Source organism: Notolepis coatsorum (genome assembly GCF_963971535.1).
Source record: "Notolepis coatsorum genome assembly, chromosome: 1".
Classification (NCBI taxonomy): Eukaryota; Metazoa; Chordata; class Actinopteri; order Aulopiformes; family Paralepididae; genus Notolepis; species Notolepis coatsorum.
This window is the reverse complement of record NC_140165.1, coordinates 240,047,573-240,191,751: the sequence shown is the minus strand read 5'-3', so window position 1 is coordinate 240,191,751 and position 144,179 is coordinate 240,047,573. Positions and strand designations below refer to the sequence as shown.

The following is a 144,179-nucleotide window of genomic DNA, read 5'->3' as shown; positions in this document are numbered from 1 at the left end:
ATCAATAAAGGAATATCTTATCTTATCTATGTGTGTGTGTGTGTGTGTGTGTGTGGTACCAGGTATCGAGCTGAAGCACCTGTGTCTGGAGTACATGACCCCGTGGCTCCTCAACCTGGTGCGCTTCTGTAAGCACAACGACGACGCCAAGCGCCAGCGCGTCACCGCCATCCTCGACAAGCTCATCACCATGACGATCAACGAGAAGCAGATGTACCCCTCCATCCAGGCCAAGATCTGGGGCAGCCTGGGACAGGTATGGGGCAGGGGGGACGACGCCACGACTTTGTTTGAAAACTTTTTTTTTTCACCAATTAAAAAAACACTTGTGTGATTAGAAATAGCACGGGCAGGGATCTAAAATAGGCTAATCGCAAGAGGTTGAAAGAGGACCTTATTTTCAGGAGTTGGAGTTGGCTCTAGGCTCTGTACCAACCTTCATGTTAATTGCACAGCCTCCCCTCCCCTCCCCTGCCTGGGAACCCTGGAAGATGGCCTGCATTTACTTAATGCATCGTGAAATGCCTCCAAGCCCAGTAAACCTCCCCATGTAAGGCTTATGAGGAAGGATGGGTTCACAAAGCGGGGAGGCAATCCCACAGAGAGAGTTCACCAGGTTTTTACAGGCAACACGGAACGACTTGTTTGAACTGTAATAGCACTTAAATAAGTAGGACTTTATGCTTCTCGTATTGTACAACCGTTTTCTGTATGAAATTGTATGTCACACGACAGACTGCAGTGCAGATGATGTCCTTTCCTCAAGTGTAACGGTGTATCCTAGAATGTTCTAGTCAGCAGGGAAGGAATAGGTAATGACACGGGTGTCTCTTATGTCAGGTGTGTTTTGACCTTTGTGACCTCTGTGCCCTCAGATAACGGACCTGCTGGACGTGGTGCTGGACAGTTTCATCAAGACCAGCGCCACGGGGGGCCTGGGCTCCATCAAGGCAGAGGTCATGGCTGATACCGCGGTGGCTCTGGCTTCAGGGAACGTCAAGCTGGTGTCCAGCAAGGTGCGGCTTGACAGTCCGAGCACATACATCCCACCACCTCGGGTTTATAGGACAACGGTGGCTCCACATACATCCCACCACCTCGGGTTTATAGGACAACGGTGGCTCCACATACATCCCACCACCTCGGGTTTATAGGACAACGGTGGCTCCACATACATCCCACTACCTCGGGTTTATAGGACAACGGTGGCTCCACATACATCCCACCACCTCGGGTTTATAGGACAACGGTGGCTCCACATACATCCCACCACCTCGGGTTTATAGGACAACGGTGGCTCCACATACATCCCACTACCTCGGGTTTATAGGACAACGGTGGCTCCACATACATCCCACTACCTCGGGTTTATAGGACAACGGTGGCTCCACATACATCCCACTACCTCGGGTTTATAGGACAACGGTGGCTCCACATACATCCCACTACCTCGGGTTTATAGGACAACGGTGGCTCCACATACATCCCACCACCTCGGGTTTATAGGACAACGGTGGCTCCACATACATCCCACTACCTCGGGTTTATAGGACAACGGTGGCTCCACATACATCCCACTACCTCGGGTTTATAGGACAACGGTGGCTCCACATACATCCCACTACCTCGGGTTTATAGGACAACGGTGGCTCCACATACATCCCACCACCTCGGGTTTATAGGACAACGGTGGCTCCACATACATCCCACCACCTCGGGTTTATACGACAGAGTTACTTTTATTCAACAAAAAACATTCTTGATGTAGTTTCTGTTGTTTTGTAAGATCCACGAACGTGACAAACGGCCAATATCCCCATAACGTTCTCAGACACTCTGAAGTGTTTGCTTCTAAAGCGGCTCCACCACCACTTCTCGGTCAGTGTTTCCTGTTTGACACAGTAGAGATGTCCTTCCTGGTCACAGCCTCATTCTGTCGCGCAGACACTCTTTATTTACCTTCCAATACTGTCTATTATAACCGTATCATACATATTATGAGCTAACGTTATTCTTTTTGATCAAATTACACAAATACAAACACAGTTTTCAGACGCTCGTGTGGTGAATAACTCTGTCACAAAGTTAAGATGGTGAATCTCTAAGCTTTCTTTCGGTGTTCCAGTATGACGTCACTGTCCTCATCCTCGGCGAAGTGAGCAGAGAGACTAAACCAGTTACTTCTACACTCTGTCACAATATGGTTCAATCAGAATTTCAACTGTGTCCAATTTTGTAATTTGGGACATCTTAGAGATATTATTAATTCAATTAGAAGATACAAATATATTATTAATTCAACTTATTGTGATAATGAGGCAAATGATTCAGTGAGGGAAAGTAATTATTATTACCATCTGTTTTTATAAAAGAAGAAAGTATATAACACATCAAATTGAATCAGAAATACTTACCAAATCAGCAAATGTCTCCGAAACAGTCAATCCCTCCCTTTTTCCCTGACTTAAAGTATCCAAAGCGACAAACTTGTCCACTCAGCATCCATCATCTATCTGTGTGTTCTCTATCCCAATCCACCCTGCTACGAGATAAACAAACACAACACACACAGCCCAGACGCACAATAGAAAAGCCAGGCCCTGGCTCCTATTATGGAAGGCACTGTAAGGCCATTGTGAAGATGTTTTGCCGAAGAGCAGCCGAACAAAGTCTCCATTTGAGTCGCACGTGTCGGATCGCCTCTATGATTCTTGCAGAATCTTAAAAACATAAATTATTAGTATAGATTTAAGGAGATTCAGTTCGTAACTGTGTGCGATGTCGTTTTGCCACGTTCCCCTGCTCTTACATTAGTGTTATCCACATGTCTGTGTGGTTGGCATGTGCCAGCCTCTCCTGATGTCACGGCTGACAGCCTGTGGAGCACAACAGGAGCTTTGTCTGGGTCTCTTGGCCTCTTTGTCACCCGAGACTTGAGCCAATGACTTCTTCTTCTTGACAGATATAGCATTAGCCACTACTACGATCTTGTCTTATGCATTAAAAATAGTGTCACGCACCGGCTAAAAAGTATGGAGAAAAAAAAGGGAGACCATGTATGAAACAAGGTTTAACACAAGTACAGTATGTTGTGAATTAAATATAAGTGTCATGGAGGATGCTGTGGGGGGTTGAAGGGTGTGAACAAAAATTTACCAAACGGTGGACGTCTTCTGGGGAGAAGAAATGTCACGGAAGTTCAGAAAGCATTAAGACCACGGTGCCTAGAGCACAGACGACACCAAGTTGCTGCTAATAAACAACACCTAGGTGCTGCTGTGCTGAAACTAAACAAGAATAACATCATAAACAACACCTAGGTGCTGCTGTGCTGAAACTAAACAAGAATAACATCATAAACAACACTTAGGCGCTGCTGTGCACCATATGCATAGAAAATAGTGTTTCTTCTGACATGACAATGGAGCCAAGTAAACATATTATACCCACAACAATGGGACTTATAATTGACCAAACTCATTTCACCACACAGTGGTGATTTGAATATCTTTAGGGCGCCCCAGTGGCGAACCACATAGCGCGCTCAGCCGCGGCACAGCCGACCCGGGTTCGATTCCCGAACCCGTCGTTATTTGCCTAATGTCTTCCCCCCACTCTGTCTCCCGTTCCTCCTCCCTCTCTCTCTACTGGACTGCCCAGTAGAATAAAGCGATAAACGCTAAAAAATTAATCTTTAAAAAAATCTTTGACCAGTTTTCCACCGTGTTGCGTACTTTGCAGTAGGCTAGTTCACTTACGTCCAGGACTTCACTGCACCTGCTTCCTGTTTACACAGGCAAGCGCATGACCAGTGACACTGGCAGTGTATTTGATGCTGTTGATTCCCCGCTACAATATGGAATGGTTTTTTGTGCGATTTAAAAGAGAAATAGTTTCATTATTAGATACTAAGATGACTAAGACATGCTAACACGAGGCTGCTACCCTCAAAGAGGACAACGGAAACTATGGGCTTGTGCAGTGACCAAAAAGATAGGCTCCTAAAAATCCTAAACTGTCCCTTTTAAACTCTTTTAAAACTAGTTTTGAACAATACTTCCCTCGGCGGTCGACCTCCAGATATCCTCATCGGTTTCCTCCTCCTTCTCTTGACGGCAGGTCATCGGCCGGATGTGCAAGATCATCGACAAGACGTGCCTGTCGCCCACGCCCACGCTGGAGCAGCACCTGATGTGGGACGACATCGCCATCCTGGCGCGCTACATGCTGATGCTCTCCTTCAACAACTCCCTGGACGTGGCGGCCCACCTGCCCTACCTGTTCCACGTGGTCACGCTGCTGGTGGCCACCGGGCCCCTGTCCCTCAGAGCCTCCACCCACGGCCTGGTCATCAACATCATACACTCCCTCTGCACCTGCTCCCAGCTCAACTTCAGCGGTGAGACCCCCCCCCCCCCCCCTTATGCAATGTGTTCGTGTGCAGCGACATCACACGTTTGTAAAATGAAGTAGTTATTTGGAAAGGCTCCTTGCCATTGCATTATAATGCAGTCAATTGTAAGAGCAGCGAACGTAACCCGAGCATAAAACAGTTATGCCTTGTCTCCATTAGCTACAGTATGTTCAGCCTGGCTGGGGCTATCCATGGTCTAGCATGGTTTGGTTTGTATCTCCATTAGCTGTGTTCAGCCTGGCTGGGGCTAGCCATGGTCTAGCATGGTTTGGTTTGTATCTCCATTAGCTATGTTCAGCCTGGCTGGGGCTAGTCATGGTCTAGCATGGTTTGGTTTGTATCTCCATTAGCTATGTTCAGCCTGGCTGTGGCTAGTCATGGTCTAGCATGGTTTGGTTTGTATCTCCATTAGCTGTGTTCAGCCTGGCTGTGGCTAGTCATGGTCTAGCATGGTTTGGTTTGTATCTCCATTAGCTGTGTTCAGCCTGGCTGGGGCTAGTCATGGTCTAGCATGGTATGGTTTGTATCTCCATTAGCTATGTTCAGCCTGGCTGGGGCTAGTCATGGTCTAGCATGGTATGGTATGGTTTGTATCTCCATTAGCTATGTTCAGCCTGGCTGGGGCTAGCCATGGTCTAGCATGGTATGGTTTGGTTTGTATCTCCATTAGCTGTGTTCAGCCTGGCTGTGGCTAGTCATGGCCAGGTTCGGTATGGTGTGGTTGGGTTTGTGTCTGTATTGCATTTCTCTGCAGTTGCTAAGCACCCTTTCAAAATCCACACCACCAACTGTGGTACACAAGCTAAACCAGTCCCAGCCGGCTTTGGCTCAGGTCTGGCCTTGTTGTGAAAGGTGGCTGTCAGCCGGGGTCCAGCCAGGTTTGGCCAGTTTCTAAAGACACAATCTCACTGTGTGCCAGACAGGCCACAGCCCGGCTCAACCCTGGCTAGTGGAGGCGAGGCATTACAGTGTGGTCAGAACATGGCTAGTTAGCTGGGCTAGCCGACACTAAAAGCATTGGGCTGCAGTTCGCTGTAGTCAGCGCTTTAGTCCAGCCAGTGTTACTACAGCAACATGTCTTCTAGTCATTAGTTAAAAGCAATGGTTAGCGTTTTGGACAGATCGAATCTGGAGTGGTGTGATTTATAGGCACTTCACCGAGACTTGCTTTGTGAAGGGCACTCCACTTGGAGCATTATCAATCACCATTAGTTGACCATAATTTAAACCTGACGAGCCGCTTGTCTCCCGTCATTTCTCAAGCAGAGGAGACCAAGCAGGTGCTGAGGCTGAGCCTGACTGAGTTCTCGCTGCCCAAGTTCTACCTGCTGTTCGGCATCAGCAAGGTGAAGTCTGCCGCCGTCATCGCCTTCCGCTCCAGCTACCGGGACCGCTCCTTCTCCCCGGGCTCCTACGAGAGGGAGACCTTCGCCCTCTCCTCCCTGGAGACCGTCACCGAGGCCCTGCTGGAGATCATGGAGGTGGGGACGGGGCGCAGACACACGCTTATACTCCACACGCACAAACATGCACACACACACACACACAGATGGACTGCATTTATATCACGCTTTACAATTTGTTCCTCACCTTTTACGCATTCACTCACACATTCACACACCGACTGAGGCGACCATGCAAGGTGCCCAGTTAGGGGTTAAGTGTCTTGCTCAAGGACACTTCGACACACTGCCCGGGAGGAGCAGGAATCGAACCGGGAACCTCCGGATTACCAGGGGACTGCTTTACCTCCCGAGGCACTGTCGCCCCCCACACACGCACACACACACTCATACACACTCATACACACTCACACAGTCTCACACACACACAAATGTTTTGAATCAAATTGAATCGAAACATAGTGAAAATGTACGATTTTATGATTGACTGAATCTTTGCCTTTGTCAGAATTTAATCGTTGTTGGATCGTATGGTCCTGTACTGATAACACGCAAACGGAAACTTGCTCATAATGACTAGTGGATGAGTAACAGAGTAATCGACATGTTCTTATTTATTCATCTATATATTATATATATATATATATTTTTTTTTTTAACTTGAAGCTCTTCTATAATCTCACTCATGACACTCTGCCCCTAGTGGCGGCACGCGGGCATATCACTCAGTTCAGTCTATGCCAGAACGCTTCACATCTCTGACGCCGTGTGACCTTGTTTTTCTCCGCCCCCCCCCAGGCCTGCATGAGGGACATCCCAGCATGCAAGTGGCTCGACCAGTGGACAGAGCTGGCACAGAAGTACGACACTCTGCCGTCCATCTACATTCATACACACACATCCACTGCACACACTCGCTTTAAACACTTTAACATTCACTTCACACACTTTAAACACCTTTTAACACTACACCATGTTTGATCTATTTATTACTAAAATATTTGCACTACATCCCTACCTAATTTTTGCATTTTGTACTTTAGTCTGTACTTTTTTACTGTATGAAGCACAATCTCAGGGGGCTCAAACAGAACCAAGCATTGCACTGTAATTGACATGTACCTTATATGCGACAAATAAAACTAAACGTGAACTTGAAACCTATGTTATGAAGTCATCCTAGCCAATGTGTCAAAACGTCCACATCCGTACAGAGACGAGTCATTTTGCAGTATAATGCAACTTCCATACTAACATACTGCTACTTCCTCTGACATCATTGTTCCAACACCACCCTGCAAAACATCGTATATCTGACATGAAATTAACACAGAGCAGTATATCATGTAATGTTACCCTTACAAATGGTCAAATATGTCTTTTTGGGTAACCTGTGATAGATGAGTCTGACACGTGTAAAGAAAGTAACGACAGGAGGCCTGATTTGTCACTGGAGGTCCTCACAAGTACAGTAATCCTGTGTGTGTGTTTGTGTGTGTGTCCAGGTTTGCGTTCCAGTACAACCCGTCCCTCCAGCCCAGGGCCCTGGTGGTCTTCGGCTGCATCAGTAAGAGAGTGAGCCACGGGCAGATCAAACAGATCATACGCATCCTCAGCAAGGCCAGCCCCCTGCTCAGCATAGACCGGGTCAGTTCTCTCTCTCTCGCTCTCTCTCACACACACTCTTTCTGTATCTATCTGTCTCTCTCTCTCTCGCTGTCTCTCTCTCACACACACTCTTTGTGTCCATCTTTCTCTTCTCTTTGTATCTCTTTCTCTTCTCTATCTTTCTCTTCTCTCTACCTCTTCTCTCCCTCACTTCCTTTTTCTATATGCGTCTCCTTTTTTTAAGGTTTCTGTCTGTCTTGGTATCTCTCTCTCTATCTCTCTCTCTCGCTGTCTCTCTATAGCTGTCTCTCTCTAGCTGTCTCTCTCACACTCTTTCTGTGTATCTTTCTCTTCTCTGTCTCTCTATAGCTGTCTCTCACACGCTTTCTGTGTCTATCTTTCTCTTCTCTGTCTCTCCTCTCTACCTCTTCTCTCCCTCACTTCCTTTTTCTATATGTGTCTCCTTTGTTCTGGTGTCTCTCTCTCTCTCTCTCTCTCTCTCTCTCTCTCTCTCTCTCTCTCTCTCTCTCTCTCTCTAATGTTTTAACGTGGTGTGTTGCTCTGCTGTCCCAGGCCCTGTCCACACGAGAGTTTGGATTTAATATGACCGAAGTTTGAAAAAATAAAACTCCGTCCACACGGTGAACACAGGTGGACAACCGTGTATAACTGCGTACTCACGGGCAGAGCTGGAACCCAGCAACCGATACATTTAGTACAATGTAATACAATGCCAAAGCAGTAGGCGGCGATGTTGTTCAGACATGAAGGCCATTTCAACCAATCAGAAAAGACTGAACGCTCACTAAACTTCCTGTTGGGTAGCGATCTGCCATTAATTAACTGAAGAAGAAGAAGTAACGTTACCGATATGAAATGGATGTAAACGTTATTTAACAGATTGCAGAATGGGTACAATACAATACGGCTCAATACAAACAATTGTTAAGGGGATGCAGTCTGGACTGGGTTCCTTATAAGTTATAACAATAACTTGACAACACATGAGTTTAGTTTAGCTGCAGCTACATGTTTACTCTGAGCGTCAACAGACATCAGTCGATCACAACACTCTTCAACACAGACGATACGTTTTGAACAAAAGTTTGTTACAATCATTTTCATATAACGCTACTTGGGACAGCTCTGCTGTAAACACTGGTGTAGTTGGCTCTGCTCTAATCTCTCTACCCCGCGGTCTGCCGTGAACATGGGGAATAATTGCGACAGCTCTGCTGTAAACACTGGGAATAACCTCGGTTGCTATGCCCACACGCAACTGCAAAACCGCACAACTCCACCCTGGCCACCGGTTTCAAAAGACCGCGGTTGCAGTGTAGCAAATCCCCGGTTGTGTGTGGCCGAACAGTGCAACTGCGCACATACAATCACGGTTACATTAAACCCAGCGTTCGTGTGGACGGGGCCTCTCTATAGCTGTCTCTCACACGCTTTCTGTGTCTATCTTTCTCTTCTCTGTCTCTCCTCTCTACCTCTTCTCTCCCTCACTTCCTTTTTCTATATGTGTCTCCTTTGTTCTGGTGTCTCTCTCTCTCTCTCTCTCTCTCTCTCTCTCTCTCTCTCTCTCTCTCTCTCTCTAATGTTTTAACATGGTGTGTTGCTCTGCTGTCCCAGAGAGAAGATAAATGTGGGTTTTAGGAGGTTAAGAGGATTTGAGGACGGAAGAAATCTTGCAGAATCTTTACACACACACACACACACACACACACACACACACACACACACACACTGTGTAGTTGAATGCGTGCCACTAGCTTAGTGTTGATAATTACTTTCCAATTAGTTTTCTTGCTGGATATCTGTGGTTCTTTTTTTGCAGTGCCTGCACAAACATTATAAATCCTCTGGTTTACAATCCACTAATATAATGTGAACCCTGTCCTCTCTCTCTCCCTCACTCGTTCTCCTTCTCTCTTCTGCTCTCTCTCCCCCTTTCTCACGCACCTCTTAACACACCTTCACCCCCCCTCCGCCTCTCTATCTCTCTCTTTCCTCTTTCTCTTCCCCCTCCGTCTCTCTCTCTCTCTCTCCCCCCTCTGTCTCTCTCTCCTCTCTCTCTCCCCCCCTCTGCACCACAGGGGCTGGAGAGCTGTCTGAAGGGACCAGATAATTACAACAGCCAGGTGTTAATAGAGGCCACAGTCATCGCTCTGACCAAGCTGCAGCCTCTCCTCAGCAAGGTGGGTTACAGCCCTTCTATTACTGTGTCGTACCTGCAGCAACATGGTGATTATGGATACGTGGCTGAGATTATCTACCTGTGTGTGTGTGTGTTTACGTTTACATGTGTCTGTGGCTTTAGTGATGTCACAGCAAGGGGCTTTGCCGGCTCTTAACACATTGGCGGCCACTGGGATGCGTCTAATATCACTCTAGACGACCAGCATATGTAAACAGACTTGCACAGTCCATGGGGCTCTTTGTAGAGCTAAATCTATACTTTATAGTATTGCTATCTGTCCATTCTCATTGTCAATTGAGACCATAAACCGTCCCTTCAAAATGGCTTAAAGGATAACTCCACTATTTTGGGAAATTAGCTTATTTAACATCTTCCCTGGAGTTAGACAAGAAGATGCATACCTTTTTTGTCTCTGTGCGTGCATTTTAGCTTTGGGAATAGATGCTCCGTTAGCATAGCTTAGCTTCATCACTGGAAGTGAGGCAGGACAGTAGCCTTACAGTGCCTTACAGTGTATTGCAAGGTCTGACATTGACCAAACTTGATATGCATGACCTTGGTGGGCTCTAGGTCAACTCCTGAAAAGGGGGTCAATGTCAGACTTTGCAATCAAAAGTTAGGGGGCTAATAACCCTTGCCATAATTTCAGTGCGCCCCTAACTTTTGATTGCAAGGTCTGACATTGACCCCCTTTTCAGGAGTTGACCTAGAGCCCACCAAGGTCATGCATATCAAGTTTGGTCAATGTCAGACCTTGCAATACACTGTAAGGCACTGTAAGGCTACTGTCCTGCCTCACTTCCAGTGATGAAGCTAAGCTATGCTAACGGAGCATCTATTCCCAAAGCTAAAATGCACGCACAGAGACAAAAAAGGTATGCATCTTCTTGTCTAACTCCAGGGAAGATGTTAAATAAGCTAATTTCCCAAAATAGTGGAGTTATCCTTTAAAGAAAGAAAAAGAAATCATCAATACGTTCTCATTTTATAGCGCCGTGAATATAAGCGTTATAAGGGATTCCGGCTAGGATATTTCCTGGAAGGCTAGATAAAGGGCTAATAGCTACTAACGTTATATCCAATGGCATTTCCGTTATACAGAAGCTACAGTTAAAACTCAAACTACATATGATCGGTACGATCCTCAAGCATGTATGCATGAAAGGGGACGACGACGACGACGACGTCGTTTCTGATTATTGATTACCAATAACCGTGTTCATCTCAGTAGCCACATACGCTGATCGCCTGGTTGAGTATCATAACAAGCTCTGTTCAGCATGTAATTTACGTGAAAAAGATCTTACCATGAGCCGGTTCGATCCCCCCGAGCATTTCCCAGTTATCGATCGCCATCTGGTAGATCGATATGTCCATTGGCTGATGATATATCCCCTTATTGCATAGTGAAATCCGCGATTCCAAAGCGTATTCCGTGCAACAGGCAATAGCGATCGCTTCAGGTGAGTAGAAAAATACATTAGAGATCCAGAAAAAAAAAGACAGCTTCTGCCACAGGGAACACTGCATTATCGATACAGCGCCCCTAAGAGGATCTGGCCGGTAATGCACTTTCTCGAATTCAAAGAGTAGGGTAAATCTGCAGTGCCGCTCGGCGACATTGAATAGGTTATTAAAATGGAATAAAAGCCAAAACAACCTTGCCACGGATATATCCGTCCTCGGTCCTTTAACACTTTGGTCGCCAGGCTTATATTCACAATAAACCATCCCACGCCAGCTCTATTTGTCTATGGAGAAGTTCCCCTTCTTTGCAGGGCTATAACTTTTTAAATTGTATTGCTAAATTGACATTACTATGGCCCATTCAACGTCAAGTATCTATTGTTCAGGGTGTAGCAACGTTATACTTTTTCATTCACATATTCATACTAAAATACGGTCTAAAGTATAAGTATGTTTTTATCGTTTTCTGCAGCTTTCTCCAGAATGTGATTTATAGCCCTAAATGCATTATATTGATGATCAAATACAGTTTGATAGCAATCTGCGCGAGATAAAACATTTCAAATGGACGTGCTTCTAGAAGTTACTACTTATCATCTGATGTTGACCGGATGGGGGGGGGGGGTCGTTTATAATTCCGTGGCCAACGTTAGATGATTCATCTAGTGTGGGTGATATGATCATCAGAGCAGTTTATATCAAACACGTTAAAAAATAACGCTGAATCTTACCCCAGTCTCCTCGGGCCGTTGGGCGATGAGCGTGGAGCAGAAATATTCCTATTATGGGATGTAGAAATATGCGCTCCATCTCCAGGTTGTATAATAGTATATACGTCCAAATCATGTTGTTTATCGAGTTATTGGTAACGGATTGCTATCCATTGCGTCTAGCTCGAGTCCTGGGACTATTAGCGAGTGATCGGACCGAATTGGAATGAGCACCAGCTTCCATTTCCTGTTTCCGGTCTGGGCGATCCGCCGATCGGCCACCAGATGGCGCTCTTGAACCGTTGGAGAGTTGAGAGGGGATCAACAGTAGATCTCAAGTCTCCGGGGGAGAAATATGTTTGCGATCACAGATTTTTGAAATATTGATATCAAAGACGTGGTACGGCGTCTTTGGCAGAATGAGCATGGCGAGGAATTACGTGGTAAGGCGTTTTTGGCGACCATAGTGTTAAAGGCCAACTTGCAGGTTAAACCCTACTCTGCAATTATGGGTAGTTTACATCATTGGTATCTAATTTAATTATTAATGTTTTTCCATTTGACGCCGGAAATGCCACTCGGAAAGGGTTAAAAAGGTCCACGCACGAATAACATGCACGGAGCAAGTCAAAAAGCCTATCAGACGCTAGCAGGGCTGTGACGTCACCCGAGGCAACTTATGCCTTATGCCCGTCCGGGTCGCGTGTATGCTTTCCGCAACGCAGTTGTGTTTCTGCGTTCCCGTTTTGCGCTCTGATTGGCCGAGCGCGCGCATGAGCCGCGACAAGCCCTTCAGCCAGGCAGGAATACTCAGCTCCGCTTAACGCAATTTATACAAATGGAAGTATTGATTTCGCCGTAACGAATAATTAAAAAAATATACCGTTAACTGGAATATGTTGTTTCTTTACACATATATGTTGGATTATGTAATTGGTTTGTCATGACAAACCAATAAAAAATCGCGAATTAACCTGTGGCTACAACAACACACAGTAACTACATGCATCATTGTTTACAATGAACGGTGGGGCTAATCGAAAGGGCTGGACACGGACAAGTTAAACAGCAATCAATTAATTTAATATAACAGTCCGGTTCTGTGTTTGTTTGTGTCTGTAGATTGTTGGTGAACAACTAACTTTAGGTTAGTTTAACTAGTCCGTGTCCAGTCCTTTCGATTAGCCCCACCGTTCATTGTAAACAATGATGCATGTAGTTACTGTGTGTTGTTGTAGCCATACAGCATACACGCGTCCGGGTCATAGTATTACTGGCTATATGGATATATGGCTATATGGCTCCTGCTAACGTTAGCATTATGTCTACTGTCGTGAACCATTTAAATCGGGCCATGCAAAAGATTTTGGGGAACGAGTAAATGTGTGCAGGTCCTCTTCTCAGATCACATCATCACATCATGCCGGCTAGCAAGCTACACGTCCCGGGCCCCGGCATGTTGATACGATAGTAGCCCCTTTAGCCCACTCTGTGCATCAGTCACGATAGCTATGAGCTAACTAACGTTACAAGCTCAAACACCTTATAACTACTACTATTGTCGTGTCCATGGGTTCCCTGGCAGAATACTTGTGAGGACAGGGGTATGCAAGGAGGAGAGAACCATTTTAAATCGGGCATTCATGCCGGCTAGAAAGCTATGTCCAGGCATGTTGCTAGCACAATAGCTACCAGGCTGGGCTAAGCTACGTTAGCTTCTAGCGTTGTATACACAATATGTACAACGACACAATGATTTACATTATTACAAATATGGTAACGTGGTTGTGGCTTTTACAAATAGTGGTTAGCTTTAGAGATGAATGGCTATGATCACGGAGCAATAGTGTTAGGTGAAACAGATACATTTTCATTCATCACTCCTCGGCTTCCTGGCACTACCTGCCTGTGACTCTCAGAGCCGCTGCTGCCCTGTACCTCGTCTGACGTCAGCATTAAGATCACACACGCACATTATTAATCCATGGATTTCAATATCCAGGTGTGTGATGGTTGTGGTTTGGTCGACAATGTTTGATAAAAACGCTAAAACTGGGTCAATTTCAATAATTTTTTTCCCCCTCTTCATGAAAGTCACCGTTGGCCTAGTCACATTGTTTATTGTTTTAAATCTTTTTATTTTTTAAAACACATTGTTTATTGAACAAAAATACAACCTGCAAGTTGGCCTTTAAGCATGGATTCGAAACACGGATATATCCAGACCCGGCGCCATGGGCGGGCATTGGGGGGCCTGGCCCGCCCACTGAGTCAGCTGTGCCTTTTTTTTGTTTTTTTTGTTTTGTTTTTTTCAATCAAAGTCGACTATCCAAATGCTTAGTCGGGGACAGCCCTAGTGGGCACTGATGTCAACAACAACACTACTGAAGCTAGCACAGCACTCTGTGAGAATTCGTTTTCTGCCCTCAAGAACATCTTTACAGAACATCGCCTTAGTATGCTTCATCGACGCAAGGCCAATTTAATTCAGTTGGCATTTGAGAAGGACTTAACAAAAAAATTCAGGAATGAGTTAAGTGGAGGGGCAGTGTTTTAAGAAGTTTTCACTCTGTCCCCAAACGATGGTGAGTAAGTAGCCTGTGGAGGAATTTTGTTTGCTTTTTTATGCACTTTATTTTTGTCAGTTCAGTTCAGTTTGTCAGTGAATTCAGACGTGTTGAATAAATGGAGACTTTTCAAAGATATAGAATAGAATAGAGTAGAAATGTATTATCCTGAGGGAAATTTGACACTCCAAATCACTCAACATTAAACATTTAGACAGAACAAGTCACGAATAAGAATAACAAAACAAATGGCCTAAGAATAGAATAAAATGAAATAAAATAAAAATAGAATAAAAGATACAGTAAATAAATACAGTAAAAATATACTGAAGTCTACAGTAGGTGTAATATTGCACAGTGCTGTTTAAAAAGTAAGAGTCCAGGAAGATGGTAACTGTCACTCTGTGCTCAGTGATGCAGTGAGGCACAGTGATGCGTTTTATAAAGTCTGATGGCTGTTGGAATGAAGGACTTCCTGTGCCGTTCAGTGCTGCATTTAGGTAGTGTGAGCCTATAACATGCTCCTCCTGTCAGCCAAGTCTGTGTATAGTGGGTGGGAGGGGTTTTCCCTGATGGCCTGGAGCTTAGCAAGGCTCCTCCTCTCCGCCACCCTCGCTAGGGCGTCCAGCTACACCCTAACCATGCTACTGGCCTTCCTGACCATCTTATCCAGCCTGTCTGTGTCCCCTGCTCTCAGTCCGCTGCCCCAGCAGGTCTGTTATATATATCCGTTCAGTCTGTTTTTGTATAAGTGAATGTTCTTAAGATAGAGAAATTAGATTTTTCAATTGCCTCTCTGCTGTTTAGTTCAGCACCGTGGGCAACGCCAAGCAAGCCACAGCGCCGTTGTCCCAGCTGAAAAAAAAGGGAACCTGTGTTGAAAAACCATTGTGCCCCCCCGAGAACATTTTATGCCCCCCCACTAATTTGTTTCTGCAGCCTGGTCTGGATATATCCGTTGTTGGGCGGGATTGTGTTAAGGCACATGAGTCGATATGCCTGAGTGACAGTTTGTCTGGTGGAAGTTGAGTAGAAGAAATGACACCTTTAACCAGGTCTGTCCTCAACCACAGGAATCCACTCATCGTCATGGAGTTTGATGACTAATCAATTACTTGATTTAAAGGTGCTATAGATAGATAACATGTTTATGTAGAGTATAATATATGTAGAGAATAATGATACATCCACAGAGCCACCCCCCCCCCCCCCCCACACCAATTAGCGGGTCCACTATGTATGAAAAATGCTATACAAATAAAGTTATTATTATTTAACCCGGTCTGTTGTTCTTCTAGCTCTAACCTGTCTGTTGTTCTTCTAGCTCTAACCTGTCTGTTGTTCTTCTAGCTCTAACCTGTCTGTTGTTCTTCTAGCTCTAACCTGTCTGTTGTTCTTCTCGCTCTAACCTGTCTGTTGTTCTTCTCGCTCTAACCTGTCTGTTGTTCTTCTAGCTCTAACCTGTCTGTTGTTCTTCTAGCTCTAACCTGTCTGTTGTTCTTCTAGCTCGAACCCGTCTGTTCTTCTTGCGCTAACCTATCTGTCTCTCTCTCTCAGGAGTCTCCTCTAACCTGTCTCTCTCTCTCTCTCTCTCTCAGGAGTCTCCTCTAACCTGTCTCTCTCTCAGGAGTCCCCTCTAACCTGTCTCTCTCTCAGGAGTCTCCTCTAACCTGTCTGTCTCTCTCTCTCAGGAGTCCCCTCTAACCTGTCTGTCTCTCTCTCAGGAGTCTCCTCTAACCTGTCTGTCTCTCTCTCAGGAGTCCCCTCTAACCTGTCTCTCTCTCTCTCTCTCTCTCTCTCAGGAGTCTCCTCTAACCTGTCTGTGTCTCTCTCTCTCAGGAGTCCCCTCTAACCTGTCTGTCTCTCTCAGGAGTCCCCTCTAACCTGTCTCTCTCTCTCTCTCAGGAGTCCCCTCTAACCTGTCTCTCTCTCTCTCAGGAGTCCCCTCTAACCTGTCTCTCTCTCTCTCAGGAGTCCCCTCTAACCTGTCTCTCTCTCAGGAGTCCCCTCTAACCTGTCTGTCTCTCTCTCAGGAGTCCCCTCTAACCTGTCTGTCTCTCTCTCAGGAGTCCCCTCTAACCTGTCTCTCTCTCAGGAGTCCCCTCTAACCTGTCTGTCTCTCTCTCAGGAGTCCCCTCTAACCTGTCTGTCTCTCTCTCAGGAGTCCCCTCTAACCTCTCTCTCTCAGGAGTCCCCTCTAACCTGTCTCTCTCTCAGGAGTCCCCTCTAACCTGTCTGTCTCTCTCTCAGGAGTCCCCTCTAACCTGTCTGTCTCTCTCTCAGGAGTCCCCTCTAACCTGTCTATCTCTCAGGAGTCCCCTCTAACCTGTCTGTCTCTCTCTCAGGAGTCCCCTCTAACCTGTCTGTCTCTCTCTCAGGAGTCCCCTATGCACAAGGCTCTGTTCTGGGTGGCTGTGGCCGTGCTGCAGCTGGATGAGGTTAACCTGTACTCTGCCGGCACCGCCCTGATGGAGCAGAACCTGCACACGCTGGACACGCTGCGCGTCTTCAACGACAAGGTGCCGCATGCCTCACACACAGGCCCCCTCTGCACCCCGCATCACATCGTACCGTCCTGCTGGGTCTTTCACTCAGCCCCGTGCATGTTCACACCCGCAGGACTTCTGCTTCTACACTAATTACATGTCATATTGTCAAGGATGGCAAAAAATAGCCGCAGACTCATTTAGCCTTTCCATCCTTCCTCTTTCTCTTCTGTGTGTGTGTGTCTCTCTCTCTTTCGCCCCTATCTTTCTCTTCTGTGTCTACTCTCTCTGTCTGTCTGTCTGTCTCTCTTTCTCCCCTCTTTCTCTTCTGTGTCTACTCTCTCTCTGTCTCTCTCTCTGTCTGTCTGTCTGTCTGTCTGTCTGTCTGTCTTTCTCCCCTATCCTTCTCTTATGTGTATCTACTCTCTCTCCCTACCGCTTTCAGTCTTTGTGCTTAGCTAGCCTAGCTGCTCCCTACCGCTTCCAGTCCTTGTGCTAAGCTAGGCTAGCTGCTCCCTCTCTCTGGGGCTACTGGACACATGAGATGAAACTGATATCAATCTTCTTGTCCTTTTCTGAGGAAGATGGCAAACAAGTGCAATTTCCCAAAATTCTGGACTGTTCCTTTTTCAAGTGAATAATCTTTCATGGCCTAGTTTCCTGCCCTAAACTCACCCCCCCCCCCCCCCCCCCTAATCTCTCCTCCCCTCCTCCCTCTCCTCCTCCCTCTCCCCCTGCCTGCTCCTCTCCTCCCGGGCAGAGTCCAGAGGAGGTGTTCATGGAGGTCAGGCGTCCTCTGGAGTGGCACTGTAAGCAGATGGACCACTTTGTGGGCTTGAACTTCAGCTCCAACTTCAACTTCGCCCTGGTGGGCCACCTGCTCAAAGGTACAGCGGCAGGATTAGATTCAAACCGTCACCCTTCAGCGGTTCTCAATGCCGCTGCTGTTTACTGGGATTCATTTGTGTGACGAAGGCAGGAGACGAAGCGTTTTCCTTTAACCTAACTGAATTATAGGATTTGGAAATGTTAACAGTTGAGTGGTTTTCACAGTGACTGTACACCAACACAAGGTATGAAAACCACAGAACATTGGTCATTATTAGTTTAGGTTACTTTATTGGCACTTACAAATGAAACTAAACATTCAATAAATATATATATATATATAATGATGTGCCGGAGAGGTCAACCAACCCATGGGCCTTACAAGCAACCCCCCCTCTCAAGAAACACAGTAGCTTATTAATGCTATATCATACTTAGGCCAAAATACATAAAACTGTACACATATCAACTTGCATACAAACAAGTATATACACGCACGTATAGGACATAACAACAGTGATAGTGATGTGATAAGATAACAGCATTGGTTGCATATATGAATCATACTTCAGTTAGAATTATGAGTTTGGGTTAAATTAAGGCTTTCTTTGAACTTTGTTCTAAATACAGATCATGTTGAGCATGTTTCTGTTAGATTGTCTCTACTGTTCCACAGCACAACACCCTCATATACAAAATGTTACCCGTGAGTCGCTGTCATTATGAACCTCTCCTCTCCTTATGGAGTGTGAACCTGTCATTATGAACCTCTCCTCTCCTTATGGAGTGTGCACCTCTCACAAACATCCTCCTGAAATGCAGAGAGAAGTGATTTGATAATGTGGCAAAATAGACGCAACCTGCCAGATTCTGAGACACAAGTCTGGAGTTGTTCCCGCGCGGTGTGTGTAACTAAAGCCCGCGTGACATGAAGCGGAGGGAATAAACCGTTCACTCTGTACACCTGCAGCTCAGAACCTCCAGGCCCTCGGTGGCTGAAATAAAACAAACATCCTTACTGCTGCCAATCCTGCATGCGTTTGAGTGTTTGAAGGAAGTGGAACCACTTTATTTGAAAGTGATTTAGCTTAACTCCGGTAAATGACGTCTCTAGTGCATCGTTTAAAGCCACGGTGAGCTCCACAGCTCTGGAACACATGTGTATGACGTCTTGGTTCCTTGATTTACACTCGTGGATTTGGTTCATTACTGGGGGGATTACACAGCATTACAGAGCAGCGGTGGCAGAAATACATCATGAAACGATCCCCAAAGCATCTCTTCACTCACAATTCCTTCTATGACATCGATGTTTATGAGCAGTTCTTTTTTCTTTGCGTGTGAAATGTGTCGACTGAGGGCTCTGGGGTATGTTATCCGTGCATAAATCAACAGTAAATGACACACGACTCAATGGTCTTTATTCTGGACACGACTCTGTAAAGAAAAGCACTTTTTCCTCCGGGCCTCCAGCGGTCAGCGGCTCAAACGGGGGCCTGTTGACGTTGTGTCCTTGTGGGCCAGTGGCACAGAGCGGCTCTGTTCACCGTCTCTGCTGCCGCCGCTGTCCCGCTGCTGTTTGTTCACTTGGCTGTATGTACCAGCAGCCTCGCTCCACAAGCTGAAGTGAAGTCATTGTCGTGACGGAGAGAAACGTAGCAAGAAAGTGGAGCCTGATGACACGCTGCCCTTGGTCTTCATGAGATACAGACTCTGTGGTGTACCTATTTTTATATATTGTGTGTGTGTGTGTGTGTGTGTGTGTGTGTGTGTGTGTGTGTGTGTGTGTGTGTGTGTGTGTGTGTAGGCTACAGGCACCCGTCGGCCACCACGGTAGCGAGGACCGTGCGCATCCTCCACACGTTGCTGGCCCTGATCAGCAAGCATCTGAAATGTGACAAGTTTGAAGTCAACACGCAAAGTGTGGCTTATCTGGCAGGTAAATCACTGATGACTCTATTATCTGGCAGGTAAATCACTGACAACCCTCCTCACTATGAAAGTGTGGCTTACCTGGCAGGTAAATCACTGATAACCCCACCACGTGGTCTCAACTAAGAGTAATAAGTCCTTGAAATTCAAATCAACCAAGTTGTGTTCATCCATGATAAAATTGTTCTGAATCAAGAATTTTTTTTTTTTTTTATCTAAAGTATAACTAATTGTCGGAAATTGGTTTTAAGCCATAAATATTGGATCCAATAAAAAACAGCATTTAAAAGTGAATTGTATCCTTTTAAATGCCCTTTAAAAAAATGAAAAATAGTGCTTGGAAAAGTCATTGAAAGTCCTTGAATTTAATTTTGCAATGTCTGTGGGAACCCTGCCTCTGTGTCTTGACTCTTCATGTCGTGTCCCTCAGCGCTCCTCACCGTGTCGGAGGAGGTGCGAAGCCGCTGCAGCCTCAAACACAGGAAGTCCCTGCTGCTGTCCGACCTCTCCATGGAGTCGGTTCCCATGGACACCTACACCGGCCACCTCTCTGACCCCAGCTGCAGGTGAGGCTAAAGTCCAATGCACACGGCGGGCGACCGACGTCGCCTGGCGATGCGATCGTCTGTCGCTCAACGACAATCGCTTAGCACCCCACACCAGATCCGACCGTTATAAGCTATATGTGTCGCTCTGTCTAGCTGGGGGTGTTGTTTCCCCCCGGGAGATATGGGAGGACGGACCGGACGTTAGGTTGTCGTGAAGCGAGATGAATTAGCAGGTAGCTGTGTTGTGCATTACGAGGGAAGTATTAACCTGTAAAACCCATATTGAGCTGGAATTAAACCACCATATACTAATACAACCTCTCCTCATTCTTCCTGACATTACTGCATGACTGATCGCTACAATACGTTCACTGCCACCGATTGGACAAGTATTGTTATGCACCTGCTGAGAGAGAATGTTTTTTCACGGAAGATGCAAACTGTTCTGTTCTCAACCATAATCTTCTTTGGACAATAAACCTTACAAACTACATCAGCTGCAGCCTGGACATTAAACTCTGTCAACATCCACAACTTCTTTTGTTACCCGAGTATAAAAACATCTAGTAGGTGCATCGTGGCGCATTGTCAATTTATTAGTAAAAGTGGCCACTATAGCTTCTCCAACTAACGTTATTTATTTAAATTGTTCCTGTTAATAATAATTAACATATGTAGCATGGTAATAATACGTAGGTTATTGATCAATGAATGTATTGATACATTTATTTATATTACAAATGATACACCAGTAAAAGTCATGTTATTTGCTCATTGTCCTTGCTGTGTTGCCTGCCGTTGCCTCAAAAAATAGGATCAAGGCGATATTTAGCCAGGCGACAGAAGTTGCTCCGCGATCGTCGCTCGAAAATCTTCTGCCGTGTGGGTTGTCTCATTCATAAGCGATACAATTCTGTCGGTCGCCTCGTTTAAAAAATCGGTCGCCTGGCAAAAATCGCCCGCCGTGTGCGTTGGGCTTGAGAACCGTGGGGTTAGACCTCAGAGGGTGTGACGTCAGCTGTCAGGATTTGATTGGTTTGAGAAACCGGTTAACGGCAAAGTGGAAAGAGGTTGATCAAACTGGTATCTTGACCTTTAACCTCTTAACAGGCCCCCCCGAAAAGTGGCAATTTTTGTTTTTGTTTTTGAGGACTGCATACTTCTTTTGCAAACCAAAATACTATACTTTATACGTATAGCACATGCATAAGCCTGGTCTCTTTTGAAAGATAACATTTTGCAGTTTTTGATACAATAAAGAAAGATCACTTTTAGTGCTAATGAAATAGAGTAACATAGGTCTGAACTTAACTTGTTACTCACGTTTTTCTGTAGTAGTTGCAATATCCAAAAATAGTATATCCAAAAAAAATCCTAAAACATGTATAATAAGAGAGATTCTCTTTGGAACTGTGGAGCTCAGGAGCAAAATGCCAGAAAATCCAAGGTGACTCTCTGGTCAAAGATGAAAAGCTTCTTTTGAGCCACTAATGTTGCAGAGGATAAATAAATGCACCACTGTGTTGATGCCTTCATCAGAGCCACTGACCACTTAAAAAAAGGCTTTTCGTCTTAATATCTGTTGACTATTGAGGTTCGCTGAGCATGGTAAAAAATGCTTACTAGCCATTTCTCTGTTACAAACTGTTTCTCTGACTGTTACAAACTGTTTCTCTGTTACAAACTGTTTCTCTGTTACAAACCGTTTCTCTCTAACAATATCTAACCTTTTTACCCGCTGTGTCGCTTAGTTGCTTGTCTGGTAAAGTACCAGATCACCTCTTCAAGGTGACAAATGTTGCATTACATAGTTAAATAAAGGGTTATTTTGGGGCGAGACCTAAAAGCTCAAAACAAATGACTAAAATCATTAAACTTGTTAATGCAATATTCCAGTGGAAACATTCCAGTGTTTACATCTGACCTCTGACCTCCTGTCGTCCTCCCTCCTCTTCCTCCTCCTCCTCCTCCTCAGAGCACTGCGAGAGAACCAGCCCTGGACGTCCCCCAAGGTGTCGGACCGCTATCTGTCGGCCCACTACCCGACCGTAGGCCAGATCAGCCCACGCACACGCAAGAGCATGAGCCTGGACATGGGCCAGCCCTCCCAGGCCAACACCAAGAAGCTCCTGGGTACAAACACCAGCCAAGTGGCCATCAGGGCTGTCGATGATCATTACAACATGTTAATGCCTTAATCGCATGATGGGCTGTGATCAATCGCAAAGAATACATAGCAAAGTGCATCTGTAGTGGCTGTGGTAACGCATGACAAAGGTCAGGAGAAGTGACCACCAAGCTAAGCACAGAACACTTGCTTTTTTTCTTGCTTGCTTTTTGTGTTTTTATGTAGAGTAATCATTTATATAAAAAACAAATGTTTATGTAGAGTAATCATTTATATATATATATATTAGTGCTGTCAATCGATTAAAATATTTAACTATTAATCGCATGATTGTCCATAGATAACTCGTGATTAATTTAATTAATACATTTTTTTCTTTAAACGGATCTTTTTCAAGTTCCAAGTTTTAATACTCTTATCAACATGAGAGTCAACAAATGCTTGCTTTATGCAGCCATTTAACACAAAAGGATGACCCTCCATATTGCAAATTTGCATCAAATTCAAAACAGAGTGATGCACAAAATAACTTAAAAGAAAATAATAATTTAAAACAATGAATAAAGTGTGCATGAAATAATAGGGGAAAGAAAACGTTAGGAACTTGTTACATTCACCCACACAAGGGCTGAGTAATCACAGCGTGATTATGTATGTGTGTATGTAGCATAATCATTTATAAAAATAAAACAAGTGTGTTTTTATGTAGCGTAATCATTTATTTTAAAAGTTTTGCAGGTTCAAAATGAATGTCGTCGTTTACATATTGCAGACATCTGTCCCTACTCACCAGTTCCCCACATGGAATGCACCTGATTGAATGACTGCTGGTGCTCTAGAGCGACATCTAGTGGCTGAATGTTATCTATAGCACCTTTTTTATTTATATTTTTTTATTATTATCTTTTTTCCTCCTTTTTCTGTTTTTCTCCCATCCCAATGTTAGTCGTTATGCCAATTCCCAATCCCCTTCCTGGTCGTTGCGCACTCTACCCCCTACCGTCGGTCCGGGAGGGCGGAGACTATCACATGCTTGTTCCGACACATGTGTACCCAGCCCACCGCTTTTCACCTGGCAGCGCGGACTCTCACTGGGAGAGTGTAACGTGTGGAAGGTCACACTACCTCTCTTGGATCCTTCCCTTGCTGTGCAGGCGCCCCGACCGAACTGTAGGAGTCGCTGTTTACAACGACCAGGAACCACCCTTGCAGGGTTTCCCACCCTCTAACACTGCCAATTGTGTTAGTATGGACGGTCGGCCAACCCGGAAGCACCACAGCTGGATTCGATCCCACTGTCTCTGTGGTGGTAGACAGACGCTTAGTCCGCTGCACTACCCGGCCGCCCCATCTATAGCACCTTTTAAGGTTTTCAAACTAATAGCCAAAATGAAAGCGTCAATATTGACAGCCCTAGTTTAGATATATTTGTGATATAATCCGTATATGGTAAAGCACATAAAGTTAAATGTGTGTGTGTGGTGTGTTTGTTTGTTTGTTCCGCAGGCACCCGGAAGAGTTTTGATCACCTGATCTCTGACTCCAAAGCACCAAAGAGACCGGAGATGGAGTCTGGCATGACCACTCCACCCAAGATGAGGCGCGTAGCAGAGAACGATTATGAAATAGGTGAGGCGGGGACGATCTCTCCACGCTGTGGCTATCGGGGTGGAAGATGAAAGACAATTCTATTGATCCTCCGATCACAACTGTTGCTCTCCATTAGGGATGGGTATTCATTTTATTAAGTTCAGTTATAAAAACGTTTTTATTTGTATACATTTTATTTAGTTTATGCGAATATCGTCATATCCTCAAAAAATATTTTCTCTTATTTTTACCGGCAACTACACTGTATTGAGAGGGGACCCTATTAACTGTTACACTGCTGAACAACATGCTGGGTACAGGTAGCTAGCCAGGTAGCACAACAGTCTGTTAACAGCTGGGAAAACAGAATAGAAAGATGAAGAAGGAGAGACCGGAGATGTTGGTAGCAACCTTTTGTACGTTTGCTGTGTTGTTTCACCAGTGATGTAGCTTTCAGAATGAATGCTTTTATTTTCCGATTAGTATTCAAATAGTTCCCAATGACTATTGAATAGCAATTTTTTTAACAATGAATTTAGCACAATGAAATAATATAATTTAGTGATATTAAAATTAAAAGATTTTCTGGGGACCTCCTGGAACCTCCTCAATGACCCCACTTTGAGAACCACTGCTTTAGTATAAAGCACTGCGACCATTGACATGCAAAACCTTTTCCCCCTCTTGACTCCCACCATCTTGCACTAAATGAGGTCAAAATATCACTATTGAAAGAGGTATATTACTATCGGCAGGCTTCTCAGATGTAACCCCCCCCCCCCCTGTACATCTCCTGTCTCCTTCACAGAGACCCAAAGAATTGGCAACTCCCACCTGCGCAAGGTGTCCGTGTCCGAGTCCAATGTGCTGCTGGACGAGGAGGTGCTGACCGACCCTAAGATCCAGGCCCTGCTGCTCACTGTGCTGGTGAGGAAAACAGAAAACGCACACTGCTCAGTGACGTTGAGTGTTTGAGATAGTGTTTGTCTTGTTACCTACACTGGGCACTTGTTAGTTACACGAAGAATAGTCCTCCATGTCCCCTAAAGAAGGCCCTTAGCCTCGTTAGAATCCTTGTTGAAGCCAGTGTGTCAGTATGGCTAGAACTACCTATTGGGTTGATTGGCAAATGCTAACAATATTAACAAGTTGTTTTTTGGTTAGCTGAAGTGCTATTTTATACACAAACCTTTCACTGCAATAAGACCTGTGGTTGGTGAAGACTTATAGAATACAATACAATACAATACAACTATTGTGTCCACACAAGGTGAAAGATTGTCTTTGGCTCATCCAAATTAAATAATTCACAAAATAGACTAAATATAGTGGAGAGATAGGAACATGTTAGAAACTGTCTCAAATCAACAGAGTAAAACGGAAATTGTCATCTTTTGTTATAAAATGTGATGTTATATGTCTGCATTTTATGTGCACTATTTTACTCTATCTATTCTATCTTACTCTTTTTATTATTGTCTATTTAAAACTGAATCAAACCATAAACAAGGTGGCCTGTTGGGATGTTAGATCCTAATGTGAAAAACTGTGATTTTATGTCTGCACTTTGTGCTCATTTTATGCCTGTCTTTTTTTCTGTTGTGAAGCACTTTGAGCTGCAGTTTCTGTATGAAAGGTGCTATACAAATAAAGTGTATTATTATTATCTTTTACTAAAATTCCAGACCAAGTAGAAAATGAAATGAATAGGTCACAGGAATGTGGATGAATGTTGCTTCACTTTATCCCATTGAGAACTGAGTGGCTCTTTGTCATTTTGTTAAAGAGACTCTCACTCTATCTTTCTCTTTCTCTCACTCTGTCTCTCCATTGCTCACCTCTTTCTTTTTCTCTCTCTGTCTCTGTCTCTCTCCCTATCTCTCTGTCTCTCTTTCTCTCTCCCTCTGTATCTCTTTCTCCCCCCTCTCTCTGTCTCTCTCACACACACTCCGTCTCTCTCTGCCCCCTCTCTCTCCCCATCTCTCTCCATCTCTCTCTGCCCCCTCTCTCTCTGCCCCCTCTCTCTCTCTCTGCCCCCCCCCTCTCTCTCCCCCTCTCCCTCTCTCTCTCCAGGCCACCCAGGTCAAATACACCACAGATGACTTTGACCAGAGGATTCTGTATGAGTACTTGGCCGAGGCCAGTGTCGTCTTCCCCAAGGTGTTTCCGGTGGTGTAAGTAACCAAACAAGAATCTTAATTCCAGAGCAACACGGAACTCAAGACTGACTCAAAATGGCCGCTTTATGTCCACCGGGACGTGAAGGTTTCAGAGACCTGCCCGTCCGACGCGGGAGATGTTTGAGATGTGGAAAGCTCTGGGCTGTTTCAGTCCCTTGTGCTGTTGTCTTTGGAGAAGAAGTCCTCCAGCGAATAGAAAGGGGACTGCTGTTCAGCCCAAATGCATTCTGGGAGAGTTCTGGTGTGGCTCTGCCAGTAACTGTCGGTTGGAACAGTTTTTCTGAATAGATGTATATATATATATGGATTTCCTGTGAGTCTGAAAATGGTGAAACCAACCACATACACCTCTCTCTCTCTCTCTCTCTTATATGCACCTCTCTGGCTTCTCAAGCAGTTTTGAAGTTTAGCTTTAAAGATAGCCTGTAGAGCAAGGCAGCAGAATGTAAAAATACATTAACTTGAGAGGTTTTGTGTCATGGTGTATATATATCACCCACATGCTCCGTCACCTCACTCGTTTCAACACTCACACAGCAATACTGTGTGTAAAATAATAATACATGATCATTAATAATAATAAATAATAATAATTGTACTATTATGTCTATACTACTACCTACTATGCTACTATGTCTATACTATGTACTATGCTACTATGTCTATACTACTACCTACTATGCTAATATGTCTATAGTACTATGCTACTATATTTATACTACTACCTACTATGCTACTATGTCTATACTACTATGTACTATGCTACTATATTTATAGTACTACCTACTATGCTAATATGTCTATACTACTATGTACTATGCAAATACTACTACCTACTATGCTAATATGTCTACTATGCACTCAAGTTTGACACTGACAGACAATACCACTGACCCACTGACCCAGAGTTGTACTCTTCCTGCTGACTTGTTGTCGGTCTCTTTGTATAACAGCGTTCAGCTACGTGACTGAACGTGAACGTGTGCCTCCTCCACAGCCACAACCTGCTGGACTCCAAGATCAACACCCTGCTGTCCATGTGTCAGGACACCAACCTCCTGAACCCCGTCCACGGCATCGTCCAGAGCGTGGTCTACCACGAGGAGTCCCCCCCGCAGTACCAGCCCTCCTACCTCCAGAGTAAATACCCTCCATGTGGTTCTACTGCGTGGGCTGGTCACTCCAGTGTTAACCCTTCCACTACCACACGACAGAAGCTTAACCTTTCACTACCAAAGGTTAACAGTCTGTAGTGTGGTAGTAAAAGGGTTAACCTTCTGTAGTGTGGCTGTGAAAGGGTTAACCTTCTGTAGTGTGGTTGTGAAAGGGTTAACCCTTTGTTATGTGGTAGTGAAAGGGCTAACCTTCTGTATTGTCGCAGTGAAAGGGTTAACCCTTTGATAGTGTGGCGGTGAAATGGTTAACCCTTTGTCGTGTGGTAGTGAAAGTGTTAACCTTCTGTATTGTCGCAGTGAAAAGGTTAGCCCTTTGGTAGTGTGGTAGTGAAAGGGTTATGATAAGATAAGATATTCCTTTATTGGGCAAATTTGGGCGTCATAGCAGCACAGGGAGGGGGGAGAGGAGGTACAGCTATGGGCAGGGTAATAGTAGAAAGACATACAGTCACCAAACAGGTGTCGAGCAACCCGTGTCAACTTCCACTTAAAACATGTTGACCCAAGCAAATGTGGTGGTGATGAGAGCGTAGCGGAACCGTTGGAATTCAACCGCGTACCTCCTGCTTATCGCTGTCGTGCTTTATATGTGTATCTCTCTTTCTCTCTGGTTCTCTCTTCTTTCTTCCTGCCTTGATAGGACTCTGCACATTCTTTTCCAACTGTCAACTCTTGTGTTTCTAAGCTTTCACTCACACTACTCCTGCTCCCTGTTGAAGGTTCTTCCCTGTTGAAATATACCTGGGGAGTGAGGTTCCACCTGTGATCTATAGACCTGGGGAGTGAAGTTCCACCTGTGATCTATAGACCTGGGGAGTGAAGTTCCACCTGTGATCTATAGACCTGGGGAGTGAAGTTCCACCTGTGATTTATAGACCTGGGGAGTGAGGTTCCACCTGTGATTTATAGACCTGGGGAGTGAGGTTCCACCTGTGATTTATAGACCTGGGGAGTGAGGTTCCATCTGTGATTTATAGACCTGGGGAGTGAAGTTCCACCTGTGATTTATAGACCTGGGGAGTGAGGTTCCACCTGTGATTTATAGACCTGGGGAGTGAGGTTCCACCTGTGATTTATAGACCTGGGGAGTGAGGTTCCACCTGTGATTTATATACCTGGGGAGTGAGGTTCCACCTGTGATTTATAGACCTGGGGAGTGAGGTTCCATCTGTGATTTATAGACCTGGGGAGTGAGGTTCCATCTGTGATTTATAGACCTGGGGAGTGAGGTTCCATCTGTGATTTATAGACCTGGGGAGTGAGGTTCCACCTGTGATTTATAGACCTGGGGAGTGAGGTTCCATCTGTGATTTATAGACCTGGGGAGTGAGGTTCCACCTGTGACTATAGTCTAGGAACCAGGCAGGTCTTAAAACAGTTGACTCCCAGGTCTATAGCAACCAGGCAGGTCTTAAAACAGTTGACTCCCAGGTCTATAGCAACCAGGCAGGTCTTAAAACAGGTGACTCCCAGGTCTATAGCAACCAGGTGGGTCTTAAAACGGGTGACTCCCAGGTCTATAGCAACCAGGCAGGTCTTAAAACAGGTGACTCCCAGGTCTATAGCAACCAGGTGGGTCTTAAAACGGGTGACTCCCAGGTCTATAGCAACCAGGTGGGTCTTAAAACGGGTGACTCCCAGGTCTATAGCAACCAGGCGGGTCTTAAAGGGGAACTATTTTACTATTTCTTTCACTATTTGGGCACTTTTACACAATTCCTGTGAGTCTATGGAACACCTCTGTAATATATATATATTTTTTTATTCATTGTTTTGTATTTCTAACCAAGTCCTCAAAAACAGCATTTTTCTACCTCAAGATCTCGAGCTGTTTTGAGCCTGGGCTCCTAAACCACTGCGCCGTGCCGGTGCCGCCTGAACATTAACATGCAGCGGTGTCTCTCTGACATCACAAATCGCGCACATTTTCAAATGACTCAGTTCAGTGAGGGTGAATATTGTGAGAGGAGAATTGGAAGAATGCGCCAATATGAGAATTTTGAGACATAGATCATATTGATATAAGTTCACATAGCTAGGAAACAATGCTAAACACTCAAAAAGGCCATTTATAAGATAGTTCCCCTTTAACACTTTGGCTGCCATGGGTTAAATTAATGATATACCATAGATTGCCAGCGCTATTTGTCTATGGAGAAAGTCCCCTTCTTTGCAGGGCTATAACTTTTTAAATTCTATTGCTACATTGCCATTATTAGGGCCCATTCAAAGTCCTATATGTATTGTTCATTGTGTAGCAACGTTAAACTTTTTCATTCACATATTCATAGTAAAGTATGGTCTAATGTATAAGTATGTTTTCATCTCTTTCTGCAACTTTCTCCAGAACGTGATATATAGCCCCAAATGCATTATATTGATGATGAAATACAGTTTGATGGCAATCAGCGCGATATAAAAAATTCCAACTAGACGTACTTCTAGAAGTTACTACACGTCATCTGATGTTGACCGGATGGGCGAGGGGGCGTTTATAATTCCGTGGGCAGCGTTATACCAATCATCTAATGTGGGTCAAATGTTGATAAAAGCAGTTAGTATCGAAGATGGTAACGTTACACGCTGAAACTCACCCCAGTCTCCGCGCGCCGTTGGGCGATCATCGTCGAGTAGAAATTTTATCATTATGGGATATATTATTACCCGGTCCATCTCCAGCTTGTATAATGGTATATACGTCCAAATCATGTTGTTTATCGAGTTATTGGCAATCGATCGCTATGTAGAGTGACGAGCTAGAATGCCGGAACCTATCCCGAGTGGCCGGAAGCAATACGGACATGTAGCACAACCTCCACTGTGCTTCCTGTTAAGCGGTTGCGCGATCGGCCACCAGATGGCGCTCCTGAACCGCCAGAGAGCTCAGTGGGTCCTGCTGGTGGTTCTCAGACCAGCGCGGAGGGACATTATGGATCAGATCGCAGATTTTTGAAATATTGATATAAGGACGCTGTACAGCGTCCCCCGGCAACTTTAGCATCGCCAGCAATGACGCTGTAAAGCGTTTTTAGGCAGTCAAAGTGTTAAAACAGGTGACTCCCAGGTCTATAGCAACCAGGCGGGTCTTAAAACAGGTGACTCCCAAGTCTATAGCAACCAGGTGGGTCTTAAAACAGGTGTTGCTATAGACTCCCCAGGTCTATAGCAACACAACAGTTGGCTCTGAAACCAGGGAATTATAAAGTGTGCCATGTTGTCGTTTCATCTGTGCACCACAGCTAAACGTGTCTCCTCTTATTTCTCTCCACCTGCCCCTGTTAAACTCCCATTCCTCCCTCTCCTCACACCTCTCTCCCACGTCTCCCTCCTCCCTCTGCTCTTTATGCTCCTCCTCACCCCCTCCTTCTCTTCCTCTCTTTCACAGGCTTTGGTTTTAACGGACTTTGGAGGTTTGCCGGGCCCTTCTCAAAGGTATGATTCATTACCCCCACCCCTCATATTTCCCCTTTTTATTTTCCCAAAGGCAGCCCTGGACGCGGCCGCGCCGGACAAATTCAGCCTGCTAAGCAATTACAGTCCAGCCCGGGAGCACCGCCTGCCGATTGGTGTGGAGATTTATCGGGCATCTCCTCCATATATATATTTATATACACATACATACACACACGCACACGCACACACTCACAAAGTTTGGGGATAGCCTGAAGTAGAGCAGAAGTTGCTTGTGGGTCAGCATACCATGCACAGCATAAGGTATTTGCTGTGCTTTCAGATCAATAGCCACTATGCTTTCAGATAAGTAGTCATTAGGGATGGGTACCGAATCGGGTACTTTTAAGGGTACCGACCGAATCACATCGGTACTACAGAGTACCAATTCACGTGAGATCCGCCAGTGCCACATTTCGGTAAAAAAAAGAAAAATTAGATGATATCAACGTTTCGTTTACCGCAAAACGAAACCTATGACGTCCAACGTTCACGCGCACAATACACGCTTACCTAGGATTTTACTTGATTCAACAACAAAGCAGTCGGGGCAATGGCAAGCTGAAAACGGTCGCAAGTGTTGTTACACTTTACAAAGCTAGATGCAGACAATGCTCGCTGCAATATATTATATATATATTATTAACAAATTGTTCTAAATAAATAATAATAATACGTTTTGAATTATTTTTATTTATTTATTTTTTTACAACTGAGGTACCGGTAGGTATATTACATTTTTAGAGACTAAAACCGTTGGGTACCGGTATCGATTCACAGGTACCGGGGTATCGGTTCAAATGTGAAAGGTACCCAACCCTAGTAGTCACTGTGCTTTCAGATCAGCAGCCACTGTGCTTTCAGATCAACAGCCACTGCTTTCAGATCAGCAGCCACTGCTTTCAGATCAACAGCCACTGTGCTTTCAGATCAGCAGCCACTGCTTTCAGATCAGTAGACACTGTGCTTTCAGATCAACAGCCACTGTGCTTTCAGATCAGTAGTCACTGTGCTTTCAGATCAACAGCCACTGCTTTCAGATCAGTAGTCACTGTGCTTTCAGATAAACAGCCACTGTGCTTTCAGATCAGTAGTCACTGTGCTTTCAGATCAACAGCCACTGCTTTCAGATCAGTAGTCACTGTGCTTTCAGATCAACAGCCACTGTGCTTTCAGATCAACAGCCACTGTGCTTTCAGATCAACAGCCACTGCTTTCAGATCAGTAGTCACTGTGCTTTCAGATCAGTAGTCACTGTGCTTTCAGATCAACAGCCACTGTGCTTTCAGATCAGTAGTCACTGTGCTTTCAGATCAACAGCCACTGTGCTTTCAGATCAGTAGTCACTGTGCTTTCAGATCAGTAGTCACTGTGCTTTCAGATCAACAGCCACTGTGCTTTCAGATCAACAGCCACTGCTTTCAGATCAGTAGTCACTGTGCTTTCAGGTCAATAGTCACTATGATTTCAGTTTAATTTGCTGAGACTCTAAATGTGTGTTTGTGTGCTCGCTGCAGTTAGACAGGAGTAACATAACTGTGAGGTTGTATATAGAACTGAAGACTCTGAATATCTGAGTACATTTACAATACTGTCCCTTGCCTTGCCTGTGTGTAATGCAATATGCATGCATGCGTATGTATATTATGTGCACGACACACACTGATGTCATTCCACAAGCTCACTGATAGTAAACACCTCTCTCCTCTCCCTCCTCGTCGGCAGCAAACCCAGATCCCCGACTACGCCGAGCTGATCGTCAAGTTCCTGGAGGCGCTGATCGACAGCTACCTGCCGACGGCGGAGGAGGAGCGGGGAGAGGAGCAGCTGCGGACGCCCACCTCCCCCTACCCCCCCGCCAGCCAGAGCCAGCTCAGCATCACAGCCAACCTCAACCTGTCCAACTCCATGACCTCACTGGCCACCTCGCAGCACTCGCCAGGTCTGCACATGCACGCACACACACACACACACACACGTGCGCACGCACACACACACACAGAGGGAATTGGCATCTCTTATCATGTCATGTCAATTGTCTATCTTGTTGTCTGACTCTGGAGAAGACGGTAAGCACATTTCCCATAACGCTGGCGTGTTGCTTTACCTTCTCAAAGTCCTGATCACAGCGGCGTGATCGCACACCTGAGAGGATCACCGGGCTGGTGGTGTCGACGCCGTCATGGTGTAACGTCTGCTAGCCTTGTAATCAATAGAATAGGTCAATAGAAGGGCGGCTAGGTGGTGTAGTGGGCAAGGCACTCGCCACCAGTGTGGAGACGCTAGGATTCGCGTGTTCGAATCCAGCTCTCCACATTGTTTTCAGTTTAGCTGGTCGTCCGCAGTAATACACATTGGCCGTATTACGGGGAGGGAAAACTGAAGGGTGGGGATCGAACGTTGTGAACAAGCGACTCCTACAAGTCGGTTGGTGCGCCTGCGCAGTAGAATCAGGAAGTGTCGGGGGCAGCGTGAGCCTCCCACGCGTTACTCCTCGACGCTGAGAGATCGAGCTGCGCAGGTGAAAAGATGCGACTGCTGTTACCTCAAGTACCGGAGGGGACTTGTGCTATGTATGACTTAGTCCACATTGCAGCTGGCTTGTGGGAGGCAAGAAACAGCGTTCGTGACAGGGGAGGGTTGAATTGGATGATACGAAAATTGGGATGGGAGAAAAATATAGAAAAATGGGAGAAAAAGTGGATAAAAAAAAAAGAATAGGTCAATAGAATCTAACAGGTATGAAGAAGAGCAGATTCTGAAGAATGTTTAGGCCCATAATGCTCATCTTTTTTCTGAAGGTCTGTATCACTGTAACAGTAGGTTTATTAGATTACATTCAAATTCATTGTCATGATACAGCACAAGTACAGTACAACTAAAAGAGGGTTGGCATCCAACCAGAGTCCAAATGTAACAGTAAAGTGCAATAGTAATATAAAATGTAGTGTACAGGTGATTCAGGTGGTATAAAATATATAAATGAGTACTACTGAGTATAGTGCTAATCAGATGTATGTACAGAGCTGTAGTATTAATGATACATTAATGATTAATGGTACAGTGATACAGGTATAAAGACACTATGGTATAGTAAGTCATACTGGCCAGCAGCGTAACTAGTAAGAGTGAGGAGGAAAACTCGCTCCATTGAAAAATGTTTGTCTGCATGTTGCCTCTTGCTCTCTGGCTTTCTCTGCCACTATTTGACTCTAACCCACTCACTTTCTTTATTTCTTTTCGTTTTCTTTCTTTTGCTTTTGTCTCGTGAACATTTCCACGTGCACGTCGCTGGGGGGGGGGGGGGGGGGGTCGAGTAGTTTGTAGACGCTCCCCAACTCCAAGGTACCCCAAGGTACAAAGCTCAACTATAGAGCCTCCTTGGCCTGCTAGCGGCCCCCAGCTGTCCATTCTCCGTTTGTCTCACCTTGCCTGCTTTCTACACGTCACCATGTGTCCTTTCAGAACAGAGGCTGTAGTTGAAGTGGTAAACTACTGTAATTGAGGAGACACACGATACAAGGCCTACCGTAAAACTTCAATTCATAGCCCAGGCTTTTATTTGCTTCAATCATTGAATACGACTGGCTTACTGTATATTTGGCACAGGTGACTATATGGGACCGGCCTTTAATTCCTTTTGCACAAAACTCTTGCTCAGCAAAGATGGAAAATACTATCAAATTGTTTACTTAAACCAGTATGAATATTACCTGTATAAAACATTTGACTATCGAATAACATATCAATTACGAATCATTCATTTGATCTCACTCAGACAGCATTTTCTCACTCTAGTGCCAACCGCACCCAGAGTTGGGAAGAATTCAGTCAGTTTTCCCAAGTGTCTCGCTACTAATGGTGAGTAAATTACAGTTATGCAGGTGCACTGTATTTTTGTAGTTGGCTAACATTATGCACCAGCAAACATAGTTGTGACGATTCAATTAAATTCAAACCTTTAACCCTTTCACTGCCACACTACCAAAACGGTTAACCCTTTCACTGCCACACGACAGCCGGTTCGACCGTCGGTTGTGTGATAGTAAAGGGTTAACTTTATGTCGTGTGGCAGTGAAAGGGTTAAGACTCAGATGTGGGAGCTGGGAGTGTATTTCCATAAGGAGCAGTGTTGACTCATGGATGGTCGCTGTGTGCAGCCGATGTTGTGCGGTGTCTGGTAGATGGATTTGTATCGTCATTTTGAGAGAGAGAGAGGATGGGGGGGCTACGTAAGTGAAGCCACCAGAGAGAGATAATGTCTCACTGCTCATTACCGATTTATGATTGCAGATTATGACCAAGTTGAAAACAGAACTGCCCCCATCATGGTAACGGCAAAAACAATGAATGTAGACCTGGAAATTAGGTTTTACGGGTCTCTACAAGCTATAATCTCCCCCCCAACAGTTCAGATTCTTTAAACGTGACATTTAAAAGGTGCCTTGCCTTGTAAACTAGCTCTCATGACGTATCAGACACCTATCATGAGTCATACATGGGCCGTCTGTCCTCCAGATACTGTTAGTCCACGGATTAGTTGAATTAATAGACAAATCTGTAACATTATGTTTGCTACATGCAACCAACCATGCAGAATGTCCTCTCTAGCCCTTTCACTGCCACCCGACAACGGGTTAACTCTTTCACAACCACACTACAGAAGGTTAACCCTTTCACTACCACACTACAGACGGTTAAAATCTAGACGTGCCTAAGGGCGTTTTCACACCTAGCTCGTTTGGAGCTGTTGTTCCGGAACCTGGAGCGTTTACCCCCTATTTCGGTTCATTTGGGCATATGTGAACACAGCAATCGCATTCTGTTGCGGAACAAAACAAGCGGGCCGAGACCGCCTAGAGAGGGTGGTCTCTGCGCACTTCCAACCGAACCCGAAGCGACTCGTACGCTGTGAGAATGCAATCGACTTAACAAACCGACACAACTCACTTGCTGTACTGTATATGCGTTGCATTATGACGCTTTCGCATTGAATTGTGGGCGGGATCAGTTTGTAGTCTTTAGGCAGCTAGATCGGTAAAGTTAGCTATAGACCACTGCACTTCCGCGTTACATTGAAATCGGGGAGGAGAGAGCGGCGGGAGCATAATAAATGAATGTGGATGAGAGCCTTGATGTAAGTGGTTGCAGCTACGGCTGTGGGGGAGCTGGAGACATGATCGAATAGACTTTTTCATGCGCCTGAGTTTCCTGAACACGGCGCGACCCATTCCTAATCGATCAGAACTAAATCGGCCGATTTACATCACGGCTCTCATCCACATTCATTAATTTGCTCCCCCCGCTCTCTCCTCCCCGATTTCAATGTAACGCGGCGATTCAGGGGGAGGGGGGGGGCACACCCCAAAATCTGACCAATGAGTGACAGTTTGCTCACGCATGCGTTTGTTTTGGTCCGCTGTAGCCGTGTGAACACAAACGAACCAAGGGACAAGTGCAATATTGTATCATTATAGTCCCTGTGTCTCCCTGAATCGGAACAAAGCAAACTAACTACAGGTGTGAAAACGCCCTAAGGTTTTACTGGAGATCACCCATTCAGAATGTAATATAAATCATAAAGAGCCTCTGCTTAGTCCACCACTAGCCCAAATCTAATTTAGCTTTTTTTCAGGGTTCCTGCGAGGTCTTACAAATTCTAAAATGTAATACCGAGGATTTTAGACCTTTAAAAAAGGCCTTAAATATGATTTTGATACGACTTACAAATGTATTAGATTAGGAAGTTACTTCTATGTTGTGATCTGGTACAGATACTAATCTGTATTGCGTTTAGATGCAAAGTACCCAGCCTGGTAATGGCAGTAGTTCAGTTCTTCCCCAACAATTCGTATGGAATTACTACTTTCTTTTTTTTTAAACTTTCTTTTTTAGCGTTTATCGCTTTTCTGGTCAAGCATGACCGACATAAACGGGTTGAAATGGGATGTAGAGCAGGGGAAGACATTCTGAGAAATGACGGCGGGTCCGGGAATCGAACTCGTGTCCCCCAGATCCGTGACGAGCACGGTTTTCCCGACGCAGAAATAGTGCCGAGATATGCGGTGAGCTACGGGAGCTCCCCTGGAATTACTACTTTCATAGTAATTTTCCTACATACTCATAGCAATATGACCGTAAATTAGGTATAAAATTCTATTCAAAGTGGTCTTAAAAAGTCTTAAATGTAACTTGTTGAAACCAGCAATAACCCTGTTCTATTCACACAGCTCCCAAACTGAACCCAAAAAAAGGAATGTAATTCTATTGGTAATGGAGATGCACTGATAATAGTACGATACCGATATCTGATACCGACCCGTATCAGCCGATAATGGACACCAATTGTTGAATTACTTTCCTCAGATAATCAATTGGTACCAGTGTTGGAGACAATTAAGACACAACCGTGTCAATTAAAGGAGAAATTAACTGAAATGTATTAAATAAAAATCCTTGTTAGTGTTGTGCCGCTGTTTGCTTGGTACTTATTAACACATTCTGCGCCATAAACGAGTTAACTCGTTATTGGCTGCCATGCGTTGAGCGCCAGAAACGAATTAACTCGTTTTTGGGATCGTTATTTCATTTATTCGCTATATCTATTCATAATTCATAGCTGCAGCCTCTGGTATCCTCTTCAGAGCCTGTCTGAGCTGGCAGACGGTCAACACCGCCCTCTACTGCCAGGCGGAGCTATTGCATCTCATTGAAAATGGGTTGGTGTGTTTTAGGAGGCGATCTGAGCCGGGTGGGCGGGGTTTAAATATTCAGGCGAGCCTGTTCTATACAACGGTGGCATTGAGCAGTAACTCCGCCTGCCCGTCATTATGAACCAGTCGGTAGTGTGGTGCGGACCTCCACAAGCATTATTTAGAATTGCGATCAGATATTTGTATTATCTCTTTTGCATTACATCAGATACAAGGTAAGAAGATTATATATAAATTTGATCGTTGATCTGACATTTATTTCTACCGCGATCACAGCTATATGTGTAGACCATGTATGGCTGATTACCGTTGGCTGCGGTGGGGGGGGGAGCACCCCGCTACGACGGTCATTTCATGTATGGACGAGGAGACATACTAACGATAATCTAGCGTTGATTTCAGGATGATTAGATAATCAGCCGAAAAATTCCAACGTGATGACTGGATTACAGTAAAACGCCTTTTTCTCGCCTTTTTCCTGGAATTACTGAAAAACACCCAAACCACCTATTCAAAACGGTATAAAACGAAAATGTACCGATGAAAAAACAATCTGTCTCAGGCATGTTGACTAGAAGCAACTCACTGAGACCCGACGGCGTTATTAGACCCATAGATATAATATAAGATATATTTTAAGCACTCGCAAATGTCACAGTCTAAAACTATATCCATTGAATAAAGACCTAGCGATGAATGGGGTATCAGCGCCCCCTGGTGCTGGCGGTCAATGTGTTAAGCAGCACACTCCCAGTAAAAAATTTAAAAATAAATATGCCACTTCCATTGGCCAGTACCGACTGCCCGTCGATATATCCATCCCTAATTTATAAAACCTAAACGTTTTTCCGAAATGACCTGTTAGTCCACGTTAGAATGCATGGACATTACACCTTTATCTTTAGGGCTAAGAGCCCAGTAAGCCAGAGGCTAAAACCATCCTAGAATTCCATGGGCGAAACACAGTGTGAAGAGCTAGTTAATGTGCCCTCCCCCCGTTCACTTCTTCCCCCTCTGCATCTCAGCGGTTAACAACCCCATTGACCTCCCTGGATTCTGTCTGTTCTCTAATGACCACCAGGGCTCCTGCTGGGTCTTAAATGGTCTTAGTCATCACAATTGTAGGCCTTAAAAGGAGATTTTAAATATGATTTTGATAGTTCTTAAATAATGTATTGGATTAGGAAGTTACTTCTACATTGCAATAACTTCTCTGTATGGCGTTTAAATGTGTTTGGGGGGTACATGTCCTGGCCTGCAAAGTGAGCAGCACAGTAATACCAGTTACTGTTATTTTAATTAGCTTTTAATTGATAGGTATTAAATTATATTCAAACGGATCTTAAAAAGTCTCAACTTTAACTTAAGAGGAACCCTGGGTGATGTCATTCATCTTTGTTTCGCTTCACTTCCTTATTGTCTTCCTTTAGTTTCTCATCACTCGTCTGTGTTTCTCTCCTCCTCCTCCTCTCTGTCTGGCTCTAAGTCTGCCGTTTTTGCGCCACACGTCCTCCTCCCAGGTACACTTCCTGCTTGACCCTTTGACGTTGTAGGTCAGTCGAGGTCAAGTAGAACCCCTCTAACCCCCGTCCTTCCGTTAGGATCTGAGCAGGAACGTTCAGCAGAACACTAGACGCTCAGGAAGGGAATATAAAGGTTTCTGTCAGACTAACGATCACACTAAGTAGTCCAGACCGGCGGCTGCCAAACTCTGTCATGTCATAGACCCCTAAACGGATGTCAGCCACCGACCCCATCTGATAACATATTGTCCCTGGAAACTAGACTTTATTTGTACAGCACTTTTAAACAAAGTGTTACAAACTGCTTTATAGAGAATGAAAACAAAAAACAATCGAGGAAAGACTGAACTCTGTTTGAAAAGACTTCCGGTTGTTAGACCGTGATTTTGTTTGATGCTATAGGTGGGAAGATAAGGCCATGAGGATAGACACTCTTCTATATTCTTTTACAGCGCTAACAAAATAAATGAAATAGTGAGATTAAACTAATAACACATTTTGTTGTGGAACCCCCTTGAAGACCCTTGTCAGGTGAACCGTACCCTACTTTGGGAACCAGTGGCCTGGACCATGTTGAGTTGAGACTCATCGAAACATAGTGGTACTCAGGTCACGATGGTACCCACCAGAGACGGAGCTGTGACCCGCTTTATACACCAACAACTCATAGTTTTGCTTTGACAGATTAGGAAGAATGATAGACTTTTTACGAGTTTCAAATTAAATTGAAATCAAATTAAATTGTAATCTCATGAAATTACATTTGGGAAATCTAATTTGGGTTTTGAGACGGTAGTTTTGCTTATCTGGTTGTGCATTGATGGCATGAATGGCACAAACAGAGGGAACAGACCAATGCTTTTGCACAGCACCCCCTAGTGTTTATCCTGTGTATCAATAGAGAAACTCCCCCTTAGACATCAGAATGTGCAGCGGTTGTGTGTAGTATTGATGAAGAGCGTTTAACTCAGGGGTCCCCAAACTCTTTCAGGTCGAGGAGCCATAATAAGTCATTAGACCACAAAAGAACATTTGTCCCAGGGACCACAACTGAGAAGGTCTTTACAGAAATGCACAACTAACCGGGGGGTTAACAGTGAAACCGATGATGGAAATGGTCCTTCCTGTACACTCTCTTAGGGCTGGGCCATATGGCCAAAAATGTTATCACAATAAAAGATTTTATATCACTCGATATCGATAATTATCTCGATATACATGAAATAATTATTTCTGTCAAGTTTAAAGGCTATTTTTGCTGCTGAATGAAACTGAAGAAACCAGAAGGTTAATTGTGGTTCAGAATATTCTTTATTGTCGGAACATGACAAACTAGGTCTACTTGCCAAACCACAAATCTGAGGTAGAACATGAACATGAACTGTATAACAATAAAACTTGTATAACTGGCATTAATAATAATTTGAAAAAAAATATATACAATTATATTTACATCGAGGACAAATTATCCCGATAATTATCGTTATTGTGTTATCGCCCAGCCCTACACTCTCCTCATGCAACACGACAAAGCGTTAACCCTTTCACAACCACACTACAGAAGGTTAACCCTTTCACTACCACACTACAGACGGTTAACCGTCTGTAGTGTGGTAGTGAAAGGGTTAACCTTCTGTAGTGTGGTTGTGAAAGGGTTAATGACCCTACCTTGGGAACCTCTGGTTTAATAACATTTGTTTATCTTTAATTATATTTGAGAATATATATTGCAGTAAGTAATTAGTAATTAGATTAGATTAAAATGCATCGTCATTATACAGTACAATTACAGTACAATGAAAAGAAGTTTGGCATCCAACCAGAGTGCAAATGTAACAATAAAGTGCAATAGTAATATACAATGTATGGGTGATTAAACTGCATATCAAATATATATATATTAGTGTACTACTGAGTAATAGTGCTAATCAGATGTATGTACAGAGTTCTAGTATTTACATGTACAGTGATACAGGTTTAAATACACTATGGTAGTAGTAAGTCATACTGGCCAGCAGCATAACTAGTAAGAGTAGGTAACGGATATGTACAAATATAGATATGGTATCTAAAGATATATATACTGTAGATAGATACAGTATAGTATCTATCTACAGTAATGTCCAATATAAGCGAAAATGATGTTTGGAGCCAATACGTTTCCTAGGCGGTCAAGTCTGTTGGCACTATTTGGCAACCGGAAACGACAACAAAAAGAACTGACCTTGAAGAACTAACTGAGAATTCATTCCTCTAACTGTTAACCGTCTGTAGTGTGGTAGTGAAAAGGTTAACCTTCTGTAGTGTGTGGTTGTGAAAGGGTTACCCTTCTGTATTGTCACAGTGAAAGGGTTAACCCTTTGGTAGTGTGGTAGTGAAGGGGTTCATATCTTTTTTTTTTGCCGTACTAACACTCACCTTTCCTTCTCTTCTCCCTCCCTCCCTCCTCACAGGCGTGGACAAGGAGAACGTCCAGCTGTCCCCGAGCTCCGCCCTGTCCACCAGCGGACGGACACGCCACGGCTCGGCCAGCCAGGTGCAGAAGCAGCGCAGCGCCGGCAGCTTCAAGAGGCCCAGCATCAAGAAGATCGTATGATGAGAGAGACGCAGAGAGAGAGAGAGGACGGAGAGAGACGGGAGACGGAGAGAGAACAACGCCCTCCCTGGCCGGCGAGAGCCAGACTTCATGCTGCACTCCTCTTTTTTATCACCCCTCTTTCTCTTCATCTTCTTTTGTTTATTGTTGTTGATGTTGTCTCGGCTAGTGAAGAAGAGACCCTCCCTCCTCCCACAACCCCACGTGTCGTCCATCTGGAGCAGAACGAGGAAGGAGACGTACTTGTGAGGGCGAGGTTACAGTCTGTGCTGATTGAGATTTTTCTTTTCTTTTTTATGTTTTCTTTTTGTCGTTGTTGTTTTGTTTTGTTTTGCTTTGAGAATGCATCGTATCCTTGGAGAAGGCCTAAGATGAATGAGAAGCCATCGTTTCGGTCTCCGTTTTGTGAATAGGACCCTCAATGTGTTTGTGTTTCGGGAAGATGAGATTTAAGCTGTACATAGAACATATACACACACACTCACACACACTCTCGTCTCTCTCACACACACACTTCTGAACCTGAGGACGCAGTGTTGTGTGGCTGCTTCCCCACGGAGGTTGCCGGACACGAGACCACTCTGAAGGACGCGTAGAAACGGACTCCCGCTTGAATACGGAGACGGATGTAGCGGCTCAGGAACACGGACCATGACGTCAGCATGACGGAGGGCAGCGCTTACCTGGGGGCGGGGGTGGACTTCGACCTACCGGTAGTTCCTTAAGATACACGCGACCCTAGATTAAGTTCAAAGTTCACCTCACTTGACCCCGTCGCCACCCGTAGAAACACTCCCAGTGCAGCCGTGGCTCTGATCTGTGCAGGATGGACCTAATGACCTTAAATCCATCTTGAACCCGGATCCCCCCACCCGCTTTTCCTCCCCATCCCATCCCCGATGATGTACATATTATACATAGAAAGATTATATATAACTAGTCCTTAGTGATAATTGAGATGTTGACGTTTTATCCATGGTGTGCCTTTGTCAGGGTTTTTCGATGTGTATAATTTGTAAAAATAAAGTGAAACCTTGCTGGGAAACGGAGAACAGGTACTAATTATCGAGGCGCGTCGCCCACGAGACCATGTGAGCAGGCGGCCAAAGAGCTGTGTCATAAACGGCATCCAATGATCGTCAAATATACAATCATCCATATACCCTGTTGCCTGAAAGTATTTATCCTGTACAGCTAGATAGTGCTTAACGAAGTTAAAAGAAAAAAAGAAAAAAAAAATATTATTTTGAAACACTTTCCAAAAATGTTCTTTTGAAACACTTTCCATGTATGAACATGAAGATCGCAGAACACTAGGGGGACGGCGCACACTTGTAAATAGCAGGGAGGGGGGAGGGGGGAAGAGAAAAAAAACGTTTGTTTTTTCTTTTGTTTTTTTATTTCTTTTTTTGTCCAGTATGAATCGTGTTTTCAGTGCATAGCATTTTGATTTGTTTACACAGAGTGATAAGGAAAATTGTGTAATATGCAATAATCCTCAACTCTTAAGCTCTTTCGGTCAACCACCGGTTTTTATTTTGTATAGCCTGAATAGGGAAAACCAAATTCAATATGTCCACTTGGTGTGATTTGATGCCAATACTCATTTTTTTTTATTATTATTATTATTATTATTATTATTATTATTTAGTTGTTGTTGTTGTTGTTGTTGCCTATAACATGGAGGTTTCTCTCTCATGTGGACTTTATTTATTAATTACCTCCGACAGCCATTTTAAAACGGAGAGAGAGAGGCATTGGATCGTTTGACATTTGTGGCCCCATTGACCTTCAAACCCCCCCCCCCCCCCCCCCCCCAAGGCAGTTTTCACCCAAGAGAACCTAAGTGATACAGGGATCAACTCTCTGGTGTTTTAAAACTACAGTGTTACGTCGACCGGTTGGATCGGTTGCTATGACAACCCACTGGCCTTCTTTTCCCCCCCAAAATTCTTCACCACTCTCTCCGAAGAGGCATAGAATACTAGTCTCATTAGGAGAAACTGGGCCTCTCGCTCCTCCCCTGCCCTTGCCGCAGACGCAGGGACACTGCACCAAAGACTATCTTGCACTACGGGAAGGGAAAATGAAAATCTGGTTTCGAAACAAAAAAATATTAAAATACGCTGTAGGGACATTTTGGCAAACGGTCTTTTTAATTTTTTATTAGTTGTCACAGCAAACGGAATGTGTACGAATGTCGCCATGAATCGAGACTATTTCATCCACAAATCCATGCCATGTTTTGGAACGTCATTGACGATAATTCTCACGGCGGACACTTTGCTCTTATGTCACGCTCAGATTGGGATTCCTTTCCAGGAAGTGTGGGAGTGTGACATAAGAGCAAAATGGCCGCCATGTGTATCACGTTCAATTGTGACAAAATTCAGTGTCCCCCACTTGCACCATACGTACAGTTTCCCCTACAGGCCGTGGTCTGCTTTGGCTCGTCAACCATTCATATCTTGCCTTAACATCTATGCATGGTCTTGGTAAAGAGTTGAGTATTGTTGTGCAACTCTTATGAATCGTTTTCTTTTTTTAATCATTTTGTCCCCAACTTCTACTGAAGAACTTTTGAAATCACTTCTTAAGACTATTTTAAGTGTACAAGATTTTACAGTATAGATGCCATGTAACTTTAAAAAAAAAAAAAAAAAAAAAAAAAATACAATTTGTGAAATAGTTCAGGACTTCTTTCTTGTAATAACTGTACCGTAGTCATTTGAAATGAATGTGATGGACTTTTTTTCTGTTTTTTTTTTTTTCATAAGTTCCTTATGTCCATAGAGTACATTCGATGAACAAACGTGCATGTGTGGTCACGGGAAATGGGTTTTAGCTGAATGTCACGACTGAAAGGGAACAGATGGACAAGTTTCTTTTTGTTTTTAATGGACATGGCCTTAGATAGAAACTATTTAGTAACTCTGTTTTTAACTTGTTTTAGGTCTTCTCCAGAATTATTTAAAGGGAAGAATGAAGTATCCACTATGACCATTATATAGTAAAATAATAGTAATTATTAATGACTAAGAAATCTTGAACAACAATGTAGGACACAGCACTGAATTCACTATCCCCTCTTATCACAGACTGAAGCAAATAGCCCTGGGTGCAGTAGTGGGTTGCATCACTCGGTGGTAAAAAGACTGCTGCGGAATTATAGAAGCAACACTTTTATTTTGTATTTCTTTGCCTATGGTATGTCATATTGGATGCATGTTGCCTTACATCATTGATGCAGTGTCACAGTTTCATTAAGGGGATTGTTGTTGTGATTGCGTTAAGGGAATCAGGACCAAACCATGAGTCTGTTATTAGTTTCACAATGTGAGTTTGTTAAAGGGGAGTGCCACCACTTTTGACACATGGCTCCTTTGTCACTTTTGTCCTTGATAGATGTCCCTCTGACCATTTGTATTAACACATATTTTAACTATTGAGGGATTTGGTAGCCATTTTATGCTGATGCGTCATTGTCTAAGCTTCCATCGTATCAAACTGTACCCCTAAACAGTGAAAACCCACAAACTCATTTGATATATTTGATAAAAAAATACCATGCTAAGCTCTTGAACCATCACTATGTGAAAATGTGCCATAAATCGCTTCTGAAGGAGGTACTACTATTTCTTATCATCAAGGAATTGCATTATGGGACAACAGAAACCTTTGTCATCCTGTGTGGTGATAAACGTGGGTTTCTGAGGTGGTTTTAGATGCATTTTAAAGCCTATGCTAGTGATGGATCAGCACAAAATGGCTACTGAATATCTCTACAACAACAACCGATGCAGAACAACAGTCTGAGGTGCTAACGCCTACCAAGGAGAGAATGATTTTGGAACTGCGTATGAAAAAACTTTGGCATTACCCTTTAAAGCATGACACGTTTTTCACCCTACATGGAATAAGATATTTGCCAAATTGTGCAGCAGTGTATCGTGGTATTGCTAAAAAATGTTGGCTTCACCTGGCTTTATTCATCTTGTAATGGATCTTTCACTAAGCTTTGCTCTGAAAAATCTGAAGGTAAATGTACTAGTTTTTTGCACCATAACGTGTCGTCTCCCCCCCCCCCCCCCCCCCCATAGCTTTCAGGCTTTAGTAGTTTCCTTTCAGCTCCATAGAATATTAAGGATTAGGTACCCATAACCTCTTAAACAAGTGGTTGACTTGCACTAATTTAAATCACAGTCATGGGTTTGTGACGGGGAAGAACCTCAAATGTGGCATGTTTTATTTGATGTTATGCAAAATCTAATGTCTCTAGAGTATTGGTCTGAGTTTTGTTTTTAATGCAGTATGTGTGACAATTGTAAATATTTTGTGTACAATTTGAGATGGTATATTTACTACACTGTACATACATGTGATATTGTATCATTTTGTTTTTGTAAAGCAGTTAGTTGCTGTATAATAAATAACATACAAATTGAACTATTCCGGTGTTAGTAATAAAATGTTTTGCTCTCCACTTTGTTTGAAATGCGTTACCAACGGATACAGAAGGGACGCTTCTTTTTTCATTTCAATGTTTGATCTCGGTAAACCACACACAACATTTGCTACCTTTTTAGGACATTTCAAGAACCATTGATATTTCCCAGGAATTCCAAGTCGGCAGCTTCTAATCCTTCAAGACATTTCTGTGTAGCTGAAGCTAAAGGTGTCAAATTACTACATATTGGACCATGGCAGGTTCAACCTATTAGTGACATCACACATGCAGCTCCGATTTCAAGGAAGTACATAGAAGCTCGCTCTCTCTCTCTCCAGGGGAAGACTAAGAGCGTGAAAGAAGCACTCTGGTGACAAGTCCTGCACAAATAACATGTATTGTTAGAGTCGTGCCCCCAAGAGTAGTTGACCATAATACATGTTTTTGAGTGGAGGGGACCTTTAAGTATTGGTTTTTGCATCATTCATTAAATGAAATTGTGACTGGATCGACTGAGAGGCAGAGGCAGGAAAAACCTTTTAAAGAAAACCCTGTTTTGACAAGTGGCTCTCGACATTCTTTATTGATATTTGTAGGCATGTCTTGGAGTCATGAATGTTGCTGATGTTTTTGGGGGCAAAATGTTTGTATAGTTCCATCATGTTCTATTGATTTATTTGTATCACGATATATTCTGTATAATGTTCTATTATTTGGAATGTTTTCTGGCTAGTTGGAAATCCATCACCAACACTCACTGAATGACTTCACAATGTGCCAACACGCTCCTACAGTAAACTATGGGGTGTGAATTGAATACTAGGGCATTCCTGATAGAAAACACCTACATATGAACCAATACTTATTATGTATTATTAAATAACATCTTGAGACTTTTTCAGAAGACTTACGTTGCTAGGGGAACAGCTTGGGCCCAGGTGTCATTTCTCTCAGCTATTGATGTCAGCAAATATTAGCACTGCAACAGGAAATAAACCTGGCGCCCATTTAGAATGTTATTGTTGTCACTTTGAAACAGAAGGTGTAGGTTCTCTCTTTGCTGTTACAGACCAAAAGCTAAGATTTATAAATGAAAGTTTAAATTCCTTATATCCTCTATTATTTTCAGTCAAGCCCATGGTTATTTCAAATTTACTTCATTCAATAGATTTTCAAAGTCCAATTCCACATATTTTTTGAGTAGCCTACTAGTTTTTTATTATATTTATTACCTACCACAATGTAAAGCTTTACCACCTCAGAGGAAATCTTTGAGCGTGGACTACAGTCAATGTACATTACGTTCACGTAATTATCCATCATTTTCTTTAAATGCAAACTTAATCAACTGTTACAATAATTCATATGATCATATATTGCGTTATTGTTATGTTCTGGGTTTACATCCATGTGAAGAAGAAGGAGTGACCAGACGAAAGAAGATGAAACTGCAGGCAGCGCATGGAACAACTTGTGCGTCTATATCATCTCGCGAGACTTGATCAGCTGTTAAGTCTGTTTTTAGAGTCTGGTACTTGGACGGTCAACACGTGGGGAGAGAAAGGGAGACATTAGATAGGGGGACACGTTGGGATTGAGTCGGGCCCGGAACACGTAACGTTATATCACTACAAATTCGTTTCACCGTGGCGGCGTTGAGGATTCTAAAATACTGTAAGTAGCCTGCGGCATGAAAGCAATAACGAGACCAAAGAGCCCGAACGTTGTGTCGCCACTACTGACTGACTGACCGCAGAGCAGCGACACAACGCGACAGACCCGGTTTAGCTGCAATGTTGAAAGGCACCGGTGATATCTCCACTCTCCAGTGTTCTGTTGGCTCGCCGAATGGCTTCTACTACAGCAGCACTTGGGTGCTATAATAATCCTAATGTCATTGAGCTACAACACAAGCTCGCACATTTACCACAAACAAGCAACTCACTGGTCAAGCTAACTGGATGATTCAGCTAGCTAGCTGGACGATGCTGCTGCTGGGTTATCAAATGACATTGCTGCTTCCACGGGTATCGCCCGTTATTTATACCCTTTAAAACAAGTCAGTGTTTTTGTGTGAATTGTGTCCCAAAATGTCTGTGTTGCTAACCTCACCAAGTGACGTTAAGCAGCGGGTTAGCTTCTCTTCTCCTCAGTCACGCCAGGCTAACGAGCTAACCGTGAAGGTGTCGAGGCCCAACTGCAGGGTATAACCGTCGTCAGGTTTATAAAACCTTCTGGAGCTCTGCGACGGTTAGTGAGTCACGAGCCTCACTCTCTCTCACAGTCAGGTTGGTCGCGAGCCCCACAGTGTCTCGCGCCTCGTCATCACCTCCAGTGTGTTACTTACGGGGTCCACCTGAGGCTCGCGCGGCGCAGGGGTCCTGTCCGCAGCGTTCTGTCAAGATGGCTAACGTGGTGTCACCTTAAAAATAGGCTTAAATCATTCAGGGAGCCGGCCACATCGCATCATGTTAATGTATGTATGGGGGAAACAACGTATGATGCTCGTTTGGTTCACCCCCGCTATACACTGCAGTGCATTTCACGTCAAATGATCTTTATTTTCCTCCGCGCATCTTTACTTAGCGAAGGTGTTCTTCGGGGCTAAAGCTGATGGCTAACCTGATGCACTGACTCAATCCTGCGCTGCTGCGGCCTAGCATGCTTTTATCATCACGCTGCACACAGACAGACAGTGTAGGTCATCACGGCTACTAACCACTTGCCCGGCCAGAGAGAGACCCGTCATTCTCCTTGTTTTATAACGGGCCCACTATATTGCATTGCGTCCCCGCCGTGTCTTATTATAAAGTGCACAATTTGACCGATAGGCTACGGGACTTTTACCGAGGCGCACATTATTATTATTATTATTATTATTATTATTATTATTATTATTATTATAACGTGGATCTTCCTAAGTAACCGTCTGGTGTAGCTATTAGTTAAGTCTAACGACCAAGTGTCGTTGAAACTTGTATTATTATGGCCCTTTTTTGTTTATTAAGAAGACACCGCGTGCAAATGCCCTGCGTGGAACAAACAGCATGGCTAACAACGGTCTATAATTAGATTTGTGTTTTACTCTTTTCTCCCGTTAATACGGTTAAAAACCACAGTAGCGAGGCGGACGACATACAAGCTCGTTTCGACAGGGAGGCGAATTACAGCCAGGTGGTCCACCATGGAAGGTGTACAAGGTGGCTCTTAATACGCTTTACACCTGCCGGTGCTCTGTGTTGTATGGTTTGTAACATATATAAATATAGCGTGAGTGACCCTTCCGGTACGGCGTGGAATTCATGTAATCGAATTCTCCTTTGGAGCGAGACTGTAGTGGGTGCATCATTCGGTGTAGCTCACAACAACTTCTTGACTTTGTGTGCCATGGCATGTACTCAGTCTCGCTCGAAAGTTGAAGTCGACCTTGGAGGGGCTGTGATAACGGAAGGGTCACTCGAGCTATATTTACATGTTACATACACACCATACAATACGCATAGTACCGGCGGCATGGTCTGCTGCCTGGTTCTTGACTTTGGAGTCTGCACCGACTGTCTCGCTCAAAAGGAGAATTCGATTCCTCTTTGCCATGTGAGTGAGAGGAGCGAGTGAACTCTCTGTCTGAGCCTCTTCTAACCTTGTGGAAGGTGAACGTCGGGAATTTTAACATGCGCCGCCAGCCACTAGGTGATAGGAAAGTGAAAACATCCACATAATCGTGCACTACCGACCAAACCTTTTTTAACTCGTTTCAAAATTTCTTTTTTGGCCATTTATGATTAGCCTAATCTAATTTTAAAAGTAGCCGACCATGGTTGACCCTCTTGTTCTTATATTATTATTTGTATTTCTGTTGCATGTGCTGTGTGTGTGGGAGGGTCATGTCAGAGTCCCTATAACGTTCTTACACACCTGTTCAATCACAGGTAATGCAAGGTATAATATCTCTGCTGCTAGAGCTCCATCCTCGCTACAAAAGCACAGCACTGGCCGGCTAGCAGGCACGCATAATACTTAGGCTGGTTGTGTTTTGTGTGTCCTGGGAGCTGATGTGTACCGCAGGTTACTTAGAAGCCGCGTCCGGGCCAGATGGAGGCCGGGTTGCCGCCTGGACAGGGAAAGGGAGGGGGGTCTTTCTGAGGGGTGGCCTGTGACTGGCTGACTAATGCTAGCTGATTGACCCCTCTCTAATCCCCACCCTTAAGGCCTGTCTCACTGATTCCTGCCCTCTCCACATCACTGACCTGCAATGGACCCGCCTCGCCAGGAATCCCACCGGCAGGATTCCTGAAAGCCCCTCTCTCATGAAATCGCAGAGCAAATTGTTGTGGCGGCGGTTTTTGGCGGGTTAGCTTGCTTCACCGCGTCCATTTAGTCTAATGTACACTGCTTTTGTGTCTCGGCTTAATTCCCGGGTTGATTTATTGAACACAATGCCGAATACAGTTGACTCTTTGATGCCGGCTTTTGGATAGTATTTTAGTAAAAGGTTCCTCATAGACTAATAGAAATGTACAGACAAACTCAAAACAATTTGATGATAGTACTAGCTAATGTGACTAATCATCATAAATAAATCTAATGGGTAATAACCTACACATTTTCACAATTTAGTTTTTTTTTTAAGTTAAGCACTTTCTACAGTGTTTGACAGATTTCTCATAGATTGCATGAAGCAACCTACTGTTGTCTTGATGTTTCCTCCACTTGGAAACAACTCAACCTCACTCTGCATGCATCAGCACCACAAGCCCACCCTTCACGAGCTGCTATCTATTCTAATCTCACATCATTCATCACTTGAGCCTCTTGGGTGCATAGCCTAAGCCCAGCAAAACCACAGCCTTCATTGAGGTTCTCACGCCTTGCCTACCCTGAAGTGTGGAAGCGGATAGGAAGACGATGGAGAGCACCTATGCTGTCGTTTTGTGACAGGAAGTGAGTCATCATAGCCATGTGTATTTCAAGGCAATGACCACAGAAAGGTACTATACATATATATATATACGATGAAGTAACTTACTCCGCGACAACTGACCCAAGATGCTCCTTTTCGTTCAGAGCTATTAATCAAAATTATACATCCTAGAGCCTTGCATGTGTCAGCCGACTGCAGTAGACTTTGCAAGGTGGAAGGCCGTCGCAGAGCAGGGTAGAAGCGCCCGCATAGCCCAGCATGTAGAGGTCAAAAGTCCAGGTTCATTGACACACGCACGCACGCAATCCACGTAAGCGTGTCCGCGACCGAGCGGCAATGGAAGCCCTGGCTGCAGGCGGAGTGGTCCGTGAGCGAGTCACCATGTGATGCATTCCTTCCTCCTAGAGGCCGGGCCGCTCCGGCTCTGTTAAGGAAAGGCATGTCTAGACTTCCTTTTTTAACAGTGAGTGAGTCTTCTCCAGCCAATCGGCAGAGCGCCGAACTGGGCATGCCCTGTAGGCAGGCAGGGGTGGGGGGTAACCCTTAACCCCCTGTGGTACAGCTGATGCGTCAGGTCACAGTTGCTCTCTTAAGTGTGTAGAGGGCACACTGGTGTTTACAGCAGGTTCTGTGGTTATTTGTGGTTGTGGTGGCACTGGCAGGCTGAGGGTTTCCCCCTGTGTTACAACTTGCCTCAGTATGGGGGGGGGGGGGGCATATATATATAAACAAATTTGGGGGTCCCCAGAAAAACCTTTATTTCACAAATTGCTCCTTCACTTGATTTTGGCACCATGAAAGAATGTATAAGAACCTGGGACTAGGGATGCCCCGATCAATCGGCCAGCAATCGGTATCGGCCGATATTCAGTATAAGTATGAGATCGGTGATTTCCGATAATGCTTTATTTTCGCTGATCGTGAAAACCGATCGAAAAACATGATCTAATTCTTAGCGGAGTTCTCACTTGCTGACTTCTCTCTCAGGCACACAGCTGCAGCGTACTGCCCCTCCCCCTCCTCCTCCTCCCCCTGCCCCTCCCAGACCCGTGTCAACAGAGGCTTCTATTGCCTCCGGCAATAGTCTGCTCTAGTCTAGTGCATGCGACCTCTGTGAGCTAACGTTAGCTACCTAGCTAACGTTACTGTTTAAACAAAATGACCCAGTCAACTATTCACTTTTAGTTTAATATATGAGGCATTGTCTAACGGTATCTAGCTGGCTAGCTACTGATGGCTCCTGATATCAACAAATGCTCCAGCAATAGTCTAGTAGTGCATGATACCTCCGTTAGCTAGGTAGCTCACGTTAGCTCACTGTTTACACTAAATAGTTCACTGAGGCGTTGTCTTAACGTTATCTAGCCGGCTAGCAGTAGCTACAGATATCAATGTCTTATAACATTGATTCGATGCGTATTCGAGCCCCTGGCTTGCATCGCAGTCACGAAAGGGGCTAGCTGAGGGCATGCTGAATGTTATTTTACCAAAGCAGAGTATACACACAGACAGTGGAGCTGTTTGCAGATAGCGAGCATTTTGACTTGTCGCATGGTGGCGATGTCTAGCAGATAATACAAGTATAATTATATAATATATATTTATAATATTTTTTTTTGGTATAAAACCAAAACCGATTGCTATCGGCCCATATGGCTCATAGACGATCGGTATCGGTGGCAAAAAACGTGATCGGGGCATCCCTACCTGGGACAAGATCTTATACTAGCTAACTACCACAAGCCTAGCTAACCCTAACTCTACCACAAGCCTAGCTAACCCTAACTCTACCACAAGCCTAGCTAACCATAACTCTACCACAAGCCTAGCTAACTCTACCACAAGCCTAGCTAACCCTAACTCTTATCACGTGCCTAGCTAACCCTACCACAAGCCTAGCTAACCCTAACCCTACCACGAGCCTAGCTAACCCTAACTCTACCACAAGCCTAGCTAACTAATACCATGAGCCTAGGCCTAACAAAATTAATAGTTTGTTTCAGGTTGGTTGTCAGTTTGGCCATGGGTAGGTAGGGAATTTATTTTATTTAATTTTTTTATTTTATTCTTTCCCACGGCGACTATGGATAGGGAATTTCTTTATTTAATTAAAATGTTCACAACAACATGGATGCATGTACTCTGCCAGCATGTTTAATATCCATAATACTAAATGTTTGACTAAGATTTCTATGAAACTTTATTCTAAAAAAAAGAAAATCGTTTTTTTTTTTTTTTTTTTTTTTTTATAATAAAAAAAAAAAAAACTCATAAAATATATTGGGTTGCACCTAAATCGGCAGGGTCGGTCGGCAACCTGAAACCAACTATTAATTTTGTTAGGCCCTAGCTAACCCTATCTCTACCACGAGCCTAGCTAAGCTAACCCTACCACAAGCCTAGCTAACCCTACCACAAGCCTAGCTAACCCTACCACAAGGCTAGCTAACCGAAGGGTTGGTCCTTTCGTCTTTATTATTAACACATTGTGGTAGTTGAACCGTACTGCAGCTGCTCTGTCCTTGTCTCTTTCTGTCTTGTTTACAACCCTGCTCCTGTCGCACACAAGCTACACACTAGGGCTGCAACTAATGACTATTTTGGTAGTCGACTAATCGAAAAACAATTATATTTAAAAAAAGAAGAAAAAAACTAGATATAATTTTTTTTTCACTACCTATCTTTGTGAAAGTGGCTTCTCAGCTCTGGTCCAGCTGAAGACGGAGCAGAGGAACAGATTGTACTAGGGATGCCCCGATCGATCGGCCACCGATCGTTATCGGCCGATACTCAGTATAAATATGCAATCTGTGAATTCCGATAATTAGTCATATTCGCCGATAGCGGAAACCGATCAAGCGAAGCTCTCACTCGCTGTCTGTCTCAGACACACACGGCCTGCAAACTGCCGCTGCTCCTCCTCCCTAGCCCCGCCCGGCCCTGTGTAGAGTTTGTAAACAAAGAGGTGCGGCTCCTCTGCTCGAGTCTGTAGTGCATTCGACCTGCGCTGCCGCTAACGTTAGCTACCTAGCTATCGTTACTGTTTAAACAAAATTACCCAGTCAACTATTCACGTTTAGTAGGCATTGTCTAACGGTATTTAGCCGGCTAGCTACCGATAGCTCCTGATATCAACAAATGATCCAGAAAGTATAGTAGTTCATGTTCATACCTCAGTTAGCTTGCGTTAGCTTGCGTTAGCTGACGTTGGTTTACTGTTCAAAACGAAATGTCCCATTGAACTAAAGTTATGTCTTAACGTCATCTAGCCGGCTAGCAGTAGCTACAGATAGCTCTTGATATCAATGTCTTATAACATTGATTTAATGCGTATTCGAGCTGAGGGCTTGCTGAATGTGAAATGACCAAAGCACTTAACGTTACCAATGGGGTCCCGCTGCAGCACCGGAGAATCCTTTTTGGAGCTGGTCCAGCTGGAGGCTACTAGAGTACACACAGACAGTGGAGCTGTTTGCAGATAGTGAGCATTTTGACTTGTTGCGTGGTGGCGATGTCTCGCAGATAATACAAGTACAAGTCTAATTATATAATATATATATTTTATAAAAAAAAAAAAAAAAAAAAAAACTTTTTATATAAAATATTTTTTAATTTCTTTTTAATCAAAAACAATCGGTATCGGATCGGTATCGGCCGATATGGCTCACGACGATCGGTGATCGGTATCGGTGGCAAAAAACGTGATCGGGGCATCCCTAGATTGTACATTGAGCATGACCTCAGAGTTGCTTTGAGACTCTTGTCAGGACCAAACAACATCCCCAGTTATCCCATTAGTTCCCCCAAACTTACTGTCGGTCTGTTATGTTAAGCTAAGAAGTCTTCAGCTGGCTGGACCAGAGCTGAGAAGCCACTTTCACAAAGATAGGTAGTGCAAAAAAAATATATATATATCTCGTCGACGATTTTTCATAATCGACATCGTCGATTATGTCGACTAATCGTTGCAGCCCTACTACACACACTCCTCTCCCCCACCAGCGTTTCTGTGGACAGAAAGGTTTGACGTTAAATGTCCCTCTGTCTGGGCCGCCCAAGTGGCGAACCATGTAACGCGAAGCGGCCGACCCGGGTTCGATTCCCGACCCGGCTTCCTTTGCCGAATGTCCCCCCCCCCCCCCCCCCCCCCCCGCTCTGTTTCCTGTTCTTCCTCTCTCTCTCTACCGGACTGCCCGGTAGTAAAAACTAGGGGTGCACCGATATATCGGTCGGGTATCGGTATCGGCCGATAAGTGCCTTGTTGACTGCTATCGGCCTATCGGCCGATAAGCTCAAATGTGCCGATAGCAGTCGCCGATAAATACCCATCAATTTGTGTAGCGTCAAAAGGCAAAAAAAAAAATTCACTCGCGACCTACCTGCACACCGCCCGCCGTCCCCCACACACACACACAAGCTACTGCATCAAAGTAACTACTTATGATTAACAAGGCATTCGTTTTGTGGCATTAACGTTATATAGTTAGTGTTACACGGACAATAACATCAGCATATTATTATTACCCATAGCAGCAAGGCATTACTCCGAGTCCGTTCATTAGCTACCGGGAGATGCAAGACTAACGTTACTGGTGAAAATGTGATTTGCGTTGGAATACTCCTTTGCCAACTTGCTGTACTTTGCTTGCAGGTCTGCAGCCATTATTGCTGCATTATGAATAGCCCCAACTTTAGCCAAGGTAACGTTATGGCTAAACCTTTAACAATAGTTAACGCTAGCTTTCGGTTAGCTGTTCAATGCTATTAATAACACAACTCCCCGTCAACACCCTCTCTCGGGAAGATGGCATTTAAGAAAGTATCTGCTGTTAAAATGACACAAACATTCGTTTTGTGGCATTAACGTTATATAGTTAGTGTTACACGTTCAATAACCAGCATATTATTTACCCGAAGATAGCAGTAAACAAGGCATTACTCCGTTAGTCCGTTCATAGCTCGGTTCCATTCCGTTGCTCATTCCGTACCCAACTACACATTCTGCAATCTGTTAATAAAGTTTTCAACCAGACAAATGTATAGAAAGGCTTTATTTTATTATAACATTTGTTGCAGTAAAATCATTATGTCTCATTTGGTCATGCTGTGGAGCGCCGGTCGGCGGGCCGGGCAGCTAACGTAGCTACGTTAAGTGTGTTCTGCTCTCGCAAACGGAACAATGGCGGCATGCCCGAAAGTTGAAAATGAATAAACGCTTGCCGATTGGTGGTAAGGACAGCAGGAGGTGGGTGCTAGCGGTGTGGCGTAATTGGCCGAATCGACTGTCAATCAAAATGGTTCCATTGCATTGGTTGAAAGCTCTGGTTGAGAGAATGGTATCCCGCTGCAGGCCGCCAGAATGGTTCCATTGCATTGGTTGAAAGCTCTGGTTGAGAAAATAGTATCCCTCTGCAGGCCGCAAGACGATACTGGGAGAGAGATAGTGATACCATAAACATATTTCTTGATGTTTCCTTTTTTTAAGTGAGTAAAGAGGCCTACAAATACAAACATACACATACAAATATACAGTAGTTTCATTAAAAAAAAAAATAAAAAAAAAATTACAAATACTTATATACAAATATCGGTATCGGCCGATAGTGTTAGTTGAACAATCGGTATCGGCGGCCAATTTTCATATCGGTGCATCCCTAGTAAAAACAATATAAAAAAAATATCTACCAAAAAAAAAAAATTCCCTCTGTCCTCACCTGCTCACACTACTCCTCTCCCCCATCAGCGTTACCGTCGAAAGGTTTGGCGTTAAATGTCCCTCTGTCCTCAGTCACCTGCTCCTGTCAGACAGGCTACACACTACTCTCCCCCACCAGCGTTTCTGTGGACGGAAAGGTTTGGCGTTAAATGTCCCTCTGTCCTCACCTGCTCCAGGTCACACAAACTTTTCTTCTTATGGATACATTTTTACAACTCCTGTTAGCATTTTGACAGCTACTAGTCACACAATCTCACACACACTTCTCGTGGTTATTGTGTATTGTTAGGTTGAATAAAGCCTACCTCTTCTGTATGCTCCATCCCCCACAACCACACATTCAAACTGGCTATTTATAAATGTTTTTTGACAAGCTATTTGAATTGGATTAATTACATTTATGCTTGACGGGTTAAATAGTACTGTGATTGCGAAATTAGACTCATAAACGTCCCCTCCACTCGTCCATAGATCCGTGCATTCTCAATGAGGGCAGAGGGATGCTTCTAGGGACGTGCATAGCGGTTATTTTGAGAGTCGCTATCTGCCCATTTGACATTCTAATCCTCTTTCAACATGATGGTACAGATCTAACTTTACCAGATGACATAGGCACAACATAGTCTAAACACAGCGATCATCCATGCGTTAACACTGCTGCTCATCATCAGCATAGACTAAACACGGCGATCATCCATGAGTTAACACTGCTGCTCATCATCATCATAGACTACACACAGTGATCATCCATGAGTTAACACTGCTGCTCATCATCATAGACTACACACGGTGATCATGAGTTAACACTGCTGCTCATCATCATAGACTACACACAGTGATCATGAGTTAACACTGCTGCTCATCATCATAGACTACACAGTGATCATCCATGAGTTAACACTGCTGCTCATCATCAGACTACACACGGTGATCATGAGTTAACACTGCTGCTCATCATCATAGACTACACACAGTGATCATGAGTTAACACTGCTGCTCATTAGGGCTGGGCGATAAAACGATAACGATAACTATCGCGATAAATTATTTCCTCGAAATAAACATGAAACGTGGTCGCAAAGTTTCGATATATCGATTTTCCAAGCTTGGCTCCGTTCAGCCTCGGCTCAGCACTCACTAACAACAACCAACGTTACGTGATGACGTGTTTACGCACAACAGCTAACAACCAATCAGTGAAGGAGATGGCCGAGAGCGAAGTATACCCGGAAGGAGGTAGGACTCACTCAACAATAGGGATGCCCCCCGGACCCCGGTTTTAAACGGGAACCGGTACTATATTAGAAAATACCGGAGTATTTATAAGCTCCGACGTCCTCGGTACTGCTATCGATACTCTAGAGAAATTATTATTATTATTATTATTATTATTATTATTATTATTATTATTTAAAAGTTGCAAACGATCTATCCTCTCTCTGTCTCTGCACGAGAAGCGAGCCACAGCGAGTCATTATTACACACACTCCTCGCGAGTCGCTCGCTAGTAGTGCTACATACGGGTACTCCTTAATGAAAGTTCTCTGTGCTGAAGCGCGCTGCACACAGACACAGACAGCTCTGAGTCTGCATGCACCGTGACTCGTGATGGCGGATAGAGCGAAGCGTTCTAAAGAAAGTATGGATATACAACGCACGTTGCCACAAGTGCAACAAAACATTTGCCAGTAAGGGTGGCAATACGAGCAATTTATCAAAACATCTGTTGGCAAAACATGATATTAGTGTGCAGAAATGCGCGTATTCGACTGCCTTGCGCGCAGTGTTCCATCTGCATCCACGTCCACTGCCGCCGGTAAGCCAAGATACGGAGTTTCCTAGGCTAATAACGAATTATTACAAATAGGCTAATAAACAAAATAATTGTTTAGCTACAAATACTACAATCTAAACTTTTTATAGATCGTCAAGCTGAGGCGTCAGCCACCAATGTGTCCCAGGCCAGTGAGCCCAGGGCCACCACACATCTTCCCTCTACCTCCCTCCACCACCCAAAGTCCTTTCACCCTAGCAGCTAGAGGAAGGATGACAGAGGATAGGGTGAACGAGTGTCACAGTTCTGTTAGCCTTTTGCATTTGTTGTTTATTATAAAAAGTCTATAATTCAGAGTCAGACACATTTAAAACATTGTTGCTGCTGTTGCTGAAGAAATTATATTCATTTATTATATTTATTTATAAAGTTATATAAAAGAACATTGCTGCTGCTGTTGCTGAAGAAATTATATTTATTTATAATACTTATTTATAAAGTTGTATTTATAAATAATAAAGCAATGTTGATTCTGTTCTTAATTAATTGTCTTTTTTTCTTGCAAAAAAAGAACCAAAAAGAACCGATAAGAGTATCGATAAAGTACCGAACCGTTAAGCAGTATCGATAAGAGTAGTAGTATCGATAAAATCCTAACGATACCCATCCCTACTCAACAACAAGGCTTGCTAGGCTAATTAGCTTGCACGGCGATGTTTTATATATTTACGTGCCGAGTATGTGTGTGACGTGAATTCTGAGGCCACGTTTATAGTAGTGGGGTTATACAGTGGACGTCGTTTCAATATATTGTGGCGGAAGAGAGTATTTTAGTGTAATATTTAGCACATTGTCATGGAATACACCCCTTAGATACTACAGGCTTGCTAGGCTAATTAGCTTGCACGGCGATGTTTTATATATTTACGTGCCGAGTATGTGTGTTTTGAATTCTGAGGCCACGTTTATAGTAGTGTGGGGTATACAGTTCGTTTCAATATATTGTGGCGGAAGAGAGTATTTTAGTGTCATATTTATTGTCATGAGATACTCCGCTTGTCGGCTAACTATTAACGTGCGCGGACTGATGACATCAACTCGACTTGAGACATTCGCAGCCATAGATATATATAGATATCTATGTTCGCAGCAGCATAAGAAGTTAATTAAACTTGACGGACATTATATCGACTATAATTATCGATATCGAATTATATGAAAATAATTTTATAATTTTATCGCGATAACGTTTTTGGTCATATCGCCCAGCCCTACTGCTCATTATCAACATAGACTACACACAGTGATCATGAGTTAACACTGCTGCTCATCATCATAGACTACACACAGTGATCATGAGTTAACACTGCTGCTCATCATCATAGACTACACACAGTGATCATGAGTTAACACTGCTGCTCATCATCATAGACTACACACAGTGATCATGAGTTAACACTGCTGCTCATCATCATAGACTACACACAGTGATCATGAGTTAACACTGCTGCTCATTATCATAGACTACACACAGTGATCATGAGTTAACACTGCTGCTCATTATCATAGACTACACACAGTGATCATGAGTTAACACTGCTGCTCATCATCATAGACTACACACTGTGATCATGAGTTAACACTGCTGCTCATTATCAACATAGACTACACACAGTGATCATGAGTTAACACTGCTGCTCATCATCATAGACTACACACAGTGATCATGAGTTAACACTGCTGCTCATTATCATAGACTACACACAGTGATCATGAGTTAACACTGCTGCTCATTATCATAGACTACACACAGTGATCATGAGTTAACACTGCTGCTCATCATCATAGACTACACACAGTGATCATGAGTTAACACTGCTGCTCATTATCAACATAGACTACACACAGTGATCATGAGTTAACACTGCTGCTCATCATCATAGACTACACACAGTGATCATGAGTTAACACTGCTGCTCATTATCAACATAGACTACACACAGTGATCATGAGTTAACACTGCTGCTCATCATCAACAGACTACACACAGTGATCATGAGTTAACACTGCTGCTCATTATCAACATAGGCTACACACAGGGCGGCTGATTGGCGCAGTGGGCAAGGCGCTCGCCACTAACACAGGAGACGCTGGGTTCGAGCCCAGCTCTCTGCGTTGCTACCGGCTGGCCGGTCGTTCATACTAACACAATTGGCAAGTGTTAGAGGGTGGGAAAGCCGGTGGGTGGGGATTGGACGTTGTGGACAACGACTCCTACAGGTCGGTTTGGTGACGCCGGTGCGGCGGAAGCAGGTAGTAGCGGGGGCAGCGTGAGCCTCCCACGCGTTACTCCTCGCCACAGAGTTCGAGCTGCTGCGGTGAAAAGATGCGACAGGCTGCCTCCTCGTGTAACGGAGGGGACACGTGATGCAAGGCTTCTGTCCTCCCTACAGCCGACCTGTGGGAGGCATAGTCTAGCAACGTTCGAGACAGGGGAGGGGAGAATTGGATAATACGAAATTGGGATGGGAGAAAAATAGAAAATGGGGAGAGAAAGTGGATAAAAAAAACAGACTACAGTACACACAGTGATCATGAGTTAACACTGCTGCTCATCATCAACATGGACTACACACAGTGAACATCCATGAGTTAACACTGCTGCTTAGGGCTGGGTATCGCCACTGATTTCCCAAACGATTAGATTCAGATTAAATTCGTTTCAATGCTATAACATTTAAATGGTTCAAGGAACCCTCTAACCACCCTGGCGCCTATGAATGTACTTTTTATTGGAACATTGGCTTTTGCATATAGTCTGGGTGATGTCTCAGTAAGTGGATTTGTTGTATTTCCACAATCATTATCTAGGTCTGTCACTATAGCCAATGGAAATGCTAGAAATGGTCAAGTGGGCTGGGAGAACCAATGGAAAGTGCCTATCCCGAGGCCAAACTTAATTGCTGACCCCTGGTCTACACCCTCCCCAGACTGACAGTGGGGCAATGCACGCAACGACCAGGAAGGGAATTGGCATAACGACTAAATTGGCGGATGAAACAATTAAAATAGATATTATTATAAATTTCTTTTTAAGATCGATCTTGGGATTTTATGTATCAATAATAGCTAATTCAAATGAAGATTGATTCAGAATCGGGAAATCGATTTATTTGTATCCAGCCCTACTGCTGCTCATCATCAACATAGGCTACACACAGTGATCATGAGTTAACGCTGCTGCTGCTCATCACACAATGCTTGCTAATGCATAATGTTAGCAAACTGCAAAAATACAGTGCGCCTGCATGGCGACTGTAATCTAGCAACACTTGTAGTAAAACTGACTGAAAATCATGTCCACAGTACAGACCCTGTCTTCTTTTACAAAATGAATGTGTAGTAGTGTGAACAGACAGACGGAGATTGTGAAAACGATGGCGCAGACCCACTCACTTCCAAAACAAACAGCCATGCTTACCAAATATTCTTGAGTCTTCTGACATGACCGTGGAACCAAGTAAACGCTATATGCACACAACGATGGGACTTATAATTGATCATACTCATTTCACCACACAGCACAAACGCCCACTAGCTGTGGGGCTTACAGGGATATCCTCATCGTCAATCATCCTTATTGATCAACACTATTTCGCACAGTTTACAGTTGGCTACTTCACGTGCGCTTAATTAATCTTCCCCATTGGCGGTTTAATACACAGGTTAATCTTCCCCATTGACGGTTTAATACACGGCACATGCTGCTGGAACTGGACTACAAGTACCACACGAGGCACGTGCACGCCCAGTGTACTGAAGTGTCTGGAGAAATGCCTTTTCAGGAAAGCTAGTAATATAGACGGAAATCCTTTCTGCGGCGGCGATATAAATGCTTGTTTAGACGGAATTTGTCTAAATGCACACATGTGTTCATTTACTTAATATTTACACATTCACTTCACCCTATGAAATTAATACAACTAGGGATGCCCCGATCACGTTTTTTGCCACCGATCGTCTATGAGCCATATCGGCCGATACCGATGCCATCGTTTTTGGTTTTATAAAAAAAAAATATATATATATATACTTTAATTTTTTTTTTATAAAATATATATATTATATAATTATACTTGTAGTTGTATTATCTGCAAGACATCGCCACCACGCAACAAGTCAAAATGCTTGCTATCTGCAAACGGCTCCACTGTCTGTGTGTATACTCTGCTTTGGTCAAATCACATTCAGCATGCCCTCAGCAGGGTATACCCTCATGCCCTCTGCAGATATACCCTACTCCCTCAGCTAGCCCCTTTCGTGAGTGCGATGCAAGCCAGGGGCTCGAATACGCATCGAATCAATGTTATAAGACATTGATATCAGGAGCTATCTGTAGCTACTGCTAGCCGGCTAGATAACGTTAAGACAACGCCTCGGTGAACTATTTAGTTTACTGGGTCATTCCGTGTAAACGGGGAACTAACGTGAGCTAACGGAGGTATCATGCACTCGACTATTGCTGGAGCATTTGTTGATATCAGGAGCTATCAGTAGCTCGCCAGCTAGATACCGTTAGACAATGCCTCATGTATTAAACAAAAAGTGAATAGTTGACTGAGTCATTCATTTTGTTTAAACAGTAACGATAGCTAGGTAGCTAACGTTAGCTCACAGAGGTTGCATGCACTAGAGCAGACTATTGCTGGAGCTTGTTGACACGGGTGCAGGAGGGGGAGGGGCCGTGCGCTGCAGCTCTGTGCCTGAGAGAGAAGTCAGCGAGTGAGATCTCCGCTAAGAATTGGATCATGTTTTTCTATCGGTTTTCACGGTCTGCGCAAATAAACCATTATCGGAATTCACCAAGCTCATATTTATACTGAATATCGGCCGATACCGATCGCTGGCCGATTGATCGGGGCATCCCTAAATACATTATTTTAAGAATATCCGGTTAATTGAAAACGACTTGTTAACCGGATATCCTTGTACATCAATTTTCAGTAGTTTATTGAAAATCTTTGTGGAAAAAACATTTATTCAATATACAACATGTTTAAAGTAGAGTTGTTCCGATACCGATACTGGTATCGGAAATGCCGCCGATACTGCCTAAAACGCTGGTATCGGTATCGGCGAGTACACGTAAATTCTAGCCTCCGATCCCATGATGTAATTTATCTCCTGCCGAGTCCTGCGGAGAGTGAGGATTATAAAATGAACATGTTTTAAAGTGTGATGCTGTGTCATTTTAACAGCAGATACACTTTCTTAAATTCCATTGTCCCCGACAGTGCGGTGTGACGGGGAGCTCGGACGGGAATCGGGCTGTGTTTGGCTGGTGTTATGATAGCATTAGCTGGAAAGATAGCTAGTTGGAACAACATCCGCTTTTAACGTTACATCAAATCAGATGATCGCCTGTCCTTTCTCCAGGACCTAACACTGTCCGTGACCGTCTATCAACAATAATGCACCCACGGTGAATTGTATTTAAGTTAAGTAGCTACGGACTAGCGTTAGCTGACTATTACTAACGTTATCAATGCGGGAAGACGCGCTAGGTCAGTTAGCTTAGCTTGATAACGTTACCGTGTCTAAAGTTGGTGCTATTCACATAATCCAGCAATAATGGCTGCAGACCTGCAAGCAAAGTACAGCAAGTGCCAAAGGATAAGAGTCTGAGGCGGAGTTTCAAAAGAGAATGTTGAATATTTATTTTGCATCAAAAACCACAACATGAACGTTCTATCTGCCACTAGCTTACAGACTGAATAGGGTATATCTGCAGAGCCACTGAGTAGCGAGTGCAACACCGTTTAATGTCCGTGTGGATCATTGGAGTAGGGTATATCTGCAGTGCTGCAGCCCATACTCATTGATTAATGATACTAATACAAATCTATACAATCACCTGTTGTTGAATAAATACTATACGTTCTAGTTATTACTAAAAAAACAGTATAACAGTATCTGAAAAAAAAAAAAAAAAAAAAGTATAATTTATGTAATTTTTTTTTTAATTTTTTTTTATGCACTGGTATCGGATAAATATCGGTATCGGCCGATACCCAAAGCTTAGGTATCGGAATCGGATCGGAAAGGGAAAAATGGTATCGGAACATCTCTAGTTTAAAGTGTTAAACACTCAGGAGGGGATATTTTCAATTCTATCTTGAAGCCAGGCCAAACTAGCACATAACATTCACTGTCCATTTCAAGACTCAATGTAAGGCCCTCTGGAGTCTGTTATTGATATTTTTTCAATGCTCAATTCCATGATTTCCTTATCACAGAATTATAGGGTACATTAATCGCCTGCCGTTGGTCCCCGTCTGGCTTCCCGTCGAGACACTTGCCACCTGGCTAAACAATGTTTCTAGGGGAAACCCTGCAGGCTAGGACAGAAGGAGATTTCACTCATGCAACGCAATAAGCACTCTTTACATCATCAGTTTAGAGAATGTACTTGTGTTGAATCTATTGCAAAGTATAACGCATAGTTGATGGACTATAGTTTAATGTGCACTGCAATGTGATGACAAATGGGCAAGCTCTCATTTACAATGACAGAATTTCAGCACATTATAACATTGTAGAAACAGAAAATGTATCAATTAAAATAATTAAACTAGACTGGTGAAATGGTTTAAAGATTTAAACTGACCAATGGATATTAATTGAGTTTCAAAGTGCATTGCAAAATGTTCCATGTGTCACTGTCTGGTGCACAGAAGCTAAAAGCAGATTTTCCTATTTCAGTGCAAACTCTGGGGATCTTAAGTGTGAGCCAATCACCAGAGCGATAAGGTCCAGAGTTCCAATCCAGCCATGAAGTGATGTAGGTGAAAGAGCTAAAGGCACATAAACCCTCAGATCTTCACTTTTTCAACACGCCTAGGCCTGTTGCAATAAGCAATAAATCAATTTATCGCGCAATAATGAAAATGAATGCAATGATTTTGACGGGCGCAATTAATTGCTATTTGCGTGTTTGTTTTAATGAGGCGGGAACCAGTACCTCTCCGTGTGGGGAGGCGGGCCGCTGACATTACTACAGAGTACAGCACGGGAGCTCCTGTGAGCACCATGCGTATGTTGGGCAGTAGCAACGCTACATAGCTTAACTACATTTCTCAGTAGCGTGATGGTAGCGTCGCTCCTTTTGAACCAAGTAGCGTTCTTTGTAGTGTAGCTATTTTTAGACCCAAGTAGTGATGTAGCGTGAACAAACGCTATACGCTACTGCCCGGAGAAACTGGACTGCTAAATAAAGATTAAAGATCTAGCGTTGATGCTATGACGCTTCCTCCTCATCGTTGATTGCCTGTAGTAGCTGCATCTAACGTTAGTAGCTAACGTTAAAACTAACCTAAAGTTAGTTGTTCACCAACAATCTCAACATTTGTTTTATCATTAGCTCAAAAACACAGAACCGGACGACACAAGTTGTCCGCTCATAGGTTCTGCTAGGATAATAACAACAATACTTCCGGTCGGTGGGTTTCAAAATAAAAGAGCAAAGTCTAAAACACCGGAAAAGACGTTTATTTTGTACAGCGTTTTCCTCCACGAGTACTCAAGTACATCATGTGATCAATCGATCTGTTTTTTTTTGCCCATCCCTAGTTTATCCTGTGCTGAAAAGTCTCCATTCCAATAGAGATAGTATATATTTGTGTTTATTTGATTATTGTTGAGCTATATTTTAATCGAGAGTAACTGGTAGTGTAGCTTACTACATTTTCCAAGTAGCTTGCCATAATCCGCGAGCCACAGTAAACAAACGCGAGCCACAATTAGGGTGACCAGGTGTCCCGCTTTTGGTTGTATACTGCACAGCCATTTTACCTAATGTCCCACGTCCCTCTTTTCGAAGCAAAAAATAAAAACATGGGTCTAAAAGCCCCTTCCTACAGTAAACGTAGCAACCTGCCTCTTGTCCACACACATTGCTCTGCTCGTTTTATCATTGCTCTCACGGAGATAAAACTGGGAATGAGGTTACTCTGCTTCTGACGCTACCTCATATCTGATTGGTTAGGTAGTAATTTAGGATATTTAAAATGTCTTCCAATGTTAAATAAAGGTTTATTGCACTTTGAAACGGTTTCCTTGCATTATTATGCTATTATCATTATATTAGTAAAAACCGCAATAATATCACTTATCGCAATAATTTCTGGGACAATTAATCGGCCAGCAAAATGTGTTATCGTGACAGGCCTAAACACGCCACTACTTCTCAGAACCATAGTAGGGATAGGGACGTCCGTTGCCGGTTGATGATTGGTTGGGAAACTGCCTGGAATCTGCATTTTTCATTCAAATGGTTACTCCCCTTAAGTAGGAGCCGACAACGTTTTTATATCCAAATGTTTCCCAGAGTCTTGACTACAACCGTGTGAATACAGCGATGGAATCCAGCACTGCGAAAGAGTCGAGGCCTGTGCATTCTCGCGCTGCTATTTGCAACTCCTCTGAGGGCCTCTGACTCTGTGATTGATTATTGGAAATGACATGCACGTTTTTCAAACGAGTCGTTTTAAAAGACTTATCTTTCTGCTACTCATAGAGTCTCATACAGCTTGTTGCCTCAATGCTTCTATGTTTCTAGCACACCAAGTATGCAAGGAGCTACAAGCTGATATGTCAGACCTTTTGGGCTCTATAATAGCAGTTATTCTTATCATAATGAGGGATTTTCAGCACCGGGTGCTGTCTCTCTGCTTGGACCACATATGTGTTTCCAAGTGTTGACAGGCTGACGCGGCATTCACAAGGGATGCAGTTGGAACGCATCCCAGACCAGCCTACACATCACTTATCTAGTCTCTACGGGGATGTCATGGTAAGGACGGCACTACGGTTGACTCCTACATAAACCGTCGGGCAGGGAGGCACTCTTCCCTACAGCTTCAGAAGCTCGCTCACTACATCCTACTTTGCAGCTGTGCGCACCGGAGTTCGCTACAGGCGAATACTGGCGCTACTGCTTATTTGAACAGGGGGGAGGGGAGAGGCTATCTGGTCTCGAGAGTGGTGACTGTGAGACTGCATCCCTTGGTGGTTCAGAGCATGTGGGTCCGGTTCGGCAGGGGGCAGCGTAGGGCTGGGCGATATGACGATATTATATAAATATCGGGTACAGTTCATTAACGATACACTTTTTTAACGTATCGTGGATATCGTGATGTTTTGCCCAAGAGGATTGTGTCGCGTCAATCTGGTCCACCCCGTTCAAACTTTTGAACAACGCCGCTCCCACACACACACTACTGCATCAAAGTTAGTTAGTACTTATGATTAACAAAGGCATTCGTTTTGTGGCATCAACATTATATAGTTACACGTTATATAGTTACACATCAGCGTATTTACCCAAACATAGCAACGTCCGATGCCGACATAGATAGCAAGCGTTACTGTTCATATCTCAGTCCGTGCCGAGTTGTGCGTGCCCATTCTGCGGTCTGTTAATAAAGTTTTCAATCAGACAGATGTATGGAAAGGCTTTTATTATAACATTTGTTGCAGTAAAATCATTATGCCTCGTTGTCATGCTGCGGTGCGCTAGTAATCACTCGTCGGCTGCGGTGAGCTGTTGTTGTTGTCGTTGAGCTGAGCTCTCGTTAAAATCAAGGAGGGCATTCAGGAAGTAAAAAAAGAATAGCGCTGCTTGCCGATTGGTGCTAAGAACAGCAGGGCGGGTACAAGCGGTGTGACGTAATTGGCAGACTCGACTGTCAATCAAAATTATTATGTTGCCGGCTGAATGATTGAATAACGTTATTAACGATTGCAGAATGGGTACAGTACAGCTCAATACAACAACAGTGGACTGACTGGAGGATGAAGACCAGAAAAAGACTTTCGGCTTTTTTACATAAGGGTCCTCCATTTTCAATTCATCAAAACATTTAGAGACATACAAATATACAGTAGTTTCATAAAAATGCTAAAATCCTATTGATTGATTTAAAACTTTATTAACATATTGCAGAATGGGTACAGTACAGCTCAATACATACAATTGTTAAGGGGATGCAGACCAGCGAAAGACTTTCGTCTTGTTTACATCAGGGTCCCCCATTTTCAATTCATCATATTTCATATCTAAATCATATAATATCTCATTGCTAAATATATGCAATATATAATCTAATAATCCAATAATCTAAATCTAATATATAATATAAAAATGCTAAATGCATGGGTATTTTATTTTGTCTTTAATGTTAGCTTGCAAACTCAAATACTGTCTTGGTAAGCCTCATAATGAATTGTTTGGGGAAAAAAAGAAAAACATCGTGATGCGTATCGTGTATCGCCGAAAGGTCAGAAAATATCGTGATATCATATTTAGGCCATATTGCCCAGCCCTAGGGCAGCGGGGGACTTAAGGTGCTCCCATAGTCGAGCGGACCGTACATGGCGCGGACTTGCGCGGACCCAAAGCAGACCCAAATCGGCCTCCAAGTGCGAAGGTCCAATTTTCTAATCCGCGGACCGCTGGTGTCACACAAAACGCTGATCGGCGTTGACATCGACCTGCATTTAATGTGACGCCGATCTGCATTTTACTCTGACCACTCGCTTCTTCACTCGCAAAAGAGAATGGCTTTTCTAAATGAAGTGTGTAAAACTGCCAGTTTTATTATCGAAATATTGGAAACTGAGATGGTCTGTGAAATTGTGTAAAGCGGTGCGAGACATGTAGGAAATTGGTCCGCTGAGGTACGCTCGACTATGAAAGCTCAGAGTCCAGTCCGCGTACATTCCGCTCGGCCATGGGAGCACCTTTAGTTTGCAAATGAGGGAGAACACTTGTTCTTTTCGATGAAGGACCAGGAGGCGCCATTGGGGATGGCCGTGCCGGCACATCAGTGGGCCCCTGTGCTGCTGTATGCATTCCCTCCCATCAGCCAGTATCTCCCTACATTGGAGAGGGTTCCAGATGGTGTGTCTCCTGGACAGGGAGTGTCTTCCCATTCACAGAGACCTCTTGTCTCGGGGCAGGTTTAGGGCAGTAGGTTTGCCGGCTAAGGTTATTGCTTCAGGGTGCAACACAGAGGCCCTCTACAGCAGGGGTCGGCAATAGGCAGCCCGTGGGCCGAAATTGGCCCGCCAGCAATAATATCTGGCCCCTCAGATTATTTTCAAACAATTTTTTTATTTATTTTTTTTGACCAACTAGGCTAGGCTATATGTTAGCTATAACGTCAAAATAGAGAAACTACCACCACCTAAAGAATGCTTATTATACTTTGTTTTATCCATGTTGAGAGTGAATAACAGGTAGGCAGCGAGGTACAATGTAGCGCTTGCTCAACATGAAAAAAGTCGGTGGACAGCGCCTGGTGCTGAAATAACAAACGAGCAGTGTGGTGTGAAATTAAAACACCAGTTCAGTAAGTCATTCAAACTTTATCTTTACTTATATGACTGATGGCACCACACATGTGAACAGTAACAATGCAATTAAACTGAAGTCAAATCAGAGCAAAAAAAGCTGAATCTGCTTCAAGAAGATGCGCTACATTAGGTATATAAGGAATTACAACAAGACATTTATTAACTAAATAAAAAATACAATTGGGCTTTTAACCCTCTAAAGCCGGGCGCAACACTAGACATGTTTTGTAAAACATTAAATATCTTTGAATTTGTTTGTGATAAAGACTTGCTTTATTGTATCGATTGTCATCTAAAAATTGTGTGCATCTCTCAGAGAATGCGCAGATGTAAAGCATAGAATCTTGAAATATCTAGATTGGTTGTTTTCTCTGGACTGCATCTAATCCGCTGTATCTATCCATTTATCATATCTATGTCTGTCACTATAGCCAATGGAAATGCTAGAAATGGTCACGTGGACTGGGAGAACCAATGGAAGATTCCTATTGTTTCTCAATAGTCCAGTGCGCTCCACAGAAAGGGCTGTCAGATAGACGGGCTGGTTGTGCGTAATGTAAGATAGACCGATAAGAGAGAGGCGCTTGTCTCTGGTTTTATAATAAAATGGCAAAAAGACAAAGGTATAATGTTCAGTGCAAATGTGTATGTCGTTTACAGTTTATTATGCAGCTAGTTTATTTTGTCCATTCTCTGCCTCTGCCACAAATATGTCTTAGTTATAAGGTGGTTAGTCACAGAGTTAAAATCTTTTCACTATCAATATATTAAATTAGCCATTGTTTTTGTTTCTGGCCCCCCATACAATGGCTTAGAAAAAATGTGGCCCTCGGCCAAACTTAATTGAAGAGGAAGGGACAGAGCAGGTTGTTATTCCTGAGACCCAGGTCCTTCAATCTGTGCAATATTCAATAGACTGCTGCTGTCCTTTTACCAGTCTGTAGTAGCCGGTGTCTTTTTTTGTGTGCTGTTGTATGCTGGGGTGGGGGAGACAAGCTGGTGAGGAAGGCTAGCTCCACGGTGGGAGTTGAGTTGGTCAAACTAGAGATGGCGGCAGAGAGGAGGCTGTGAAGGAAGCTGGCAGCTATCCTGGAGAGCCCCTCCCACCCGCGTCTCTACAAATAGTAGCTCCAGTTCTGCAGACCCCTCTCTGATTGGTTGAGCTCCATTTCTGCAGACCTCTCTCTGATTGGCCGAGCGCGCGCATGCTCATGAGCCGCGACAAGCTCCTCTAGTCAGGAGTCGAAACTCCGTTAAGCTCCAGAGAGAGAGGCTGAAAACCCACAGTTGTTGCCCGCCGGATGGGAGCCGAATCTCGGATCCGAGTTTTCTGATGAATAGCCCCAAAACATGGAGGTTGCGAACGCAATTTATACGCATGGAAGTATTGATTACGCCATTACGAATCATTAAAAAAATATACCGTTAACTGGAATATGTTGTGTGTGCCTTTACACATATGTTGGATAGGATTATGTACTTGGTTTGTCATTAAAAACCAATAATATGGCCGTTTTTTTACACATCGGTATCGGTCCGATATCAAGATAGGGCCGATATTAATTTTTTATTTTTTTTTTAACATGTTTTGGCCTTAAATAGTTTCAAAATATCTGTCATTTCTGAAAATAAGTTACAAAAGTTTAAAAAAAAATGCGTTTTGGAAAATAGCTCTTTATTTGATTATCATAATAAAGTGTTTTCTATACAGAGATATCGACATCGGTAAATATCGGTATCGGCCAGAACAGCAATATTGATATCGGTTATCGGTATCGCCCACAATTTTCACATCGGTGCATCACTAGTTTCATTGGAATGGAGGCGGGAAGGTGCCGCTTACTTTCGTTTCATTGGAATGGAGGCGGGAAGGTGCCGCTTACTTTCGTTTCATTGGAATGGAGGCGGGAAGGTGCCGCTTACTTTCGTTTAATTGGAATGGAGGTGCAAGATTTTTTTTAAACTTTATTTCTTTTATGTTCGAAGCTCATGCCATCGAACGAAGCTTCGAAGTATTTAAGACAGCCCTAATGCCGTTAGCTCATCTTTTAAACTGTAAGTCTAGTTTTTTCCCTACGCAACCATGTCAAATTCATTGTGTCCTGCGAAGTGGATCACACTGGCCGAAATGGTTGCAACAGTGACACTGTAGCTGATGGGCCCCATGTCCCTTCCTTCCGCATGGATACTGGGGATAGATCTACGCTACAGACACTTAAATCATTCAATAGAAGCCAGATTCAGTATGGATCTATTGGGAGGTTCAAATGCTTCCTTAACAAAGCGACCCCAGATCGGCTCCCAGCTCTCGTTTCCTTGTCTCACTTGTTGTCGGGTTTGTGTGAACAGCTCTGGTGAATTTGGGATATTGTCGAAAGTGACACGCCCTGCTATTTCCCTTGAATAGGTCTCCATGTAAACAGTAGAGGACTCAAGTGACCGTGAGAGGAGTAGAGGTAGAGCCATATGAAATCCGTTTTATTATTTTCCAAATTCCATTTTATTTTTTCCCAAATTCCATTTTTTCCGTTTTAATATTTCAGAATTCTGTATTTTGCCTTTTATGCTCATTTTACCATCAGAAATAGTGTCTAATAAGTGGGAATGAATAAATGTCCACAATTGAATAAGATATAACAGTCCATTTAATGTTTTTAAGTGCTTCAACTCAGAAATACAGTTCAATTTTACACTATTTTTCAATTAATATTGTGACAAAATAAAAATACATATTTCAAGTGTAAACAATAGATACAGCTAGCTACTACTGACATTATCACAATGACAATGTCAGTAACCTAGCTATATCTATTATATTGTGATGAAATATAGTAATGCATAATTTAGGCACCTTTAGTTTAGTTTATTTCGTTTATAAAGGACAGTGTATAATGGCAATCGTTTGCATTAAACAAATGGATGAGTGCACCAGATTTAGCAAGAAGCTATCATTTCCATCTATAGTCCTATGTACTGTAACGTTTCATAGCTATTTAAGTTTATTTAGATTATAAAGGGCAGTGTATAATGACAATAGTTTGCATTAAACAAATGGATGGGTGCACTAGATTTAGCAAGAAGCTATCATTTCCATCTATAGTCCTATGTACTGTAACGTTTCATAGCTATTTAAGTTTATTTAGATTATAAAGGGCAGTGTATAATGACAATCGTTTGCATTAAACAAATTGATGGGTGCACCAGATTTAGCTAGAACTTCTAGAAGCTATCATTTCCATAGATAGTCCTATAACGTTACATAGCTATTTAAGTGTATTTAGTTTATAAATGGCAGTCGTTTGCATTAAACAAATGGATGGGTGCACTAGATTTAGCTAGAAGCTAAACGTCCTAACGTTATAGCTATTTAATCACAATAGTGTCGCAAGTGTTTTTGCGGGTCCAGTCCACGGAACGTTGACAGAATTAGCAAAACACCTTATCACCGGAGGCATAAAAGTCATTAGGATACTGTTCTGCTCTGAATTGAGGGCTTATTGTGGAATTGTTTAGCGTCTTGACGATGTTAACACTGAAGCAGCCAGACGCTTGAGCACCGCGGCTGTGTTGTGTGTAACACGCTGTAGCGTCCCCGCCTCCCCGGTCGCGTGTGCACCAAACGTTCCACCCAAAAATGAAATTTCAGTCCAGATTAGGCCAAATTCTGCAATATTCCACGTTTTGCAGTTGATTCCATTTTTATTGGTTAATTCCGCGATTCCGTCCGCGATTCCGTGAACGCGGATTTCATATGGCTCTAGTAGAGGGCTGTTAAAACAGCCAGGACTTCCCAGGCCCTCGTAACTACATCATTAACACGGCAGAATGGAAAACGCAACGGCATTCCTCATTACCTTCATTATTAATTCACCCGTCGCGTCCTTGAATGTATTTGTACTCCATCCTTTCCTGAAAAGCTTATCATCTTCCCTCCAGATGTCCAATGGTCCTGAAACTTGGATGGGTTGTGTCCACTGTGGCTTTCATAATGGCGTTACCATCTAACAACTGGAGCATCCTGTTTTTAAGTGGCTTTCTGCAATTAAATTCAGAATGCAAAGAATTAACTGCCATTTTATTAGATGATTAATAAACATTAAAGTGGGAGAGCTTACCATATGCAATTTTAGCACGGGAGCTAAATAGACTAGTTATAACTCTGGTGTTGAAGGAGAATTGTGCTTGAGGTACATTTACATTTAGTCATTTAGCTGACGCTTTTATCCAAAGCGACTTACAAGTTTAAGAGGTAAAGCTAACTGTCATGTGTCCTCTCTCCCAGGTGTAGCTGCTAGGGTCCTGAGGAGATGCCGCTGAGGTTCCGCTCTGTCGTTCCCTACACGCTGCCTGGAGTGCTGGCGCTGCTCGGCTGGTGGTGGTACATCTACCGGAAGAAAGAGCCGATCGCCAGCCTCGACAGCCCAGAGGGGACCCCAGCCGTCATGGGCCAACTGGCCTCCCCGACGGAGGGCAGCAACGGTCTAGTGGAGAGAGCCACAGCCGCCACCACCACAGCCACCCACCGACCAGCCAGCAGAGACAGACCCACGAAGGTCCAACAGCAGAGGTCGGCCGAGCAGGAGGTCATAGCCCAGGTCCACGTCCCTGCCACTAAAGCCTCGCCTACACTGGAACTAAGTTGTGGGGTAATAGACCTTGACAGAGTTGAAGCGCGTTATGAGAAACTCGCCGAGCCTGCCTCCACCCTACCAACGTACAGCAGAGAGGCGAGTCCTGTCCTCCAGGTACCACAGGAAGACCACAACGTCCCAGAGAAAAGCCCAGTACCTGCCTTGGTAACGGAGCCAGAGCAGCGCGTAATCAAAGAGCCAGCTTTTGCCCCAGAGACCATAGTGGAAGCAGTCGTCTTACCCTCCCAGTCCGCCCAGAATGCCCACACCTCGCCATCAGTGGCAGACCTCTTGAACGCCGAGAGGCCAGAGCCAGAGGGAGAGGTTGGATCACAGGAGGTGGCAGTGCCCTGTGCATCGCAGCCGGCGAAGGATATCTATTCTCCCATAAATATCACCACCAAAGATGAGCTGGTTGCTTCTGCAGTCACTACAGTACAACAGGCCCAGAGAACAGCCACACCAGATGACCACCATCCTGCAACACCCACATTTCTACAAGCTTCTTACCACCACATTCTGACCAGCACACCTGCGTCCCCTCCCTCGGCCTCTGCGTCTCAGGCTATAGTCCTTGACTCGGAGGGATCCCTGGTGCCCCAGGGGCAGCAACAGGGGGACAGTGCCGGTCACGAGGACCTGGAGCTGGAGCGCCTGGCGGCCGGCCTCATCACCAAGGTCATCTCGGCAGCCACCCAGGAGGTCCTCGGTGTCACCGGCTGCCAGGACACGGACATCCCGCCCAGCTGTGACAGCGGCACACCGTTGGCCAATGGCAGGCCATGCTCCCCGAAGGAGCCAATCGTGAGGGATACAGCCGCTCAGCAGTGGCACCTCCTACAGGGAGGCCATGAGTCGAGAGGGGCGGAGTTAATGGAAGAGCAAGGGAGACCCAACGGATGCCTCGCGGCCCCCGTGTGGGAGGTCAGTCACAGGCTAAATGAAACGGAGAATACACAGAGAAGCCATTGGCCGCCAAGCTCGCACCAAGCGGGGCAAGACACCCCCCTGCCCAGCACGGACAAACTGAAAGGGGAGGAGGGCGTCGTGGACTCGGCCTGCAGCACATGCCACTCTGAGGATGGCGTTAGCGGCGAGGACTTCCACAGCAGTGTGCCTGAGAGCCGGCTGGATCTGATACAGGTGACATGCACGGCGGGAGGGGATTCGCCGTGGCCCAAGCCCTCCGCCGAGACTGCTACAGAGGCAGCTGTGGAGGCCATGACGGGAGAGCACATGGTAGCGGCCATGACTGGAGAGCACATGGTGGAGGCCATGACGGGAGACCACATGGTAGAAGCCATGACGGGAGACCACATGGTAGAGGCCATGAAGAGGCTCAACGGCATGGGCCTGAGGAACGGTGCTCATGGGACGAGCGAGGCAGAGACTGATCAGTCTGGAGGTGAGGCAGAGCGCTTTGAATCCTCATTGTGAATTTATATTGTTGTCCTACAAGTTCACAGATTTTCAACCTTAATCCTTTTGTTCTGTTGCGAGGAGGACATGTGCTGATCAGACGTGTAACTAACATGTTCTGTTCTGAGGACATGTGATAATCAGACATGTAACTAACATGTTCTGTTGTGGGTTGGACATGTGATAATCAGACATGTAACTAACATGTTCTGTTGTGAGGAGGACATGTGATAATCAGACGTGTAACTAGGGCTGGGCGATAAAACGATAACGATAACTATCGCGATAAATTATTTCCTCGAAATGAACATGAAACGTGGTCGCAAAGTTTCCATATATCGATTTTCCAAGCTTGGATATGAGCACACGCACACGCACTAACAACCAATCAGTGAAGGAGATGGCGACAGTGAAGGAAACCCGCGGTGCACCTCTGGGTAGTAAACAAGGCTGGCTAGGATCATTAGCTTGCACGCCGCTATTTTATAGTTTACGTGCCGAGTGGGTGTGGCGTGAATTCTGAGGCCACGGTTAGAGTAGTGTGGGGTATGCGGTGGACGTCGTTGCAATGTATTGGGGCGGGGCGGAACGGAGTATTTTAGGGTGATTTTAGTACATTGTCGTGGGATACACCGCTTGCTCTGGCTAACTGTGTTCCATTCTTATAATGCATATGATCCAGTGGCGGTAGGTTGCCCCCTGGTGGAATATAATAATCTATGCACTGGGGTAGAACGTGCGCGGACTGATGACGACATCAACTCGAGACATTCGCAGCAGCAAAACAAGTCTATTAATAGCCCGTCCATCGGCGCCGGGCATAAGAAGTTAATTAAACTTGACAGAAATTATATCGACGATAATTATCGAGTTATATGAAAATAATTTTATTGCGATAACGTTTTTGGCCATATCGCCCAGCCCTACGGACGTGTGATAATCAGACATGTAACTAACATGTTCTGTTGTGAGGAGGACGTGTGATAATCAGACGGGTAACTAACATGTTCTGTTGTGAGGACGACATGTGATAATCGGACATCTAACTTGCCAGCGTGTTCTGTGTCTCGAGAGCTCGGCCCAAGAAATTCTTCCGGGTGACGTCACAGAGAGGAGAGCAGACCTCTAGCGAACTGCAGATACTATTTCAATTAGGGATGCACGATATTGATTTTTGACCCCGATATCGATACCGATAACTTTCTGCTCCTCAAGGTCGATACTAGGCTTGGGCGGTATCACTTTTTTCATACCGTTATACCTTGATTATATAATACCGCGTTGAACGGTATGACGGGGGGACGGGGGGCAACCTGTGTTACCAAGTAAACAAGTCGCGGAGATGGCCAGTTAGCCCGCAGCATCCGAGTGCTAATATCATTAGCTCTCAGAATGGAGCCACTAGCCAGAAGCCCGCAGCATCCTAGTAATACTAACGTTAACTCTCAGAATGGTAGCCAGGAGCCCCGCAACACCCTAGTACTAGTAACGTTAGTATTGTGTATTCAAAAACACACCGGACTGCGACGTAACGTTTTACCGTTTATTTGCTTGTTCCACCAGTCCACAACAACACACACTCGTTACTAGGGGTGGGAATCACCAGTTTCATCATGATACGATACGATATCGATTCTTTGGACAACGATACGATATTTGCCGATATCACAAAGTCTCTCACGATACAATACGATACGATTAGATTCAGGTGCCTGCGATCGATATGAGATGATATCATATGCCCATTTAACACAATCAGTAACATTTAGATCAACAAAAAAAAGGTAATGAAAATATCATTTGACATTTGTATTTTTGAGCTCTTCCAGACATTTAAAGGAAAATCAATCTATTGTTTTTAATACAAATAGACCTCCTGTTCACTGTAAAGTGCCACGTTTTTATATATTGAGCTTTAAACTTTAAGCTACATTTTTTGGAACTCAAAACTCACAACCTCCCTCTCCCAAACCGTTCCTACAACAATTTGTTGATGTTGCATGATCATGTATAGGCCTACATTTATTATGCATTATATTGTTTATGTTTAAATAACATTTAAACATCAAACTCCTCTGACCTCATCTGGTCTTTCCAAAGACGCGCGCACACACACACACACAGAAAGGGAGAATGCTATGCTGTAACATCTACACACACGGAGCTACTGCTGTTGTTCTTGGGCGGATAGGAGACTCGCCACAGGATTTTCAAAATAAGAGTATCGATATGAATCGATCTTATTACATCGCATCGATCCGATTCGATTGTTGATAATTACATCGATGTATCGATCTGGATCGATGTATCGTCCCACCCCTACTCGTTACCACAACGTTTTACGGTATTTTCACAGCACTGTCGCAACATTACCGTAAAGCGTGACCACCGTTGTGATACACATACACAACAGTTAGCTCTCAGAACAGCCAGTTAGCCCGCAGCAACGGTAAGCGTGTCTCGACTCTCATTTAATTTCCAGTGAAGCGGGGTTTCCCCATCTCCTCCTGTGTACTCCTCCTGTGTATAGAGAACCAGCTGCCTCGCTCCACTAGTGACTCGAGGACTGGTCTCGCCCTCTAATGGCGCGTGTGTGCAGTGCACTACAACCAACCACTGTTAAAACAACGTTTCACTGTAATATAAACTGAAATGGATCTGTGATTTTGACTGTATTGATTTTCAATACCGTCGGTATCTCTAAATACCCCGGTATACCTTAATACCGTCATACCGCCCATGCCTAGTCGATACCGATACCAATAACCGATGATATATATATATTGTATTATTATTTAAAAAAAAATGTATTCCTGTAGTTTTGACCTAACCAGATTTATCATGACATGAGCGTTACTACTATGAACAAAACAAAGCCAAGACAACAGTTTTGACTCTTCAAATAAAGTGACTATATTTATTTTTCCAAATAAATATAATTTGAATCACAAAATTCACAATCCGTCAATCCTTTGTCTTCAACGAGGGAAAAGGGTTGGTCGTCAAGTGCCATCATTTCTGTGATCAAGTTAGAGATTGCTTGAGCCCTTGGGTCATTTCTGTCAAACTTCTTTAATTTTGCAAACGCCTCGTCGGTTCCTTTGCAGCTAGCCCCTTTCGTGACTGCGATCAAGCAAGGCTTGCATCGCAGTGATGAAAGGGGCTACTTTGCAGCTGGCTTTGGATTCGCAGCAGCTTAGCCTTTAGCTTCTCGCGCGTCGTCGTCAGATTTTAATACACCATCGTAGCGGTGGTGATGTTGCAGGTGACAAATTATGTTGGATGTGTTATAGCTTGTTGCCCTTTTCCCTCCTCGTGGAACTTCTGCATTGCATTTGTTACAAATAGCAAGCAAACTGTTTTCCTCAAACGTTGAAAGTCCCACACTACTGACGCCATCTTTGTTTACTATCCGCGCTCCTTCTGAAAGTTACGAGACTACGTCACAGCCAGGCATGAGAAAGGGAGCGCTGGATTGGTGAAAAACTCCCTCTTCTTAAACCACACGCTATCAGTCGTACCACAGTACTGGCAAAACGGGAGGAGCCTACAGTAAAAACAAACGCCCTTCATCCCAATCCACCCACACCGCATTTTTTCAACCAAAAAAAATATTATATATTATCGGAGCTATCAATCATAATTTCTGATATCGGCACGATAATTATCGTGCATCCCTAATTTCAATCAATTGTAGTAGGTCCGAGTTGAGAAAATAATGTTTGCAATTCGCCAGAGGTCTGTTCTCCTCTCAGTGATGCGGCTGAGACGCAACAATGTTGTCCTCGCAACAGAATGATCGGATTAAGGTTTAAAATCGGCCAAGTGCCCTTTTAATGTTGTCAATGCAGATGTGCTTATCCAAAGGAGAGGTTCTGCATTGAAAAGAATACATATAAAACAACCAGTGTGTGACACAAATCCCTAACAAGCTATAAAGAGGGGCCAGTCCCACCATCACTGGAGATGTCGCAAGAGAATAACCCAGAGGTTTTATTCCACACGGGAAGAAACGGTATTGGGATCATCAACACAGTCCTAGGTACTGCCCAAGATGCAGTCCTTTCCCTCCCTGTTGTGCTGAGCTCTACTTGGTTACCGCTTTCATTTGAGTCCCTCAGTGACATCGCCAACAATTTCATCATTTTCAAACTAACCTTGCAAATATTTAATTGGCTGACGAGACAAATTTGGTGTAACAGCCGATTCCAGCCAATTAAAAATGGATCTCTGCGCATCCCTGTCCTGATGCTCCTGCTACACGGTGTCGGTGAGCATGATGCTGACTGGGGTTGTGACAGGCGAGGGGGAGATTTGAATGTGGTCGTGTGTCACCACGTCGTCACCGGGCGGGGCTTTCTGACCAGTGGGAGTCGGCCGTGTGGTCAGACAGCCGGTGAGACGGAGTGCACGTTGCCAACGTTACGTCTGTTCCCCTCGGCTATATCCGCCTCTCGGTTCAGTGACTTACTTCATAACCAGCTACTACTCCTGCTACTTTTAGTACTACTATGGGCTATATGTGCCCACGCATACGGTCTTGTCGAGGCCTGCCCCTGGCCTGCACTGATTTAACCATTCAAACCTGTGGTCTCCTCGACTGCTCAGATTTCCAAACCGTTTGTTTGTACGGCTTGTAATGAAGAGCCCACAAGCACACATTTTGAACAACTTGCCATAGGCTGGAACTTCCCTATATATATGAGGACGTTCCCATGAGTATTTGATTTTTTTATATATATATATATATATATATATATATATACCGGTATATATTATTTTTTTTACTTTCTGTATTTTCACCCATCCCAATTTAGTCGTTATGCCAATTCCCTTCCTGGTCGTTGCGCACATTGCCCCACTGTGCCTGGGGAGGGTGTAGAACTACCACATGCCTCCTCCGATACATGTGGAGTCGCCAGCCGCTTCTTTTCACCTGACAGCGAGGAGTTTCACTGGGGGAACGTAAGACGTGGAAGGATCACACTATCTCCCCCAGATCCCCTTCCTGCTGAACAGGCGCCCCGACCGACCAGTAGGAGTTGCAGTTCACAACGACCAGGACTCATACCCCACCGGCTTCCCACCCGCTAACACTGCCAATTGTGTTAGTAGGGACGACTGACCAAGCCGGAGGTACCGCTGAGTGACACGCTGGATTCGATCCCAGAGTCTCTGCGGTGGTAGGCGAGTGCTTAGTCCACTGCGCTACACAGCCGCCCTCCCATGATTATTTTAAGCCATCGGCCTATTTTTATTTATTTTTCTGTGAATGAACAGTTAACAGACTAGTTGTTGGCTACTGCATTTAAACATTCGTTTAATCCACTGAATGCAGAAAGGGACATTTTTATATTACTAATAGATTAGATTACTAATAGACAGATGACGCCTACACTTTTTTTTTTACCATCTCTCAAAAACGGATCTTCTTAACCCTAGCCCTAGCCATTATATTTTCAGAAAATCCGCCTAAAAATACACAAGTAAATTGCTCCACTTTGTATTCCCAGTGTCCGATATAAAGTGTCTTACTAGGCTTGAGTAAATTGTGATTAACCAAAGGAGAATATCAATCTTTTTTTCCTCTTTTTATTTTTCATCTTTGACGCTGCTAAAATTTACCAGACATGAAAAATTGCCACTGAGCCCATTCAGCACCTTCTTGAGATCACATGTACAAAAAAATCTAAGCAAATTAATAAAGGGCAGATCAACGGGAGGTTTTGTAGTTGCAGTACTGAATTCTGCCATCTGGACACATGCAATTTGAAATATGATTATAGAATATCAGGCCTATAAATGACCTTATTATGGCCAAGTCACATCTATGGATCGGTCCAAATCGCCCCTTTCTAATGGCAGAGTTGAATCTGGATTTAGTATCACCAGGTGCCCCTGGCAAGTGCAGAAAACGTGAATGAAATCTACTGTAAGTACAGTTACTTTTTTATAATGTCAATTTCTCCGCCATTTTTCATCGGATTGCAACACCGTTTTTTGCTAGATGTTCACAGAAAGGTAGAGAAACTGTATAACGTTCAGTTTTGTGGGATATCCAGAAAAATAAGAAATTTAAAAAGTCACGCTAGAAGTCAGATGATTGACGGGGGCTGGCGTGAGCTGCGAAGTGTCGTTTTTTGAATTTCGAAACCCCTGGGTCTCTTCTCTCAAAAGACTACACTTCCGCTAGGGCTGTCCCCGACTAAGGATTTGGATGGTCGACTATGATTGGCCAAAATTTGCCGTTAGTCAACATTGGTCGACAAAAAAAAGTATATAATAGTATAATATTTTATCATTTCATTTGGGCTGTGGGGGGTGCTTAATGTCTGAAGGAGTCGACTGAAGGCTTCTTGTCCTCTGCAAAAGCATGCAATTGGTCCACTGATGGATACATCTTGATATTTGTCTAGTCTAGTGTGTTCATTAGATGGGTGAAATCCTCTTTCAGTGCCTGTTTTCGTAGGCAGTTTGCTTCTGGTATGCGTGCCATTAGCGTTAGCCACGCTTTTAGGCCTCTTTTCTTTTGGAAAGAATGATAAAAAAAATATATATATATATATATATATATTTTTTTTTTATATATTCGACTAAGAGGTTGGCTGGTCGACTACGGCTTCTTTCGACCGATTAGTCAACTAATCGACTAATAGGGGTCAGCCCTAACTTGCGCCAAATCCCTGTCAATAATCGCCTTTTTCCGACTCGATGCCCTGAGATTTCTATAAACTCATATTTCACTAACGCATAAAATGGGGTACTTCGTAGTGAAGGTAAGGCCTATATGGTATCAATCCTGCTGTGATCCAACCATGACTTCACTTCGATCACAAGATATGTGTAACATTACTCCACAACGTGTGCCGTTGGTGACGATCAAAGCATCAAAAAACGACCCCCCCCACCCCCCCCCCCCCCCCACCCTTTCATGCATTCATGATGAAACATAATATCGATGTGATTTCGAAATAGTAGCATGTACAGGCGAGAAACGGCAAAGTTTTTAGTGAATTGCACGTATTGCTGCATAGCTTAGTTTTCTGAGATTAGACAGGATTACTCTAAAACTATACTCATATTCACCACTGTATAAAACGGCAATGTATGGATGAAAAAATTATTTCTTTAACACATATTGAACGATGGATAGTCGATGGGCCATAGTATTGTATCCATAGCTATAATATACGGTAGTTATAGCCCTGCAAACACAGCCACATCAGGGCTCTACAGTGCGACCATATTGCTCGCATATGCCCCTAAAAATATGTGCGTGCGAACATGCAAAATCAAGTACTCGTACGGCATGCGAGTGGGGCCAGCGAGTGCAGAGTACAGCCTCTCATTCGTCCTTTTTTTTCTCCGCTGCGAGAATCGTTAAAAAAAACTACAAGTCCCACAGTTCACATCCGCATAAACGTTCCAATCACAGTAGTTTCCTGTGGTCACGCGACTGGAAACCGAAAGTAATGATCAGCGGCTGCGTCACTGTCCGAGTCAAACAATAATACAGCCATGTCGAAGCCCATTCATTTTTATTTTGCGCGAAAGATACCGGAGAATGAGAAGTCAGGCGAGGCAGCTCATGTTACAGAGGTGATGGTTAACGTTAACCAAGATACTGACGCTAGCCAGCATGCTAGCGAAGTTGGCCAAGCTAGCGAGGCTACACCCACTGTAGCACCCAATGTAGCCACTGTAGCTAGCGAAGCTACACCCACTGGAGCCGGAGGGAAGACATACAAATTTAACGTGAATTGGCTAAACATTTCCCCATGGCTAGAGTTCGAAAACAATGTCATGTTTTGTAAATATTGCAAAGTAGGATCGATGCATTGCGATACATTGTTACACCCCTACAACTGGCCCACTGTGTATGTGTGTACAGCTAACTTGGCTAGCGTTATCAACCGCAGAGGTGGGCAATGGGTCCAGCTGTAGCGCCGGACGGCCAGAGTGCAAGCGGTGTGGCAATAGGGTCCAGCTGCAGCGCCGGACGGCCAGAGTGCAACGGTGTGACGTCGTAATTGGCAGAATCGACTGTCAATCAATTGTCTACCTGACACGCAAACTACTGTACTGGAGGTGTACAGTATTTCAATAGGCAACCCTGAAAGGATTATTTTTCTAAAAGAGCAACACTAGCTCCCCCCTCTACTGATGGCCCTGGTTGTAAAGCCAGTGTCTCCTTTTTGTTCAATATCACTGCCTTTCTTATTAGGCCTAGTTGTTGGCTACAACTTTGCCATAGTAGGCATTAATCACTTAATTAATAGTTCAAATGTCTGTCCCATTCCCGTTTGCACACGCAGATGATACACACACACGCACACAGTGGGCCAGTGACTTTGGTGGTATGTGCTATTGCACAGATGTGTCCCGTTTGCACATGCACGCACAGTACAAATATACATTTATTTTTGAAAAAAATAAAAAACTCCGTTACTTGACATATTTTCACTGTGCTCCTAAATATTTTTGGGTGCTCCTAAATTTCTTTGTGTGCTCCTAAATTTTTTTCATTTAGGAGCACCTGTGCCCCTAGTGAAAAAGGTTAGCGTAGAGCCCTGCACATATTCCTATATTTTAGAGCGTCGGCGTAGTAAGTACAAACAATGCTCAACTCCGTGGCGTCCATTGAGTTAAGAGGTTAAATTGCTGATTTTTTTTAAAGGGGCATGTCATACATTTTAAGAGTGTGCAGTGTGCACGTTATTCCTGTCCCCCAGGACGGTTCAGTCAATATTTGTGGCTACAGAGAGAACCCCTTGAATTTGTGATGTCACTGAATGTAAAATCTGGGGCTGTTTTATACCACGACCTAGGGCTGTGCGATTAATCGATTAATTCGAATTCATGATTTAGGATTTTTCTTTTTATTAAAATGGATTTTAATTTTTAAAATCATTCTTGTTTGATGAGCAAGAGGCACCTTTTATTTGTTTTAAGTGAAGTTTGGTGAAAAAGCAAGTTATTGCACTATTAATCCCAATAGGGACATTCATCTTCGTTTGATCAAGAGTAACCTTTTATATATTATTCTTAAAAAAAAATTGGTGAAAGTTAGGTTTGCACTTCAATCCCAATAGGGAAATTCCTCTTGGTTTGATAATTTGTCAAATAAAAACAAATCTTATTTGAATGATTTCCTTGGCGTTTCTAATTTCTAGAAGAAAATATTAAAATCTGATGTGGTGTGAACATTTTAATTTTTAGGCCATATCGCCCAGCCCTACCACGACTCCATTTTATTTAAGATTTTCTTTTGGCGACTCCACACTTGACTCATTGACTGCCACGCTGTTTTTCCATCTTTACTCCCTGGCGCCAGCGTTATTGACAATTTTTACGATGTTTGCGGACCCATCGTATATTCTATATTATAGCTATGGAGACAATAGTATGGTTCATTTGACGGGCACTATTTATACTCCAACAGGGACAAAACAGTTTATTTCTACATACCTTCGCTTGTGCGCTATACCACACGCTAAAAATCGCCCCGTTTCACAATAATCCAGGCTGGTTTTCTAGATTGTGAGATGTATAGTGTTTTGTGCGCAAATCTCGCGGCTGCTCGCCTGAAACCTATATTATTGCCAGGTCAAAGGTAAACGCAACCATATGTTTCTTCACAAAGCCATGGGGGGGGGGGGGGGGGTCATTTTACGACGCTGCAATAATTACAAAAGCATGTTTTATGGTGGGGTTTGTCTTAATCATCTCCAATAGTTCGCTCGCCATTGCATTGCAGGCTACTATTGTGTGCTCGGGCCAGACTACACCACGGAGCCGAATAGGTTTCCTCATCGGCCGGTTTGACTATAGTATTTTAGTAGTCTGGTGAAAACCCACCTCATCATCCGTTTTGTCTTCTTCATAATATTCAATAGTTCGCTCTAGGCGATCACCATTGTCGAACGTTAGTTGGCTGTAGTTTGCTCACTGCTGCTCCCTAGTGCTTTGGGTGCTCTCGCCGCGGCGTGGTGCGGCCCCACACTAAACTGGCCCATGCAGTTAAAAAGGTAGGCGATACTGTTACCTGTCGGGATTCGATCATCATTGCAATTATAACGTAGTCAGATGTCCCAGGCACACTCACAAAGGCGCAAGTGTTTAGAATAATAATTAAAAAAAAAAAAGTATGAAAAATTAGATCTCATTATTGGCTCAAGCGTTGGCTGTCGGAAACTAGATATCTCGTTTTTGGCGCTCAATGAGTTAATGTATTGCGTAATTTCAATGTGGAATTAAGGAATATCAAAATAAAAGCACAGGTTGTTGAACTTGATCATGCATATTTATTAGAACATTTTATTACAGCACTGTTATAGGGCTGGGCGATATGGCAATATGTTATCACAATAAAAAATGTCATAGTTTGATTTGTAAATTTTTTGTATTTAAACAAATGTGTGTTTATTTTGCAGCAATTCTTTGTCTTTGCCGCTATCTTTAGTGTTACAGCCCCTCACACTCCAGTTCTCAGGCTGCAGCTGGTTTGAAAGCGAAAGTACCAAAAAAAGGCTGTGGCTCCAGGGGAGTTGAACAGTTCTGCCTCTGCTAGTTTCTTTTCTTTTTCTTTTGGCGCTTTTTTGGTGGACACATGCACCTTGACTCGCGACTGGAGACTAGCTCTGCTAGCACACATAGCCTACTGTGTGTAACAGACGGTTTCAATTCAAACTGTATTTTAAATTGTCATTTAAGCAGCAAAGCCATTACTTTAAGTTGCAAGAAAGACAAGTCTGTCCACTGTCTCTGGTTTTCATTATCGATATTTTTATTATCCATTATTAAAATATATCGCGATAATTATCGTTTTATCGCCCAGCCCTACTATGTTATCGATACACATTTATAAAATGAGGCATATTTAGCCAAAATATGTTGCCAGAACATTAAAAAAATATATATATTTATTTTTGTTGTTTTTTTTACTTGCCAGTGCGCTGTCACCTACCCGCAACCCGTAGTTTGAGAACCGCTGTATTAGGTTTAGAGTTCAAAGGGCATGTTTATTACTCTGTGATTAACAAAGCTACACCAGATAATCTGTCAGCTCTTCTTACCTCTGTGCCGTTTGTGAAAGTGACACACCCTGCAGCACCACTGCATTTAGTTAAACCATCAAACACCGATCTTCTTAAATCTATAAAAAGAAAATAATCGTAATAAAAAATCTGTACAGATATCTGCCATCACTAAATACAATGCAGCTGAATGGCACTCTACATGTATCTGAGGAGGCATGTGGTAGGCTACTACCAGACGGACAGTAGGGTAGCGCAACGACCAGGGAATTGGCATTGGCAATGACAAGATTGTCAATATGGGAGCAAAGTACAAAAGGCAAAAATAATTGCAAGGTTGAATGTGTAGTTGTGGGGGATGGAGAATACAGAAGTATAGGCTTCAACCTAACGATCATAACCTTAAGATTAGTGTGTGTTTGTCAGAGCGAGACTGTGTGACTAGTAGTAAAGTTTTGATAACTTTTGTTTTCTGGAGACTAATGTCCCTCCCAGAGTGCTATCAAGGTGCTTTGTTGACAGAGGGAGAGATGGAAACCACATTGTACAAGTCCTGTTTCACAATCTCTCTGCTCTCAAAAGCAGTCAGTTAAGGACCAGGGCCCTCATTTATCAACAATTCTTAGAAAGTGTTCTATTTTCGTTCTTAACACATTCCCGCCCGACCACGTATATATCCGTGTTTCGAATCCAACGGTTGAGGACCGACCACGGACATGTCCGTGGCAAGGTTGTTTTGGCTTTTATTCCATTGTAATAACCTACTCGATGTCACCGAGCGGCACTGCAGAAGTACCCTACTCTTTGAATTCGAAAAAGTGCATTACCGGCCAGATCCTCTTAGGGGCGCTATCTCGATAATGCAGTGTTGCCTGTGGCAGAAGTTGTCTTGGTTTTTCTGGATTTCCAATGTAGTTTTCCACTAACCTGAAGCGATGCCTGATGCCTATAGCTTGGAATACGTTTTGGGACGCGGATTTCACTATGCAGTAAAGGAATTTATCATCAGCCAATGGACATATCGATCTACCAGATGGCGATCGATAACTGGGAAATGCTCTGGGGGATCCAACGGTAAGATCTTTTTCATGTAAATTACACGCTGATCAGGCATTGTTTTGATAGCCATCCACTCGGTCAATGAATGTGGCTACTGAGGCTAACACAGTTATTGGTAATCAATAATCAGAAACGACGTCCCCCCCCCCCCCTTCATGCATTCATGGTGGACCATCAATACCGATCATATGCAGTTTGAGTTTTAACTGTAGCTTCTGTATATCCGAAATGCCATTTGATTTAACGTTAGTAGCTTAGCGGCCTGTATCTCGCCTTCCAGTAAATATCCTAGCCGAAATCCCTTATAACGCTTATATTCAAGACGCTATAAAATGAGAACGTATTGATGATTTTTTTTTCTTTAAGCCATTTTGAAGGGACTGTTTATGGTGTCAATTGACAATGAGAATGGACAGATAGCAATACTATAAACAGCCCCACGGACTGCAAGTCTATTATGATATGCTGGCCGTCTACAGTGATTTTAGACGGATCCAAATGGCCCAGAATGTGTTAACACTTTCCCCGCCAAAACCGCTGTACAGCGTTATTGGCCGCCATGCGTTGAGCGCCAGACCTCTCTGTACAGCGTTATTGAGATCAATATTTAATTTTTTCGCCATGGCATTCATATATACACCCCGACGCTGCAGCTGGACCCTATAGGTGACGGCAACGACGGCTCAATACTGCCGCCTCAGGGGTGTACAGTGCGACATATATATCGCACGTGCTACAGCAACAGCGGTCTGTGCGATGGATGGATTTACTTCAATAGCACTGGTGCGATAGGGATTTGGTTCATATAGATACTCTTATTTTGAAAATCCTGTAGCGGGTCTCATTTCTGCCCACGCGCAGCTCCAGCTAGGCTCCGAAAGCTAGCAACGTTCAGGTGCATATGATACTCTTATTTTGAAAAAACTCTTGTGACAACTCGACGAGTCATATCCGCGCTTCTGCAAGCAGAGCAGCGCGTTGGTCGGTTGGTGCGCACTGCTGCGTTAACACAGCAGTGCGCCTACACGTCCCGAAATAAGTCCGTGGTTTTTTTTTCTTTCTCGCAACGGGTCAAATGCATCTACATGCTTTGCACCGTCGCCATTCCTTTATGTGCACATCGCCCGAAATTAACGTTTATGTACCATTACAATCACTACAACGTTAACAAGCTAATCCTGATCAGAGGCAGAGCCAGCAGACAGTGTGGACTGGGGAAAGGGAAATGGGGGGGCACTCTCTCCCCTTCCCTGTGTGTGTGCGTGCGTGCGTTTGGAAAGACGATGAAGTCACTAGTCAGGACTCGGGACAGGAGTATATTATAGTAAACTGAGGATGCACAGATAATGTTGATATTCAAATAAACAAGTTTCGAGAGGAGTGGAAGTTTGAAGACAGACTAGACTACAATATGATGCGGGGGTGGTGAGTTGAAACAGTGTGTGTGAATGAATGAGAACTTTATTTAACAGATTGCAGAATGGGTACAATACAGTACGGCTCAATACACACAATTGTTAAGGGGATGCAGACCAGAGAAAGACGTTTGTCTTGTTTACATCAGGGTCCCCCATTGTGTGTGTGTGTGTCCCAACCGACCCCACTTCTATGTTTCAATAAATTATTTGCATTTAAAACTATTAACGCTGAGTGCTGACTCATTCCTTCAGTCCACTCAAAATGATGCTAATATTCCTTATGTTGTTTATGATATTAATTGAAAATAGCATATGAGGGTATCATAGTAATAATAACACATGGCGATATACTAAATGACAGCCAAACATGGCACTGCAACTAAATAACACAAATACAATAGGCACATTTGTGACTGTTACAAATATAACACGTTTTATACTTGTGCTACAAGATTTTGGCCTGTGCTACAAAACTATCAACCTCTGTAGCACCACTGCTGCTATGTGCAAAAAAAGTTAACGTACAGCCCTGCGCCTGGTGGATGGTCGGGCGAGTTACACTCACCTACAGGATATGGCTGATGTGCGTCGATTAAATTCATCCGGCCGTCGGATATCGTTGCATGACTCCCGACAGACACAATGTACATAATGGATCGCTTTCTAAACGTAATAATCAATATGATTTCGGCGTTTATTGCGACATACAAACCGGAAATGGACCTAGGCGATCGGCGTCGTATACCTGGGATCTTTCACCGCCAGTCTCTTTGACCCACGGTAAGAGGAATATAACGTTATTTTTAGAGATGTTCCGATACCATTTTTTTTCCTTCCCGATCCGATTCCGATACCTAAGCTTTGGGTATCGGCCGATACCAGTGCATACATAAAAAAATATATATATATATTATATAAATTATAAAACGTTTTTTTTTTTTTTTATTTCTACAGCTACTGTTTTATATATACTGTTTTTTTGTAATAACTATAAAGTAATGGTATTTATTCAACAACAGGTGATTGTATAGATTAGTATTAGTAATGAGTTCACCCACGGAAAGGTTGTTGGCACATTAGTTCCACACGGACAGGGAGCGAAATAAACTTTTTGACTCACCGGCCAGTGGCGGGTAGATGGGACAAATCTACCCGCCAAGCATATTTCTTACCGCCAAATAATTTTTTTTTAATAAAATATATATATTATATAATCATACTTGTAGTTGTATTATCTGCGAGACATCGCCACCACGCAACAAGTCAAAATGCTCGCTATCTGCAAACAGCTCCACTGTCTGTGTGTATACTTGAGTAGCCTCCAGCTCCAGCAAGGATTCTCCGGCGCTGCAGCTGGTCCCTATACTCTACACTCAGAATGCAAGGATTCTCCGGCGCTGCAGCTGGACCCTATTCAGCATATGTCCTCATGCGATGGAAGCCAGGGGCTCGAATACGCATGTTATAAGACATTTATATCAGGAGCTATCTGTAGCTACTGCTAGATAACGTTAAGACAACGCCTCAGTGAACTATTTAGTTTACTGGGACATTTCGTAGTGACTAGTGAGCTAACGTGAGCTGCCTAGCCAACGGAGGTATTATGCACTAGACTGCTCGAGCATTTGTTGATATCAGGAGCTATCAGTAGCTAGCCGGCTGGATAACGTTACACAATGCCTCATGTATTAAACTAAAAGTTAATAGTTGACTGGGTCATTTTGTAAAGGTAGCTAACGTTAGCTCACGGAAGTCCCACTGACTAGACTAACGTCACGGTGACTGTCCGAGGCAATAGCCTCTGTTTACATCCAGCATACAGAAACTGGTGCGGGAGGGGCAGGAGGAGTAGGAGGAGTGCGCTGCATGTCTGTGCTGAGACAGCGAGTGAGAACTCCGCTAAGAATTGGATCATGTTTTTTCGATCGGTTTTCACATGACTATTTGATTGCCCGCCACATGGCGGACAGACCTCTGTCTCACTCGCCAAACGTAAAATCTGGTCGCCAATGGCGGGTGGCGGGCTCCAATTTCGGACCCTGCACACGGACATTATTCGTTGCTGCACTTGCTTCCACAAGGCTCCGTTTAGGTCAGCTACTGTAGTACCAGAGGCTCTGTTGTGATTTTTGCACAATAAATATTCAACATTCTCTTTTGAGACTCCGCCTCAGCGCCTCATTTGGCACTAAAAGCTAAACATTGTCACCGATATGGCTGTCTTTTTTAAATTTGCCGATTTAAAGGTGGTCGATCAGTGACGACGTTAACGTGAGCTAGGTTAGCTAGCATGAGCTACCGGTAGATGGAAAGACTAACATTACTGGTGAATGTGATTTAACTTGGAATACTCCTTTGCCAACTTGCTGTACTTTGCTTGCAGGTCTGCAGCTATATTGCTGGATTATGAATAGCCCCAACTTTAGCCAAGGTAACGTTAAAGCTAAAACTTTAACGTTAGTTAACGCTAGCTTTCGGTTAGCTGTTCAATGCTAATAACACCACCAAGCGAACCCATCAGAGCTCCCCGTCAACAGCGCTCTGTCGGGATGAAAGTATCTGCTGTTAAAATGACGAATGGCATTGACACTTTAATTCACGGTTGGTTAAAAACACGTTTGTTTTATAATGCTCACTCAGCAGACCGCAGTGTTGTTGATAAATTATGTCATATGGTATCGGAGCACAGAATTTTTATAATAATGCAGGACCTGTAGCAGAGGTCTTTATTCGGCATGCAACGACACTCAATGTTTTAGTGGTACACACAGCGGTTAGTTTTAGCACACACACCGGAACACACACGCATGCATTGTCTCTTTAGGATCGCAGATGCGATTTGTCTCTGCGATTAACCCATCCCGTCGTCCTTCCCCCCCAAGGGCAGCCGGGAGCAGACAGGCGTCAACGTGAGCCGCGCCAGGGGACCAATCCAAGTGCTCCTGTCCGTCTTCGTCAAGGACGCCACAGCGTTAGCGATCTGTTGTTGTGCATGTTTTTCCATTGGGTTTATCTTATCGGGGGGGAAACCCTTGCGAGCACGGGGAGAACATGCAAACTCCACACAGAAAGGCCTGGGAGATACCCCACCTGGGTACCTGGCATCATGGAAACCTGGTCCCCAAGCGGGAATCGAACCCTGGACCTTCTTGCTGTGAGGCGACAGTGTTAACCACTACACCACCGTGCCGCTTATATACCAGTATCGAATTAGAGGGTACTCGCCGATACCAGCATTTTAGGCAGTATCTGTGGCATTTTCGATACTGGTATCGGTATCGGAACAACTCTAGTTATTTTCAACCCAATTGTGAGTTTCCTTGTTTGTAATCAGTCTGATCAATATATCACCCAACCTACATAAAGCATTTACTGATGATCGGGGAATTATAAATGACCCCCCCCCCCTTTCCTCCACGCATGATGAAGCATAACGTATACAGTAAAAAAATTTAATATAGCGTACGGTGTATAGGGGGGAAATGGCAATCGATAATCTATTAGGCCTATAACTCACGTTCTAGGAATTACTGCAGAAAACGATAAACATACATATATTCTAGAAGGTATTTTTGTATGAATGAAAAAGTATAACGTTCCCACATCCTGAATCGATGTTGAATGGGCCATAGTAATGACAATATAGCAATACAATTAAAAAAGTTATAGCCCTGCAAAGAAGGTAAACATCTCCATAGGCTTACAGTGGTGGCATACTGGGTATATTGATGGGTATAACCAATGGCGGGGAATGTGTTAAGCACAGAATTTAGAATGTGTGTACATACAGAAAAATCGGGATTTATCACACGTGCGTAGACGTGTCCCACGCACACCTGCAAGTACTCTGTGTTGATAAATATCACTTGATCTACGCTCCACGCTCATGCACGGTTTTACGTATTTGCATATAGAACCGCCCGTAATTAACCATATACGGTAATGAAACGCCCCCATGAAATGTGGAGAAGTGGACTAAACCGAGCGAAGCGTGTTATGGGAGAAATACGCGACAGGCTGACGGACATGTACACGTTGATGTCGGAAACAGTCGGATATGATATTAACTTCCTAAAGACCATTGCTGCCTGGGCAGCGCAAACCCTAATAAAGCCTGTTAACCACTGTTTGGCATTGGTGTCATTAATAATAACCATGCTGGAATATGAATGCCCTTTTTCGCTTCGTTCTTTTAAAGTTCGATTACCCAGGGATTACAGTTCTCCGTAAATTTTCTACCTGCATGGTTTAATATGATTTGTAGAGGCATACAATCAATTTTCATTATGCAACAGTAATTTGCGCATAACGCAGCATGGCACAGACATGTCACACGGAGCCCCGCGCCTGCATACAGTAAACTAACTAGGCTATTTTATTTACAGTAGTCTATTTATGATTTGTTTCCATAGCCGGTCTCAGTTATGCTGTGGCTGAGATGGGTCGGGATTAATGAAGCTGATATGAGACTGCTTCTCGGCTATACGAATTAAAGCCACGATTGAAAATAATGTACTTCCTTCTTGACGATAGCATATACTATAACAATAATACGAGAGTAGAACAATGAATCTCACTGCCATGTAGCCTATGTATAGCCTGCCTATGTGATCAATAAAAACGCCAACTTGAATTCCATCATATTTATATGTTGTGTCTGTCCACTATGTTTGTTACTTTGTTATTTCCCCCCCCTATGTAAAGCGACCTTGGGTCTCTTGAAAGGCGCTATATAAAATGAAGCTATTATTATTATTATTATCACTTCTGTGCGGGAGCTCACAAATAGACTGTCTTAGTCTCAGTGAAGTTTCAACGGAGGTCATCTATTCTAATCAACAAATTGAAGTAGAAAGCATTTCGTTGTGACCAATCTTATTTGGAAACATGACGCACAAAATAATAGTATTTCGCTTTTTATTTTAAAAAATATTTAATCGCGTTTGGAGGTGGGTGTTCTGCGTCTGCCCCCCAGTGCCAAACAAGCAGGCCACCCTCTTGTTTGTGCGTGAGCCCGTTATAATTACACTACTGTCGCTATTTTACAATTAACTATAATGAATTACGGGTCATACAGAACACGCCAGTGTTGAAACTAATGCACGGAAGCTTATTTCCGTTGCAATATTCATATTCTACCGCTGGGCGCCAGCTACGCATGCCCTGAGCTGTGCGTAAATATACGCACAAAGTCAAGCACACGTTCAAATTGATAAGTCACACACTTTGCTTAGAAATGATCGTACGCACGGGTTACGCACATATCTGTGCGTACGCACCATTGATAAATGAGGGCCCAGGAGTGGAATTTAATTCTGAAAACGGTGCGACTAATTTATCAGTTCTAAATATGCTACAAACAAAACATTGCTTTGTTGTTTGGATCGAACCTGTGAAGTTTAATGTCCCGGTCAGCGCCTCCGCTGCTGTCCTGAACCCCCGTCACCTCCCCTGCTGTCCTGCCACCCCCGTCGCCCCCCCTGCTGTCCTGCCACCCCCGTCACCTCCCCTGCTGTCCTGCCACCCCCGTCGCCCCCCCTGCTGTCCTGAACCCCCGTCACCTCCCCTGCTGTCCTGAACCCCCGTCACCTCCCCTGCTGTCCTGCCACCCCCGTCGCCCCCCCTGCTGTCCTGAACCCCCGTCGCCCCCCCCTGCTGTCCTGAACCCCCGTCACCCCCCCTGCTGTCCTGAACCCCCGTCGCCCCCCCTGCTGTCCTGAACCCCCGTCACCTCCCCTGCTGTCCTGAACCCCCGTCACCTCCCCTGCTGTCCTGCCACCCCCGTCACCTCCCCTGCTGTCCTGAACCCCCGTCACCTCCCCTGCTGTCCTGCCACCCCCGTCACCTCCCCTGCTGTCCTGAACCCCCGTCACCTCCCCTGCTGTCCTGAACCCCCGTCACCTCCCCTGCTGTCCTGAACCCCCGTCACCTCCCCTGCTGTCCTGAACCCCCGTCGCCCCCCCTGCTGTCCTGAACCCCCGTCACCTCCCCTGCTGTCCTGAACCCCCGTCACCTCCCCTGCTGTCCTGAACCCCCGTCACCTCCCCTGCTGTCCTGAACCCCCGTCGCCCCCCCTGCTGTCCTGAACCCCTGTCGCCTCCCCTGCTGTCCTGAACCCCCGTCGCCCCCCCTGCTGTCCTGAACCCCCGTCACCTCCCCTGCTGTCCTGAACCCCCGTCACCTCCCCTGCTGTCCTGAACCCCCGTCACCTCCCCTGCTGTCCTGAACCCCCGTCACCTCCCCTGCTGTCCTGAACCCCCGTCACCTCCCCTGCTGTCCTGAACCCCCGTCACCTCCCCTGCTGTCCTGAACCCCCGTCACCTCCCCTGCTGTCCTGAACCCCCGTCACCCCCCCTGCTGTCCTGAACCCCTGTCGCCTCCCCTGCTGTCCTGCCACCCCTGTCACCTCCCCTGCTGTCCTGAACCCCCGTCGCCTCCCCTGCTGTTCTGCCACCCCTGTCACCTCCCCTGCTGTCCTGAACCCCCGTCACCTCCCCTGCTGTCCTGCCACCCCCGTCACCTCCCCTGCTGTCCTGCCACCCCCGTCACCTCCCCTGCTGTTCTGCCACCCCCGTCACCTCCCCTGCTGTCCTGCCACCCCCGTCGCCTCCCCTGCTGTTCTGCCACCCCCGTCACCTCCCCTGCTGTCCTGTCACCCCCGTCGCCTCCCCTGCTGTTCTGCCACCCCCGTCACCTCCCCTGCTGTCCTGTCACCCCCGTCGCCTCCCCTGCTGTTCTGCCACCCCCGTCACCTCCCCTGCTGTCCTGTCACCCCCGTCGCCTCCGCTGCTGTCCTGCCACCCCCGTCGCCTCCCCTGCTGTTCTGCCACCCCCGTCGCCTCCGCTGCTGTCCTGCCACCCCCGTCGCCTCCGCTGCTGTCCTGCCACCCCCGTCGCCTCCGCTGCTGTCCTGCCACCCCCGTCGCCTCCCCTGCTGTCCTGCCACCCCCGTCACCTCCCCTGCTGTCCTGAACCCCCGTCACCTCCCCTGCTGTCCTGAACCCCCGTCGCCTCCGCTGCTGTCCTGCCACCCCCGTCGCCTCCCCTGCTGTTCTGCCACCCCCGTCACCTCCCCTGCTGTCCTGTCACCCCCGTCGCCTCCCCTGCTGTTCTGCCACCCCCGTCGCCTCCGCTGCTGTTCTGCCACCCCCGTCGCCTCCCCTGCTGTCCTGCCACCCCCGTCGCCTCCGCTGCTGTTCTGCCACCCCGTCACCTCCGCTGGGTCCACAGATGGACACATCCTCCATTCTCTGAACAAATGGTTACTGGCTATTTCTGTCTGTGTTCATTCATTTGTCGATTTTGACTCTGAACACATGTGGCTGCTCTTAATGCAGAACAGCGTTCCTTCCTAGTCTTAACACGTAGGCCCGGAGACTGTATGTTAATTACTGTAAAACCTACTTATAAAGTATTTAATTCTAGCTGAGTAATCTTAATAAAAAATAATAAGATTGTTGTACTCGTGATGTTATTACTGATGCACCAGTTCTCTTGAGGCACTAGCTACTGCAAGCAAAGGGATATTGTTGTAGTCTGACCTCCAGCCAGTCTGTGGCTTTCCGTCCTCAACAAGCACACTTCCTCTGATTACAAAGTGAACCATTTCACAAGCTAAAGTTTGACCTGGGGAGATAAGTTATCGTCATGGCCGTTCACCATCCTGAAGTATCTCACGCCTCAGGCAAAGGGCAAAGAGGCAGTTGTTCACTGCTTATGTAGCGTCACTGGTGCTTGAAGTGCGCAGTCTTTAGTTCTCAGTGTTTCTTGAGAGTGACGTGATGCATGTTTCCCCTGCTGTGTGGACAGACTTTGGATTCTCCGCTGTCTGTGACCTGTCCTGATGTCCTCTTTTGGATGTTTTTTTTTTTTTAAAGTATATCAACTGCTTTGGGTGTATGAAGCTATGTGGAACTGTGGGTGAATGTGCTGATGACGACTGACGACGCTGGCTGTCCGTGTGCAGGTTCTGATGTGAACAGCATGGACTCGGTGGACAGTGGCTGCACCATGGGGGCCGGTGATGTCCAGAGCAGCCAGGCTACCGGCCAGAGCTCTGAGCTCGTCGTTTGGGAGATTGAGGTGCCAAAGGTGAGACTGGACAATTGATTAGGGCTGCCAAAATTAGAAGCGCCAAGGCTGTACATTTATTTAAAAGGTGCAATAATCATTTTCTGACAGTATTTTTCACATTTTCAAAACTTCTTATGACCACCTGCTATCAGAAGGTCTCATTGAGTCATGGCGTCCTACTCAAGCAATTGGTGTCCGACTCGAGCAATGCTGCTTTACCAGTGGCCAGTCTGGTGTTAATCATTTTTCTTAGCCTATTTTATCTTCATTACATCACAAAATAAAAACATAAATAATCTTAAGTACATCAATATTGTGCTGTCGGAACATTATTATGTTTGTAGTTGGAAGTATTGAATAACAATGCCAATAACCAGGGAATGCCCAAGAGAAGGTTGTATGTATTGCAGTTGAAATCAAGTTTATCTATGCGCACATTTATTTCCCCCCATCAAATCTCTTAGTTGCAACAGGATTGTGCCAGAAAGTACATTATGCTTTATGTATTTACAATGATCACTTTCGCGAGACAAGATGAGGCTTTAATTTTGGGGGGAGGGAGGCAATGCTTTGTTTACAATGACCCTCTAGTCATCGGAAAATAATTATTGAAGCTTTAAATCAAATTATTTGAGTTACTCAATTAATCATGAAAGCCCAACAATGGATTCCTGTCGCTAGAGGTCCAGCTCCTGTTTTGTATTTGGATACAAATTGCTGCTGTGGTCTGCATTTAGGTGGTATCAATAATCACAATTAAGCCCTCTACAATAATAATGATATGTTTTTTTTTGTATGAATAACAACGGTGTGTTCGTTTTAAAATCCGATATCTGCTATTATCTTTTATCAACTAATATGGAAAAGGGACATAGGGCCACATTTCCCCAACCCGCCCACGCATTCTGAATTCCCACAGTCTCTACTTAACGAGTTATCAAAAACAAGTCACTGATGCTTGTGGACCTCTAGACTTGTGTTTTTAGTTCAGACTACCAGCTGGTAGATGTACACAAACCAGGTCATTGTGTAGAGTGTTTGTGACCAGTGAGACTCTCACCGGATTAATCATTTACCGTGGAGAGGAGGGATGGCAGTTAGGACATGGATTGAGGGCAAAGATTGTTAGCACCTAGACTAGGTTCATCGATACTCTTTCCCCTCATGGTACTTTCATAAGGCTGATTTAAGAAGTTGGGTAGTGCAGTCTTTGGATTTTAGTTAGTTTTCTTGTATTTGGTCAACCTCATCCAACAGACACTGTAAGGGAGGCAAAGTCTCCATGTGGATGGTATTGACCTTTTTGACCTAAGGCCTACAGAGTGCATGAGCAGCCAATTGACCCATCTCAAGTCCTACCCTCTTCTTGATTCTCCAATCACGACTGCTTCTTCCCACTTCATAGCAGTTATGATTGGAGGATCAAGGAAAGAGGGCCGGTCTTGAGTAGGTCAATTATGTTGTACTAGAAGTGTTCTAAAGACGAGGGGGTCTAAAGTCGGCTGCATGTGTGGGTCTCATTTCTACGAGAAATCTTTGAGCACAGTGATGTCAAGTTATAATAATAAACCACTGACTTTTACTTAATTTCATGCTCAACCGATTTAGGTTTTAAGGTTAAGTTTGTTTTATTTAGCACATAACGCAAAAGGAAAATGTTATGAGAAATGTGCAGAGAAGTCTTCTGCAGCGGGCGAGATGCCCAGAGGAGCTTGACATCCGCTCTACAGTAATGCACAGTGATGCCGCATGTAAACCGCAGGACGTGACAAAAAAGTACTTAGCAGCCAGTAGTTCAGTGAACCTCACCATATTGACTCACTGTGCAACAGTGAACGATGACTGGAGTCGTTCTCATCGTCTCTATCAACAACATTTCTCTGGTGTATCTGTATCCTGTCTCCAAACTGTGGCTATTGGTGGAAAACCAGACTTGTATGTGTGATTTATCTTTAGCACCAGTACATGACTAACTAAAATAGGTGTTGGCCAGATGGTTGTAGTAAGTTGCAGGTATCCAACTATAAAGGGGGGAATCCGTCTGCGTGCGTGCCTGTGACCTTCACATATTTCAAACCTTTATTTATTCTCAGACATTGAGGTTTCTTCCTTTTCCAATGCTGAAATTACAGTTGAGATTGCAGGCATATAAAACGGGTTAAAGAAACAAGCTAAATGGGGGGGAAATGTTTATAATAGACATTGAATAAATAGGACAAAAACACAGATGGCAATACAAATAAAGAAGGATCTAAATTTAAAAACGGTTACAAACTGAAGCAGGGAGATTTGTAATCATGTTTCAAGTTTGCTTTTATTTGTCACGTATAAAGTACATGTACATTACAGTGAAATGCTTGGTTCTGTATGAGCCCCTGAGAATGCTTCATACAGTAAAAATAAGTAAGTAAAAGAGGAATAAAGTCCCAACATTATACAAATATACAACTAAGTACAATGAAGTAAAAATGCAGGCAATGAAGTAAAAAGAAATGCAAACAAAAAAACGAACTCTTGAAACGTAACTCTCGGAAACAAAATTATATTTTCCCCAGATTCTTTGGGTCCAACTTTACGCATATCTCGAGAACCATTCATTCGACTTGTGTTGAGGACCCAAGGGAGTCTAGTGTAAATCACTGCCATTTGGCCTGTAGATGGCGCTATAACAACTAAGGCTGAGACCACTTATCGAGAACTATTCTTTTATGTTAGTTTGTGTCGTGGGCCAACTACAGCATCGCAAAAACTAGTGTGACACACACAAACTAACGTTAAATAATATATATATATTTTCTTTTACACATGCAAAATAATAATACAAAAATCTATATCGATAATTTTGTCCCGATTTATCGATTCTTCCAAATGGCATATCGTCTCAGCCTTAACACATTGACTGCCAGCAGCAGATCCCCCTTCATCGCCAGGTCTTTATTCAATGGATATAGTTTTAGACTGCAACATTTGCGAGTGCTTAAAATATATCTTATATTATATCTATGGGTCTAGTAACGCCGTCGACTGTCAGTGAGTTGCTTCCAGTCAACATGCCCAAAACTGATAGTTTTTTCATCCGTACATTTCCTTTTTATAACGTTTTGAATAGAGTATGGTTTGGATGCTTTTGAGTAATTCCAGGAAAAAGACGAGGAAAAAAGCATTTTACTGTAATCCAGTCATCGCGTTGTAATTTTTCGGCTGATTATCTAATCATCCTGAAATCAACGCTAGATTATCGTTATTATATCTTGTCGTGCATACATGAAATGACCGTCATAGCGGGGCGCTCGCTGGATACACGAAATTGGGATGGGAGAAAAATAGAAAATAAGGAGAAAAGTGGATAAAAAAAAAGATCAACGATCAAATTTATAGTGTTCTTACCTTGTATCTGATGTAATGCAAAATAAATAATCCAATTATCTGATCGCCATTCCAAATACTGCTCGTGGAGGTCCGTACCACATTACCGACCATTATATATGGGCGGGCAGGCGGGGTTACTGTTCGATGCCATCGTTGTATAGACCTGGCTCGCCTGAGTATTTAAACCCCGCCTGCCCGGCTCGGATCGGCTCCTAAAACACACCAGCCCATTTACAATGGGATGCAATAGCTCCGCATGGCAGTAGAGGGCGGTGTTGACCGTCTGCCAGCTCAGACAGGGTCTGAAGGGTATACCAGAGGCTGCAGCTATGAATTATGAATAGATATAGCGAATAAACTAAATAACGATCCCAAAAACGAGTTAACTTGTAGATTAGGGCACACAATAACATCTGCAAATGATTTATTGATCTTTTAAGAATGTTTTACAAATCATTTGTTGAACATGAACAAACATTTTTCCAGCATCTACAAATGTGTTACTAGTCTACACATTAAAGGGGAACTCCAACATTTTGGGAAATTAGCTTATTTAACATCTTCCCTGGAGTTAGACAAGAAGATTCATACCTTTTTTGTCTCTGTGCGTGCATTTTAGCTTTGGGAATAGACGCTCCGTTAGCATAGCTTAGCTTCATCACTGGAAGTGGGGGAGGGTTAGAGCCTTACAGTGCCTTACAGTGTATTGCAAGGTCTGACATTGACCAAACTTGATATGCATGACCTTGGTGGGCTCTAGGTCAACTCCTGAAAAGGGGCTCAATGTCAGACCTTGCAATCAAAAGTTAGGGGCGCACTGAAATTATGGCAAGGGTTATTAGCCCCCTAACTTTTGATTGCAAAGTCTGACATTGACCCCCTTTTCAGGAGTTGACCTAGAGCCCACCAAGGTCATGCATATCAAGTTTGGTCAATGTCAGACCTTGCAATACACTGTAAGGCACTGTAAGGCTCTAACCCTCCCCCACTTCCAGTGATGAAGCTAAGCTATGCTAACGGAGCGTCTATTCCCAAAGCTAAAATGCATGCACAGAGACAAAAAAGGTATGTATCTTCTTGTCCAACTCCAGGGAAGATGTTAAATAAGCTAATTTCCCAAAATGTTGGAGTTCCCCTTTAAATAACATTATTTAATGATGAACAAATCGAGTACAAACAATGTTGATAATGAGTTATAAATAATGTATAACTAATTTGTAAATGTTGTACAAATATAGTTATAAATTATTTAATAATCATTTACGAATGTATATAAATGGTTTGTTCATGATTAGTTCATTATCTACAAATACCTTATAAATTTCTTATAACTGAGTTATTATTATAAAGTGTTACCTTACCTAAACATCTTTTAAGGTTAAAATGATACTAACTTGTGGCTTTGCAGTGTGACCAAAACAAACTACCCCTAATAAAAGGCAGATGACCCTGTCCAATCTAGCACCAGTTGGCAGTCTTCAACTCAAGTCATTGAAGTAACAGATGGCAGTTTCACGTTCATAGAGATGCATGGACACTCATTTATTATTATTTTTACTACATGCAGATATGGATGAAGCTGCAAAACCATGATTGAGAACCTTATCATTCCTACACAGGAAACTCCAGGAAAGAAGAATCTTGATCACAGCATTATATATATATATATTAGGGATGTCCCGATCCAATCACGTGATCGGGATGGGGGCCGATCACGTGATTTTCCGAAGATCGGGATCGGCAAAAAAAAGGGGGGGGGGATTTCTTTGTTTATATATATAATTTTTTTTTTTTATTCAACAAACATGACCATGTCCACATCTTAAACTCATACGGAGGCCTTAGTTTTGGTATTAAATTGCATATCATCATTAATTTATTTATTGTCACACAGAGCAGAAGAATTTTGCCAAAACAAACCAATAGTATCCAGCTGCAGAACGGCAGACCAGCCACATTCTCGGACCCAAATAATTTTTTATTTTTATTTTTTTATCCCAATTTCTCACATTACATTCACCCTGAATGTTGCCGTTATCCAGGTGAAAAGTTAACTTCATTCAAGCGAGGCATTGCAATCCTTGACATAAATCATTTGATGTATAATTAAATCAAAGGAAATGCGTTTGGGTCTGTTCTGCAGCTGGATACTATTGGTTTGTTTTGGCAAAATTCTTCTGCTCTGTGACAATAAATAAATTAATGATGATATGCAATTTAAAACCAAAACTAAGGCCTCAGTATAAGTTTAAGACGTGAACATGGTCATGTTTGTTGAATAAAAAAAATAAAGTGTAAAAAATAATTCACTTTTTTTTTATCGAATCGGGAAAGATCGGTATCGGTAGATACTCAAAATTACATGATCTGGATCGGATTGGGAGCAAAAAAAACGTGATCGGGACATCCCTAATATATATATATATAATATTGATACACGTTAGTGTGTGTGTGTCCCTCCCACACGAGGGTTGCCTGACATCGATGACAATAGTTTGGCTAAGCAAGAAAATGTCAGGCCCCATCTAATTAGTTTCTCATTACGCTGTTGTCAAAAAACAAGTTTACCAGAATTGAGCACAAAACAATTACACCTGTCTGATTGCGTGAATGACGAGCACACACACCATTACAGGGCTGTACACTGCGACGAGATGATCGCAAATTGCCCCTTAATTTGGCCGATGCGAGTGGAAAATAATATTTGGGAGCAACCTTGCGAGTAGTGATTTCAACCCTTCATTTGCATTTCACTCCTAAATTATTTAATTATCATTTTTTTTAAAACATTAGCCTACAGCCAGGGCTATACAGTGCGACATAATGTTGTGGTGCTATGAAAGAATCTGTCGGCAATGAATGAACTTACTGCGATCGCCGATAGCCTGAGTGAAAAAAATATTTGCGTGGAGTGAATCTGGGTCACGCTATATACTTGGTACTTGTAGTCTATCATGCGATTAAATACCATGTCCCTGTCTGCGTAGAGTCCATACATCCAACACCAAATCCCAGAATTCCTAGCGAAACAAAACTGAATGTGGCATCTTCCTTTCAATAATAATATGGGCTATTGCATCGCCAAAGAAGAACTTCCTTTCAATAAGTTTAAGCCGCTAATTTTGCTCTGCAAGAAGAACGGAGCGGATATCAGTCCATCTTATGACAACCATGTCCGATGTGGAGAGATGATAAGAGACCATAGCCGATTAAATTAAGTCGGATCTGGCAGTGATGATTGACGGGGACACAACGTTGAGTTCAGCCATGCATTAAGTCAGTCGCCCACTTAGGACGTTTTTCATTAAATACTGTCTACTTAAATTTCCCTCCGGGGATCAATGAAGTATCAACCTATCTATCTAATAATGAGACTATATGCAAATAAGATAATACTAATAATTGTCACGGTTCCCCGTATATGAAATGAAAGTGGCTTGCAACTTACTGCTGATAAAATCACTGTTTATTTCTCGTTTTGCATAGTATTACATTCCACTTCTATAAACAATCAAAGTCCTACCGTAAGAGCCTCATACGGGTCAATTAAACCTTTTTGATTAGTCTTTCCTTCGAGCTAAGTTGAACTGAACATTTCACTGTCAAAAGCGCAAACTTAAAACAAGGTTGCGTCGCAACACGGTTTTCAAAATAAAGGTCACATATACAAATACCTCAATAAAAAAAAGTCCCGGATATACATAAACATTAATTGGCATAGATCTCTATAAACGGCCCAACACATTGATCACTTTAGGCACACCCTGAAACCAGTAACATCACAAATATGAAGCGGGTAATTACCCATACAAATAATAACCCTTTCATGGGGTTATTTACAATAATAATAATTAATTTGATTTCTAAAGCACTTTTCATTGTGAAACAAAGGTATGCAGAGTTTCTTGTCCTCCTGATTAATGCAATGGTGTGTGTTGTGGATCTCATTCAAGGAGCACTACAAGCGTGTTGTTTTTGTTCTATTAGTGATTTACACACTTTCTCAGTTGGTTCATTATAAAAGATACAAACCTGAAAACAAACGCACTTAAATGTTAAATAAAAGGAGTACAGTAATGAGGCAGGAGGAACATATTTTTTTAATAATGGTAAAATTGTTATTAAAAAATGTGCCCCTAGTGAAAAAGCTTAGCGTACAGCCCTGCATTAATGTTACACATGCAAGTGCAAACAGTGACTGAAAGTTTAGTTTCATAAAGGCTCTGTTCAGTCAGATGAAATGCAATTGGAGACTGGAGCAAGAAAGCAGACGGCGGAAGCAGAAAACCACTATGCGGTACTCGGTAACAAGCGCGTTCAGCAGTGACAGCTGAACTTTAGCTTTCGTTATGTGGGCTCTGCTCAATTGGATGCAAGGCCCCTTACAACAATAGGGCAAGTCAGGAGAGACGACTCTTAAAAAGATAACTAAACGAGCAGTAAGAAAGTAGCCAGCTAGAAATATATTACTGCTCATCCATCCAGCCGGCCGCCCAGATCCTTGTTGAAATGTGTCTAGCCATCCAGCCAGTAGCTGGTGCTTGTAGAAATACCCAGATCCTTGTTGAAATGTGTCTAGCCATCCAGCCAGTAGCTGGTGCTTGTAGAAATACCCAGATCCTTGTTGAAATGTGTCTCGTCTCTCCCAGCATCTGGTGGGCAGATTAATCGGGAAGCAAGGGAGATACGTGAGCTTCCTGAAGCAAAGCTCTGGTGCAAAGATCTACATTTCCACTCTGCCTTACACACAAGAGTTCCAGATTTGTCACATAGAGGGTGAGTGAGGGGGGATTACCTCCTTTTTAATGTCTCATCTCTAAATCCTCCAGTGGTTTTTGAGAACATGTTTAACATATTCATGTAGACCAGCAGTTCTCAAACTACGGTCGTGACCCAAAGTGGGGTCCTGGGTAGGTGACAGTGGGGTCACGCATTGGCAAGTGTAAAAAAAAACTAAACATTGATAACATAGTGCTGTAATTAAATGTTCTAATAAATATGCATGATCAAGTTCAACGTGTGCTTTTATTTTGATATTCCTTAATTCCACGTTGAAATTACGCGATAAATATTTTCTTTTTTTTTTTATCCACTTTTTCTCCCATTTTCTATATTTTCTCCCATCCCAATTTCGTATCATCCAATTCAACCCTCCCCTGTCACAAACGCTGTTTCTTGCCTCCCACAAGCCGGCTGCAATGTGGACTAAGTCATACATAGCACAAGTCCCCTCCGGTACTTGAGGTAACAGCAGTCGCATCTTTTCACCTGCGCAGCTCGATCTCTCAGTGGCGAGGAGTAACGCGTGGGAGGCTCACGCTGCCCCCGACACTTCCTGATTCTACTGCGCAGGCGCACCAACCGACCTGTAGGAGTCGCTGTCCACAACGCCCGATCCCCACCCATCAGTTTCCCACCCCCTAATACGGCCAATGTGTATTAGTACGGACGACCAGCTAAACTGAAAGCAATGTGGAGCGCTGGGCTCGAACAGGCGAGCCCAGCGTCTCCAGTATTCGTGGCGAGCGTCTTGCCCACTACGCCACGTAGCCGCCCGAAATTACGCGATACATTAAGTGTCTGGTCGCCAAAAAATATCCTAAATAAAAGGGGGTCGTCGTGGTATAAAAAGTTTGAGAACCCCTGATGTAGACCAATGAGGCTGTTTTTTTTTTGTTTTTTTTTAAAGGTGACATGCATTATAAATGTCTTGAGTCTCTAGCATTGTATTATAGTAATAGGAGTTAGTATCAATGTGTTTTTGTTAGGGATGGGTACCTTTCACATTTGAACCGATACCGGTACCGGTACCTGTGAATCGATACCGGTACCCAACGGTACCTTTTTTCTGTACTTTAGTCTCAAGAAATTTTATTTACCTACCTCAGTCGTAAAAAAAAATCCAAACTTCAAATAACTACAATTTCGACAGTTTTTGGCTCGTCATTGCTCCGACTGCTTTGTTGTTGAATCAAGTCAAATCCTAGGTAAGCATATATTGTGCGTGTGAACGTTGACATGAAAAGAAAAAAGTTTAAAAAAAAAAGTTAAAAAAATAATAATAATAAAAATTTTTTTTTTTTTTTTTGGTTTCTCACTTGATTCGATACTCGGTAGTACCGAGGTGTTTCGGTTCGGTACCTCAAAAGTACCGAATTCGGTACCCATCCCTAGTTTTTGTTAGGGATGCTCGATATTGGCTTTTTTACCGATATTCCGCTATTGTCCAACTCTTAATTTCCGATACCGATATCAACCGATACCGATATATGCAGGGTTTCCCCATCCAAAAAACGGAATAATTTCAGGTAACTAATAATTTCACTGGATATATATATAACAAATATTGTTATTGTTTTGTTTTTAAACCGATATTTTCCGATATCACATTTTACTGCCGATATCGGCCGATAATATCGGTCATCCCTAGTTTTTGTCTCTAAATACCATATTGGCGGATTGCCGTCATTCAGGTCATTCATTTCCTGGTCCATTTTAATCAGGTCGTTCTGATTTGACTCGCATGGTGACGTCACATGGCGAGGATGGAGCGGATAGTGAGCCGATTGGCTCTGTGGTTATAGCGCACCAAACGGGGTTTGACAGAGAGCGAGCGAGAGGGAGAATCGCATAGACCCTCGCGACAGAGCACACATACACACTGTGCCGCGCGCTACAGCTTATGCTCCCGAACACAGCTGTGTGCACGTGCAGGTCCCCTTCTCTATCTCTCTCGATTCGGGAGCATAAGCTGTCGCGCGCGGCACAGTGGTAGACTTCCTCGAACGGGAGAGAGAAAGAGAAGGGGACCTGCACGCAGCTGTGTTTACACAGTGCTCTTGCTCGCTCTCTCTCTGTGCCACTCGCAGACTGTGTGGATGACTGCCACTGAAAGTGCTTATGGGCGGAGCCAGGCCAATAACAGGCTGAAATCTTGAGGCTGGAAAAATATGCTTTTGAGTACTCAATTAGAAATATAAAACAATGATTTTTTTTTTTTTAAATAAACCTTATAGATGTCTTCCATAGACTCTCAGGAATTGTGTAAAGTTGCCCAAATAGTGCTAGGAATAGCAATGCAGGTCCCCTTAAGTCCTGAAAAGTTGGTCACAGCTACACTAAAGGGATTCTCCACCCATTTTAGGAAGTCGATCTGACAGGCCCTTCTTCACGGCAGACATTTTGACTTGTCATAGATGTGTAAACACAGGCGTAACGTCTATCTATTAATTATTCTACTTCTACCGTTATACCTGTGCTATTTACCCATCTATGATGAGTCACAATTTCTGCTGTGAAAATAGCCTATTTGTTACAAACTAAGTTGTTTCAGTTCTTCAAAAAAGCACTTGCACCTGTGTTTTTTACTAGGGATGCACCAATCCGACTTTTTCAGGCCCAATACCCATATCTGGGCTTTGGGTATCGGCCAATACCGAGTACCGATCCGATACCCATTGTTCAATTAATAAACTGTATGCCTCACTATGTGGAAGAGACTGGGATCATTCTTTTGTGCAAGGCAACATCAGGCTTGACTTAAAACATTACTTTCCTAACTTGGTGAAACAAAATGTAACAAATTAACAGATGGATATAAATGTACTGAATTGTTATTTATTATTCAAATAAATGTGCGCGTGGTGCTGAAGCATGACGTAGTACGGTGTCACACACATAGAATTGCAGTATGTAGTTTGTCCCCTGGTACTTTAACCTTTTTGTGTTGCTTTCAATGTGTCTTAAAAATTGCCATCTGTACATATATATATTTTTTGTAATACAATTGATTGAATAAAGCATTATTTTAATTTTATTGTCTCCGATACCCGATCTAGCTATTTTAGTCATATCGGGGCCGATATCAATATCGGATCGGTGCATCCCTAGTTTTAACTTTTTGAGATATGGAAGGTAGTATTAATTGGCATTGGTTGGTGATGCTAGTGAAATTCAATGGAATTTCAAACCATTTCTCTGAAGGATCTCATTAAAGTTCTTCTATATACTGTGTTGTGAAACTTGTGATTTTTCAGAGAAATTGTTTTAAAATCATATTGACCTCCACTGGCTTTGTTAACAAATACTTGTTTTTCTAGTCATTCAAAAACAAAACTGCTGCAAGTGATTATTGGTTGGACTGAAATAACACCAAATCTGATGAGCTTCATACAATTGGCGGAGCATCCCTTCAATATGGGTCTTCACATAATTACCGGTGAGTGTATATAGCAGGGGTCAGCAACCTTTTTGACATGGCGTGCCTGTTTGAAATATAGTTGTAACTAGTGTGCCTCAACAATATTCCATGCATCGTAATTTTTTTTTCTCATAATCAGGTCTTTTTAATTATTATTTTTACATTATTACATCATTATTGTTATTGTTATTATTAACAATATTATTATGATGGTTGTATCAACCCTAAATCTGAGTTGGGGGGGGGGGGGGGGGGGGAATGCAATGCAGACAAACAGTGCGACCATTTCACTCACATTTGCCCATTCATTTTTGGACACATCACACACCATTGGTGAGTGTACTGTACGTGTGCTGTCATAGCTCCACCTACAGGCCTAATGGAGAACACCAGGATGTGAATGGAGGGTGAATGTGAGGTATATCGTGTAAATAAGTTTTGATTGATTGCAAGACTACACTGTAAAAAAGAATATAATAAGTTACCAGAACTTAAAAATATTTTGTTCAGTTACTGTGCATTAAGGTTTTCAGTTTTCAATCCATAATAAGTTAACAGAAAAATAAGTACACAACCACATTATTTCAACCTAATAAAACTATGTTTATTGTCATTGTTTTAAGAACACAAGTTGACTTGGTAATACTCACATTTTGAGTAAAAAAAAAAATGGCTTTTAACATGTGCAATGTTCAATTAAATAGAAAAATAAATAATAAAATTTGTTGATTAATCCCACTGGTCACAATGGTGACCATAATAATGTTTTTGTTATAAGGCTCTGCAAATGTTACTGAATGATGTAGCAATGTATTTCCAGCTAAATTGAAATAATAAACAAATAAAGGGTCTCAATTAAATATGTGGTAGTAAAAAGAACCTGTGGGAGGATTTCAATAAGATAAATGCGACAACAGTGCAAAATATGTCACTATAATATTTCAAAGAAAACATGTTTTTTTTTTTATAATTTTCATTATTATTTTACTTTTTTAATGCTGCCCCCTGTGCCTATGCAAATGCCCCCGCGTGCCTATGCAGGCACGCGTGCCTAGGGTTGCCTACCCCTGGTATATAGACATCTGTGGCTTAACTAATGGCTTTTTTGGACAATGCACTTTTTCTGTACATCTTTCTGTATTTTAAAGTGGGTAGTGTACTAACATTAATAGACACAAACGCAACTTTCTCTTTGAAACAACATTTCAAAGGGAATAGTTTTGAGCAGTCCGTCTGACCTGTGCCATGTTCACTTCCAGGCTCCCAGCAACAGGTTGACAAAGCCCTGTCGCTGATCGGGAAGAAGTTTAAAGACTTGGACCTGACCAACCTGTACGCACCACCGGCCCTGCCACTCAGTCTACCCTCGCTCCCCATGACCTCCTGGGTAAGGCCAATACGTCCATCAAATGTCCCTTTTTAGTTTGATATGTGTGAAATAATGGAGGTGGAAAGACTTCTGACACATTTATTAACCTCTTAAACCCTAGCCATATTTTCAGATCATTCGCTTAAAAATACATACCTAAGTAAATGGAAGATTGTTCCACTTCTACAAGGTCCATTTGCATGTTCTCTGTATCTAGGCACATCTATGGATCTCAAGGAATGTATTCCCAGTGTCATAAATATTGTCCGTTACTAGGCTTGAGTAAATTGTAATGAACCAAAGGAGAATATCAATATTTTTATTTATTTATCTTTTGACTGTGAATAACACCATGCTAAAATTTACCAGACATGAAAAATGTTCACTGATCTCATTCAGCACCTTCTTGAGATCACGTGTACAAACAATCTAAGCAAATTAGGGCAGATGATTAACATGAGGTTTTGTAGATACAGTACTGAATTCTGCCATCCAGACACATGCAATTTGAAATATGATTATAGAATATCAGGCCTATTGGGTGGCGCAGCGGACATTGCGCTCGTCACCAACGCAAGAGACACCGGGTTCGAATCCGGCTGTCGGCGTTGCCTCCGGCTTGGGCCGGCCGTCATACTAACTCGATTGGCAGAGTTAGCAGGTGGGAAGTCGAAGGGTGGTATTCTGGTTGTTGTGAACAGCGACTCCTACGGGTCGGTTGGGGCGCCTGCACAGCAAAAGTCAGGAAAATGGCGGGGGCAGTGTGAGCCTCCTACACGTTACTCCTCGCCAAATGAGAGTCCGCGCTGGCAGGTGAAAATATGTGACAGGCTGCCTCTACATGTATCGGAGGGGACATGTGATGCAAGGCTTCTATCCTCCCTACAACCGGCCAGTGGGGGGGCATATGCAAGCAACGATCAGGACAGGGGAGGGAGAATTGGCACGAGAGGTCAATTATGATGGGGAGAAAAATCACAGAAAAAAGGAGAGGGCGGCTGGGTGGCGTAGCGGACATTGCGCTCGTCACCAACACAAGAGACACCGGGTCCGGCTGTCGGCGTTGCCTCCGGCTTGGGCCAGTCGTCATACTAACTCAATTGGCAGAGTTAGCGGGTGGAAGTCGATGGGTGGTAATCTGGACGTTGTGGACAGCGACCCCTACAGGTCTGTTGGGGACGCCTGCACAGCAGAGACAGGAAATGGCCGGGGTAGTGTGAGCCTCCCACACGTTACACCTCGCCAATGAGAGTCCGCGCTGGCAGGTGAAAAGATGTGACAGGCTGCCTCATGTATCGGAGAGGACATGTGATGCAAGGCTTCTATCCTCCCTACAACCGGCCAGTGGGCGGCATATGCGAGCAACATTCAAGACAGGGGAGGGGAGAATTGGCACAACGCAATTGGGATGGGAGAAAATTTGAAAAAAGTGGATTAAAAAAAGGAGGAAAAAGTAGAAAAAAAAGAATATCAGGCCTATAAATGACCTTATTAAGTCGCACGTCTATGGATTGGGCCAAATATTTCCAATGGCAGAGTTCAATCTGAATTTAGTATCACCAGGCGCCCCTGACGCCTATTGCTTATTAACAGCGAAGGAGTGCGCCGAATGCTTCCGCGTTTTCCCTGATTGGCTGCGACACGCCCCGCGGCAGGCGCGGCAACCACAGAGCGGAGCGGCAGAGCTTGCGGCATTATTTAGCCGTAAACCGCCATGATTCTCATTAGAAGCTTAGCTCACCTGGCAGCGCGGCGGTCCTGCGGTCCGTTGGTTTCAAGTTCGAATCCCATAAATTTTTTTTATTTTTATTTTTTTAACGTGTATTCTTTCGCCGGTTAAGGTTAGGCATGGTTAAGGTTAGGCATTGTTTCGGAGTTGGTTAAGGTTAGAAAGGTTAAGTTTAGGCGCTGTTAAGGAGCTGGTTAAGGTTAGAGTTTGTCTTAGAGAATGGCAATATTCTTTCTATGGTTAAGGTTAGGCATGGTTAAGGTTAAGGTTAGGCATTGTTTCGGAGTTGGTTAAGGTTAGAAATGTTAAGTTTAGGCGCTGTTAAGGAGCTGGTTAAGGTTAGCGTTTGTCTTAGAGAATGGCAATAGACAGCCTATTTCCGCACTGCCGCTCTCTCGCGCTGCCGCGGTCACATTGTCACATTCTTGCACTCCTCCGCTGTTAAAAAGCAACACGCGCCCCTGACGGGGCAACAAAAACCGTGAATGAAATCTACTGTAAGTACAGTTCCTTTTTTATAATGTAAATTACGCCCCCATTTCTCATCAGATTGCAACACCGTTTTTGCTAGATGTTCACAGAAAGGTAGAGAAACTAACTGCATTTAATTTTATGGCAATAACGTTCAGGTTTGTTCCACCCGTGGGAGATTATTCTGAAAAAAAGCTTGATTTTGATCGACAGGGGCTGTCGTGAGCTGGCAAGTGTAGTTTTTTTTTTTTTTTTTGCCCTGGGTCTCTTCTCTCAAAAGACTACTCATGTTAGGTTGCGCTAAATCCTCACGTCAATAATCGCCTTTTTCCGACTCGATGGGCTGAGATTTCTATAAACTAATATTTCACTAACACTTAAAATCATTGGTAAACAAATGTGGTAAACAGCAGGAGACACACACACCACTGAGGATAAACTGGGCTACCGTGGACAGGGTGAGCAGCTTTAAGTACCTGGGGGTCCACATCTCAGAGGATCTGACATGGTCAACACACATAGACTCAGTCGTAAAAAAGGCGAAGCAGCGCCTCTACCACCTGAGACGGTTAAGGAAGTTCAGAGTATCTGGGAAGATACTCTAGTCCTTCTACTCAGGAGCTGTAGAGAGCATGACTGGAAACATCACTGCCTGGTATGGAAACAGCACGGCACAGGACAAGAAGGCCCTACAGAGAGTAGTGCGCTCAGCCGAGCGTACCACGGGTATTGCACTACCACCCCTGCAGGTTCTATACAACAAGAGGTGCAAATCCAGAGCCTGCAGAATAATGAAAGACCCACACCACCCCAACAACAGCCTGTTCATGCTGCTGAGATCAGGCAGACGCCTGCGAACCCCAGCTACTAGGACAGAGAGGCTTCGGCTCAGCTTCTTCCCCCAGGCCATCAGAGCCTTGAACACTGAACTCTCCACACAAGCACACATGAGCACACACACGATACACACACTGTACACGCTCACACACTAGCAGCCACTTTAACATGAGCAAGCACACACTCATGCTGCACACGCCCACACTTATGGCCACTAAGGAAAGGTCACTTTAAAAATAGTATAGTATAACCTGAGATTGTATAAAATAGCAATTGTACAGAAAGACCCAGTGCCTCATCCGTAGCTAACAGTGTATGCACTACCACAGGACCTAGCATGTCCTCCATGCTCTGTAAATAACTTATGTACAAATACCGATATGCCCTACTATGTTACTGTTTATTGCACAATATTGTTTTATTGGATTCCATTATATGTTATTTGTTATTACTGTATTGCACATCGTTGCGGGCAAGACCACCCGCATTTCATTGTATACTTGTATGCCGTGACAAATAAAACTCTTGACTTGACTTTACTTGACTTGACTTGACTTGTAGTGCTGAAAATATACACTTTGACTGCTGTTTTGACAGGGTTAGGGTCTTTACTCTTGGCTACTATTTGAAGAGAAAAAAACGCAACATTAATTCATACATTCTCAAGAGATGGAATTATGGCGTGATATCGATCTCGTACCGGACCACTCGGGCTTAAGAGGTTAAAGTGTCACTTTACAAAAATACAAACTAATGAACAAAACATTAAACCTAAAATTAAGTTCAGGCACTAAAAAGCATCTCTTAGATGATGAGGTGGCAGGCTTTAGTTTTACTCATTTACAATGAGTACCGTAATTCCTCTAATAGTGACCCGGGCTTGTATTTGTTTCAACTGTAGCGGGTACCAGGCTTTTATTAGGAGGAGGCATGTATAAGAGAGAGGCCTATATTTCAAATTTTCAAACGGATCATAATGAATAAATCAACATTTTGTGTCAGTTTTAACCCAGTAAAATGTACTGGGTTCATTTATTGAAACCAAGTACTGTATGAAATAGTAAACAGTGCAATTACAGGTGGTCACTTGTCATTTCAACGTTTTCAAAGTGAAATCAAGTAACTTTACCTTAGCAGCTCCGGGTACAGTAGGTAGCAACGTTAGCTCTCATAACGTTAGCCAGTTAGAAGCTCCGGGAACAGTAGGTAGCAACGTTAGCTCTCATAACGTTAGCCAGTTAGCAGCTCTGGGAACAGTAGGTAGCAACGTTAGCTCTCATAACGTTAGCCAGTTAGCAGCTCCGGGAACAGTAGGTAGCAACATTAGCTCTCATAACGTTAGCCAGTTAGCAGCTCCGGGAACAGTAGGTAGCAACGTTAGCTCTCATAACGTTTCCACTCGGAAAGTAGTGTCTCCATCTCCTCGCTCACTTTTTTGTCCCTCCTCCAGTTATGCGTACCTCAAAACTTCCTCTTTAAACTTAACGTCAAACTTTCGTCTCTGTTTAGTACCGGTAGCCATGCTTGCTCTGTTGTTGTGTTACGTGCTGCGCGCGACCCGTGTTCCATACGGAAGTAAGGAGAGGTTCGCTCACGCGTATATTAGTAACCCGGTTTGTATTAGGAGGTCGGCTTATAATAGCTTAGCTCAACAGTGCACCCGGTCATTAATAGAGTCGGTTTTTAATTGAATACAGGTCACTATTAGAGGAATTACGGTATATGATCTTAAAATACTCATTCTCCTGCTGTTTGTCTTGTATATGCCACCATCTGATGCTTCATTCTCCCACTGTCTTGTGTGCAGGGCTTGACATTAACACCCGCCAAATGCGGGTAGAATTCGGCAGTGGCGGGTAGACCGTGCAGAGTCACCGTTTTAGAGTCGTCGTAGTGAAGAGGCTCGCTCGCAATGACAGTCTCTCGCTCTCTCTCAACACAGTGCGTGCTTACTTGCGTTGCGTGTAATGACAGTCTGTCTCAAGTAGCCAAACTTTACACTACAAAAACTAACTGGATATTTGGATGTAGTGTGTGTGATTTTTGGCTCGTGGAAATGCTGAGTGGCTAGTGACTTTGGAAAACCACTAGCCACAGTGGCTGGTGAGCCAAAATGTTATGTCAAGCCCTCTGCTTGTGTCACCAGCTGATGCTTCATTCCCCCACTGTGTCTTGTGTCACCAGCTTATGCTGCCCAGCGGCGTGACGGTGGAAGTGATCGTGGTGAACATCGTGTCGGCCGGCCACCTCTTCGTCCAGCAGCACACCCACCCCACCTACCACGCCCTGCGCAGCCTGGACCAGCAGATGTTCCTTTGCTACTCCCAGCCCGGCACGCCCGTTCTGCCCTCACCAGCCGAGGGTAAGGAACCGGGACACGTGGAATGGCCTGTTTCCATACCATTTTGTCCTTTGGAAGCAACAGTTGTGACTGGATGATCAAGAAAAGAGGGCGAGGTTTGAGATGGGGCCATTATCGCAACAAAATAAATAATCAAATCTATAGTTGAGGTTGGGTGTGAGGTCTAGTAAGGTTAAAGTAAGGTTTGGGCTTAAACTACCCCTCCCAAGACAAAATGCTGTGTAAATGGTCAAGTGTTTGTTGAGTTTCATATCAATTGAGGGAATATGTATTAGTATGTCACTGATTGGCAGCTATTATCTGTTGTTGGCATCTGTTGTTGGCAGTGATCGCTTCAAAAACACTTGATCTTTCTAGAGGGTCATTCAACAGCCCATACATCTCCACTGATTAGGACATTTGTAGTCATCGCCTGACCCTGTTCTGTCGCCTTCTCTCTGCATCTCTCTCTCTGTCTTTATCTGTTATGCATTTATGTGTATATAGCTTTGTATAGGTATGTGTACTAACCTTGTACTGTCTTTTCACTAGTATGCACTCTGCTACTAAGGAATCTATCTTGCCTATATTATCTACTATGCTAATATGCACAAGTCTGTAGGACTCAAGTTCAACACTGTTTGACGAACAATCTTACTTGGTGTACATTTAGCTGCCATAGTTGTACGCTACCTTCTGTTGTACAGAACTTGTAAGTCGCTTTGGATAAAAGTGTTCAGCTAAATGTATTCGGTGAATTTTAAGGGGATTCTGTGTGTGGGAGTGGCTCAGGCTGGGACAGCTTTTGTCTGTGTGCATGTTTTTTATGTACTGTATTTTCTGTATATTTGTGTTAAAGACACCTTGAAAACGAGATGGTTAATCTCGAGGGGTTTATCTAAACGTCCTCCCTGCCTCCTCAGTGGGGGTGATCTGTGCGGCCCCGGCGGTGGAGGGAGCCTGGTGGCGAGCCCAGGTCATCACCTTCTACAAAGACAGCAGCGAGGTGGAGATCAGATACGTGGACTACGGCGGCTATGACCGGGTCAAAATCGACACACTACGGCAAATAAGGCAAGTTCTCAGAACGGCAGAGGTGCAAATGTCGCCCCCCTCTTGACTCGATGTAGAACGGAAGCTCAAGTGATTCGGAAGAGGAGTGGATTCACTCTGAAGGATTCCTTTCCTCGAATTGTTTGAATTTTATTTTCTTGAACCCACCTGGTCCGCTTCCATTGTGGTCAACATCAAGAGTTGTGCCAGAATTAGTCATTAACATGTTTTTCTTTTCTGATTGTTGTTTCCAGGTCAGATTTTGTGACGTTACTGTTCCAAAGTGCTGAGGTATTACTTGACAACATCGTCACCCTTGCAGGTACAGCAGCTTTGTTTGTGATCAAATTCTTATTGAAAGGAACAACACTTTAACCCTTTCACTACCACACCACATACGGTTAACCCTTTCACTACCACACTACAGACGGTGTGGTAGTGAAAGGGTTAAGCATTTGTCATGTGACAGTGAAAGTGTTAACGGGACGTATATGACATACCTGGTATTTTCAAAGAAATGGTAGATACAAATTAATACATAAAGAAATATATATGCATGCAAATGTTTTGGCAAAAACGACCAACCATGACGCCTCCCTGCAAGAGTTTACTTGAACTACTGTCAAGGAAACTATAAAAGAAGGAAGGGTCATGACGTCACGCATGAACGCACATTGGTGCAAAGTTTGGAAACTTGCAGTTCGGCCAACATTAACTTGAATGGGATCAGCCTGGTTAATGACCTGTGATTTAAACGGGTTATTACCTCTGATTTCAGAATCATCTCCAATTTGTTGCATTAACTAGCTCACGTTTGATATATTGGTTAGAATAGAAATACTTTAATCATCCCGGGGGGAATTTGGCACTAATCTCTCATAGTAAACATTTAAGTAGACAAAACAAATCACGAATAAGAATAACAAAAAATTGCCTAAGAATAAGGAATAAAATAAGCCTACGAATAACATAATATTAATAAACTACGGTCCGGGATTCACATTTCCTGTTATGTATGTACAATCTTATATAAAAATACAGAGATCTACTTAAGTGTAATATTGACACTGTTTTAAATGTAAAAGTCCAGGAAGATGGTACTGTCACTCTGTCACTCTGTGCTCAGTGATTCAGTGAGGCACAGATGCATTGTAAAGTCTGATGGCTGTCGGAATGAAGGACGTCCTGTGCCGTAGTGCTACATTTTGGGGGTGTTAGGGTGCTTTCTCACTCACCATCGGGGTCGAATCAGCTCCGTTCCGTCCTTGGGTGCGAACTCCCTCTCCCCCCTCTAGTTTGTGTACACACTTCAGTCTTGGTTCGCTCCGGGTTCTGTTTACGGTTTGCGTTTTGAGCGTGTAAGCTTGCCGTAGGCGATGTCACGCTCTAACGTCGACAAAGGAAGGAAGAGTTTAAAACACGGTGGTGGAGACTGGATGCTGATATAAAAGAAACAAATAACCAATAAATATGAAGTTATATTTGAACCTCTGTTGTCAAGCCTTGTCAATATAACCCACCCCCTTTTCTCACGAATGGAACTGGTGTTGTGGAGTCCGCTTTTGAGCGTGTTCCAGGGTTAAAGCTAACGCTAGTTAGCTTAGGCTATTACTAGTAACATTGCTCGCATCAATTATATTGAATGTCATTGATCTACCGGTCGATCACGGCCGACTGGTTGGGCACCACTGGGCCCCGTACCTGGATAACTGAGTTAGCCGGATAACTTTCGGTCAAGCCTGACTTAAGTCGGACCTTTCTGTTCCCCGACGCGCGATTGTCCAAATCACCATGACAACAGATCAAAAAGTTTGAGCCTGGTCGGGAGCAGGGTTAAGTTCAGTTAGCCGGATGAACCATGGCCACACCCCCGCAAAGGAGTGACAGCTCGTTTCCTGAAATGATTCTCAGTCTAGAGATCCCATTTATACCATTCTGAATTACGTTTCTGTGCTTCGTTTTCCTAGAGGGGGCTTTTGAAATGTATAATAATAGAACTAAATGCTGATAATAAATCATATTGAGCCTATAGATTTACTTTGTCCTAAATAAAATAATGCACGTCATATACGGCGCTCGGAGTCGTGATACACGCTGCATGTGGTTATTTTAATAACGGCTCATTGCAAATGTGAATCCCGCGGGGATATTTTTAATGAATGAAACCTATCGGCCGTTTGGCTCTGATTAGTTTCATATATTAATCTCCGCTGTAGATTTGCTTAACGGAGCGCCGGATTGTGTTTCATTCAAGCATAAAATTGAAGTGTCTATGTGGGGATTGTGGTTTTTGTGTGATATTGTAACTGGGATTAAAATGTCTGATGAGATGCGCTGTTTGACGGGTTTGAGAAATTGAATGAGCCGTTGACGTCACATTAATGCATTTGAGAATAAAGAGATAAAACTTCATTTTTTGGTAAGAAAAATATTCTAAACACGGGTCTCTCGTCCATTAATGTATAACCAATGAGTATATCACGTCTGGCACAGTGGCGCAGCGGCTAGTGCTGAATCCTGGCAACCGGGCGACCGGAGTTCGAAACCCCGCGTTTCCAATATAATTTTTTTGGAATATAATATTAATGATTATACGCAAAAGTAGCCTAGTTTTAAGTTAAAATATTATAAATCTACATGCATTGATGATGTCATTCTTTATATAGCTCTCAACGTGCACCAAATTGAATTATTCCTACATTCCAAAAGAAGGAAAAGACTAGGATTCGAACCCCGGTCGTCTGCGTGAAAGTCAAAAGGACAAACCGTCACACCGCAGTACAGATAAATAAAAAATCCACCATACATCAATCAATGGATAAGAGAGCCGTATCCTTATTCTGAAACAGTTGCACTAATTATTTTCGCTAGCAAGATCTCATTTGATTATTCAATGCATAAACCTACTGCCAGCAGGAACGTTTAAAGAAATATAATCTGATTGATTGGGGTAATGAGGGATTTAAAATTAGCCTATAGATTATGCATTTAACTTGTCGGCAAGGCTATTGAGCCGCCTGCAATCTGTAAAACAATCAATCAATCAATGCCGTTAGAAGATCAGGATTTCTGCGATCTACACCTGCTGTCTTTTCAACTGAAGCGGCCGCGCGCACTTATCCAGAGTCTCAAGTCTGGCTCGAGTTAACGAGACTGAATCAGCGTTCCAGGAACAGGAAAATCCCGGCTTCAAACATCGGGTTAACTGAATCTGGATAATGGGACTCTTGATCGACTTAGTTGAACCAGGTACGGGGAATAGGGCCCTGGTCTATAGAAATAAATGCATTCGAACAAGAAAGTATAGTAGACATAGCAATGGCAAAAAAAGTTGCCAGGCTTAATACGAGCCAGGGAAGTCTTTAGCCCCTTCCGTGACTGCGATGTGCAAGCCAGGGGCTTTATATCTGATATATTTCGAAGTTCTCTGAACTCTCCAAATTGCCCATAAATATAGTTTTTGTGGGTATTGTCCAGTTGTTGCTGTATGTTTTTATCTGCCAAAAATTCAAGCAAGCATGAAAGCATTACAGTAATGACGTGTGTCAGCAAGTGTTTTGGTACAAGCTTGTACACCACGCCCCCCGCTCCCACTGGTGTGCACCCGAGACCACCTATTTCAGCGGTCCAGGTTCAGCGCCCCCGGGGACGGGGGGGGAGCGTTCTCACTAGGACAGACACACTCTTTTCTGGTGCGATGCGGCTCTGATTCGCCCCCGAATGGTGAGTGAGAAAGGGCCCTTAGTCTAGCACTGAACATGCTCCTCCTGTCAGCCAAGTCTGTGTATAGTGGGTGGGAGGGGTTTTCCCTTATGGCCTGGAGCTTAGCAAGGCTCCTCCTCTCTATGTTGCACATGCTCTTCCAGTGTGTCTTTGTGCTGACATGCTCCGTTAGCTCTTGTTTCTTGTCTTAACACATCTATAAATATCCCACAACAGGTGAAGATAGGTTTTCAACAGAGGCCAGCTCTGCATTGGAGGAGATGACCAGAGGAGTAGCACTGCTTGCACAGGTAAACCAGAGACCTTTCTATGTCAGTGGACTCATTTGTCTAATGTTCACAGATCTTTAGACTGCGGTGGAAACACAGACAACTATTTGAGTTCCTTGAAATGTAGTTTCCCCCCCTACAGTACATAGAAGTACTATATCCCCCTACAGTACATAGAAGTACTATATCCCCCTACAGTACATAGAAGTAGTATATCCCCCTACAGTACATAGAAGTACTATATCCCCCCCCCCCCCTACAATACATGGAAGCAAATCCAAGCGACGGGTGAAAGCTCAGGTGGTGGAGGGTGAGAAGTCAAAGCATGCGTAGCAAGTAGCAATACTGGTGAGCGTGAGCATGAGCCTAGAGCAACACAGCAGACGCATGCACGCAACACAGAACAGGTTGGTCCTCTCAGTTGGCACCTTGCATGGTTTGCCTCCGCCGTCGGTGTGTGAGTGAATGGGTAAAATGTGAGTACCAAAATTGTAAAGCGCTTTGGATAAAAGCGCTATATAAAAAAGCAGCCATTTATCAGTGAAGTGTATCCAATGGTCAGCTGCTAGCGAGAATTGTGCTATGCACAAGTTTAGTTTTTGTTTGAGACTTTTCCAGCAATCTCGTTGGTGCCTGTGTAAAGGTCCCGCCCACATGGGAGACAGGAACTGTTCAATTTCCATCACTATGGCACAGCTTAGTTATCATCTTCCTTATATTCAGTATCTTTGTGTAAACCCTGCACAGCTCTGTGGCTGTAAGCCCCTATCTGCTCAATGAAGGTCAACACTAGCTGACTGGGCATTCTCTCTCTCTCCCCTCCCTCCCTCCTTGAAGGTCACAAACTACGATAACAACTCAGGCCTCCCATTGGTGCAGATGTGGAACATGGTGGGAGAAGAGGTACGTTTGGAACACATGCTCTTACAAGCCTGATTGATTTCCTTTTCTTCCATGTACTGCGCCTGTCGCATAGTTGATTATGCTCCTAAGGTTTTCCTTGGGAACTGATAAGCACATCTCTGGCATCAGAATAAATGTCTTTCATACATACGCACTGCAGTTAAAGAGGTACTTCTGCATGATTGCATTAATTTGCAGCAGGACAGTAAGGTGAAAAATCCTATGACTAATGGTATGTTCAGATACAATGCAGAGAGAAATATTGTTTATTTACTCTCATCAGTTTGACTGTTGATCACTGGCGCAAAGCCATGCTTGTGTGTTGGGTCCGCATAGGGCTGGGCATCAACCAAAAATCCTAATATATATTTTGGTATTTTCTATGAAGTGGGCTAAATGTTCTTGAGAGACTTTGAAGCCTACTTGCTCTGACAAAGTAGTTGAGTTTTCTACTGCGGTAGACTGTTCTTTACCAGACAAAGCAGGGCTCAAAACTAACAAAACACGTTTTAATTGTCCTAAAGTATATGTTGACTGCCCCAAAAACATATATATATTTTTGCATTATATACTCTGATACATAATCCAATGATGATCATATTCAGATACTCAATAAAGATAGATTGAAATTGAGAAAAAGCTGATTTAAGACTTATGCATTAGGCAATGAATTGGGTCTAATGAAGTAAAAAGCATAACTGATGCCTTCTGAAATGCAGATGTTGAAATATCCAAATGGTTTCGGCCTAAGTTAGTTGGACTGTGTGCTTGTTAACCAAATTTCCAACACAGTGTTGGAGCCAGCTGTTTTTGTTAAAGGACTCTGTTACAAGCTAAATAGCCACTCTAATCACTGGACACGCACTCTTTCCCACATCTCTCCCCCTCTTTCAGAGCACAGATGAGCGCCTGCACCCACACTGATTTTACTCTCAAAAACTCAGCTACAAGGACTTTATGAAGTTTATAATACTAGGAGACGCTCATCGAAAATATATTTTCCTTTGAGCTGTCAAGAAGGGGTGCAATATAATTTTCCAATGATTTATTGTCTAATTTGCATAACCTGTCACTGGAGATTATGCAAATGGTTTGGGGGTGGCTTTGACGGCAGAGCAATGGGATGAGGCCTTGGAAGGGCTGCATGCGGCCTCAATCTGTGCCGACACGGCCTTGTTCAGTTTGAGGTTCTGCATCACCTTTGTTTTTCAAAAAACAAACTCTAAAAAGTTGCCAATTGTAGATCCCACATGTGACGGATGCAGTCTCTCTCCGACAACACTCATTTTGGCAGTGTCCTAACCTGTCCACCTACTGGAGTTCAATCTTCAAAAGACTGTCTAATGTCTTGGAAATAGACATTCATAGCTATTTTTGGCATAAATTAATGAATCTTCCTGGCGAGAAACTCTGTGAAAATGTGTTGCATTGCTAGCATGGAGACTGATCCTCCTTCGAGGGAAGTCTCCTCAGCCACCGAGCTGCTAAGAGAAGTGATGCAGAATCTTAGGCCATGTCCCCACGTATCTGGATCTTTTGCCAAACGGATATTCTCAGGCTCCGTTTAAAAAGAAATCCTCGTCCACACGACGGTGTTAAAAAAACAACCTGATCCAGACGCAAACACATAAACGCATATAAATTGCTCCAACAAGCATGCGGGCCAGTAGGTGGCGATAAGCGATATCATTTCCATTGGCTATATTGACATACATAGATGATAGATAGATAGATATAGCGGAGGATTATGCAATCCAGAGGAAACAACCAATCTAGATATGTCACGATTCAATGCTTTACTTCTGCGCACTGGGCGACGGAGAGATACATACAATGTCAATGTTGAGATCACAATCTCTAGTCCTAGCCCCTTTCGTGACTGTGATGCACCGAGTGAATCCACAGTCACTTGCTCAATAGGAAACCAACCTAGATTTACCATGAAGGACTTGTTCTAACCGAACCGTTCGTTATACAAGTATCACAGAGAAATATTAAAGGTAGTCACAGTTGCACGAGGGTTTCGGACAGACATACGGGATGGTTTGAAATCTCGGCGTTGCTAATAAACATTTTAAATGTTCTTTATAAACTGCTCAAAACGGCATTATTTCCGGCGTTGGGTGCATGATGCGCATGCGCTGTGATCACACCAGGCAGCCAACGCCGGAAATAATGCCGTTTTGAGCAGTTTATAAAAGATATTTAAAATGTTTATTAGCAACGCCGAGCTTTCAAACCATCCCGTATCTCTGTTCGAAACCCTCGTGCAACTGAGTACCTTTGACATTTCTCTGTGATACTTGTATAACGAACGGTTCGGTTAGAACCAGTCCTTCAGGGTAAATCTAGGTTGGTTTCCTATTGAGGAGCAAGTGACTGTGGATTCACTCGGTGCATCACATTCACGAAAGGGGCTAACAATCTCCGGATTCTGAAACTGAATATGGCGAGTCCTTATCACAAACTATATATATACTAATTACAACAAGACATTCATTAATTGCATTGTACATGTGGTGCCGTCGTCGCATATATAAGTAAGGATAGTTTGAATGACATTTCAGCACCAAGTCCACCGAAGTTATTATTACTTCAAAGCGCTAGGTGTAATAAGGATGTTTTAGGTGGTGGTAGTTTCTCTGTTAGGACATTATAGCTGAAATATATAGCCTAGCTAGCCTATAGTCAGTCTGATATATAGAGAAATAGTAAAGTAATATTCACCAAACAATCTGACGGGCCAGATATTATTACGGCCCGCCACAGTCTGAGCATGCGTAGTGAGCTGTGGCGTCATCGTTTATCTAGACTATGCGTTTACAGTGGCTGCACGGATCCACTGAACGGATATTTTGGAAAATCTTCACTTTAAAATGCGTTTAAGAAAATCTCCGTTTATGTCTCTGAAAACACCCTTTACGTGTGGATGAAAGGCCCAATCGTGGAATAAAATGTGCGTTTGGCAAAAGATCCAGATACGTGGGGACATGGCCTGAAGCTTGAGGAATTGTCCGCACACCATTAACGTTTATCTATTGCTGGCTGAATTTGAACTGGCATCATGTAGCCTATATGAGCGTCCGTAATGAAAAGTTTGCAAATCACCCAATTTAAATATAATTTTTTAATGCAGTTTGACCAGCTCTCAATGCAAGTTTGCTTAACCACAGCAGAGAACTTGTGAGCAAGTGGGGGCAGGGTTGCACAGAATGTAAAAGGGCAGAGATCCAAACACTGGCATGACTTTATTTTAACGCAATATCAAACTATCAATATAAACGTTTGTCTCATTTGTTCGAAAATCAATCAACCGTAAAAAGTTGATATACTACCTAGGGGTGGGCGTGAGTAATCGATTGATAGATTACTCACGGCTATGAGTGAGTAATGTTTTAGACTTCGCTCTTTTATTTTGAAACCCCCCGACCGGAGGTATTATTGTTGACAACTTGTGTCGTCCGGTTCTGTGCTTTGAGCTAACGCTAGTTAAGCTAGCTAATATTTGTCTTCATTTGACTTGTTGAAAATGTCTAGGATACAAATGTTGAGGTTCCGTGTGGACGAAACCTGCACACGTTAAATACTTTGGCGGATACACCCAAACTCGTCTCCGTGTGGACATGGAGAAGTGGGGTCGGGACACACACACTGTCGAGTCTTGACTTTAGTCACATAGCGGACATTTACGCATATAACGTAGAACATTTGCGCATATATCTGTGGCCAAAAATTGTTAATAAAAGTTAAGACTTATGTAGTACCTACTTACTGGTCACAGGAGTCTTCAATAACATTTGGATGGTAATTCATTTTGTGAATCCATTTGTTGAAACAACATATTTGTTGGCAGACGACTCCTTATAAACACCGCTATCTAACGTTAGCAAGCTAAGCGTGCATAGCTCGACCTGTGTAACGTTAAGTAACTTGTGTTCCTCCACGAGTAATCGATCACTACTAGAGTACATCATGCGATCAATCGATCTCGTTTATTTTTTTTAAATGCCCATCCTTAATACTACCCAGCCCAATGTCTACAATAGCATTGTTGATGTATGCAAAAATGGGACCATTTCTAAATGTAGCCTATTCGGCATCTACAGCTAGAGCATTTGTAGCAGTCTATTTCATATTGTGAAGATATACCCACATTTGCTCCATCACAGCTGGAAAATTCAAAGTTCAAACATTTTAAACTTGTTTTTCGTTTGCACAGCCTAGACTGAGGCTGCGTCGGTCTTGCTCCGTTCACACCCTTCCATTAACTTTGTTTAGTTTTGTGTTGTATTTAAACGGACATTAAGAATGTACCCATCAAGTCCTGCTCCCTTTACTTGATCCTACAATCAAGAAAAGGGGAGGATCAGGAAAAGAGGGCAGGGCTCTTGAGATGGGTCGGTTGTAGTCGAGGGCAGCCCGAGCCCTGTGGTGAATAATCTGACGGTCTTTTTTCTCTCTTCCCCGCAGCTGGTTTCAGTGAACCGAACACTGGCAGAGAGGGGATTGGGCACCTGGGTGGACGGCTTTTGAACCTGGCTGCCCCCCCTCCCCAACACCCCCCCCGCCCCCAAACCCTACACACACTCTGGTCCCTAATAGCCTTCCAGTCACTGGAGGCTGGTTCTCAGCTCCTCAAGACACCTTCCATGACCCTTCAATGGGAGACCACTCAACCACTGGATTCTAGAAGAGTTTTTTTTTTGTCGTTTTCTTTTTCTTTTTTACACCACCTTTTGAAATAAATGAAGTTGTTGAACGCAGGCAAAACACACGAGAACGAAGTACTGCTTCTGAATAGGCCAATAACCCACACTCCCACCTCTACCCCCCCCCCCCTTCTCTCCCCCTACGCACCAAAAGAACTTAAAGGAGAAAAATAAATGAAAGTACTTGTAAATTAAGAAAAAAATATTATAAATCTATATTGTAACTAAATAAAGGTTAATCCGATTCCCCGGCCCCCCCCCCCACCTCTCCTCCGTCCTACCTGAAGTCTCCCTCCGGACCTCTGCACTACTTTTTGACTGTGGATTTATCATGTTGTTGTGGATGTATATCAACTCGGGCTGTCAGTCAAGGGAGAACCGTCGTCTGCTCCCGACTACCGAAACACTAGTACTGTGTAGTAAACGACAGGCATATGTTTCTCCTCTGGGCTTAAGGTTTCTGCTGGGGAGGTGCGCTTTCTGACTCGGAGAGGCTCTTTGTGAGATCGTTGTATTTAGGTCTGTAGCCACCGTGACCATTTCAGACACTGGCTGAATTTGACGGACGACTAGGAGGATTCCCCCCCAGCTCTTCTGAGTGTGTTTGGTTCCGGCAAGCTTTCTGGATTTGTATGTGGAGCCCAGAACTCTTCCTACAGGACTGAACGTGGTGGGCAGTAGTGCTGCAAAGAGCAGAGGAGAGCGGGGGTTGTGGTTTTGTCTTACCCTGAGCCCCTCCTCTCTCCTTGTGCTTGACATGGGAGAGTGCAGAATTGGGCCCCCAAGGAGACAAACTCCTCCTCTCCGTACAACACTGTGGCCTTATGGAGAACCAGGTTTCCCTTCCTCTGGGCTCTCCCACCTGCAGACGGGCAGACCCCATCCCACCCCCTCCAGCTCTCCAGCCGCAAGAAGGGAGCAAGCACTACGATTGGATTAGAAAGAACTTCATTAACCCTGGGCAGTAATGTTGAGTTGTCAGCAGCCTAGTGTCCACTAGACTCCTCCCACATGCTGAGTACCACACTACATTTGAGATTGGCTAAACCGCAGTGACATGCAGAGTGCTCTACCCCCACCACACCCACACACCCTCCTCAAGCTTCTCTAAAAGTCTTGGTGCAGCTGTCCAAGGATTTCAAAAGGGGGGCGGGCGGGCTTCGCCGTGCGTTTGTGGAAACACCTCGGAGCTCATGGACGGGCCACGACACCGGGCCTGGCTGGAACACTACAGAACCGCAGTCGAGTAGGCCTAGCCCCTAGCAGTAGGCTGGGAGAGGATTCCTAAATGTAGGCCTGCTACCATATACATAAAGCCTGTAAGTGTGTCATTCATATGCATGTTAAACGTGTCCAGGAGCGTTTACTCTCCACTTGGTCTTGACTGTGTTGACAACATCCTCTATAGCCCTGTCTGGCACACTAGTATATTTATTTTCCGACAGGCCAGTTGCACTCTGCCACATTCTGTCCATTTCCATTCAGAGAAGGGTGTATAGGAACCAAACAGAGCGCCCAAGACCTCACCACCTCTTCACTAAAAAACTGACAACTCATGTACTGGGTCCAGTGGGTGGTTAAGGTGGGGCTTGAGGTCTAAGGGGTTGAGTTTATATGACGCTGTACATGAAATGACTGGCTTTTAGGGAGTTACCATATACCCAGGTGTTGGAACGTTTTCTGTGGTCCTGTGCAAAGCATGGTTCATACCCCCCACTATTAGCTCAGTGACATTAAAGATCCCCTTCACATGTATTTTAAATTATAAAAGATATTCCCTATTGAATTACAATTTGTATAAATGGTGGTCTTCCACCAATTGTTCAATAAACTACTGCAAATGACTTGCACATCTCTACACCTTTACCCTCATTGAGAATACAAGGATCTGATATTACCCTTTATTTGAGGTCTGCAGCAATATATTCCTTCAAGACATGTCAATAACTACTGTGCTTTGTGTGTGTGTGTACTGAAGTTGCCACATATTGGACTAGGAGAGGTTTGACCTATTTTAGGTTAGCCTACCTAGGTTTTGAGTTCTGCACAAATCACAATCCTTATAGTCTGTCATGCCTCCGAGAGGAGTTAAAACGGAAACACATTTTTGAGTGGAGGGGATCTTTAAAGGTGCTTTAAAAGTTAGTCCTCCAACCACGTTCACTCCAGGAAGCTTGTCAGAGCTTTTCAAAGCACTTTTACTGTACCTGTTTTTTGTTTTAAGTTTTGCATAGGAATTTGGTTCGTCACATCACATGTACTGAACCGAATCTACATATTTTTGGGATTTATGTTTTTGGACACATTGAATGACGACGCTTACATCAGTGTGATGTATGTAGAGGTGTAGTCCCTCATGTCTGGACTGCTGCTATGACAATATTTAATTCACCCCAAATCTCCTTTGGAGGTTTATTTTTACATAACTAAATGAAATCGTTTTCGTATGAGTGAGCTGTTCTATGCTCCGATTTTCTTTTCTTTTTAATCGTCTGTTTTTCAGTGGGTGTGCCACACTAAAGTGATAAAAGATACTAACTTTACCCTAGCAATAAGGCAGCTTTGTTTTGACTTAAAGTGAAGATCATGTACACCGTGTGAAAAGGGTTTCATGCGTTCTATTTTGGCGTAAGGCCCTTGTGACGTCAAAAGTACAACAGTTTTTCCAACCTGGAAAAGTGAAGTCAAGACTCCATCCAATACTACAGAACTGTCTAATTAGTGGTTACTTTGCCGCTTGATGATTTTGAGGCTACAGTATGTCTCGGGGCAGCTGACGTAGGCAGATGTATAGGATGGCGGTAAATATGGCACCTAAACAAGATTTAATTCAAGGGACGCACATTTCACTGCTAGCAAGGGACAGGGTCAAAAGGTTGGTGCAGGAATTGGAGCAGTAGCCATATTGTTTGCGCTTGTTACCCCGTGTCGTACTATTCCCCCATTTCAACCACTTGTCTCGCAACACAACGTATATTCCTCCATTCAAATGAAATGTCAACCCGCTACCTACCCCCCCCCCCCCCCCCCTCTAATCAAAATCCATCATGCTTGATCAAACTAGAGCTGTTGACTGTGCAGATCTGTGTAAATAAGATGTCTCACTGTACTTTTGTATAACACTGGAGAGAGAGATGGAAACTAAAGGGAACATTGTTTTTTTTTTTTTTGGTTTGTTTTGGTTTATCCCGCCTCCCTCTTCCAAAGCCACTCGATGTTCTCCGTTGGTAGGACTGGTTTGAAGTGTTTGCTTAGCTAGACAATTAATCATTTGATTATCTAAATGAGTGATAAGCAATCCTGCCCAGAAGCATTTCAAGTGTACAGGTCAGTTTTTGCTAGGCTCATCAAAGGTTTGATTCTTGGTTGTACAGATCTATTGGAAAAAATTAAATAAAGTTATTAAAAATGTTTATGGTACCCATTTTTTCCATGTCTTATTTATTATTGCCTTTGAACGTGATTACTGTCCGGGCCATGCTCGCCTAGTCAGTCACTTACTTACTTACTTACCAGACATAGGTGTGTGTGTCACTTCTTAGTGGCCTGTAGATGGCAATGTATCCCTGCATGTTTACTAACAAGATATGTAATAAAGTAATATATATATAGTTAATAATTATAAGTTGAGGCAACTTAACAAACAGAACATCTGGCACAACTTAACCCAGGCCCTTTGGCACAAATCACCCCAAGCCTACCATTTTGAAAAAAATGCATCCCCCAGGGCAAAACAATGTTTTTTGAACTTAAATGTGTCTCCCTTTGCAGGTTGAGTGAAATGGATGCCTCTTCAAAAATATGTTGTCACATGACCAACTTCTTCTATGGTTTTCTAGATAACAGGGGTGACACTACTTGGCACAAATTACCCCACTCTCCCCTACTTTGTCTGGTGAAGGATGCCCACTTTCTCACTGAGGCCTAGTCCACATGTACATGGGTATTTTTTAAAACAGGTTTTTCCTCCTTCGTTTAAAAATAATCCTGTCCAACAGTGTTTTAGAAAATCTCAAATGAAATGACCTGGTAGCTCCATGGGCCTGATTGCAGAGAAAAGACTCAGTTAAAAAAAATATATATATATATAATATACTATGTAAATATAATACTCTGTTTAAAAAGAAAGCTGGGACTTTATCGCATTAATTTTGATTAATTAACTACAGAAAGAATTAAAAGTTTAAAAAAATGTATGCATTTAATCGCATGATGATTTTTCTTTATTGTGTAAGAAGAATGTTACCTTTCAAAGGAGACCAAACTCATGCATGTGCTAAAAGTATAATAAATCGCAAATTACTTTTTTTCTTAGTCTGGTTTGTTCATACAAAAAATAAAATAAGAGAAATTGAGATCAATCAAGTTATTTTTTTTTCCAATGGTCAACTGTTCTGGAATGTACTTGAAAGTACTGCGTTTGACTTTTACCTCGAAAGTGCTTGAGTTTACAAAAGGTCCTTTGCGCTATATATATTATTCCTAAAATTTGCATTTGCAAATTGCATTGATCTGTTGGTCTGTGTAGTAGCTAATACAGGATTTTGCTGCTTAAACGTATATAATGTATATTCATTGATTCACTCGTATACCAAAATTCATTTCAATTGAAAAATGTTGCTTTTCGCATCAAATATTGATATGTGATTCAAATGTGATTAATTTCAATTAATTAACTATAAAGTCTCGAATTAATTCGTTTAAAATCTTTAATCGAGTCACACCACAAGAAAATACAACAATATAATATACTATGTAAATATAACTGTGGACAGGGCCATTAGTCATTTTCCATAAGCTCCTGTTTCACCCGTCCACACAAATACACCATGTATTTTTAAAAACAGAGTTTCTAAAAAATCTTCACCCTGGCAGGAGTTTTCAAAAAGGTCCGGTTTCAGTAACATAAAACGCAGTTCGCATGTGGACCAGAGGCCAAACCACACAGCAAAAGCTATGATTTTTAAAGAATAGGGAAAGGGTTAACCTTCTGTAGTGTGGTTGTGAAAGGGTTAACCTTCTGTATTGCCGCAGTGAAAGGGTTAACCATTTGGTAGTGTGGTAGTGAAAGGGTTCTGTATCGTAACGGCTCTCGCTCTGCGTCACTCACGCACTGTACCTCGCTTGTGCACGCGCACTGAATAAAATTCCACAATGTACCTTTATCCCAATATTCGTCTGACCACACCCCTCATCAGCTTACCTTCATAAGCAGGTGTGTGGCCACCTACTCGCCTCCTTCTTCGCTTTCACCACAAGGAAGTGCCTTCGGAGATCCCCACTTGACGTGTTGCTAGTTGAAGAAAGTTGAGACGTGTTTACATTGTGCTTATTTTTTTCTTCTCTCATAACTATTCAAAAAGGAAAATCTAAGTCATAATGTCTACCTCGGAGAGTAGACCCACTCTTCACCAGCGGTTCTCCATTCCCGCCTCTGTCGTGCGTGCTGGTGCGGGGCTGCTGCCACTTTCGTGGTTGCCAGCCCAGCCCAGGAGACAGCCGATGGGTAGTTTGCCTCTCCGAGGAGCCGGTGCATCGGTGCCGCCGCCCCGGCGGTGGCCTGATCCCGACTCTGGTTCCGGGGAATCGTCCGTTCGTGAGCGGCCGGTTCCTTTGGTTCCGGAGGATTTGCGACGCAAACTTTTCGCGTCTGCCCGTTCGTCGCAAGATGGTGTCCTGCAGGCGCGAACGGCCTGGGTTTGGGGAATTGCTGGAGACCAGCGAGGATGCGTCGGTCTCTGCATGCCCGATGGAAACTGAGGATTACATGGAAGAGTCGGACGGATTCTTGTTTGAAGGCCCTGTGGAAGCGAGTATCCCTCCTGTCCAGGTAACACTGGAGGGGGGAGAAATGTCTCTTTGGGGCGCCTTGTTCGAGGATGTCGGCTATCAGCCACATCAGACTGTGGCTCCTCAACCGGTCGAAGCCTGCTGCATGTGAGGGATGCGGGTTCGGTGGAGGAAGGTCAGCAGGGGGAACTGCGGGCTTTGTTCCCCGAGCTCATGGCGGTAGCTGCCGCTGCAAACGGCGTGCCGCTGCCGCAGCCATTGCCTGCTCCTGCCCCCGATGATCTTATAGGTCATCTCTGGCAGTGTCGCCCGGTGAGAGGGGTGGACGTTGTCTACCCATTTTTCCCCTCAATGGGGGCCTATGTTCGTCGGGGCCAGGTGGTGTCTCACATCATGGGACTTACCCCCGCCTACGTACCAGTTACGCGGGTGGCGGGGTTGGTCAAAGGTATGAGAGAGGGCGTGCCACGGCTTGATAGGCCGATGGCCGCTCTCCTCTGTCCGGTCCGGATGTGGTGTGGGAGCCGTTATGCAAGCCGGTTCTCCAAGGACAATTTTTCGCTGGTACACAGTCGCTGGCTGCTGCTTCTAACATCGCGCAGCTGGTTAGATTTGTATCGGGGATAATGATGGGCGGCACTGATCTGACCGAGGTGCAACGCGATCAGATCACCCAGGCGGCAGGAGCTGTACTGCATCTTACCCAGGTGCAGGCCATAGCCTCTGGGAAAGTGCGCGCCCTGGCTACCCTGAACCAGCGCCACCTTTGGCTGGAGCAGGCTCGAGTGCCAGAGAAGAAGAGAGCCCCTCTTCTGACGGCCAACCTCTCCGATGCTGGACTATTCGGGAAGGCCCTGCAGCTGATGACCTCAACGTGCAGAGAGATGGCAGAGGAGAGATCCGTTCTCCAACTCCATTTTCCGCCTCCCGTCCTTGCCGGTGGAGTCAGAAGGCTTCCACGACGTCGAGCTCCCTCCGCCGTGCCTACCACTGCCTCCGCCGCCACTGCTGGCCCGTCCAAGAAGGCCAGGAGGAGAGACGGTGGTTCTGCTGCCGCCGGCCCATCCACGACCGGAGGAGACGGTAGGGAACGACGAGACCAGCAGCCGATTAACTACCGTCCCTCCGGGGCTTCTCGGGGTGGCAAAACCCGAGCGGCTCGAGGCAGCAGACGCCACTGAGTGACTTTTTCCCCCTGTGGTCCCCTCTATACCCTCCCCGGCCCTCATGATAATTTTGTGCCTAAATAAATAAAAAGTCCCCTTAAAGGGGGACTATATTATTTGGCCAAACAAACTGTGTGTTTCTTCAACAATACATATGATGAGGTTGCGAAATGTGAATCTGCATTGTTACATTGAGGGATGAGGCACGTTCGTGTTATGAGATTAACCAAGGTCTGCAAGCATACACTCAGTCATAGAAAGGTTCTATCTTAGCCTGACGCTCCACATGCAGGTAGAAGCTGGTTGTATGATCTGTTGCTTAAGCAAAGTAATGTTGATCTACAACACTGTTGTGTTAGTTGCAGTAATGCTCGTATACACACGTTCCACGGCCTAGCCGTTATACTCTCTGTCTGTGTTTTTTCTATGTACAACATAGAAAGCGGGTGTAGGATTCACACACACGACTTGGATTTGTTATAAATCCTGTTCACAGTCTGTGGGTAGCGGGCATTGTATTAGCTTACGCTATACATTAGCGTTCTACCAAAGGTCTCAAAATGCTACAGTTGTTATTGTGTGTAGGGAAAAAGGGTTTTTTGTGAGGGGGTGCCGAATAAACCCCTCCTTCCCACTTGATTGGTCAAGGGGATTTTTTCTCATTTCCTGTTTAGCCAGTCAGGGCCGAGCCGTTCAACGACTTGGCGGGGGAGGGGGGTGGGGGGGGAAGGGTTGTCCTGACACGGCTCCTATTACAAACAGGAGTTGTGTGCGGGGTTTCCCCCCGTCATAGCATATACGTTGCTATGACGACGGCTTCCGTGAGTTAGATCTTTACGTAAGGTCTGTGGTGTTAAAGTGTCGGGTTAGAGCGTAGGGCTTACGGGTCTGCTACGCTCGATTTTTTGTGTACACTTGAGTCAGTTGGTCACGTGACTCACAGTTGACATGTCTTTTTCATACTACGACTCATGTGGGAAGGCTTTCTGGGGAATTTCGGTCTAAACCCTCTAAGTAAGGGGTGACTGGATGTAAAAATGTAAACAGTTTTTACTCCCGGCTGTGCAGCTTGGGTTTTATGTTGTTGATGCTTCTTTCTTTGTTATTAAAAAGAGTTGGGGTTAGGAAGCATCACACCCCTCTTGTCGTTCCCCTGGGCGCCTTGGGGATTCAATGAAAGGTCTAAATAGCCTGTTATTGATGTGGATATGCCCGACGCACACATAGTGCTAGCTCGGGGTGTTCTGTTGAACATCAAGCAACTGACTGGCGCGCCTTGGTTGCTTGGGGTTAAAACAGCGTTTTTATAAAGCAACTGGGATGGGGGGTTTTTCCTCTTCCGACGACCTATGTTGGTTGTCGACGGATTCTCGTTCATATCGGGGGATGATGACGGAATGGATCTGAACATACGTAGAAGGGTCTCACGCCCTGGGGGTGGGCCACCAGGCGCGGTTCGCACCGAACGTCTGGGTGGCGCCTTCTTTTCATGTTTAAGATCAACACGCATATCTGCCCCTTCTCCTGGAGTTGGCATGTCGGCGTGGTTAGGGCACGGGACTGGTTCTGGTCACGCTGGTCCGGATCAGTTAAACCCGTTGTCCGCCGGGGATGCAGATCTGCTGTTCTGGTACCCTGAGGGACTTGGGCTTTTTCCGGGGGGAGAAATGCCAGGTCGGTCCGGGTGTCACAGGGTTAGGCGCTATGGAGACTCTTGTGGGTACATAGTACTCTGCACTGTCGTAATGGCTTACGGCCGTGCCGACCTGTACACGCCCGATCTCGTCAGATCTCGGCCGCTACGCAGGTTGGTCTTGGTTGGTACTTGGTTGGGAGACCTCCTGGGAATACCAAGTACGGGGTGCTTGGGGCTGGTTCTCCATTCTTTTCGCTCTTCTCTTACGCATGGCGAAGAGGGGCCTGTTGGGGTGGTCTTTGACCTCCTCGGGGGACCCTGTGCTCCCCGTATCACCGGGCCCGGTCCGAAGTAATGTTTCGTCGACCCGTAGGCCTGGGATAACCCTGTTGGTAACTAAAACACTTGTACTGCGGTAGTGCCCGCAGGTACGTTTTGGAGTTTTTTCTTGAGGGGTTATGGGACCAACCACCGCATAGGGTAACGTCTGGGTGGTTGGTTCTCTGGTGTGTTGGTGCAGTGTCAACTCCCGGGTTGCCCGGTTGAGTGTGCCCCTGCACGTTCATGACGTCTGCCGATCGTGTCAGCCTTCGCTGCCTCATTGAGGGAGGCTTTGTCATGGTGGTCAACAACGCCAGCATACGCCCCTTCCGCCGGGGCGGCTGTTTCAGCTGACCCCTCTGGCGCCTGTCTCGTCCGCAGTACTCCAGGCTCGGGTTACAGCCTGTTGCCTGGTTTTTCCCCGGTGCGCTGCCTGCTTCCGTGGTAAGCCTTTGGTCTTACGGCCATGCTGGCTGCCTGTCCTGCAGGGTCAGTGTGCCAGGCGGTGTGCTATTGGGGGGACAGGGCCCGCTCTTGTGAGGGGCCTTTGTCTGAATACGCTGGCGATGTGGGGGGCGGGGTCACTAGGTGACCACCTGGTGGGGTCTTGATGCTGGCATCATGGACTTCTCCGGGCCCCCGTTTTCCAGGGGGTCCAGTCCCTTTGGTGGGTCTGGGTCTTCCTTCGCGCTCCGCTGCTACGGCCTTGCCACGGGGTTGGTTTTGCTCTTGACCCCGTGATTTCTGGGGGCAGTAACGAGGTCGTTCTTTCCGTTCGTTCCCGGGTGGCATGCGGGTTGTGCGTGTGGGTAGTCGTGGGGTCAGGCCACGGTCTGCTCACCCTGTGCGTTAAGTTGCTTGAGTGCCTCTTCGCACGGTCGGGTCCGTCGCCCTCCCGTGATCCCCCAATAGGGGGGGTGCCCTCCATTAGGGGGGGTCGGGGGGGCTCGGTCCTCCCTGATCTGATGGTTGTGGGGGGCCTCAGCGGGGTGTATTTGTCGGCCGATGGCTCTCGCTCGGCCTCCCTTGTGCGTGAGTGACGCCGAGTGAGAGCCGTTACGATACAGAACGTTAAGTTCTAACTATAACCAAGTTCTGTTAGTAATGGTGACGCTCGGCGTCCGACGCCGCTGCAGCCCTTGATCTCACCTTGTGGTGAAAGCTTGGGAAGGAGGCGAGTAGGTGGCCATACACCTGCTTATGAAGGTAAGCTGATGAGGGGTGTGGTCAGACGAATATTGGGATAAAGGTACATTGTGGAATTTTATTCAGTGCGCGTGCACAAGCGAGGTACAGTGCGTGAGTGACGCCGAGCGTCACCATTACTAACAGAACTTGGTTATAGTTATAACCTAACGTTAATGTCTGTTTTTATCTTTTGCAGTGTCATCTCCTCTGGCGTTGCTTGTAGTGCTACAAAGTTGACGTACTCTCCTGCAACCTTGGACGCTCTTGTGATGGAATCTGCTGTTTGGACATAATCAGCTGGGTTGTTGGCTCCCTTTCTGTATTCAACTCTAAAGTTGTATGGCTGGAGTCTTGAGTTCCCCTATACCTAATATAGGGTTGGGTACCGAACTCTGTACTTTTAAGGGTACCGACCGAGTTACATCGGTACTACCGAGTTCCGATTCACGCTAGATCAATCGGTACCAAATTTCGGTAACCTTTACATGTTTAGTATAAAAGTACAAAAGTGAAATATGCTAGACAAGATTCAAGAGTTTTATTTGTCACATACATACACGAGACATGCAGTGAAATGTAGATGGCCATGCCCGACTTGATTGTGCAATAAATACAAATAATAAAATAGAATAGACATAAGTTATACGAATAAAATACAATGCTTAGCATAAGAATAAATGTAATGAGTAATACTAATAATATATACAATAATATACAAATATACAGTGCTTGTGTGTGGAGAGATCAGTATTCAGTGTTCTGATTGAGAATATTTACTGAGGATGACCAGATAATGTTTATATTTAAACGTTTAAAAACATAATACATGATCATGCGATTTATTTTGTGTGGTGTGTTACAACAATAAATAACTAAATGTTCTTAACAATGTTGAAATTTAGAAGTTTGGATTTATCTATTTACAACTTAAATAAATGTTTTTGTTATTACAGAGAGAGTTAAGTACAGATTTTTTTTTTGACATTTAGTCATTTAGCTGACGCTTTTATCCAAAGTGACTTACAAGTTCTGTACAACAAGTCAGCAGGAAGGGTACAACTGAGTAACAATGTTCATCAAACAGTGCTGAAACTTGGGTGCTGCAGTGTTGAGTGCATAGCATAGTAGTAAAGACATATTAGTATAGTAGGAAGAGTGCATGATAGTTTACTAAGACAGTAAGAAGGTTAGTGTTTTTTGTGTGTGTTTTTTAATAATTAATTTCAGATATTGATTGAAGAAGTGTGTTTTTAGTCGACGGCGAAAGATTGATCGGGTTTCGGCTGTCCTAACTGTGGTGGGAAGAGGACCAATAATAGGCGGCTTCTCTTTGATGAATTCCAGGAACTGGTACTAGTATTGGTTCAAATGTGAACGGTACCCAACCCTAGAGTCCCCATCTCTCGATCCGAACAGGTGGCTTTGACTGATTGATTGATTGATTTTTATTGTGGAGTAAAGACAGCATCCAAGGGATAAAAACATGAGAAAGTGCAAGCACTTATTTCCATCATGGTTCCTGATTTTGGACATAGACAGACATAAAACATAGAGCATCATAATAAAACATAGAGCATCATAATAAAACATAGATCATTATAATAAAGACATAGAGCATCATAATAAAACATATAGCAACCCCATAAAACATTAACCTGTAGTTCACTTCTTTATATACTATCAAGAGACTAACAGATACACCCTACCCTCTCCTTCCTAGACATGGCTACACTACAATTCACTGGCTAGCCATTTCTTTGTGGCACGTCTAAAGCTTCCCCCCTCTTCAATGTTTTTCTGGGCCACTGGAAGCTTGTTCCACTCCAATGCCGCAGAATATAAAAAAGTATCCGTGCCCATTAGTGAGTTGAATTTTGGAAGAATAAAATCAGTACTGCTCCTTCTAGTGGAATATTAATGATTGTCACGGAAGCGATTGAAGTAATTGGATAGATATTTCGGACCCGTATTTTGAACTATCTTGTGTGTCAGACCTAATTTGATGTGAATTACCCTTTTATTGACCGAAAGCCAGTTTAGTTGCCTAAAGAAAGTTGGCCCTAGGTGAGTGCGTGGAGGTAGCCACTAAACCAGGAGGTGGCAGCATAGTCATAGTCCGAACAGGGTGGCCTCTGTTTTCCCTAGATGAAGAGACTGTTTGTTATCTGACAGCCATGTCTGCACATTTGATAGCTCCTCACTAAGGGTCCTCTCCACTACTGCCAAGTCCTTATGGGAGACCAGCATAAATAAAGAGGTCTGATGAACAGGCATTCTTCATATAATTTATGTAAATGAGAAAGAAGAGAGGCCCCAGGACACTCCCCTGAGGCACCCCTGGCTGAGGAGTAAGTCCTGTTAACATCTACCATCTGAGACCTGCCTGATAGATATGAGATGACCCAGTTCAAGGCTGACCTACTAAACCCAATCGCCTTCAATTTAAATAAAAGGACACTATGGTCAACCGTATCAAAGGCCTTTTGTAGGTCCAACATGATCATTCCACATCATTTCTTTGCATCTATCTCCTTTCTGATGCAGTCAATCAGATACACCAGACACGTCTCAGTGGAATGAGATTGTCTAAAGCCTGACTGATGCTCAAATAGGATATTGTTACTCACTAAATATGTATTGATCTGTTCATGTATGATTTTTTCTATGACTTTTGATAGTACACTTAAAATACTAATTGGTCTATAGTTACCCTTGTCTGACTTATTACCTTTCTTATATAGTGGAATTACTCTAGCACTCTTTAAATCTGATGGTACCTTCCCATGCTGCTCTATGGAGAGATTGTTCCACTGACCACAGCTTGTGGTCAGTTACCATGGTGAACGCATGTCCATAGAGGTACGAATGAAAGTGCTCACTGCTCCACACGATGGCTAGGGCTTCACGTTCTGTTTGTGAGGACCTCCTCTCCACATTACTGAGTGCGCAGCTGAGTTTGAGTCCGTCCACAATGAGTTTGGCCTCTTTCTTCTTGAAGTACGACATGGTGGTGTCGCTCCTCAGACTGTGTTTGAGTGTCTGCTGTTGCTTATTCGTGGCCCCACTGCCACAGGGTTCCTCTCTTCGTCAGCTCACAGAGCAGTGCTGTGATGTTTGAGAAGTAGGCTAGTTGATGAACCTGAAGCGGTAGTTGGCCATGCCGAGAAGCCTTCCTTCGGACTTCTCCTGGGTCTTTGGGGTCACTGGCCTCGTGGATGGCCAACACCTTTTGGGGTCTGCTGAAATTCCGTCCGCAGAGAAGATGAAACCGAGAAATTCAAGGCATTGCTTGTTGAACTTTAGTCTCTTGAACACGGCTCTCAGAGCGTCCTCGTGTGGCTTCTGCAAAACGGCATAGTCGAAGACTATGATATCATCACAGGAATGTCTTGCGGTGTTTGACATGTGGCGTTCTGGAACACTTCAGCGGCAGATCATGTGCCAAGATTTAGGCGCTTGTATCTTCTCAACCCAAGATGAGTGGAGAATGTGGTGATGTGTCGGCCTGCTTGAGGTCCAGCTTTGAGAAAACCTTTACACTGTAAAGCTCATGGATCACATCATTCATTGTAGGTGTGATGTGACATTTACGCTGGATGGCTGTATCTGCTTGACGCATGTCAATGCAGATTCTGACTTCTTCAGGGTTTTTTGGCTTCGGTAGCGTCACGATCGGGGATACCCAGGGTGTTACCAGTTACAGCATACATACACATGCATCATCACTGCGTGTCTTCTCAGAGCATGCAGTCTTTTGGTTTACCTTCTTTATGCTCCTCTGCCTATGATGAGCTGTGTTGTTCCCTTGGTTTTGATGTGCAAGCGTTCTCTGACTGGAGGGGACTACTTTGGCATAATGGTTTGGCTTTCCACTGGCTCTGCACTTGTTTCCTTTGGCTGGACAGTTACCCTAGGTGTCAATATTTTCCTCCTGCATTGTGCGTTTGCTGTATTCTTTTCTGTGCGTCGGTTGGCTACATGTTGTTCGCTGTTCTTGAGATGCAGGCATTGATGGCAGGAGCTATTCCCTCTTCAATGCCCTCTGCTGTTCAGAAACCTCTAGCATTCTCCCTTGGTCTAAAGTGTACTTTATACTCGAACGTCAAAGTGGCGTCAATGCTTCGCTGAGGGTAGCACCGCTAGCGCCGAAAGCCACGGCAAGACCCATGTGCACCTGGCCAAAAATTTAACTGGGCGTCGGAGGTATGATGGTCGGAGAAAAGAGCCGCGACACTCTCAGAACATCTAGTCTTTGGCTATAGGATACAAAGTCTGGTTTGATAGGTTTCTAGGTTCTCACCTGGATGCAGCATGGCTTTTCTGAAGTAAATAGACACACTCTCCAGTGAGATTTTGAGAAGTTAGACCATTTCAACAACTTTGGGGTAAACGTTTGACAAATAAATAGCACAGACTTTATGTTTAGGTAATGTAAAATGTTTCTGAGTAAGTAAAATGACATGACGTACCATTGCCCGGGGGATATCTAAAGTTTCTAAAGTTAAAGATATCTAACGTTTATCATATAATGAAGACCATGGAGAGGTTAGTCCTGGAGCAACTCCGGCCGGTGATCAAACCCCACCTAGACCCACTCCAGTTCGCCTACCAGCCCCGACTGGGGGTAGAGGATGCTGTCATCTACCTGCTGAACCAAGCCTACACTCACCTAGACAAGCCGGGGAGCACTGTGAGAGTCATGTTCTTTGACTTCTCCAGTGCTTTTGATACCATAAGGCCTGGGCTGCTGGGTGAGAAGTTGGAGGCGATGCAAGTAGAGGCCCCCCTGGTGTCCTGGGTTGTTGACTATCTGACGGGCAGACCACAGTACGTGCGCCTACGGAGCTGTGTGTCAGACAGACTGGTCAGCAACACCGGGGCCCCGCAGGGGACAGTCCTCTCTCCCTTCCTCTTCACCGTCTACACCAATGACTTCCACTATCGGTCAGAGTCCTGCCACTTTCAGAAGTTTTCTGATGACTCTGCGATAGTGGAATGTATAAAGGACGGTGATGAGAGGGAATACCGGGAACTGGTAGTGGACTTCGTCACATGGTGTGATAAAAACCACCTGCAGCTAAATGTGGCGAAGACCAGGGAACTGGTGGTGGAGCTGGGGAGGAGGGGGAGTGCACCTGTGACCCCCGTTTCCATCAGGGGAGTCGATGTGGACATGGTTGAGGAGTACAAATACCTTGGTGTGCACATCGACAACAAACTGAATGGGTCAAAACACGCAGAGGCACTGTACAAGAAGGGCCAGAGCCGACTCTACTTCCTCAGAAGGCTGAGATCCTTCAATGTCTGTACAAGGATGTTGAGGATGTTCTGTGAGTCGGTGGTGGCGGGTGCCTTCTTGTATGCTGTGACCTGCTGGGGCAGCGGACTGAGAGCAGGGGACACAAACAGGCTGGATAAGCTGGTCAGGAAGGCCAGTAGCGTACTGGGGTGGAGCTGGACTCCCTAGCGAGGGTGGTGGAGAGGGGGAGCCTTGCTAAGCTCCAGGCCATCAGGGAAAATCCCTCCCACCCACTATACACAGACTTGGCTGACAGGAGGAGCAGGTTCAGTGCCAGGCTCACACTACCTAAATGCAGCACTGAACGGCACAGGAAGTCCTTCATTCCAATAGCCATCAGACTATACAATGCATCACTGTGCCTCACTGCATCACTGAGCACAGAGTGACAGTTACCATCTTCCTGGACTCTTATACTTTTGAAACAGCACTGTGCTATATTACACCTACTGTAGACCTCAGTATATTTTTACTGTATTTATTTACTGTATATTTTATTCCATTTTTATTCTATTCTTATCTTAGGCAATTTGATTTGTTTTGTTATTCTTATTTGTGACCTGTTCTGTCTAAATGTTTAATGTTGAGCGATTTGCAGTGTCAAATTTCCCTCGGGATAATAAAAGTATTTCTATTCTATCTATTTCAGTCTGTTTATTGGTGTAATATGAAGCAAGTAAATCGTAGCATAGACAGGTTTCTTGTTTATAAACATACCATTTTGAGCCAATCAGCAATACCCTCTGAATCAGGTGATAATTGCGACTAAAACAACTGGATGTCATTTTACAAATGCAAATATTATGTTGTAGTCTGTAGGCATGTTGTTATGACCAGGATTATGTTACCTTTGCCTCACCAAGTCTGACAACGAGAAATCTGTCTATACAACTGGGAACCAGCAACTTCTTCACCAGCCAGGTTGTCATAAATGTTGTGGACTCTTTCTCCAGCTGGATGTAGCAGCAGTGCTTCTGCATTCATGTTCATTGCTATTATGTAATTTTCGAACCGTTGAAACAGTTTCTGTGTAAAACGGTTGAACGGCCGCGTGGTTGTGAGTACTGCTGACTGCATGATGCTGATTGGCTTAGCTTTACAATAAGCTGCGTCGTCACTCGCGCAGCTGTTAGCTAACTGTTTCATTTTAACTTTTCAGACTTGCTTTTCGACTGATTCCACCTTCTCCTACAAAGGTTTTGACTGCACATTTCGTCACTGTTGATAATTTCGTTTTAAATCCAAGTCGTCATTGTAATATTTTCAGCGTTTAGCCCAATACTAAATAGAGACTTCGATAGTTTACTGTTTGTTATTATGAATTGAAATGGGGGACCCTGATGTAAACAAGACGAAAGTCTTTCTCTGGTCTGCATCCCCTTAACAATTGTGTGTATTGAGCTGTACTGTATTGTACCCATTCTGCAATCTGTTAATAAAGTTTTCAATCAATTCAATCAATCAATCAATCAATCAATGCTGTCGCACGTGACAGTCCCGCCTGCCTTGCACAGTAACTAACGGCATGCTAGGCATTGCCCGCGAGGAGGTGGCGTGTGGCCAATGACGACGGTACAGTACAGGTACTGTTACTGCTATGGCTGTGTAGCCTACATTACATCTGCCTAAGGGCATTTTGTATCTAATAATAACGGCAGTGGATTAGAATGGAGTAACTTAGTGGTTTCTATTTTCAGCCCTGAATGTAAACTGAAGAAATTAGTTTCACCTCCTGTACCAAGGCTCATGGACACAGGTTTGCTAGCTACTGTACTCTAGTAGTCAAATGTTTATTTTGTCATTATTTATGACACTATCTAAACGGTTGGCTTTTGTTTTGGTAGGTATTTTGCTTCTTTCTGTAAATCTTCCCTCACTAACCGTTATCCTGTAGGCTACTTCCAGGAATGTGAAAGTTTCAGGAATTTGAATGTTATGTTTGTCGATAATCCAATGTAGCCTACAGTTACCCCCCCCCCCCCCACCCTGCTCCTACGGTTTCTTCGTCAAATGTATACTCTCTTCTTCTTCTTTTTTATTTTAATTTTTTTACTCTTTTTGTATCACAAACAGTACTGTATTTGTAAATCTGGTATGTCATAAATGTATAGATGTAGCAGTACTGACTATCTGTATGTCATGTATGTCATATATGTCCTGATGAATTGAAAATGGGGGACCCTGATGTAAACAACACGAAAGTCTTTCTCTGGTCTGCATCCCCTTAACAATTGTGTGTATTGAGCTGTACTGTATTGTACCCATTCTGCAATCTGTTAATAAAATGTTCAATCAATCAATCAATCAATCAATCAATCAATCAATCAATCAATCAATCAACCGTCTATAATTAGAATGGATAGACAGAGTACAGAG

General features: G+C 44.0%; 2 protein-coding genes across 3 annotated transcripts in view; both read left to right on the top strand.

Annotated features, from left to right (window-relative positions):
• nf1a (neurofibromin 1a) overlaps window positions 1-41,650 on the top strand; it is a 255,630-nt gene extending 213,980 nt beyond the window's left edge. For both annotated transcript variants that reach the window (XM_084328075.1, XM_084328074.1), the window contains exons 39-57: window positions 63-256; window positions 876-1,016; window positions 4,120-4,399; window positions 5,681-5,895; window positions 6,616-6,677; window positions 7,323-7,464; window positions 9,525-9,626; window positions 16,751-16,891; window positions 17,619-17,745; window positions 19,494-19,625; window positions 20,049-20,184; window positions 22,142-22,299; window positions 23,801-23,923; window positions 24,693-24,811; window positions 25,958-26,058; window positions 27,062-27,204; window positions 30,625-30,671; window positions 32,415-32,631; window positions 41,379-41,650. In XM_084328075.1, coding sequence (XP_084184201.1) covers window positions 63-256; window positions 876-1,016; window positions 4,120-4,399; window positions 5,681-5,895; window positions 6,616-6,677; window positions 7,323-7,464; window positions 9,525-9,626; window positions 16,751-16,891; window positions 17,619-17,745; window positions 19,494-19,625; window positions 20,049-20,184; window positions 22,142-22,299; window positions 23,801-23,923; window positions 24,693-24,811; window positions 25,958-26,058; window positions 27,062-27,204; window positions 30,625-30,671; window positions 32,415-32,631; window positions 41,379-41,521 — 2,723 coding nt within the window. In that variant the 3' untranslated portion in view covers window positions 41,522-41,650. The remainder of the gene's footprint in view (window positions 1-62; window positions 257-875; window positions 1,017-4,119; window positions 4,400-5,680; window positions 5,896-6,615; window positions 6,678-7,322; window positions 7,465-9,524; window positions 9,627-16,750; window positions 16,892-17,618; window positions 17,746-19,493; window positions 19,626-20,048; window positions 20,185-22,141; window positions 22,300-23,800; window positions 23,924-24,692; window positions 24,812-25,957; window positions 26,059-27,061; window positions 27,205-30,624; window positions 30,672-32,414; window positions 32,632-41,378) is intronic.
• Window positions 41,651-47,511: 5,861 nt separating this feature from the next.
• On the top strand, window positions 47,512-129,769 carry akap1b (A kinase (PRKA) anchor protein 1b). Its single transcript, XM_084326878.1, has 11 exons — window positions 47,512-47,642; window positions 74,077-75,830; window positions 97,324-97,448; window positions 105,449-105,575; window positions 110,259-110,386; window positions 115,590-115,767; window positions 116,670-116,820; window positions 117,054-117,121; window positions 120,739-120,812; window positions 121,629-121,694; window positions 126,165-129,769. The coding sequence occupies exons 2-11, from the start codon at window positions 74,102-74,104 to the stop codon at window positions 126,225-126,227; spliced, it is 2,709 nt and encodes a 902-aa protein (XP_084183004.1). The 5' UTR covers window positions 47,512-47,642; window positions 74,077-74,101; the 3' UTR covers window positions 126,228-129,769.
• Window positions 129,770-144,179: the final 14,410 nt, after the last annotated feature.

Bases quoted from the DNA above. Each gene is read 5' to 3' on its own strand.
- akap1b (XM_084326878.1), top strand. From the start codon at position 74,102: ATGCCGCTGAGGTTCCGCTCTGTCGTTCCCTACACGCTGCCTGGAGTG. The intron at 115,768-116,669 runs GTAAGGAACCGG...CTGCCTCCTCAG, and splicing joins TCTGCCCTCACCAGCCGAGG to TGGGGGTGATCTGTGCGGCC. The intron at 121,695-126,164 runs GTACGTTTGGAA...TCTTCCCCGCAG, and splicing joins GGAACATGGTGGGAGAAGAG to CTGGTTTCAGTGAACCGAAC.